This window comes from Zingiber officinale, chromosome 11B, assembly GCF_018446385.1.
Source record: "Zingiber officinale cultivar Zhangliang chromosome 11B, Zo_v1.1, whole genome shotgun sequence".
In the NCBI taxonomy this organism is placed as follows: Eukaryota; Viridiplantae; Streptophyta; class Magnoliopsida; order Zingiberales; family Zingiberaceae; genus Zingiber; species Zingiber officinale.
The window spans coordinates 77,922,689-78,066,867 of record NC_056007.1 but is presented as its reverse complement, the minus strand read 5'-3'; the positions used below and the strand labels follow the sequence as shown (position 1 = coordinate 78,066,867).

The 144,179-nt window shown below is 41.9% G+C and overlaps 4 protein-coding genes, 1 long non-coding RNA gene, 2 other non-coding genes and 2 pseudogenes across 10 annotated transcripts; 5 read left to right on the top strand and 4 right to left on the bottom strand.

Annotated features, from left to right (window-relative positions):
* Positions 1-44,625: 44,625 nt before the first annotated feature.
* On the bottom strand, positions 44,626-50,867 carry LOC122033567 (kinesin-like protein KIN-7A). 3 transcript variants are annotated; one of them, XM_042592618.1, is made up of 16 exons: positions 50,658-50,867; positions 50,402-50,571; positions 49,509-49,830; positions 49,289-49,378; positions 49,096-49,196; positions 48,883-48,996; positions 48,722-48,803; positions 48,577-48,644; positions 48,425-48,484; positions 48,225-48,349; positions 47,285-47,483; positions 47,062-47,193; positions 46,872-46,961; positions 45,817-46,776; positions 45,382-45,707; positions 44,626-45,253 (listed from the first exon to the last, which is right to left on the bottom strand). In XM_042592618.1, exons 3-16 carry the CDS (start codon positions 49,750-49,752, stop codon positions 44,926-44,928), a joined length of 2,919 nt encoding a protein of 972 aa, XP_042448552.1. In that variant the 5' UTR covers positions 49,753-49,830; positions 50,402-50,571; positions 50,658-50,867; the 3' UTR covers positions 44,626-44,925. The 3 variants fall into 3 exon arrangements, with proteins under 3 accessions (XP_042448552.1, XP_042448550.1, XP_042448551.1); XM_042592616.1 differs by lacking the exon at positions 50,402-50,571; XM_042592617.1 differs by lacking the exon at positions 50,658-50,867 and having other exon boundaries at positions 50,402-50,626.
* Positions 50,868-53,219: 2,352 nt separating this feature from the next.
* On the top strand, positions 53,220-56,323 carry LOC122033579 (LEAF RUST 10 DISEASE-RESISTANCE LOCUS RECEPTOR-LIKE PROTEIN KINASE-like 1.2). 2 transcript variants are annotated; one of them, XM_042592639.1, is made up of 5 exons: positions 53,220-53,559; positions 53,663-53,692; positions 54,352-54,600; positions 54,690-55,582; positions 56,061-56,323. In XM_042592639.1, the coding sequence occupies exons 1-5, from the start codon at positions 53,289-53,291 to the stop codon at positions 56,070-56,072; spliced, it is 1,455 nt and encodes a 484-aa protein (XP_042448573.1). In that variant the 5' UTR covers positions 53,220-53,288; the 3' UTR covers positions 56,073-56,323. The 2 variants fall into 2 exon arrangements, with proteins under 2 accessions (XP_042448573.1, XP_042448572.1); XM_042592638.1 differs by lacking the exon at positions 56,061-56,323 and having other exon boundaries at positions 54,690-55,742.
* Positions 56,324-65,962: 9,639 nt separating this feature from the next.
* On the top strand, positions 65,963-75,469 carry LOC122034068 (nicotinamide adenine dinucleotide transporter 1, chloroplastic-like). Its single transcript, XM_042593201.1, has 10 exons — positions 65,963-66,295; positions 66,388-66,483; positions 69,394-69,500; positions 71,514-71,562; positions 71,743-71,855; positions 74,006-74,051; positions 74,100-74,142; positions 74,249-74,337; positions 74,410-74,504; positions 74,794-75,469. The coding sequence occupies exons 1-10, from the start codon at positions 66,226-66,228 to the stop codon at positions 75,013-75,015; spliced, it is 930 nt and encodes a 309-aa protein (XP_042449135.1). The 5' UTR covers positions 65,963-66,225; the 3' UTR covers positions 75,016-75,469.
* A 337-nt stretch (positions 75,470-75,806) lies between these two features.
* LOC122033593 lies at positions 75,807-79,538 on the top strand. The gene is made up of 2 exons (XM_042592655.1): positions 75,807-76,031; positions 79,073-79,538. The coding sequence occupies exons 1-2, from the start codon at positions 75,864-75,866 to the stop codon at positions 79,262-79,264; spliced, it is 360 nt and encodes a 119-aa protein (XP_042448589.1). The 5' UTR covers positions 75,807-75,863; the 3' UTR covers positions 79,265-79,538.
* Positions 79,539-82,000: 2,462 nt separating this feature from the next.
* Positions 82,001-85,593, bottom strand: LOC122033590 (annotated as a pseudogene).
* Positions 85,594-92,025: 6,432 nt separating this feature from the next.
* Positions 92,026-98,585, top strand: LOC122033602. Its single transcript, XR_006126589.1, has 2 exons — positions 92,026-92,431; positions 98,378-98,585. It is a non-coding gene; the product is annotated as an uncharacterized LOC122033602 (long non-coding RNA).
* A 15,509-nt stretch (positions 98,586-114,094) lies between these two features.
* On the top strand, positions 114,095-115,311 carry LOC122034067 (annotated as a pseudogene).
* Positions 115,312-116,491: 1,180 nt separating this feature from the next.
* LOC122035454 lies at positions 116,492-116,652 on the bottom strand. Its single transcript, XR_006127019.1, has one exon. It is a non-coding gene; the product is annotated as a U1 spliceosomal RNA (small nuclear RNA).
* Positions 116,653-133,160: 16,508 nt separating this feature from the next.
* Positions 133,161-133,321, bottom strand: LOC122035457. Its single transcript, XR_006127021.1, has one exon. It is a non-coding gene; the product is annotated as a U1 spliceosomal RNA (small nuclear RNA).
* Between the last annotated feature and the right edge of the window lie 10,858 nt (positions 133,322-144,179).

The following is a 144,179-nucleotide window of genomic DNA, read 5'->3' as shown; positions in this document are numbered from 1 at the left end:
CTAATGGTCCTACTCAATACTATCAAAGTGTTATTAATATAGTAGTAGACCATCACAATACTCACCACACCTTTAAACGTAATGGTTCGTTCTTTCCATTTTCAATCGTTAGCCAATCATATAATCATGCTTGAACACATCATAGATGAGGTACACCGTCATTATATATCTGAATATAAATTAAACGAACTTCAAATTTAAAATTAATTAAATGTGATCTTTATTAATGAATGTTTGTTTACAAAGCTTAGGAGCTATAATAACTTCAACTCTTATACCATTACTGACTAGCATCACCACACGATTCCATTCCCTATCGGGTCGAAGCTTTTCACTAGAAAGGGATTGTCGAGAATCATTACCATCACGACAACTTCTTCTCGTCACCGCGATATTCATTACTAGCGCTTACTTCTATATGCGTACGGTACCTCCTTCTCCGAGGTTGTATTGTACTAGACAATAAAATAAATTGGATACTTGAGACAACCGAAATCATCTAAGTCACATTATCCGATCTGAGCAGCCGAGAAAGTTCCTGAGCCATACTTTAGGTGCCCTCACCCCTCTCCTGATACATATAGCTCGAGTTTATGATATTCTCCAAGTAAACAATAGGCCGGACCCTGTAAAGCACATATCCCTTCAACGATTGTGTAGATACTAGCTATCAAGGAAATATGATTGACCCATCTTAGGCCCATGCAAATTGCATTGTCCATATCTCTATCCAGGTCGCGATATCCCATACTCAAATCTTTAATATATGCTCGCTTACCGCACTTCTAGATAATCTCTAGCTGGGTCTATGAGTGTTACTGCTTAGATCCCGTCCAATTACCATCAAGATACGGATCTCGTGACTGTAGTGGCCTGCCCACCTGGTACCTCAAGTAAGAACCAAGCGCTTCATGTTCTTATATCTCGGAGTACATCTCGAAAATTACTTCCGTATTGTAAAGGTAGGTAGGTAATATACTAAAACGTAACGACGGAGTTGTATCTATTGTATATAATAGTCCGTTGAATAATACATCTTTCTCTTGATGATCCTTATAATGATCCCAAAGAATGTGATGATCTCCTCCCATTTGGAATGACGGACAACTGTACTGTTTAATATATACCTTACGTCATGAATACGACGAATATGACATCATTGACATAATATCATACACAAAATATCATCTCGAGTACAAGAAATACCACCACGTTTCGTGCATATCAACTACACATAGACTATCCCAGACAATCAATAAATCCAATGGACTAGTTGGATTACCATCATATTCAAACCGGAGGACTCCATGGATATGACTGCATGCACTGCACCCCCAACCATCCATAAATGGACCGATTGAGCTACTCACTAGACACTGCTCTCTTCGCTTGCCTCTATTGAATATCGCTACATTGCCATTATGGACGTTTCTTTGAGACTTCCATTATGGAAACATTTGTCCTGCCTTGACATCCATTCGCCAAAATCATATCAAATCCATGAAAGAAAAGCAAAGAATAGATGTGACTAGTTCTCAAGTTATTATAATCATTCTCCCTCTACGAGTACCCTCGGCCCCTTTAGCTGGCCTGCTTTGCACTGGCATCTCGTTTTTTCTTTTGTAGATCCACTCTCCAATACACAGCTTACATAACACCATCGGTGTGTTCTCACCGGGAACCTTAGAGTTAGCAGTGAACTCTATTCCATTCAGATCCTCGCCTCATGCGCCAATCTCAGCTAGATATCTATAAAGGTAATCAGGGTCCGTCTCCGATTGCCGGATCGAACAAGAATCTCCAAAACATGAATCTTTTGGTCGCCAACTCCCGACACGATGTGTTAGTATGGTCTGCGGGTCACCGATCGCTCTGTACTCTTGTGGTACTTACTCTTTGTATCACCGGTGGTAATCAAGTATAAGTAGACATGTCTCTAAGTTCTTCTTACATTGCTGGGATCCATTATATAGTCTTTTCTAAAATGGTGCTATGGTGCTACATGACCTTCCTGTCTTAGACTATAAATAAACCTCCTCGCTCCTCGTAGTCGCTCATATCCTCTCCATGCCGATCCAGTTGTCGAGATCGAACTCATCGTACTTATTCGGTGGTTGCAGACATGTGCGGACTACCCAACGAGAATATGTCTAGGTGGGTTTCTGTCATTTCGTATAATAATTCTATTCACGGGGTATGTAGGCGAAACGGAGAAGGCGGTTTAGAAAAGCGGTTTAGGTGCCTCAAGGCTACACTGCCGTAGAGCATTTCCAGAAGCATTAGTCCCAGTCTTCAATCTCATCATCGATCCCCATCTCCATAAGAGAGTCCTATTCTCCGTGCTCTGCTCTGCCATTCTCAGTTCTACGCTAGGGGTCCATATAATGAATAAGTAATTCCTAAACTCTCTCCATTATTATATTCCACGGTCCCATCATCTTGTCTCATACTTTACTGTCGTTTCTCCTTCACTAGCGCACTATTCTTCGAACTTATCAGCACTGGACTCATATTGCGGCGGATACAGGGTAAATGTGTCCGTATCCATCCGATTCGATAACACTAAAAAGAGACAAATATTCAATTGACCCCTCCCACCACTACCGAGGACCCGATTAACCAATCTTTGTTCACCTGGCTCCTCCCTTCCTTATGTGTTGGAGTCAAGTTGAATTTTCCAACTAATGAACTTAAGTCCTTGACTCATGCAGATGAGATAATGTTACTATACGTTACCAAGCCTTATGACAGACAAAGCCTAGCTAAAGATTCTGAGAGATTCGCATGGGTCGTTTCGATTCTCTCTTAAATAGAAGATGAGTTATAACTTTCCATGTTTTGCCTTTGTGGAAGAAATTGGATTTAATGTATGGTTGCCAACTGCCATACCCATGCCAACTAGCGCACAAGATAATCACTTATATTCTCTTTAACTACACTATATCAGTATCGAGCATATATCCAATTCATTAAACAAGCCAAAAATTAAATTCTCAAGCTGCCCAGTGCGTATCTCAAAATCAAATTTTATATTACTAAAATAAATGGCCCATCGTCAGTGCGCAACAAATTGACTGCTGCCAGCATAGTGCCCATGTCACGATCTGAGCGGTAATTGATTGGCAGTCTAGAATCTTGCCGCACTGCGGATCCCGCATGATCGGGTCATCACACAGGTGTAGGTTGAATGTATCGCTACCGCTTACATGTTTCAACAACTATACAGACAGCAATATTTTTTGGTTTCGGTTTTCGTAGGACAAATTACAACCGCACTTGGTAGATGGAGACACTCTCTGAAGCGACTTCCTCCGAAATCAAATTTAAAGACTGAAAGGTTTATTTTTAAACCTTACTGAGGCTAGCGAGCTTCCTGCTACTACTCTCCCTTGCCGGTTTAGTAAGAACCATTTTCACAAAGTGAATTTGAAATCATATTAAAGGGCATCTTAGGGTTCCCTATGAAAAACTACGAATATTCATATTATGTCGTGTTGAGCGCAAAACTTAGAGCGTTTGAGGATCTGTATCGATCTGGTGATTTCCTCCTGCTAGTTTGGATAAGTCATCTTTAGGATATGATCCGAGGAGAGTACCTCGCACGGTATGCCATCGTTATCTTTCAGCTTTTTTGAAGCCCATCCTTATTTAGAAGTTCGAGATTATTCGTTAATATCATTGTGGTATATCTTGAGGTTCTCGACGTTGAAATCTTGCGATCTTGATGTTGCAACACATCTGACATCGTAAGAAGCCTGCACGCGGCCCTCATATCTCCGCTCTCCCATCTCTTATGACATTCGAATCTCCTCGTAGTGATTCACGTGTGGAAGGTTCAAGACAATTACTTTCAGGCAGTACAACAGAGTCCTCTCCTTTCAATCTAATTCCAGAGTCTACGTTGATTGTTCATAAGTTTGATGTTAATGGGTTGAAAGTCATCCTAAGAATCACAATAACTTTTATACTTTAAATTTAGAATAATATTGATTCCTCAAACAATACTATTTTAAATTAACTTGACTCGTACCTGCGTGGTGAATATTTACGTGGGTTAGTGATATTGAAAATCTATCATTCAGTAAAAGGGTTAACTCATTATTTTATTATCTTGTCAACCTAATTTAACTACAAAAATGATGGTTGGCCAAAATATGTTGTTCGACCTCCGGGAGGATAATACTTTAGATGGCTATCTGTACACCATTACTAAGTCCATTAATAAGATTATGTTCGCCCTGGAGGGAAGATCACTCAATTAACTTCTAGTCATCCAAAATGGAGTTCTTTAGTGATCCAAAACAAGCTCATCCGCTATGGAGGAAGGCACTGAGCCAATAGCATAGCGCAGCCGTTTTCAAGATCACTTACGAACCCAATGGAGACCATGGATTTATTAAAATCCCCCTCTCCCCCTTAGTTATTTATAAATGAAATTTTAACCTGCTTTAGCTCTACTTGTAATAACATGCACATTATTACTAGATAACAACAACAATTAAAAGCATAACTTCAACGCTTTTATCTCAGTTATCTCCGTCCGTCTCCGCCGTATGGCCATCCCACGTTTCCCCGTGCCACACCACCATTAAACCGTCGTGACCACATCCAAGGTCGCATTCATGGCGCCCGGTTATTGGTTCCACGCGCAAGATTCGATCCGACATATAGAAATACATTTTCGATCCTATATTCATTCCGTAAAGGAATGTACATGTATCTAGATCAAATATATAATCCTAATAAAACTAAATACCGCTCCTGCTGTATTTTAATACAATAAATGCCCTTGACATGTCCAAGGGTCAATCACACACATAATAACTATAAGCATTAATAGTTGGATCCTGCATCCACAAAGTTAACACATCCTACTATTAACCTACCTAAATATGCATAATTAAACTAAATACCAAACGTAGCAGCAAAACCCAGCTCATACATACCCAGATTGTTCGTCACACTACCTAGGTTCCTCCGTGTAAGACAATTTGTACAAAGGTCTCAACCTTTTCGCTACTATGTGTGTCTCTTTTAAATTAAATTTCGATCCTTGCTAACTTAACGCTTTTGATCCAAAATAATCTATTGTTCTTTTAGGTTTTACTTGGATCTCCCAAACTTAACAGCCCAAAGTCTCCTTGGTTATTAATTCCGTTAACACACACTCAAATGTTCCCAAGATCAAGACAAGATTGAGGTACGTAAGGCATGACGGATTTGGAGGCAACCACCATTAAGACAAAACATTTTTAGAAGCTAATAATATTTAATTTCCTAAAATAACTTTAGGTTAACCAGAAAAGAATCAAATCACAAGGAAAAAGAGACAATACAGAAAAGAACACAACATGCATCGACAAACATATTTCAAGAATTCTAGAGCGTCTTGTATGTTTGGTATTATTTCCAGATGATGACGGAAAGAAAAATCTGCGGAGTAGTTACTTTTGCTTGTAGACAAGACATGATTTCTAACCCTGGGATTGGCTTCCACGAAGATGAGAAACCAACCTTCTTTCTCCCTCTAGCTAGGTTCTGCAAAAGAAGCTTACACGAGGAAGAAACCACCACCAACCAAGCTCCAAGAGATGCAGCTCTTCTCTCTCCCTCTTCTCTTCTCCAGTAGTAGTATCCGCACCAATATAGAGTTTGTTTCGACCACTGAGAAAAGAAGAAAGGAGGATGAGGCAATACGGAGGAGAGAGAGGAGAGAAAATAGAGATAAGGGTCTCCTGCCCCCTTCTATATTCCCTTAGGCAAATTAGGAAATAAAATTTCCTTAATTCCACATGATTAATTAGAGAAAAAAATATATATATTTCCAATCAACCTTGTGGTCGGTTCGCCACTGATCAGATTAATTAATAAATTAGAGAGGTTATCAACATTAAACTTCCCATTGTGCTTTTTCGAAAAATAATAAAATTTCTTTAAAATCTCTTCATGGTTGATAAAGGAAATTTATAATTTTAATTTCATCAACATGTGGATAATTTAAGAGAAAATAAAATATCACAATTCTATCACAAATTGTGAAAGGAGAGAGATCATCAATTCTCTTTAATCTTGAGATTATGAGAGAGATATTTTAATTTTAATTTCTCTTAATAAATTATTTTAAAAAACATAAAAAATTAAAAAAAAAATTTGGTAATTTGGTATTTACTAGGAGCACCCAATCAGCATTTGATCTTCTAATTATAGCTATTTTGCTTGCCCCCTGAGCGCCCTAGCCTAGGCTAACGTTTACCCTTGAGCATGTAGTAGTTGGCAGTGTATAACCTACCACAAATAGAGGCTACACATAGACTCTAGGACCGGGGAGTTTTTGTCCCGATAAATTAAGCATCCCGGTATTTTACACAACTTAATTTTCGATAACACATTTCATTCCACTAGAACTATTATGAAAACTACCAACATCAATCCCAAATTACATTTTTGGGCTTCTTCTTATCATGAGTATGTTAGTCTCCCTGTGATTAAGATATCGAATGTCCATTAATGTAGTTACTCATTTAATTTATATCCAAAATTCCAGTAGTACCACTCGACCTTATCGTCATGACCTGCAGGGGTTAACATGACAATCTTTATGAGCTCATCTTGGGACATTATCAACCTAGTATCTCTAGGATACAATTTCCAACACACATTATAAGTGATATCATTTCCCAACCTATCGGGTTTATATTGCTTTATCAAACTAAATCTCACCCATCGATAAATTAAAGAAATAAATATCAAAACAATACGCTGTGCTTATTTATTAAAGCCTCCATTAGGTTGCTTGGTCTTTTGCATAAAGTCGTTATAAACGAATTCTAATGGTCCTCACACTCCGAGGTACTAGTGTAATTATATAGTCAGATAAACTAATACCTAATTACCTAATTACGAACTTTTCAATGTTGTTTTTCTCTTCCATTTTATCATGACCACTGCGCAATACTCAATAGTGCCCGTCTCAGTCGCACCACCAGATACACCAGAGATATTCTTACTGACAAAATTAAATGAACTGAAATACTCTGATGGACATGTGAGACATTGAATGTGATTCTTTTATTCATAATGAATGTTTACAAAGTTTCAAAGACTTGAGCAGATTAGATACTTTGGTATACACTCGACAATCTCCCACTTATTACTTAGACATAGTTTCACTAAGCGTCAGCCATCGTTCTACCATGTCTCTATTCTTCAATGCCTTACAACGTTGGCGAAGTTTACACTACACCCTCAGAGCTCAAAGGGCCGTTACTTCGGAGCCTGTCTTACGCCTTTGACATCAAGATACTTGAGCCGAATGAGCTGTATGGCTACACACACAGATCTATCGGTACCGACTTGGGCGTCGTTCTAAGAGAAGAGAAGAGAGGAATTTCTATCGAATTAAAATTATCGTCGGCGGATAGTGGATGTGTGAAAGCGGGCAAGCGGGCATCCAATGGCAGGTTCATCATCTTTCCAAGGAAAGCCAAATGGAGAGTGCAGACTTCTGATATTAGTTCTCATCTGCCCCTTGCCTGAGTCAAAGAACGTGATTCACCGTTGGTTGTGATCTGAAAGAATCAGACGATGCTTATGGTGTATCATCAATCTCAAGAAGATCAGAAAATGTTAGTTACACTGCAGTAGACACCACCATGCCTTTTGGTGTGGAATGCTGAATGGGACTACATATCAGAGAATGATGGACAAGATCTTCCTGGTGCTCAAGTGCGGTATGGATATTCTTGTATTTACATCTCCGGCCCACATGTAATCTAATATCGTGTGTGGAAAACCTGGATTGTGAAAGGCACCTGTCTGATGGGTTGACGGGTTGAAAGTAAATCCTAAGTTCCTTTTGAGCTATGGAAGAGTTCTATCTTGTCAGGGATCAATTGAAGTAATCCGAGAAAGTCCAGTACTCTCAGGGATACTGGGACACGGACCTCAACCCGCCGGCCTTGTTGGTGTGTATGTGCCTTTGTTGTTATTATGTCCAAGAGCTACAAAGCGCCCTTGTCTCGAAAAGCAGGGGATCATGGAGGATGAGAATGGGCGGGCTTTGGGCCTTTGAAGAATTAAAAACCTATCTGGAGACACTGCCTTCCCTGTTTAAACCCGTCGCAGGGGAACCGCTCTGGATCTACCTATCATCCACCGAGTATGCGGTTGGCTCGGCATTAGTTAGGCAGAATGGTGATGAGGAGACCGGTGTATTTTTTCAATCATTTACTAAAAGGGCCGAAGTCTACTGTAAAAAATCGTTTATTTGATGTTACTTATGGTTCACGTCGACCATCATGGGCGACCCATTATCTAAATGGCGAGTTCCGAAGCCAGCGGTCACGGTCTGGCAACCTACAATGTTGTCGAGTCAAATGAAGTTATGTCGTGGCCTACCATCTAGTACTGGAAATATTGTATAACGATTTCAACCCAGCTTATTAAGGCCAGAATTATATCCTCGTAACCGGCCCTACAAGCCACAAATTTAACTCACCTCCCTAACCGAGACTGGGACGAGAGAGATTCTTATCTATCTCCTGGTAGAAGATGCTGTATCTTGCATTGGTATGGTGCCGTAAGCTACCAATGGGGCTGCACAGGCTCGCCTATAAGATATCCTGCCGAAGGGTTTCTCTCTCGATCCCAGGTCAGAGGCCAAGAGTGGAGAGTTCTAAAATAAAAAGTGAGCGCAGGATTCAAGCAAGAATTTCTTTATGGGACATTATAAGCGCTTATACGCAGTGTGTATGCAGTAGGTGATGCCGGATAGCTCACAGTCCTCGCCATGGCCATGAGCATCTTAATAGTATCTCTGAGAAACAACGAAGAATTCCCGGGCACCTATGACTTAAGCAAGCACTCCTGCCCAGGGGGCACCAGATGCTTCGTGACGGATGTCATCGCGCGTCGTCAACACGGACACCGTCTCCTCCGGAGACCAGTCGATGGTGGATAGTGGATCGCTCCAGTGAGCCGGAGTTACACGCGCATCGCGCGCTACGCACTAAGCAACGGGCGACCCAAGTGCTGTAATCGCTTCGTAGGAATGAGAATTTCTTCTACTGTCAAGGCTACTCAAGGCTGAGCCTTGAATGCACGCGCCTCAGACACTAGAAGAGTGGCCTCCGACTTCTCGATCGACGTGGATCATCCGTGCCCTCAGAACGGAGGAGGCAGAGATCACGTGAGAATTCTATACCTCAAAGCTCGGGGGTGTTATATAAGCAGCAAGTACGCCCCGATGCATCATGCGCGCAATCGATTCATATACGTCGAGTCTCCGTACACACTCTTATCGGCGAAAGACTAAAGTGATGTTGTCAGAGAACTGTGATCCTGAATTTCACGGTCTCTCCTCTTACATTCGACGGACCAGGATCAGCTGTCTGTCCTTATGGCATTGCTCTGCGCTCGGTTCAGAGGCATGCGCCTAGGCTGTCAGCACACCCATGCACTCCGCATCGCGAGCGGATCTCGCTGTAGCTCCATTCTGGATGCACTCTCTCGGAGGGGAAGACCGTGAGCTTGAGATGTCTACAGTCACTCTCTGAAGCCTGAAGGACGCTCGTATATTCCCATGAGCGGCGGTGAACCGTAGTGGCTCTGCTCCGGGGACCTCGGGGGCGCCCTTTACTGACCGCGTTGACGCGCGCCCGCCCCATTGGACCCCCATCACACGCCTCCCAAAAGCGTCCTCGACCCCATACAAAAATAAAGTGGCTAAAGCATAAAGATCTCCGACCGTATCGTTGACAATCAAAACATCAATACATCAGCACAAACGCCGACATACGGGCTGGAATATACAACCATGTTAGCTCACCACGGCTCCGAATTGAATGAAACAACCATAACCACATGCATTATACCGAGAAGTTTATATTAATTTACGTACTGCTCAAATGAAAAACGAAAGAAGGAAAAGCGGAAGAAGTCCACAAACCACCAAATAAAATGATGTAAGATCATTATCAGCCATCACGGCCTACAAACCTAAATACCAAATACCCACCACAACCCAACCATAAGATAGCCACGATACCACTACAAAATACAATGCCTAAAAATAATAAAAGAATATACAAAAGAAAACAAACATTAGGGAAAAAAAAGAAGAGAAACCTGTAGCGTGAGTTGACAGGATACTCCAAGTGACACACCAACCATCTACAAACTACCTGAAAACATAAATGTATACATACGGTGGTGAGTATAAATAGAAAAGATAGTGTATGGTCCATAAACAAACATGGGATCAAGAGTACTCTATAAGTCCTGATCAAGTAGAATATGACGATCGTAACTCAATGAACAATGAACTAAATCGACATATATGTACAGATAACCCAATATATAATGGATATATACATGGTATAACACATGGTATCGGTATATGATCCGACCAAGACCATGTCTGCCCAGCTCCTAAATTGCATGATACGCAAATCATGATGATATAGTATGCAAGATCGACGCCAATTAGACATCCCATATGCCGACACACAACAAGTGCCATACATATCGCACAAGCTACGGCTAAGCATCAATCTGCCATGCAATATACCAAATAGATGCGCGCAGTGATCAGATGCAGGATGTAGATGCATGCGGCACTGGTCACGGACCGACCTCTCCGGACACACTTCATCTGCTTCTCCTCAGTAGCCGAGAGGTTTTGTGTGCATCTGATAAACCTCTCAGCACGCGCCGCGGAGCCGAGGGGTATCGGCCCTCACACATCACATCAGCCCCCAACTCAGTCCGCACTCCACTCATCCAAGAGTGATCGTGGCCCTGCTCACACATCACAAGCCCCTAACCACGTCGCTACCAGTCACATGCAAGCCCCAAGGCGCAACATCCAGGTACACCGGCGGAACAATCACCGAGTAGGATAGTACAGTAAATAATGGCGATGGTCTCGAAGCTACCACTACTACAACTGGTCGAGGTCGGTGCAGTATGCGCTACTAACGCTACACCTCTCACTCTCCTCTCGACAAGAGTCAGAAGGTAGACAGGGTCAAGATAATGCGATGATATACATGATGAACGCTGATACTCCGCCACTGCATCACTGCCATGACGTCAAAAATAACCTTGCCACAATGAGTATAATCATATGAACCAAAATACCAAAATCACGATGTACACCACCCAAACACGTGTAAGTAACCAATCAATATATATCCTCCAAGAATAAACACAAACATCATGTGTATATACCACAATCCTATAACAACACATAACGTGTGTGTATATAATCCAAAAGTACTTAACACAACGTATCGAGTAAAATAACAACCGTGTACATATGACATTTTATTACGATGTAACTCCTAATACTCTAACACGCCAACTTACGCCCATCACCCAATCAGGATGGTAATACCAACAGCCGATAATCTACAGACAATCTACACGTGTAATCAGTGAGATATCGAGGAGGCAGTATAACGAATACATAAAATCATCAATCAATCACACAAGCAAGTAAGGATCGTGCGGAAAAACAACAACCGATCATGATATAAGATAAAGCATCCTAATTCATCCAATAATAATCATGCACTAAGTTTCAAAGAAACTATAAAGAGACTAAAGAAAAATAACGTAAATGTATTGTAATCGTATTGCGAATCCCACGTTGAGGCGGCGTCAATCAAGTCCTCAATTACAATGTATTTAGCTAATTACATGGAAAATAAATAATCCCCCACCTAATTAGAATAACTCTAATCAAACATGATTATGGATTAATTAATTCCCCCAACTAACCTTAACCATAATACAACCTAATTAGATTAGGTTATATATGATACATCTCCAAGATGGAGATATAATTTTATCCAACATCAAGCTCAACCTGTTTGCCAACAATTTAGATACAATTTTATTAGAAACATTACATAAACTAATTGGTCTAAACTCTTGCCAACACTGCGCATTGTCAACTTTAGGAATAAGCACTATTGTAGTTGCTGCCATGCCTTTCGGAAGAGAACCCCCTTGAAAAAAATTCTACAATAGCTTGGTACAGATCCTCCTTTATAAATCCAGAAAATCTATTATACAGCAAAGGATTGCTGAAACCCTAATCCACAATACAAAACTCACCTCAACAACCCCTTACCTCCTCACCTGTGACCTCCACAGCTTCAAGAATTGAAATTGGCAGTGACTGGCAATAGAGAAGGTCCACAATACATTGATCCAATGCTTCCTCTAATGTAGAACAGGAAGATCATCACCAAGAGGATCATTCAAACAAGATCTTGAAGCTGTATGTTTCGAAATGAAGCCTACCTCGATTAAACTCTTCCAGGTGGTGTCACCCGCTTCGATCCAACTGGTGGAGGGATACGGACCACTCTCTAGTAAGCAGATCAAAGAGGATGAACGAGGAGATCAACCGGCTGGGGACGACGCGAATCAGGGCCCTAGCTGTGCCCTAGAACCGGATCCCTTCGATTGCGCGCACCAAACGACCGAAGAGACGATCGCTCATAGAAGACAGCTATTGCATCTTCGGCGTCTTAATATTATTATTTTGGTTAATCAACAAATCTATATATAGATATATATTTCTAAAATGAACAGGTAGTCGAATAAACCAAACTCAAAAAAGGAACAAGACAATTCAGAAAGAATAATTTCGCTACCAAAATGGCAAGGTACTGCCTGCCCAACCGAAAAGAGAAAACAAACAAAGCCTCAGGACCAAATCAATAACGAACAAAAAATCTCTATGGAGGATCAAAGAACAGATTACGCGGATATACACTTTTCCATGAAACTACTGAAACAATTGGGAATCAGGAAAAGAACCCACAGTGCAAAGCTAAAGTCGCTCTGCCGCCTTCTAAAATGCACTTTCGCTCGGCCAATACGATGTCAAGTGGGGTCGTTCGGCCGAGTCGACCTACAACCTGTCACCCCTGACGTCCTCAGGATCCCCTTGGAACGCGTGCAAATCCCCGCCATTAAGGTTGAGCACGCGGGCTCTGCGCCGTAATGGGGCTCATTAAATGCATTCCTATGACCTGACGACACATGGCGCCGCTATCGTCATCGTAATGGCGTCGCGTCCGATGGGACCTTTGGCGGTTTAAAATGAGTGGCCAGATACGGGCCTCGGTCCTTGTGACATGCATCTGACGGTTCAAGACTATCGGGCCCAACCCTATAAAGCCTTCGCCACCCTCCTTCGCCGCACCTTTGCAGTCGTGCGCTCAGAAGCCTCCGCTCGCGCTCAGTGCACCGGCGAACTTGCTCCCTGGTATTCCGGCGACTCCTCGTCCTCTTCTTTCGACCGTCCTCTTTTCTGTAAGGATCCTTTGCATCTTTCTCCTTGGTTCTCATGTTTTCTTTGCATTCTTTGTCATGTTCTTTGCTTCTTGGTCACTATTCCGTTCATCTTCTCCATTAAGCCCCTTGCTTTTTTCTCCTGACTTCGCATTTTCCACTGCTCCGGCAATGGCTAGTTCTTCCCAACCCTCAGACCTCGCCCCCGGCCCGTGGTATACTACCATGGAGTCACGGTTCGATCAACGTGACGCGGAGGGCCTAGTGAATGCTTTTGATCTTCCCTCTGACTTCGAACTTATTCTGCCTTCGCCTTCCGCTCGGCTGCACAAACCGCCGTCCGACACTGTTTGTTTTTTCCGCAACCAGTTTATGGCCGGTCTGCGCTTTCCTCTTCATCCCTTTATCGTTGAAGTCTGTAATTTCTTCGGCATTCCGCTCGGCCAACTGGTACCAAATTCCTTTCGCCTTTTGTGTGGGGTTGTTGTGTTATTCAAAATCCATAATATTCCCCTCCGTCCGGAGGTTTTCTACTACTTCTATTACCCTAAGCAATCTGAGCTGGGCACTTATCTGTTCCAGCCTTGGATCGGCTTGGTCTTCTTCGATAATATGCCCACCTCCAACAAACACTGGAAGGAATACTTTTTCTTCCTTCGTCTTCCCGGACAGCTCCCCTTCTTGAGTAAGTTGCAGGTCGGACCACCGACCTCCCCCGAGCTGAAGAGATACAAGACTCGGCCGGACTATCTCCAAGCCGCGAATATGCTGGTCAGCCTCAAGCTCAATATCAATAAGATCCTACCAGAAGGGGTGATGTATATGTTCGGCCTGAGTCTGAGCCGAACCAAGCTTCCGAACACTTTCGGTAAGAAGTTCATCTTTGTCTGTAATTTGCGTCTAACTGATTTTCTTCTCTTTCTTTCACAGCTAACATTGTGATGGAGTCCGTCTTATTTGGCATCCTGAAGAAGAAGGCGGCAGCAATTGAGGCAGCAGCAGCCAAGGAAATGGAGCAGCTGAACATCGCTCCGGTCGGCTCTCACGAAGGTGAGAACGAAGCGGACGCTGGGGAGTCGGCCGCTCTGACCGCCCCCACGGAGGCGACGGGCGAGGCAACCACCAGCTGGGGTCCGACTGCCAGCGATTCCAAACCGGAAGATGATATCCCCCTCAACCGGAAGAGACGCAGGACGGAGGTGCCCCTGCGCTCGCCCACTTCCGCGATACAGGCATCCGAGCTGGCGGGTGTTCCTTCTCCGAGAGGGCCTCGGAGGCCTCGCCGCTCGGCCATACTTTCCGCGTCGTCTGCCCCAGCATCTGATTCTTCCGCGTCCGCTCACACGACGCTGGGCAGGCGCCGCACCATTAAGGTCACTCTGCATCTTCCTACCAAGGATTACCCGGAGTCCGACGATACGACCCGACCCACCCCTCACATGATCGCCATCCGGGCCGCCGCTTGCAGAGGTACGGGAGGATGCCCGAGCTCACGCCATAATGCACATTTACTCTACTAGCTAGCTAATAATACATGCGACATGCCACCCAGGGCGTCTTCCGCCCCACCCAAACTCGCATCGCTTCTTCCCGTTCGCACCAAGCTTCTTTTTTCGAGGGTGGGCGTGGCGGTGGTCGCCTCACGCAATCTGGAAGAAGAAGGCTGGCATCTCAAGACAGGTGCCCTCTTCCCTTCTTCTCGGGGGCCCTTACGGTCAGTTGGTCTGAAGACCAAGGAATCTAGAGAGGCAGGCAAGAGTGAGAAGAAGCGTAGTCACTGGGCCAGCGGCAGGTCAAACCTATGACCAAAGATAGAACTGCTACAAGACTGGAAGAATAACGCTATCCCCGTCCTGAAGTTAAGAATGTGGAGGCTCGTGGAACGATTGAACAGTGCGGTAAAAGAGTCGGATCGGCCCGGATGGGCCGAGGAGGTCGTCAAATTGGCTGGTGGTGGCTCTTAAGGGGTGAAGGCCTCGCGCAAGAGGTCGATGCGCGCTCATGCTGCTTAAAGAGTACTCAGGAGCGAGCGAGCTGCTATTAGGCGGTCCACATCACCCTACGACTGTTCATGGCGCGCCCCTTGCATGCCATCATCCCACTGACCGAAAGCAGCGAAGCCTAAGGTCACTTGCAGGAATCTTTTGTCATTCCCGTTCGGGAGCATGCAGCGCTTCTCACCACCATACCGAAGAGTGTTTTTGATTATCTCGAATGAAGTGTCTCTTGCGTCTTTGTATTTATGTCGTTCGGTCGACCAACTTTTGTTTTAACTGCAATTTCTGTTCTGTTAGCTTGCTTCCCTTGGTCGGCATTAAGTGTCATGTGGCCTGAGTGGGTGGTATGCCATCATGCGACTACTTGTTCTTTATCCTTGAGATTTTGGATCGCTGCTCGCCCATGTGTAGATGCAGGCCCTTAGTGTTGCTGCATGACGGTCTTCGGGTCAGGGGATTTATAGTCGTCGGTCCGACTCTAGAGTTTAACGTCGCCGGCTCCGGTCTTGACGCCGAGGTCAGAGTCGCCTATTTAACGTTTCGCTCTAAGAGTATTATGGTCACCGCTCGAACAAGTCCTTGACAGTCGTGGCAGCTCGCCGTCTTCGGCGGGGTTTTATGTGATCACCGCTTGACTACGGTCTTCCGAGCGGGTGGTCCGCGGGTCCTCGGCCGGGGGGGTTTATAATCGTCGTCAACGCTTGAGGTAACCCGCCGCTCGAGCGGTCTTAGGGGTATATAGTATTTGACCGTTTAACAACGAGTTTACGAGTGGTTATGATCTGCGCCGTGATCGCTCGCCTCGCGTGAGGTTTAGTCAGCGTCGACCTAGGTTTAACGCGCGCTCGGCGACCGGTGGCGGTGGGTGGGGTCGCGAGGTCTAGTCTTATACCGGTTTCGGCCGATGTAGGTTATTATATCATATTTATGGTTCCGGACTCAGCTCGCATGGTCTGTCGGATGGTCGGGCGGGGTATTCTATCGCATGGCGCTTTCGACCCTAGGTTTAATGTCGTAGTCACCTTGTCCCGCGGGGTCTGATTCCTCATACTTAGATATTTACTGTTCTAAAGGTCGATATATAACCCGACAGCGGTCTTGCCGTTTGGTCGGTCTTGGTCGAGGTCAGGTTGAATGATTTAACCGTCCAGCTAGCGTCCGAAGGGACGCGTCGGTCTAGGTTTAACGCTTGCCGCCGGCCTCTTCTTGAGGCGGAGGTTTAGTCGCCGTTCGAACCTAGATTCGACTCTAGAGTCGACTCTCTTGTCGCCGCTATAGACCCTAGGTTTCTCGATTTAACGAGGCACTCTATTGATGGTCTGGTATTGATGGTCCTCGAGAGGTTTAACGTTCGCCGCGCGGCGGGTAAAGTCGCCGCTGGCCGACTCTAGAGTTATGATCTCGGCCACTGACGGTGGCGAGGGTATATACGCCGTTGACTCTAGGTTTAATCGTCACTCGACCGGCGGTCTTCAGTAGGGCTGCTCGACCCCAATCGCACACCGCCCGACGGGGCCTAGAGTTTAGTGCGACCCTTTCTTCGGGGTAAATTTGGGTACGGCCCTGCGTCGGGGTCGGTTAGAGTTATAGTTGTGGTTCTCGCGTTTGACGCGGGCTCTGTCGGAGTCTTTGCAGGCAGAGGGATTTTTATAGTCGCCGTCACTCTCAGAGTTTTGTCGTCGCGCCGCCACCGGCAGACGGAGCCGGATTTATATCCGCCGCCGACGAGTCTCCGAAAGGGTACCCGCCTAGAGTCGCCGCTCGGCTTCTCGTTAGGTTATTTTTGACTTAGAGTTTAACGTCAACTCACGATCTTAGGGGTGTTTATAGTCATTGCTTTCGAGGTTTACGCCGTCCGCGCTGCCTTTGCCTTCATGGATTTTTCAGATTCGGCCCAAATGCTCATATCCTTTATCTTTTTAATTCTACTCCTGCACCAAAGGATGCTGACACGTACACATGAAGCAGTTACCTGACACTTGCTGGTGCATTTTGCCCGTGCAGAGTGAGAGGTTTTCGCTCATGGTCATTCTGCGTCCCATCCTCTCTTCGGTAGGCACAGTCTGAGAAGGCGAAGGGGCCCCACCAACTATTAGATCGCCGCTTATTGCTTCACACTACTCGTCGTCATGGAATGCCTCAGCAATTATACGGGTGTGGGAATTATATACGACATGTCGCAGTGGCTAGCACGCCATCTAGACGATTGCAATTACTTGGCTCTTCGGTCACGCTCTCCCACACCGTCTGGGACGCTTGGCGTGCGTTGCGGACCGGCCGTCGAGGTCGGGGTTCCTCTTTCCTATACATATAAATGCGTGCGGTAGTATAGCTGTTACAACGGGCTTTCCCGGCAGATCCAACATAACCCAAAGATCGACTAATTGCTACAGCATTGGACTACTCTTCTTCCTCACATGGGGTTTTCGGTTATGTTGGGGCGACCGCCTGGGAGGCTGGTTGTCCCAAACCAGCAGGTGCGCAGGGCATTCGATATTCGTTGTGGCTTGCCAGAGTAGGAGGAGTAGCCCACCGGTATGAGTGCTGTCCCGCAACAAGTCCGTCATTGGTTGACTCTCCGACTCGATGGCCATCTCACGGTTCGTCCGAACTGAGATCCTCTACCGTTTGGACAGACGAGTTGTGATCGACTGAAGTCAGAATACAATCAATGCTGGTGAGACAATCAATGTAATAGAATAGTTAGTTAGCTACAGCTCGGATAACGAAGGTGTATTGTGGGACTCACCTTCAAGGTCCGGGGCCAAAGGGCTTATCCGCCTCGGTCGCCGCTTGCTCGCCGCCTCGCCTGACTGAGCGAGCCGCAGCACATGGATCACAAGTGCCTGCTCGCATTGCGAGAGACACCTTCACCGCACCGGTTGGTCCACCGATGATGATGTTGATTTCTCCTCGGGACATGTTGCTATATTCCTTCTCCCCGGCGGATGGCTGCTCGATTGAGTTGAGTCGGTCAGCGATTGATTGCTGCTCGGATCTCTACACCACTCACGGCACGTGCTCGTGCGCCGTGTGTGATCGGGCATGGTTCTCCTATTGTGCGAGGCTGTCAGTTATGTTTGAATGTGATGAATGAACAAAACATGAAGTCCATACTTGATTTAGGCGATCGGCCGCCTCGAAATGTTGGGGTTGAGTTGGTTGGTTGTTGGCAGTGTCCTTCCTCCGTCCTCTGGGGATGGTAAGCTAACGGGTCGCGCGTACGGTTATGATGATGGATGTGCCTTCCGTCGTCCTTCCTCCGTTGATATATTCATTGGCCTGGTGCGGCAGTCAATGTCGGCGTAGTGGTCCTACTTTACGAAGCTAAAAAATCACCATCCACAGCCCTCTGTGAGCGTGTTCATCATAGTTTAGTGAAGTGGCAACCGGGGATGCACAGCCACCTTCGTTAACTCCTAATCCTTGGGAGGTGACTCCTCCTTCGAGCCTTGTTCGATAGTGAGCAGATTGCGACCGTGGGTAGCCGCACGCCGCTCACGGTCGTGAAATGATGGTGGGCCTGGAACTCTTGAAGCTCGTGATCGATCGGCTCCAGTTGGCAAGGCCGATCAAGAGGGTGAAGAGGACACATGACACTTCCACCACCATGTATATTGATGCAAAGCCATGTCAACTTAGGATGATCATCGGGTGGTGGTCGGTGGTCCCATTGTATCCCCCCCACCATCGTGCGTGTGAGTAGTGGGTCTCTGGGAGGGAATTGCCTGATCTACTCGGTGACATGTAGCTGTTAGTCTGCCTGCCTATATGTGTCAACTGGGGTGATGAAGATCCTCGGGTTGAGTTGGCTGGCGAGCGATCGACCGTACCTGGTTTGGGAATAGCCCAATGGAATGGTATCGGGGTGTGAGGCGGGCATCCACACGGTGTCACGGACCTTTAATACGGGCTCCGGAGGAGAGCTATCTCGGTCTCTTACTGGTGCGCTCGCTCGACCACCCGATGGGTTACGTTACCTGCATGTATCCGTTGCAGAGTCTTACGCCGCTGTTGTGACATTCGACTGCTCCGTCCGCGACAGGGCGCCTCTAGCGTTCTTGGAGAGAGGCGTCACCATGAGAGTTGGCGTCGCTTCTTCCATCCTCTCTAGTCGAGTTCGGGTATGTATTCTCACGACGCCACCATGTCGAAATGATCGTAAGTCTACCGACACCGAAGCGTCTCGTCGGGCGTCCGCCGCCTGCCTGCGGTGGTGATGGATCTCGGTGAGCCACCTGTGAAAAAAGAAGCAGAAGAGAAGAAGGTGCCGGGCCCGCCGGACGGAGCCAGATACCAAGGCCGGGACCTGCAGTAGCCAAAGTAAAGTGTGAAGAATCTCATACGTATATCTGGGGTTTGGGGTCCTTATAGGACCCAGGGTGTGCAGCTCTATGCGCACGCACTTCCCTATAAAATACCAAAATAGGAGAATATTAACAAGAATTTTCCGAAATTTTCATAAATTTTTGGCAAAGTTATCGTTAACGCGAGAGATAAGCGACAGTTCAAAGCTTCATTGCCTATGGGCTATTAAGCAAGGAAATGTTATTTTATATTTTCTTATCTTTTGTTTTTCTTCTTTCTTTTTCTTCCTTTCCTTCTCTTTGCGTGGAGTCTCTTCCCCAGGCCGCGCTCCTCAATCCTTTGTCCTAACTGAAAGAAAGCGCGGTTCATCTCCTCCTCTCTTCATTTTCATCAGCCTGCGACTTTTCCTTTCCAGCGCGCCGAGAACAGCCGAGCAGCAGCCTAGCATCAGCCATCTCCATGGCCTCCCACCCCTTCTTCTTCCCTTCCTCCGCAGACGAGGCAGACCGACCTTCCTTCCGCCACTCCCTCAAGCCTCGGCGTGGCGCGTTGCCACCCGCGCTTGTGGCGTTTGGCGTCTTCACCGTCTTGACAGGTGCACGTCTCTCAACCATGATCTGATCCCCCAGCTTCGAGAACCAAGCTCTCCTTAGAGCGTAAGAAAAGACGGTAGCAAGACCAGCTGCCCTTGCACCGAATTACTATCACGACACGGCAACGGCTGCCGGCCGAGCAGCTTGCCGCCTTACTTTTGACTACTTAGCGCACCGTGCTTGCGTGAGCACTAGGCTGAATGTGTTGTTGTTCATTAGATCTTGTCTGCGTAGACGCTTTGTGTTTGTGTTTCGAGAGTCATATGACACTTGGGTAGCGTGGATTCGATCTCTCTGTGTGGATCATTTAACTTCACTAGAATCCTATGTCATGGGCGGTGGAATACTGCGGGTGGTACGATAGAACCTGAAGGCTGTTGCAAAGGAAAGGCAAGGTTCTTGTTTAACATTTGTGGATTTAGGCCTTGATGTGGATAAGTTAATCGATGATCGATTGATCAATATATTTAGTTTTTCCTAATTGAATAGGGTTTGATTTATTATATGTTATAGTAACTAAATTATAACGTAAATTATACGTTGAATTAGGTTCATGAATAGTGGGTGGGTAGATTAGCGGGTGTTCATATAGATTTAATTATTTGAATTGTTGTAATATCATTTGAATTTTAGCTATGATGCGAGGCGTATCCGAGTCGGTGACCATTTTATTACGAGGCGGTACGACTTATGTCTTTGATATTAAGCATGTGTTTAATCTTTGTTGGTGTGATGTTTTCTGGTACTACATGTACATACATATGCACTGCTGCTTGTGATATTATGCGATCATCGTGTTTAGGTACCAATGATACATTATGTTCGGGACCTAGGGTTTATTTGATACCTCGCTGTACCTTCCGCCGATACGACATACATTAACTGTGGTTTTCCTTTATTATATATGGGATTTGGCGTTTATTCATGATATTGCCATATGTTTAGTGTAATCATTGCATGATTGATTATGAGGCGACAGCTGTCATCACTCACCCACCTGGGTTAGTGGTATATCGCAGTGAGGTGCTTGCTGACCTCTAACCGCGTGGTGACAGCAGTAGACTGTGATGTAGCAACTGCAGCTTTAGCTCCGCTGGGTTTAGTGCTTGACGCGGCAGCCAGAGCGATTGATTGACAGGACATTTTGACTGGCCCGCTCGATGCCCGGTAGCTGACCGTCCTTGCAATGAGATGAGGACGCATCAGAGCCTGGCCCATTTATTATTCGGGGTAGGGTGATGGGTATGTGTATGGGTATCATCCGGCGCATCATCTTTGCCATCATCAGAGGGTGGGTAGGATGTCCGGGCGCGTGCGCCTACCGCAACCGGACCTGCGGACGTCACCATTCAGTAGAGTGGTATCACCATGTGGCAAGCCATGTCATTGGCATCATGCATGTTCGTGGTTAATCGCATTTACTTGTGATGGTATACGCAACATTTGTTCGCATTTGATTGAATGCATATGGATTATATTCGGTCGGTGACGAGAGTACAGTTTCTCCTATTTAGGTTTGTTTGATTGCATTTATTTTCTCGTCGTAAGTATGCGCATCACTATGACGATTAGTGTATCATACTTGTTACTTTTGTGCATCAGTTGTACGAGTTTGAGTGTTGGACTCACCAGCTCTTGTTGTTGTTATATTTTGGGTGAGAGCAGCCGAGTCGGCTGAGCACGCCTACCGTAGTCCCCATTGCCGTAGTAGTCTAGTCCACTGACACGGTAGTTGTTTTAGTTTCTCTCTTTGACTATGTTTAGACTTGGTTTGTTTGATACTTGGATATTGTATGGATTCTTATCGTTGATGGATTTGGTATGATTTGGATATATTTTACTCCATGCCTGCCTGGACGGTAGATTGAGATTTACGAGAGTAGTTGAGTAGGGTTGTTTTAGTCATCGATTACTCTACTTACTTACTGCTCTCTTGTCAGCGCTCAACTGGTGGAGCGTTGGTGAGGCTCGGTAAATGATATTATCTCATCTGCGCATCACAGCAGATGTTTTATTTTGTATTATTATTCGATCGCACGCGTATGTTTATAGTGTAGAGTTTGGATCGATGATATCACAGTCCGAAGAGTCTTTAAATTTCTTCGGAGGATTCGAGGATTCTCGTGACATTTGTATCGTGAGCTTAAGTTTCACTGATCTTTGTTTCGTCATTTTGGATAGTTTATAGGTCACGTACCAATTGATATGGTATCGGGCGGATTTGGAGAGATACTTGTTTGATGTGTTGGATTTTGAGATTTATCGATACAATTTATTGAGGTACAAGTTGGTACACCGCTATTCGGATATCGTTAGTTGTTGTAGCCCTTCGCGAGTCAAACTCGGTAGCTAGTTTGGTCAGTGCGTTTTCCATTCGTATATGTTTCGGACTTTGTTTTCGAGATTTGGATTTCAATGCGATAGTTCATGATACGTATGGAATTCGAGATCAATTTAAGGGGGCCCTGGCCAGTGAACTGAAAGGACAAGAATAAAGAAAGTTAAGTGGTAATTATTGATACTTGTAGTAATACGTGATATAACCTTGGATATGATGAGAGATCTATACGATTAGCGCGCAGACGTGGTGCTAGGCACCACGCACCACGACCACTTGGAGAGACCTTGGACCTGGGATCTCCGGATATGCCAAGATGTCTTGCTTGATGATCGATTGGGACAGCAGCAAACTCGTACCACGGCGCTAGTGACTTCTAGGTGTACGACCTCGCTCCATAGAGTATCATTTGCCTCTTGTATTCTCAAGCGTAGTAGATTTTACCATTCTGCCTGACGAGGTACGACGGCGCAGCCACAGCACCTGCACGGTACACTCCGGCTTTGGGATACTCCGACGAAGACTGGTGTAATGTGACTGCGTGCACAGATTAACGCTCTTACTCCATGGCCGGCCAGCTAACCCCCAATGCGGCATATAGCTGCCCAAGCGATATGGTGCGCCAATATGCTGCGTACTGCGGGCACCATGCAGTGTAGCACCAGCACAAAGGGTTACGCGCTCGATTCGAATGTGACGATCGTTGACATTTCCTGTTGCACGAGCGATTCCAGGTAAGCAGCGGTCGAAAAGTCGATTTACACTCTTAGGGAAAGGCGATCCAGAGAAGTGGCCTTTGTCTGGATTGAGACCATGGGCTGGACCTTCTTACTATTTGTGCTTTCCAGTGGAGGAAAAGCTTTTCATCGCCATTACTGGGACGGCCGATTTACAGACACACGCCGACACTCGTGGCTTACCGGTTCTACAGACACTTCGATTCGGATTCGAGCCGTTTCTTTCTCTGCTTATCGTGATGGCTCGGCGAATCGTGAGAATTTCGAAATTTCGGATGTAACGAGTCCGAGAGGTGATAGTAGGTTGGTAGACGGCCGATTTTATCAAAGCTTGTTGATTATCAGGCGTTTCCGGATTCGTTCATTCGTTCGGACATTGGGGGGTTTGGACATTGCAAGTAAGATTGCGATCTTGGTACCCCTATGACGGACTTTAGGCCCATGAGCGACTGTGACGTGTAAGTGGGAGCACGGAACTTAGTCGGGTCGACCAGTGGCACAGCAAAACCAAAGTCGGTCTGGCAAGGTATAGGTATGGTCGATAGACACGGGCGATCCAGAATTCTTGTGATCCAGGGCAGTCCTTCCAGCCTAGCTCAACGCTGGCGACATTCGCTTGGAGATGTGGGTCGGAAGATCATGTCCTGCGGCACCGCGGGTTTGGACATTGCGCACGTGCATGGTGTCCAGACTCATCAAAGATATGACCAGAAGTCGAGGGCATACGTGGATCAGTGCTTCATTAGCGAGCGTGAGTGCGATGGCGCCAGAGTTTCACACGTTTATGCGGCATGATGCGGGCGGCGGAGTACCCAAAGGTTTCCGGTATTATACAGAAGTCGCATTAGACTTTATTATCAGCGATATCGAGACTCCATGATCGATGTCCACTTTGAAGCTGCGAAGGACCCTCGACGGCTTTGTCACCACGCTCTTCTATCCCTAAGACATCTGTCCATCGCGTCCTCGACTTCAAGTGCTCCTGTTGGTACACCGGCCGATAGTCTCACCCGCGTTCTCCTACCCGCTGTGCAGACGCCGCGGCCCGTAGCATGCGCGGGATTAGGATGAGTTTATATGGTATGATTTCGCCAGTGATTTATTTATGATTTCATATATTTTCAATATATTGATGAATCTTGGTTGCTAGTGACTCTTTTATATCCTGCTCTACGTCGATTGATCGTAGTTGGTATGCGCTGACCTATTGGCAGTCTCCCCTATTATTAGTCTCCCTACAAGTCTACAGGGTAAGGATTAAGCGTCACCGGGAGTGAGGAGTCGCAGCTAGACTTGGCAACATATGATACTACTGCGGGATCTTAGTAAATTGAGACTATCATTCTTGGCATATCATTCATATCATCGTTCGCATTGGGGTCATATCGTCATTGATCACGTCACAAGATGTATATTGTTGATTGCAGCAGGTGGTCACCTTTCACCCTCAGAGAGACCAACCCTCGTAGGTTCAGCATCAGAGATGGCGTCATCTCGATATTTCATTTCGGCGATCATATACCGAGTCAGGGCTACGAGCTCACGCCTGCTGGTTGGCCGAGGTATCTAGGAGACCGACCAAGGAGTTCAGTTCGGTTCTCTCAGCCTCCGGTAGTTCGCTCAGTCACGGTTGGAGTACCTGTATGTATTTCGAGTGCGCTGAGAGCTTTTGCGGAGGCAATCGGTTCGCTTAAGGCGATTCTGACCGAGGCTCCTTATCGTCGATGCACCACGAGAGGTTGAGCAGTGGGTTCAACTCCGAGGCTTTAGATAGGGGAGGTTTATTCTCAGTTTTTCTCCATGGGTTCTGGTGGTATTGTCGGGCGCACCATGAGGTTATGTATTAACTACAGAACAGTGACCGTCAGGAATAAATATCCTTTACCACGGATCGGAGAGTCGAGTGCTGACAGGCTGAGTATACAGTAGTATATTAAGATTGCGATTCGATCCGGATATCATCGGTCGGATATATTCGTACAACGTCGCTTTCTTTCCGTCACGAATATCAGTAGGTGAGTCATCCAAAATTGAGTTTGAGCATGGCTTGGCTAATGCTCCTGTGTTTATGGACTGACGCATGATTTCGAGTATCCGTATCCGGAGTACAGGACTGGCTCAAGTTATCGTTTTCATTCATGATGACATATGGGTCTACTCCGATTCATAGGACCTGATTTTATAGTCTGGAGACTCTTAGGGTGACAGACGAGAAGTTCACACGATTCCACATGGTTTCAAGAGGTATTTGAGTAATCCAGAAGATCGTGTTTGTCACCAAGGCACGGTTATGTCGGGCCAAAATGTTATTCGAGATATCCGACAAATAGATTTTTAAGGTTTGGTACACATATTATATTACCGGCAAGTTTTATCTTTGCAGTGTTAAAACCTTATTGTCGTACCGTGGAGAGGTGAAGTTATAATGGTCATGTGGTGCCGGATTTGACTAGCTGAGGGAAGAGCTGGAAGGTGTCGCTCTTTTGGTTTATCGGGGGGCCATTTGGTATGTACAGGTTTGGGCAGGGTACGTCCTCGAGAGACGGTGATCTCTGCTTCTCACCAAATCAAGGCATGAGAGAACCCGACCGTTTTATCGAAGGTTAGCGCCATCATCTTTGCTCGACGAGCTTTGCAGATCATTTATCGGTGATATACATTTGAGATTTTCACTTATCATGAGTCGAATATGTTTTCCCCGGCTTAATTCGGCATGGGATGGATGGAGTTCTCTCATGACTGACGATTGTACCATTAGCTAATTGTGTGGAACTTTCGGATCTCACTCGTCGAGGACTGCTCAGGACTCTGATCACCACCACACTGATGATCGCTGGGTTTCTCGGTTAGACCTCGAGGCGGGGACACTACATACAGGACACAGAGGGGGATTACTTGTTACCATGGTTGCTCGATCGTCGGCCCGATCCGGATCGTGGGATCAGGAGGCCCGTGATCATCATTTCGGTTCATTAGCGATCAGATCGGCGGAGTTTACTAGGGTGGTATATATCCGAGGTCGAGGTATCACTCTTCTGTCTCATCCCGGGTCTTACAAGAGCTACTCAGAGGCTCATCGCTTCCGACGAGATCGATTGATCGAGGGACCCAGTAGGGGCGCTCGAGGCGTCTTACTAGTGGAGCGCTATTGAAGAAAGACATCCTGAGTAGATGTCTTGGCTCGTTCGAAGCCCACCGGAAGAGGATTATCATGCAGATTCTATTCATTCCTCGGTGGAGGTGGGATCATTACCATGGACTTCGGTGGTAGGGTCCACGCGACACGCGATGAGTCGAATGGGTGTCGTTGATTTGGTGTCGTTGATCCATTACCAAACAGCCGGCCATCGGAGCGGACTGACTGGATCGAGTGAATTCGCCGAGATCATCCAACTATACGGTGGTCTCCAGTATTATTTTGGCATAGAGATCACGTTTCAGTCTACTCTAGTCGTAGTTACTGGTCGGGCGTACACAGCCGGCTTGATGGCCTCGATGTACGATAGCACGCGTATGTATGGCGAAAGGCGGAATATCTGACTTTAGAGGACATCTTTGAGGTGATGTGTTATGGATTCGGGAGGGAGGGAGGACCATAGGTTAGTAACAGTAGAGACAACACAACAATAGCTTGCGCTCGCTATTCGAATGGCACGTGAGGTTGAACCTTGCCTCGACCACGTCTGCAGGATGAGATTGGAAAGGGTTGTTTGGGACCTCATGAGGAGATCGGCGGATGACGTTGGTCCGTCTCAGCAGACGCATTGCTGATTTGAGAGGATGTCCGCGTTGAAAGAAGATTCTGTTGCTGACTGAGGCCTTGCCTTGACCAGTTCAGGTTCTCAGTTTCTGTTGGCGACCATGTATTGCGTTTCACCCATGAAGGGTGAAGAGCCGAGTAAGGTAAGCTCCGCGACTATCTTCGGCCTTCGAGCTAACTTGGACGGATGCTGGCTTCTCTAGCTGTCGGTGGCACGGTGGCACAGTGGGCCCACAGCAGTATTCACCACGATGTCTGATGCATGAGATCGTGCCCTACTCACCGCTAGCAACGACGCAGCCGCCAATATGCCTTCGTCGGGTTCGATAAATACTGACATTTAAACGAATTTCGGCTTTAGCCCAGCCTATACATGGGATTCTCGACCCGTTCCATTCTGGGTTAACAAGACTATCAAAGTGTGCGAGATCGACCGGCATGGAGGAGGAGGCTACTTGGGGCCCGAGGATACTCGAAGAGGCTCGATATCCCATCTTTTTACTTGAGGTGTGTGATTTAATTTACCGTTCGACATTTTTTCTATCTGATGTTAGTACTTGCTGATGGTAGGTAATGAAATTTGGGGACCAATTTTTATTTGTCAGAAATGTATACCATGGTAGATAACAAAAAAATTTTGGAATTTTGAAATTTTTCATAAATTTTTGGCTCGCGAGTGCGACAGCAGGTTAACGAAAAGGATAAAAGCGGGAGGGCAGGCATCATATGCACACCTATTTAAGCAAGAAATGTTATTTATATTTTTCTTATCTTTTGTTTTCTTTTTCTTATTTCTTCCTTGTTTTGTCCCGTGTAGCTTCTAACGCCGCCTATGAATCACTGGCCCTAACTGATGGTTTCATCTCCTCCTTTCTACTTCTCCCTTCTTTCTTGCTCACTAAGCCTCTCTCTTTCCTTCTCCAGGCTCCGGACCGAGTGTTTCCTCCTTCGCCGCCTATTTCCCTTCCCTCCTCTGTTGGGCTGCAGAGACGTCCTTCCGCCTCTACGCGGCTAGCTGCTTGCATCATCTCTCGGTGTAGTCACAACAGTCGTGACTTTGTGCACCTCAGGACGCTCAGTTCTCTAACGCTCCTCTGATAAGTGCCACCGCTACGAGCACTAAATTTTCAACAACCTTAGCCTCGGCAGTACCAGATAGGGCTCATGCCGCCGTTCGTAGAAACATAGTTCCGCGATCATTGTGTCGAAACCTCGCCATACCGCCGCCGTTAGGCCCTTGATGAGTAGCCGTAATTAGCGAGTGAGCACTAGTGGTGTGTTGTTGTTCATGGTACATCCTAACGAAGTTTGTTGTTGAGTCATGGTAGAGACACTTAGGGGGCGGGATTCGATCTCAGATCATTTTAGAATCACCGGTTTGTGGAATACTGGTAGCAGTTAGTGGAGCGACTACAAGCGAGCCTATGATGAAAAGGTAAGGTTCTTGTTTAACGTTTGTGGATTTAGGCCTTGATGTGGATAAGTTAATCGATGATCAATTAAGGTTGATCAATAATTAGGGTTTTTCCTAATTGAATGAGGAGTTTGATTTAGTTATATGATATATGTTAGTAACTAAATTATACGTGTTGAATTAGGTAGATTGATGTTTATGATTTAGGGTTTTGCCCTAAATAGTTTTAAAGATTTTATTTAGCAATTCATTTGAATTTAGCTAAATAAAGTGTATATATTGATATCACAGGACTTTGACGCGAGACGAGTATCTCGGAAATGTGGACCATTTTATCGATGTATGACTCTCTTGATACCAGAAATTAAAAATGTGTTAATAGTACGTTTTATCCATTTATTTTACAAGTTAACTACTGTGTCACTGTACCCTTTATTATTATTTATCGATCTCGACCTTTACGACGATCATACATGTACATGTTTAAGGTGACCCAACCATGACGATGACATACATTATGTTTAGGACCTAGGGTTTGTTTACCATACATCAGTGTGTACCTTCCATCCGATAGCACATTGACTTGTGGTTTACTTTATATATATGATCTGTGCTTGTATACTATTCATGATATCGTGTCGTGTGTGTTTATTTAGTCGTCAAATAAATCGTCGTTCTTTGCATGATTGGCGTAGCCTATTCGATGAGGCACTCCGATACGGCCGATCATGATTACTTTATTCTCCCACACTCCACCATCGTGGGTTAGTGTCGACAGTGTATTCTTGCGCTTCACTTTGTTGGCCGCGCTGGCCTGCTTGTCTGGTCCAGTGGCGAGGGATACGGCTCGTTGTGTGCTGCTCCTTTGGTTTGAGTGTAGCGTGGACGAGTGGCCGCTGACTGACTGCCGGTTGCTCTGGTGGTGATGACCGCTTGTAGTCCGTGATGGCGGTGATCCTCCGTCCTTGAGCAGAGCTTCGTACGCATCTCATTTATTATAGGGTGGTAGTGCTCCGGGCCGCAACGGCAGCTAATCCATCGGGTGGGTAGTGATGTCACACTTCAGTCACGTCAGACCTTGTCACACGCTGCGGATCGTCATTGTGTGTATGGTTCAAGGTGCCATCATGGGACCATGTCATTGCGTATGTATGATGCAAATTTATGGTTGTTTCATGTTGTCGTATTTTATTTGACAGATGATGCATGGCACCTTGGGACATTCACTGGTTAGGTGTGTACAAGAGTGTTTATTCTTTGAGGGAAGGGTATTTATGTATGCATGATTACCTTCTCAATTATATTACAGTTAAATACGATATCGCTACTTCTTGTTGTTTGTTATTATTTTCAGTGTTCAGAGTTGAAATGTTGCAGGACTACGGTGCATGCGTGGTTTACCGGGTTTTGTTAGGATATCGTGAGATTCTTATCGTTGTTTGAATGGATTTGGATTTTGGTTATAGTATGTGTTTGATGGACTGATGGATTTTGGCCATGCATGGAGACGTGGAGGTTGACAGTTTGTAGGAGTTAGTGTTATTTTTCGCAGTAGTGATGCTTTTCTATTTGTTCGTAAAAATTACGTTTACCACAGATCGCCAGATGATATATGCGGATTGTTTGTTATTATTATTCGGTAGGAAGGATGATTGTGAAAGAAGTTTGGTAAGTGTCGGCGTACGACGGTACATGAGTCACGATTTCTCGTTGGCACATGTAATACATCAGTATGAGTAAGGTCAAAAGCACATATTGACATTCCCGAATCCGTCCAATATCCCTCTCGAGCATACCGTGATAGCCGCGATCGTCATCGATCTACCGTTGATCATATCACGCGCAGCACCAGCAGCATTGTCTTTAGATGTCCTTCCTGCGCCAAGTCAGGTTGTCCTCTTGTCAGTCCAGTTCGCTTCGATCGTCTTCTGAGTTCCGAGCCCTAACTAGGCGGAAAGATCCTCGGTCCTATGCTCGAATGATCACCTCGATTGTTGATCTGATCTAGGGCGCTGTCAGCTATAGGCGTGGCGTCGTCTATAAGCTACTGGCGGGCTGTCCCGTGGCAGTTGAGGGTTGTCTCTGTCTCACCTCTGGGGGAGGGACGAGGCTCCGATGATATCTCGCCAAGATGTAAGTCCGCCCAACCGTGCGTCCCGTCCTTACATGTCACCTACGTGTAATGGTCCGGCTAATCAAGAAAAAGGTCCATGCCCATGTGCGGTGATCACAAGTATGATTCGACTTTTATAATGTATATAAGAGTTTAAGAAGGGTCTTGTGAGGTCTATGGGCCATACGTAACATGGTCGAAGACCATGGACGAACGAAACCTCGCTCAGAAGCTCAGCGGGCCAGGAGGTTCCGCCTTTTGCAAAAAGATGTTCACGAACAGGTTGCCTTGGTATTATCTTGTCTTGTCTCCAAACACTAAAATCCGTATCCTACCACCGCCTCAACCTCGTTAAAGGCGTCTATGGTTTCCCCCCTTAGTGTGGTAATATCAGGAGACTTTTTCTTGCCGGCAAAGATTCTTGTAGGCGGAACTACTGTGAAGTGATTACAAAGTGGGTTTCGCCTGCCTGTACAAGTTTTTGTGGAGAAGATTCAATTTTTATGGCGAGTGTTGGTGAGGATAACGGGAGGGTGATAGCCATTCGGTGCAGGGTGCACGAGGCGCCCAGGAGTCTAGTTTCGGACGAAGAAATCGGACTGTGGCAGATGTGGCATAAGATAGTCAGTGTCCGAGTGTATAAAGTATGGTATGCTCAAGGTGATTGGGAGGAGCGAGCTACAAAGTCGATTCTTTGGAGGACGATTGGTAGACGGACTGATACGCACACGAGAAAGCTCACTCTCATACACAGTCATGGCGGTGGCGGTTGATCACACCATACCCGGGAGATCGGGGTGCCTTCAACTAGAAGAGTTCTGTATGATGAAGAGAACGCTGAGCGACGGTTAACAGATTTGGACCTCATCACATAATCCCGTGAACAAGCAACAACTCGACTATTTGCATATCGACAAAGGATGCGACAAAATTATGACAAAAGGGTGGTCCCTCGTTTCTTTGGGGAGGGAGATCTGGTTTGGAAGCAAGTGAAGCCCGTGGGAGATGTGACTAAACTAGCACCCCAGTGGGATGGACCCTACACGGTTGTTAAAAAATTAACATCAGACGCATACTATTAATTACCTTCGATCTTACTGCATTTAAACACTTTTCTGGCTAGCCGGATATGGTTCCTATAAGGACAAGATCGAGGAGTAGGGCAGGTCGGGAATGTCTTAATTAATAATTAATAGGTAAAATTGGGTGCTCGGTCAGGGGTGTTACATATCTCTTGTCAAACCCATTTTGGACTCAAACACAGAAAGCAAGAAGTAAGAACATTAATTAGGAAGTAGTTCGGTTTATACAGTATACAAATACAAATTACTTAAAGGCAGAAAAGACTTCGTCGGGTATTTCATCCAAAATACGACGATGATCTAAGAAGTCTTCAGGGGGAGCAGACCTAAAGTATCCTTGTTCATATAGTTGCCACAAAGCGATCTCCTACTTGCATGCCGAATTCTGGAGAGTGAAGATAGGCTTCCTGACTCAGCCTGCAGCGCTCATCTTCCCCTGCTCGGTATACCTCCAGAGCTGAAGTGACGCCACTAAGACCAGAGCGAGCCTGAGATAGCTCGGCTGTTAGAGCAGTTATTTCGGCAGCCTGGGATTCCATTGCTTTGATCTGTTCTTGAAGGAGGGCTTCCTTGGCAGCTAGCTCCTGGGTCAGCTGATTAACTTGCTGTTTGTGGACACCCTCAGCCCGGCTTTTTTCATCACGGAGGGTTTGGAGCTCCTGGTCGACAGTCCACAAAGCTTGACAATGCTGAGCGTTAGCCCTCTTTAGGGCTGCTATCTCGGCCCTTTGAGCACGGCCGGCCGTTGCAGGATCGTTCAATTGCAGCTCTAGCTCAGCTACCATGTCGGATAATACCTTATTGCGGTGATAGTTAAGGTGGAGCGTCTGATTTATCACCAGCGACTCTGCGTGGGCCTGAGTTAAGAGTATCAGAGTTAGACTAAATCCGGAAGAAATAAGTTAAAAAAGGGTCACATGAAGGAGTAGTGCTCACTTGAGTATATAGCTCGGAAAACCTATCAATCCTATTCGGAACGGATAGATTTTCCATCAGCTGAAAGCTTTGCTCCCAGCAAGTGGCCATTTCACCTCTGAAAGTAAGGCGGCTGGTAAGAGCATCCCTTTGCCGCCTCAGCTCCGACTCCGAAGGCTTGGTGGAGTAGTATCGGCGGTAAGAGAGTCCTGGGGCCGGAGGGGGCGGCAGCAGGTTGAGAGGTCCCAGGATGTGATTCATCCAGAGGCGTAGTAACCGAAGGACCTGCCGTGTTGCCCGACATTTGGGAAGTAGTATGGACATGTTCAGAGGAAGGGGCAACTGGCTCCTGCGTACCGGTGGCAGGAGGATCCGTAATGATTGGGGAACTTGAGGTCGGCGCGAGAGGAATAGTAGAGCGAGAGACTGGATCGACAGATGAGCTACCAGCACCTCCTGCCCCCAGGTCTGGGGTTGGTTGCGTACGCCTCCTGCGGAATATCAAAGGTTGATCGTCTGAGTCAGAGTCTCCGGGGGGTAACCGGGATCGACGAGTTGAGGAAGGGGTAGCACGGGAGGGACCAACAGAACGTGCCTGCCGAGCTGCCCTTGAAACCACTCAGAAAGTGGGGCTAGCAGAGGGAATGTCGTCCCACCCTGAAGGAGGACGGGTGGTCGGGCGGACAACAGGATGAGGAGCCGATCAAGGAAGGGATGTGGGAGCAGTTCCCAGCCTAGCGGGGGCAGCATGGGGAAGCAGTCTCCTGTCCAAGATCATCCTACTCCTGCGCATTATCTCTTGCTCGCTCAGAGGTAGAGGCTGAACTTTGGATGCGTGGAGCAAGGTGTTAACTGTAATAAGAGGTCAGAATTACAAGTCTCACACCAATTGACTGAAACAGTTTGTGGGCGAACAAAACTTACACAGAGAATGGGGCAGCTTCGTAGCAGAGATATGGCTCAGTCGGAAAAAAGCCAGCAAATCCTCGGATAGCAGCCTCGTCAAGTCTAGTCGCCAGCCCCTCAGCTTAGCCAAAGAGTCCATAAACAGAGGGTCGGTGCTGAAGTCCCCTACATAAGGCACTGCCTGGAGAATGCGCTGCCAACTGGTAGGCCATCCTACCACGGAAGGAAGTTGGAGGAAGAAGTACTTGTCTTTCCAGGAGGGATCAGAAGAAGGGATTGGACAAAAGAAGGTGGTTCTGGTATGGGCTTGGAAACGAAACAAGCCCTCACTATGTTGGCGAGGGGCGAAGTAGTAGTGAAACAAGCTGGCGGACCAGGGAATCTCGCAGACTTCGCACAGAATCACAAAGCCGCACAGAATCTTTATCGAGTTAGGGGTCAGCTGGCCTAATGAAATTCGAAAGTAGCGGCTTATATCAAAAAATAAAGGATGGATGGGGAGGTGAATCCCCGCCACGAACTGCTCCTTATAAAAGGTTACATAGCCTGTCGGAGGGGCAGAAGCTTTATGCAAGGTCGTAGGGATAATGATATAATAATCCCGGGAGATTTCATAGTTAAAGCGCAGATCGTCCAGATCCAAGCCAGCGAAAGTCGAGACTCCAGGGGGGTAAATGATATCGGGGAAGGCCATGGGAAAAGCCTAGGTGGAAGCCAGGAACAAGAGAAAGGCACGGAGAGCAGAGAGTACCGAGGAGCGAGGAAGCAGCGGGAGCAGAGAGCGATGCTAGAGGAAGTGTGAGGAAAAAAATTCTCTGGAAAGGTAGCGGTGACCTATTTATAGCCGCTATCCATGAGAGCAAAAGGGTCAAACTGCCATCCAACGGCTCGCAGTAAAGGCGATATAGAATAGCGAAGTAAGAGAGGTCGTCTGATCTTCACGGGAAACCAGGATACTATGGACCATCCAAGGTGGGAAGGTCATCATGCGCCTCGGGAAAGAACATTATGGCATTGGAAAATGGGAGGTCCAGTTCACCTAGGGAATGATCTCGTAAAGAGATTAATCTAACGGGGAAGTCAGTTTCGTTAAGGAATAAATCCAGATCCGGAAATAGCCCAAGCGCAAAAAATAGAATGCAGGGGCCTCAGTCGGAAAGTTATCAAGCTCAAAACAAAGCCCAGATCAGGGAAATTGGGGGCCGGAAAATTAAAAGAATCTAAGTCGGGAAGACCAGACCGGGAAGTAGACAAACCTCAAGTTAGAAAATGAACATTCATCAGATCGAGAAATAGAACAGTTTAAAATACACGTGCCGCCCGTCATTAGTTATTATAATAATGCGACTAAACCATCAGGTAGGAGAAGGCAGAGCAAGGAAGCCGTTAAGTCCCCGCCAAGGGGGTGGTGAGATTAGAAATTGTTGTCTAAGGTGAGGTGCTGGCAAGAACCTCATCCGGTACAGTGCGAGAGTGCTGATCCGAAGATAGTTTTGAAGTTTTGAGTAGGTCACCAACGATGAACGTAACGAATTCATTCGAACTCGGGAACAAGGAGACTTAAGGGAGACAGGCAAGACCTCGCGCGACGAGAAGAGCAGCCTCTGAAGCTAGAGACTTTTCTTGATTTCTCGATTGGGTCGGAAGAAGCGAGATGCTTGAAGGCGGGCTATAGGCTAGCTTTTCTCTAAGCCTGGCTGGGAAGCCTATGGAGGATGCATTGGGTGGCAGGTCCATCCTTTGGGCCTACCCTTGGCGGCCGTATTTTGTAGGTCGTGTTGAAGGAAATCGGTGTAGAGTGACCTGGAGGGTCTCTGAAGAGAGTAGAAGAAGCTTAACCTAACGAGTCTCTTTCCTGTTACCGTCGACGGATATACAATGAATTCGGTCGAATCGTGCTGGTTTGCTGTATCTGGCTTTTGATCTTGTTCTCTTTCAAGGTGACTCTGCAGCGGCCAGAGGAACACAGACCCTGCGGCGAAGACGGACATGTACTGACAGGTGATATCGGTAAATCAGCGTATATCGGTCATGGAGGAGTAACCCCACCCACAGGGCGGGCTGAGCCCAGTGACTCCACACGGGTTCGCCAGTTACGACCACGATAAACGACATTTGTTGCGTCGTATTGACAAAGGGGCAGAGGCTCGAGCGGTCGGTCAGGTGAAAGCCTAGTATGTCGGGAAGTGTATCGGTGTTATGTGTTAGAACCAGTCTCCTGGATATGATCGTATGATCGGCGGAAGGGTAGCCAGTCGATGGAACTCGGTGCTCGAATGCGTGGGCCATAGCTGGGCCGTGTGCGGATGAATGCTGGAAGTGGATCAGTTGTCGATCTCCCACGATCTCTGGATCTCTAAGGCCCGAAGAAGTATAGAAGGAATCTGAGACTGCGGGGTGACCACAGTGTCCAGCGAAGAGATTGATGATGAGCGGAGATCCAGATAGATTCCTCCGGGAGATGATAGAACTCGTTTTTCAGGGCCACGACCTATTCCGCTAACACATGCAGGGCGGCGAGACTTTTGAAATAACTTGTTGGACTCCGGTATTGAAACTTGGTAAGTAGCGACTTGGTTCGGTGAGGTAAGTTAGGCTGTAGTGTGCTTTGCGCGTTGCCGCTTGGCGGAAGGCTTGCCAGGCCGGATCCAGCTTGGGAGCTTCTTCTTGTGCCCTGTGGTCTGGCTACGACGTGGGATGAGGACCCATTGCAAAGCGGGGTGGCGGAGTTCCTCGCCTAGATCTGGGACCTCGCTACCTCCCACCTCTGAAGTAGCGAGAAGATGTCACTCAAGTGGGAATTACCTCCCACCTCCTACCTTCGCTTCGCGACCGATAGATAGCTCTGCCAGGGAGCCGAACAGACCGCACGCAAGGCTACTAAGTGAGTATAAAAAGCTAGTGAAGACTACGAGAAAAGTCCACCAAAGGCCATGTTGCGCGTCGGCGGGTATGACATGTCAAAAAGGTCATAGACTCTACGACAGACAGTACACGACGTTGGTCGAAGCTACGGATTGTTCACAGGCAGGCAGGAACGAGAAATGGAGTAGCCGAGTCCCACCGTCGAGGCGGATAAAGAAAATCTGGATTTCCAACCTTTGGGGGACACATCATCAGGAGAACTTTCCCACCTTGAGTTGCCTATAAACCGCCTAGCGGCGGAGTCTTAAGTGAATAAAATGATGAAAAGTTCTAAGTCGGAGAAATTATACCTCTACGGGATCATGACCATACCACGTGAACGGGATGACGGATGATCGACGAGGGAGGATGTGAACCTTATGGGACAACTCGCACGGGATGTGGAAAGCACTCAGGCGGGGAAAATAGGATGAAGGAAAATAGGAAAGCAAGGGCCCAAAAAGTTGGTCCATCAAGAAGGTCACAAAGCCACTGGGGGAAGGGGAAGGGGTTTATTTGAAAGGCCTTAATACATAATCGATACTCAATAGGGAGACGCAGTTCAATTTGCGTAACTGTTTGCCGAGATAACCGGTCGCTATTATGCGGATATGCTTTGCTTGTACAATCGTAGCGCCAAATTACCTACTATAACCTTAGAGGGGAAACATTGGAAAAAGGTAGAAGAAGAAGATGAGAAGGCGTAAAGAGGAGAATCAAGTAGTGAGAGAATGTAAGCGGGGCAGCGCGGGAAGATGAGATGATTCATGGAATGTGGACCCTTTGGGCTTATAAAGAGAAACCCCTCGGAAACATCGAAGTAGAAAGAGGCATAACTGGGAAAAATGTCACTTTATGGTTGAACATGGTATTGTTTTAGGACATATAGTCTCTAGGAAAGGCATTAAAAAGGTCTTAATGATGGATGTGGACAAGAAAATCATGAAAGGATTTTTATGACTTTCGGTAGCTTCACAAGTGAGCGAAGTGTGAAGCATCAGGCAAGCGGTTATCTTGGAGAGAAGGCCGTCAAGCACACGCTCGTGATATAGATATCTACCGGGAAGAAAAAGAGGACTAGTGGACTCAAGAATTTGGTGCGCTTTAACATTAGCAAATGTCTAATTAAACTTGCTGTGGCAGTAAGTACAAGATTATCAGTGTACTTGGTGGCCGCAACACCCAAGAACAGAGCACGTAGTCCAGAATTTCAGTCAGTCTCGCCGCCATATTTTAACGGAGCATTATCAAAGAAGAATTTTCAAGTCATCAGAGGTCCTGGACGACTGCCCAGTCGGCGAGAGTTAGTTATGAAGGAGCATGCTCCGCATGACGCTACGCAAAATGCAATCCTCTCTGGGAGACTGCACTCAGCTATCTGCCCAAGTTATGAATGTCCTGTCACTCTCTCGGTAATGGCCTTTCCTAATATGGTCCATGTTCTAATTTGGTATATGTATCCCAATCGTGTCATCTATGCAGGCAAGCAACGGTCTATATGTAAGTGTACACTCCATTCTTGGCAAGAAGAAAGGCATGGAAAGTAAGTTATCTTTTATAAGGTATCTTTTATGGCATATTTCCTTGAGGTAGATGTTTATGGAGTGATACTATAAGAAGGAAAGAAATTTAGACCTCCAGACCCACAACCTGGAGGGCAGATAGAGGCAGATAAGAGCAAGAGGACATGGGGCTACACCATGAACAGAATCCAAGAAACATGTTTTATTTCATTAACAAGGTGAATATTTTTTTAGGGGTTTACATTGCTACCAGATCCAGCGGCTTGATCTTTCTTGGACAGCTGAGTCTGAGCTCTAGTTAGATCTTCCTTAATAAGATCGATGGTGCGCTTCAGTTGACCGATAGTCTCATCTTTTATCCGACCTTCCTCTTTTAGGAGAGTCATCTCATCCTCGTGTTTCATCTTTAGGTAAATAATATAATGAACTCTGGGAGTTGGATTGAAGCTTGAGCTTGCCGCGCCACATGAGTGTTAAAGGTCTGAAGTAGTTGAGTTAAGGGAAACTTGAGGAAAGAAATGGTCTCTTTCCCTTACTAATGGGGCATCTGGAAACGAAGACACCGGAACGGACAAGATCGACGGATTCCATAGTCACGTCGAGGTTTTAAGGTCCTGTGCAGAAGGGGTAAAGAAGAACAAGAGAAAGGAAGAAGAAGTACAAGACATGGTACATGTCATGTCCCTTTTAGAGAGAAGGTGGAGGGATTGGAACATGGAATGCACGCGAGGGGACTAAAAGGTCACAAGATAGATGGAGAGTCAAGAGAGGTCGTAAAGACATTTATAAATCCATTCTATCTTTTTAATGGGTGATAAAATGTGGATATTGGGAAGGAAGGTCGTCGATAGTAGCGGATGTATGCCAAGCTGCTCCAGCTGGACCAGCATCAGTCCGTACCGAGACAGCACATCGGACTGAACTCGAGGGAGGAGACTTGATACGGCACTGGTGATGAGAGATGTGGTCAAGTCAAGACCACAGAGTTAGGAGTCAAGCCTCGAGGGTTAGGTCGCTTCACGCCTCGAGGCTCGAGTCGGGAGGCCTAGGGTCGTGTACGTAGTAACGTGATCACGAGTCAGAAGGTTAACAGTTCGCAAGCGGTCATGGATGAGTGTTAGCGAGTTAGCGGTCAAGTCTGTGTGCAGAGAGGTCGAGAGACACGGAGCATTTACTCACGGGGTTTGGGGCGGGTTGTTGCCCGCTGCATTAAGACGGCTTAGCTCGCATGTTGAGCACTTGGGGGTCACGGCAACACTCCAATCCGCTGGTCCTTGCACCACCCATGTGGCTCCTTGGGCTATCGTCCATGCCCACCTGATGGCAGACCACCTCGCCCCGTGTGACCTGTAGTCCGGCCGGCTCTCTACTTAGTGGTACTTTGGCCTTCGTTGGTTTTGGCTGGAAGGATGTTCAGAGGCCTGGGAGTCCCGTTAAATCTTATGAAATCGAAATCTGCCAGTCTGAAATTGATTTATGATTATTTTGAGTTCGATACCAATGTATCAGGATGACCGGTAGCTCATTTTGTTCGATTTTCTTTTATAATTTGATTTCTCGATGTGACTTTCGAGTTGTGGGAATTTCCAAGCTATAGGAGGTACGTTTGTATACGGTTATCATACATCGTTATTAGAACTTGGCTAGTTGATTATACCATGTGTACATGTTTAGTTGCTTATACCATATATGACATGTTGGGTCAGCCATTGCTTAGGTCCGTCAAATCTTAGTAGAGATCATGGACTACAGTTTTATGAGATTTTCCCTATCATGCCACTAGTATTACTAGTTGGGTAGTGGATAGTAAATAATCTAGTTGGATTATGTAGCTGGAGCTATGACTTTATATTATACTTTTGCACTCTACTTGGTTCCAACAGTTTGCTTATTGTCCTTTCAAGATATTATGTTGTCTCTAAGTAGAATGCAATTCTCGATGAGGACTTTCTATATGTAGAGAGCATACTCATATCTATATTTTGTATACAACATAATTTATAGATGTTCATGCTCACATTATATGAGTGCTGAATAACCTATCCTAGAACATTCTTAAGGTGTAGAATCCTCAAGGCTGGTTCTCAGTTATGATACAAGTCTTATGGATACAAACTGAAGTTAAGGATGATACTGATATTTTCTTTGGATGAATGAGTTCAATGCAAATGACTTAGAAGTATAAAAAAAAAAATCATGGAATTTGTGGTATAAAGGATGGTAAGAAAGCCTAACTATTTTTTTAAAATGCATTCTGCTTAAAATTTCCCTAAGTTATAAAAGAATCTCCTCGTGCCCTAACTCCCCACGCGGACAACCCCTTTCCCCGAGCCATCCCGCGACGCCGCCACTGCCGCACCTCCCTCTCCTCCACCAAGGGTCGGCGGCTCCATCCTTCACTGTCGTCGGACGTCCGACCCTCTCTTCCCCCTCTCCATCTTCTTCTACCTTCATCCAAATCGAGTTGGACACCCAGCTTCTCCTCACGGGCAGAAGGGCAGAGAGCATCTCCGGCCAGTACCGCTGTCGCTGCTGGAGGGAGCACTTCTGACCACCTTCATCCGCTGGCCTCTCCTCACGGCAGCACTAGAGACGCCGCACCACCGCCGGTCGTGACGAGCCCTAGCCATCGGCCTCTCTTCCTCACGCGAGCACCACAACTGACGGTCCTCTTCCCTCCGAGCCGTGCCCTAACCGATCCGGTAAGTAGATTCTTCTAGTAGGTACGAATGAGTGTTTTGTTGGTATGATCGTGAGATGAATCGGAGGTTATACTCGTTAGGGCATCGAGGTTATGTTTTCTATCTTGTTCCTCTCATTCCTGCTGCGAATTTGGGTCTTCTCAAGCTAGTTGTGATATAGTGGACAGATTTTTGGTGTAGGGTACTGGATTTGGTTTCATGTTCTCGTGTTGAGATGAATTGCAATTCTATGACATGTTTTGATGGTGTGTTTAGCTGTGGTGTTCTTGTTTTGTGGTAGTTATGGTTTTGGTCAGGTTTGGGGAAAGGGTTGTGAGTCGATCTTGATGTGGTTTTTATTTGGCAAGTCAACTTTGGATTTCTGGACAGATTTGTATATTCTGAATCAACCTCAATATTGTTTTGGTTTCGACAGATAACCTTGGATTCTGGATAGATTTGGAAGATTGTGAGATGATTTCGATATTGGTTTTATTTTGGCATGCTAGTCTTAGATTCCTGGATGGATTTGGGTGAATCGAGGTTCATAGTTGGATTAGGATTTTTTTTCCCTAATTAGGTTTGTTTGGGTTTAGCTAGTTGTTGTTTATGAAATTAGCTAAATTATATATCACGTGATTTGTTCCGGGGATGCAGCCAAGCGCCAGCGCCAAAGGCCATAGCGGTTTAGAAGTGGAATAAGCAGTAAAGGCGGGTATCTGTGGTTCTCTAGTTTTGAACTTTCGCATGAGCTATGTTTGGATAAGAGTTTACCTTGACTCCACTCTTTTATTTTCTTAGCTTGATACTTCCACCGTTTCTACCCCACCAAACTTTTGTTCTGCTAGCATACTACTCGTGTTTGTACTTGATGTGCTTAATTACGTAAGCCATTGTTTTGTTTGTACCGTCCGTGTTACTACTTCTACTGTAGTAGTGAGTATACTCTATATTGACTCGATACCTTTCAGCCGTGTCATACCTCCGTGTGCAAGTGACTAACCATGCAGCCGCCGCATGGTCGCGGTCACCGCATCCATCCACGTATACCAGTGGGTGATGCGGATCACGGTGTCGGTGGTTCGAGTGTGCTTCATGCTTGGCGGGTTTCAGTACTCGTCAGCCACCGTTTGTAGCAGGCTCCCCGTGCCATCCTAGGTCCAATACAGGGAGTGGCCTAGTACTTGTGGTTGTCACGAAGAGACACCATGGTCTGAGTAGTGGTGCAAGAGGTGGAGGTGTGAAGAAGATTGGTGATTACCTGTTAATTATGATCTTTGCCGTGTTTACTGTTTACTACTACTGTCTCTTACTGTACTTTTACACATGCTTATTTGTATATCTTTACGCATCATTGCCGTTATTGCGCGTTCTGTTGAGATATACAGGTGGGTGGGTTGTTTAGACTTTGGTTTATTTATTGAAAATGTTTATATACCTGCCTCTATGGCCTCAGGTTAGTGATGAGTGGATCTCTAGTGACCCATCGATGATTAGTACTTGATTACTCGCTAGCTAGTCTAGGATATGATTTAGATGGTAGGCGAGCATATCTCTATAATTTTATTTTGTGAGACATAGTAATACTTGTGGATTCTTCTCTGTTTACATGTTATTTTCATACACCTATCTTCCTATACCCTAAGGTTGAGTTCCACCACCACCACCCACACAAATGGTTTTCCTTTGCCGTTGTAGCGAGTGTAGATGAATCATGGATGCCTACCCCATCTCCCACCACACCCTAAAACCGCCATTCGAACAATCCGACCTTACATCTTATTTTGGCCGGAGAAATAATCGATGTGGTGGTCCAATTCTCTTCGACATGTTAGTATAGTCGAATGTCCGTGTCGCGCAGGTATGGTGTGTGTGTACACGTATATGGTCGTATCACCTAGCTTGCGGTTACTGTACGGTGGGGAAGTGGGTAGAAGGATATTTACAGTTGGTTATCAGCTGCGTGGTCCAACCGGTAAATTGATCACCGTAGTTGGTTGTGGTGTATATTTTGTTGAGATGTATGGTAACTTAAACATGCGGAAGTAGAATCAGATCACTTGAATTCTGCACTCCTCGGTGCGACGTATGCAGCTATGAGTAAGTAAGACCAGTTTGTCAATTGCGAGTTAGGGAGAGTGCTTCCCATTGTCAGCAGACACACGACTAGCCTGGGATCGGGAGATAAACAAGAGGATTTCTAAATTTCTAGCTCGTCTGGCGGGTCCCGAGACATGCGTCTGGTAGATCGAGGATAAAAGTGAGTGTCAAGGTCTAGCTGCGGCGCATGCGCCTTGCGAAGCCGCCGAGGATAGGGATACATCGTGCAGGTTCGGATGGACCAGTCAGCCTTTACACAGTGGTGACCGTCATAAAGTGGGTTTCGATGGACTGGTGTGGATACAAGTTCGATTTCAGGCCAGCGTTATGGACCCACATCTGTAAATCAACCAGGATACAGAAGATGGCAGGATGTCTAAGAGTACAGTGCAGTTGCCAATCTGATAGAAGATGACTGAACTGTGCTTCTGCTGTTTATTTCCAACTAGCGGCCAACCAACTGTCAAGACATTAGCGAATGTGCAGGCGGTCTAGATCACGTACAAAGGATGCGCACCATGGACACGGTATCACAAGACATATACGTCAAGTAGTCGAAGGACTTTGTGTCGAGATTCGAGCCTAGCCTCGCGGCCAGCGTCTGACCAGACCTAGCTATTGTGCATCGGATTCTGCGAGGATACAGTGGACACTCCTGCAAGACGGCAACGTCCAAGCGGTAACTGGTCGACAGACTGATCAGTCGAAGTGGACCCTGGCTGCATCGGGAAGCAGTTTTTCGACGATGGACAGATCGGGATCACAGTACAGGATTTTTAGACGGATTTTAGCGCAGCCAGAGCAAGTCGATTTTGCGATAGAGGTCCGACCTGATAGATTAGAGTGGCGTCCCGTGTGGGATGGACATGCTGATGCATGGAATTTGGGTTCGAGTCGAACGGCCGCCGCGACGGCCGTGCGGATAGTGGCAACATACTGTAGCGGGATGCAGCACACCAAGGCACCAGGCGCGGATGCACGTAGAGAGAGTTCAACTTTGCAGTGATGCAGTACACAAGGGCCTCAATCTTGGAAATAAGATGTGCTGGACGGCGCTGTTGTCGTCCGATCGGTCGGAACGCGGGCCGAGTACATGGGATCAGGAGGTGATAGTTGCGCAAGGCGAGAATTTCTCACATCGCACATGAGCTTATTGTCAAACCGCATACAGGTCGGCCTAGATCGAATGTGATGCGGTGTAGTGAGGTACCGGTCCAGATGGACATGGAGCCTAGCCTTTAGGGACATGACAAAGGTCCCAGGTCTTGGAAAGCCCCGACATCGATCAGAATTTAGGGATGCGCTATGATTCGTTTTTTAGTTCCCTTCTGTTGTTACGCGGTAAAGCTACTTTAGGTTTACTTTTTACTTTGACATTCTATCGACTCGATTTAAAAGAAAAGTACCTTGGCCCCGCCACCGACTCGGCGACCGAGGACTTATTCCCAGAGGCTGTCCTCAAAGTCATGCGCAGGTCGGTGCCATGTCCAGGTCGCGCATCGCGCAGCAAGTGGATCCTGGACGGGGTGCGTAGGGGCCAGTGAAGATAGCCGCACGTCAGCCTTACGCCGCCTCCGCCAAGAGATAACATCGAGGCTAGCCTGCCGATAAACTTACTAACAAACTAATAATTAAGAATCCATATCAATTCCTTTTTTAATGATTAATTTAATTTTACAAATTTCTTCATTAGCAACTTAATGTAGATTTTTCTCTCTAAACCCTAAAAAATCTCAATGTAGATTTTGGCACAGTACCACTATGTCATTAACTTATAAAGGATTAGATAAATTTATATAAGATAGTTTTGATATTATTTTATGAGAGATATAAAATACACGTAAATTATGTTAGTTTTATTAATTAACTTTTTAGTGGAAAAAGGCGCACGTGTATTGGTATTTTGCCCAAACAAACAAAATAACAAAAGAAGGAATAATCAGCACTAATCTACAGCAGGCTAACACGTATGAAATAAGCAGAAAGAATCAACGTACATTTTTAATGTTTCTCCGCGAGAAAAAATGCTCATTAACTGCACCATTTATACAGAGCAACTGCATTCTAATTATCTTCGAATACAATTGATTTCCTATATTTTTGGAAACGACTTCGCCTCCGTTTTGCCCCCAGCATGTCCTCTTTGTTAGTTGAGAGCCTGAGACCATCCCAGCTAACTCACTTCTACCTCTATCACAGCATTAGGATGACCTCATGGAGTATGACATTCCCTGAGAGGCTCCAAATCATAGCCTTAGAAAGTTTGATATAGGCTGCCAACCAAGAAGCAATGGTTTTTTGCAAGAAGGCAGTGCAAAATTGAGTTCAAACATCTCCTTGGTCACGTTTCCTCCCTCACAGAAACCTACCAGGCGAGCCACTATATCAGCACTTGCTTCAATGTGGGCTGTATCGTTTGGGTCTGTCCACAGCTTGTTGACCAGCTGAAGCTTTCTTTGCTTCCCTTCGAGGGGCACTTGCCACTGGATGTACAATCGCTGTCGTTCGTCCTCGGTCAATCTTGATTGCATCCTCTTAGCCAGGAACTCCCTTTCATGTCTCAAGGCTTTAATACTGCTAACGACAAAACAAGAAGTTGAAAATCAGGCTAAAATGAAGCATAACAAAAAAATCATTGTTAGCATGAAAATTTATTTATTTATTTCAAAAAATGTGTAGCATAATGATGAAAATTTTCAGACCTTGAGGAGAGAGTAATTGTCGAATCATCCCCCAATTGAGCAGGACTCGCATTACCGATTTCAGAAAAGTGCTGTTGCAGCCATGTCAATCTTCTAACTTCTACTTCAATGTATATCTGATCAGCAGGGGCACCTCTGAATAGCAAATAAAATTGGGTGCGGTGTATTATTGATACATGGCAAATGTCCCATAAATTAATGATCTGATGCATTTGTTCCTCGAATCTGAGATTCCATGCATCGGGGGATTTATCTAGTTCTGACATATTATCATCACCCTCTGCTGCATCATGTCCTGCAGACTCGTTTGTCTCTAGTTCCAACACCTGGGGCCATTGAGGTCAAGCGAGTAGTTAAGAAATACTCTTTATAAAAGGTAAATCCGCTATCTTACAGAAAGCATTAAACATTGAGATAAGGAGTTAGTTTTCATACCTGGCAAACCAACAGCTGTTTTTGATACTGAAGCTTAGCCACTCGTTCTTTTAGTTCTGTGACATATGCTCTTATGCTCCTCACATTTTCTTCTGCAGCATTCTGAAACATTTGTTGCATCTTTTTCATGTTTACAGAACTGGAACGATGATAGCGCGGTGTGCCATCCCTTGATGAGATATCTCCACCATCTTCGCTCTTAGATGGAGTAGCTTTCTCTGAACCCAATATGTTCTCGTGGGATTCAGTATCAGTTTCTGGGACCCTGTTCTCCACCTCAGATTCCAACACCTGCCGGGAGGCTGACAAAGGCGAGCATGGGGCTCTTATAAGATGAGGTCGGTTAGCATTACTACTCATGGTCAAAGGAAGCATCTTCTTCTTCTTGATTTGGGACTTTGAAGATTTTGGAGTCGCTTCATTAGAATGATTGTTGCCAGGAAGAGACATGACTAGCTTGTCTAAAGACTTCTGGACACTTTCCAACTTCTCCTCAAGACTGGCAATAGAACTTCCCTGTGTATGGAGTCTTGTAATTTCTTCTTTCAGGTTTGCTCCCGAACTCTGGTTGGCATCCATGCTGCAGGTGCCAACCTCTGTACTAGGGGATTTGAAGGTACGCATTTCTCGAATTTCTACTTGAAGTTTGGCAATAGTTTCTGCAGCATCTTGGTTACCTAGTCTATGACAAGCCACCTCTTTCTGCAAAACCTCTAGAGCTCTATTAGCCTCCTCTCCAAGCTGCTCTTGTAATTGTTCAAGTTTTCGAATTTCATGCACAAGCATGGATGGAATAGTTGAAGATTGCCTCATCGGGTTTCTTGTCCGTTCTGCCTTTTTGTGACTCTTGTCATTTCCATTTGGTGACAAGCCGGAAAAGGTAAGAGATTTTACCACTCGACAAGGGGATGAATCAAATGGATTCAAACCTTGAGGCAGAGAATCAAATGGATTCAGTCCCTGAGGTAAAAATACCATATATATAAATCCATGGATTAGGATTGCAACAGATACAACAGCAAACGCTTATCAGAATTAGGAATTCTTAGCATTACCTGACAATTACCCATTTTAGAACGTAATTGATCTAATTGGGATCGGGTAAGGTCCCTATCTCTTTTCAGAGTTTCCATCTCCATTTCCATCTGATTATGAAGATAAATTCACTTACTATTCTGTTTTCATAATAATAATATGCAGTACGTACAGCAAAGATGAAATGAGATTTTGTTGAAGTATAATTACCTGCTTAATTTTCAACTCTTTCTCCATTAGAAGAGCTTCAAAGCTTGCAGAAGCTTCTGGCGTGCGCAATTCTGCTTCAAGTCTCGCTACTTCCTTCTGCAGCTGTTTAACCAACTGTTTTTCGGAAACAACCTGATTGAACAAAAGAATCACAACAATTAGAAGGAAAAGTGTGTTTGCTCAAACCACTGCTAAACAAGCATCCAAGTGATAGCCTTCGTACCACATTCACTCGTGCCGTGTTCATTACTTCCTTAGCACAAGTTGCAAAAAACAATGTATTTCGAGATTGTTCTACATGACCTAGTGCTGGACTCATAGTGCAAATTATTGCAGTCCTTGCATTCCCTCCTAGAGAGCTCTGCAATATACGTGTCAGCTTTGAATTTCGATATGGAATATGAACACCTTGTTTCCCTTGACTGCACCAGAAAAAAAAATATATAAAGATTTACATCAAATCCCCAATCCTTTCTGTTCAACTTTCAAATCTGACATTGATTTACTAGACCATTATCGAGACAAAACTTGAAGTAAAAAAGTATTAAAAATCAGAAATGGAGAGCCATATCAAAAATAAGATTTCTGCTGATGTTCATGTGATTGTCAATGAGCAATACTTTCAGTTCACGTGAAGAGTTTTAATTGTGAGGGTTACCTAGAGTTTATCCTCAATTATGAATTGGGGAATGATGGAGTTGAATTTCAGTGGAGTGATGTCTTCAGTTAAGTATCAGTTTACAACTAAAGGATATCAGTCACAGAGAATTGGTTTTCTGCTATACTTTGCATTTATATGAGCTAGCAAATGCCATTTTTCCTCTTGTATAGAAGCAACTTGCCTATTTCCAATTCCCTAACCACATACATATCATACAGCAATTTGCCAAGTAAGCAGTACATATTTTTTGGAACTATTCAGTTACAGAAAAATGAGTGATTAACACAAAGTTATGCATGCGTCTTTCTCTTCTTTACTATTTTACTCTTTGCAATTTTAACAACATAAAAGTTCACACCACAAGTTGGCATTTTCTCGGGAAAAGATGGACGAAAAGTTTTTTGGTGCACGATGGATGAAAAGTTTTTTGGTGCACATATTAATGCTTTAGGAATTAACTGAGATGCTAGCAAACTTAGACTAGAAAATGAGGAAACATGACCTCAAGGTTCTGATTACTGTCGTAAGATTCAACAAGCTGCGATTTATATGACACCCTTCCTTGAGTCTAGACCCACTTGCATGGGTTTGTCCAGCCCTCTCACTTCCTGCAAGGTCCACAAAGTTCTGCAGGGGAAAATACTGAGCTCTAAATATTTCAAGAACACGGACAGCCATCAAAGGAAGGCAAAAATAATTTACCAGGTTCGCAACAAACGACTTAACACAGTCTGAATTCTCACGCATAACACTTTCCACTGTCTGCGGAATAAAAAGTGCATCAACTTGTACTTTTAATATATCTAAATTCTTGACCAACATAAAAACCAGGTAAAAAAATGTGATAGACTTACCAGCCTTATTATTTGGTGTGATCTGGAACTGTTATCATTCAAGGCTGTTTCACCAACTTGCCTTTGTGCTGTAAGCATTAGAATTTTAGATCAGTGTAGTCAGCACAAGTTGCCAGAAAAGAGTAGGAAAAGAAATGCAATCAACCTTCACATATTTCAATTAGATGTCTCAAATGCTGACTATCTTTTACTGTTTCTTCCTCCAACTTATCAACAATTGTCCCTCTCTGTGCACATAGTGATATTTGGTTAATTTCATATGAAAATGACAAAAATTCCAATTAGATAAAAGAAACAGTCAAGTACCTCAGGATCATCTAGCAAGCGAAGGGGGCCAGAATCTGGCTTAAGTAGATCCCTCACTATCTCATTATATATCTCCATAGCTGAAATTTTGACAGTAAAGTCCCTCTCTGGAGTCTAAATCTCATTAAGACAATAAAAACATACGAGTTTAAAATGGAAACATGTTCTCACAAAACAGAGTTAGATTAATTGCATAGAATTCAAGATCGTTACATCAAGTATGTGCTTATAAATATCATTTACAGCTTTTTCAGCTATCCCTCTCATGGTATATGTTTTTCCACTGCTAGTCTGCCCATAAGCAAAGATTGTAGCTGCAGACAAAATGGTAGAATCATCAGAAGAAAATTTAATAGGTTCTACATACTATTGTATCAGTTAAGAAAGAGAGTCTCATAATCAATACCATTAATTCCGGTTAGTGCTGACAATGCAACATCCTTAGCTCCTTCTTCATAGACTCTCTCAGTTAAACAGGTTGGTCCAAATACCCTGTCTGACATAATCAGCCAATGATGTGAGTATTTTCATATTGCAAATAACAGTTGCAGATAGATATCCACTATGCAATTTAAGTAATTGGAGCTAGAATTATTTGATAAAATAGTGTCTGTGTCTGTGTGTACCAAAGGTATATGAAGTTGGTAAATTGGAGCGATCCTGAGCTGCCATCTTGAACACAATTTTATTGTCATCAACACATTCCCATGCTTCTTGGTCTTTAAGAGATAGCTCCTTTTTACTCAGTGGCCTAACACGCACGGTGACAAAAATTTTCTCCTCTTTTACTTTAGAACCTCCAGGGGTACAGATTGGCATCCTTTCAATCTTTGAGGCTGGTGTACTAGGCATCCGAGCTGATGTCATCATTGTGAATTATCAGTTGGGATGTTGCAAATGTTTGTCGTTTTGGAAGATAGAGCGCAACCCTCTCCTGAAGCTTTGAGCCTAACCAGATATATTTCAGGATTACGATGTAGTAACTGGCTAGCTCTTATTCGACAATCCAATAGACGTGCAGAGTAATCAGCCGATACAGATAATAAGACAACCAAACTCTATCATCAAACTATTACTAAACAATATCAAAGAGTTAAAACTCTTAGAGAGGCGTGATGTTTCATTATTCACTTCTATTTCAGATCGACATAACAAGTTTAATTAAGTGATCAAATAACCAGCTCCGAAAAAAACAGAGAAAGAATTCACATACTTTAATCCCCACTCAGATCTTATGATGGAGCCTGTTTTATGCATTCTAGCGTGGATAGATCTGGATATAAACATTCGTCCTAACATTAGGCTTTCTTTCTTAGTTAAGTGAACAAGATGACAAATCAGCTAAACATTACGAGAAGATAACAGAGAAAAAGAAACCGACAAAACAAAGGGAGAATCTAAAATAATCATGAATCGGAACTTCACCCAGCAGGCCAGCACTCATCGATCAGCCGATCCAAGCACGATCCGCAACAGCAACGACAACCATAAATAAGGAAGAACAACGGGGGAACTGTACCAAATATTCGATGCCGCCGCACCGATCGAACCCGCGGCTAGTGCACAGCGAAATCGCCGAGGCTAATAGCAGAGGCTAGAGAAAGGAAACACTACTCGCTTTGGCAAAAGACCTCGCAGTTCAGTAATGTGCCAGAACCTAAGATCGTTTCAGCAAATGCAAGGACAGATCTGCCATCCTCCCCCACTCGCAAATCAACAGATCAATTCCTCGCCCGAGGGCAACAATACATCACATAAAGGAGAGGGAAATGCACCTTGGTATGCTTCCGTTCACCTCGTTCGCCGCTTCACCGGATCGAGCAGAAACCGAAGCCACAGGGTATCGAGCGACGATGATGAGAAGAGAATGCGAGGACTCGTCAGTCGGGGGTTTTTGTCCGTAAGCCGATCGTCGAATAATAGAGAGGAGAGAAAGAGAGAGAGAAGGCCGTTTGAAATGGGGGCAGGACAACGGCTAGTTCCGTGATCAAGTGCGCGTCGACCGACGAGGCAAAGCTAAACCGTCGCCACCGAGTTAGAATTATAAGCCCTATGGAATCTTCTGCTTCCCCGGTTATTTTTATTCATTGTCAATTTCATTATTGGGAACAAAATTTACAAGTACAGAATATATTATGAAAATGATTTAAAAAGTGAAAAGGAATTCTATTTTTTGAATATTCACTTTCTAAAAATCACAATACTTCAAATTAATAAAATTGATTTAAGAAGTTTAGGTGTAAATGATAATTATAACTCGGTGTTAATGGGCCGAGACGGGTCCAGTAGTTGGACTGCAACCGGCTTAGGAATTTCAGTGGCTCTGTAAAACAAAAGTCCCTTGACCCTATGTTTAGACGGGGAGAAAAAAGGTGGGGAAAAGAGGAGAAAGGAGGAAAAATAAAATATTTATATTTTTTTGGAAGGGAGGAAAGGTTAAATATATAAAATTATAAAATTAATTTTACTTTCAAGAATCATGTATATCTTGTATATATTTATTGATTAAGATTTATTAGTTCAATTAATTATAACTCATCTGTTAAAGTGAATGGATATAGTGAATGGAACCGTGAGTATTTGGAGCCGTTGGAATGTCATTGAGCACTGTAATCCAGGGGGCACAAGATGACAGTTTTCATCAGGCAAGTTTGTTCTGCTGCTAAGATATTCTCCTCCAAAACAGGCTAATATTCTACAGCGAACAAGGTACGGGTTTTGATAGCAACGTAGATCCTCCAGCTTGTTAGAAGAGCTCAAGGTAAAATGATAAAGATATGGGAGCTGGTATTTTCTGGTTAGGAAATGGAAAATTTTCTCGAGTCGTAACAAGATTTTGAACACATTTGAGAGAGACAGTTCCTGTGTGTTTTTAGATTTCGTGTTTAAGGAATAGGATGCCGGGTCTGCAGGGGAGATGGATGAGTGAGAAAAAAACTGCTCGCTCAAAGAATTCGGCTGCGGTTCAACGAGTACGGTGGCAGGCGGCGTTGTCTGACCGAATTAATTAGAACCTTAATCGGTGTGACAAACAGATAAGAACAGAGGAGTTGACCTTCCATTGCATGGGCTTGAAAATATTGGGAAGGGGCTACGAAGGACAATCGACTACTAATCAAATAGTAGGAAGAATCTACTGGAGCAAGATATGTAGGATTTTGTTGACAATTTCTTTGACTTTGGACAGACACAGTTAAGGGGACTTGCAAATTAATTCACTCATTTTGATTTTAAAAAAAAATACAAATTGCTGGCTTGCTCATCAATGGAAATTTATATCATTCAAAGTTCAAAGTAGTCGTTCGACCAAAAAAAAATCTAAATTAGTCTCTCAAATAATTTGTCAGAGATGAATATGGGCCATGTTAGGCTCAGAGATTGGGTTAAACTCACACTCAACTGTATATGGTCTATCAAAAAATCCATACCATACATTAAAGAAGTCCATAATTCCCATAAAAAAACAAAAATCCTCAGTCACCGGACAACATGCAGCACGTTCAAACCAGAAATACGTCACATCTCATCTTGTTCGTTGAATGAACTAGTTTACTCCACCACTCGTCATTCAATAATACGATTAGCTTTCGGAAGTCAACATCGCGATTACCGCAGCCTTCGATGCCATCGCTCTCATCTTCCGTCATCTGGTGCGAATTATGATCCACATGGCTAACCAAGTCAGACTTTTTAAGAGTCAAACCTACAGGTAATGGCGGCCTGCCAATTTGCATACCTGTACCACAATGGGGAAAGAATCATCCACCGGAGAGTTGAGACGTTGCAAAGAGTAAAGACTAATCTTCTTCCGCAGTTGCTATCTCTATCTTCTTGCTAGGAGAGCCAGCTCCTCGATCCGGATCCTTTCTTCAGTGGCAGGCAGAGAGCAGAGCAGAGCTCGCCCCTGCTCCGAGATTTAGGGATTGCGGTCCGCGGCGATGTGGGAACTAATCCTGGTGCGTTCTTCTTCTCCAATGTCGTCCAAAATCTTGCTGGGGCTCTTGATCCTCTTTTTGGTGGAAGAAAGATCGGCGATTGAGGCCCTTCCTCGGTACGAAGATTGCGCGCCGCGGACATGCGGGAAACACTTGGTCCAGTACCCTTTCTCCCTCACTGAGCAAAACCACTCCTTCTGCGGCCCTCCTCCCTTTGCCCTATCATGCGCCGGCTCAATCCTAACTCTTACTTTTTTTCGCTTTTCATTTAACGTCGTCAACATCTTCTACAATAACAATTCGATTCAACTTACATTTGGCGACTACGATCCCTGCATATTACTTCTCTCAGGTACCGTCTTTGATGTCTACCCTTTTTCCCTATATACCAACAAATTTCTCTACAACTGCTCGATTGAAGGAATTAATCTTCGAGACTATGAAAACCTTACTTGTTCTCGCTTTAATTCTATGGGCTTCTATGGCGGGGAGTTCATTCAAGACCACACGAACTTGCCTGATAGAAATTGTAATAATTATACTATTATGCCGGTGATGAGCTACTCTAATTTAAGTGCCAGCAGTGACTATCATCCCTTGTTACGCACCGGGTGGTTGTCGAATTGGATTGCTCCAGCTTGTGCAGCGTGCAACAATAGTGGTGGCCGATGTGGCTACGACAGTTCGATGGCAAAGTTCATTTGCATTTGCCATGATGGAATCGATACAAGCAGATGTGGTGGTAAGTATGTTCCTGTATAACTTGTATTTTGTCATAACTACGAGCAAGAACGTTCGGAACAGATTGTTCTCTAATATCGACGTGATTTGTTCTTGATGTGCAGGGAAGAATTCAAGGTGGAAATTAGCGGCAGGTAAGGAACATTCTTGCAATCACCTTGAGATGGGTTTCATAACATTTTACTTTTATACACTGATTTCTCATTCATCAATAACTTTGAGAAAAATCAGATTTAACTACCTCATGCATAAAAAAATTCAGATTAGTCAATGACTGTAGCTTCCCTAGTACTCAATACTGATCATCCATTTGTGTCATCGTTTGGCTATGCCATTGGTGTTCTATATCCTCTCCCTTTGGACATCTTAGCTTAGTTCCCTACTTTCACATTAATGACAATACCAAAACTCTATGCTAACGTTGTTCTCAGTTCCCACCAGTGCCATTTTAAAATTTTCAGTTTTATTTCAACTCGAACATTTTGGTTTCAGTTTAGTTGTGGTTTGATTTTACTTCAAATTGAAAAAGGTTATGGTTTTGGTTCAGTTTTACCAGCAAAACGAACCATGCCTCTCCATAAATGTGACCGCGAGATCTTTAGTTTATCATCTAGTTTTGGAGTTTGCTCTTTCTTCTTCCGATGATCTCCTCTCAGACTATTTTACATAAGATTTAAAATCATGACTGTGTTAGACGGTTGGATTGTCTTGCCTAATACTTGTGCAATCATCCAGCCAAATGTTATGATTGTTTTGATCTCTGCTACCACTCAATCATGAAATTCTCATACAGGTCTTGCTGGATCAGCTGGTTTCATTGCTCTAGCATGTGCTATCATCTTTCTCCTTTGCAAACTCCGAAAAAGCCAAAATAAATCTGCATCCTCCAAGTCTCTCAGTAGAAATTATTCCCTGAAGGACACATCAATGAGTGATCATTTCCAAATCCATGTCTTCTCCTTTGAGGAGCTTTTGGAAGCTACTGATTGCTTTCATCCATCGAGAGAACTTGGTGATGGAGGCTTTGGCACCGTCTATAAAGGTGCAAGGCAAAACAATATTAGTTTCCATATAAGTTGCAGCATTGATCCTGCTTGAACATATTCAGTCAATCTTCTTTCTGCTATTTAGGTGAACTCCGAGATGGTCGAACAGTTGCAATCAAGCGCCTATATGGGAAAAACTACAAGAGGGTCGAGGTCTTCATGAATGAGGTGAAGATTCTTTCCCATCTTCGTCATCAAAATCTAGTCAGCCTATATGGCTGCACTTCACAACACAGTCATGAGCTCCTCCTTGTCTATGAATTTATACCAAATGGTACCCTTGCTGATCATCTCCATGGGAGCCGCGCTACTGAAAGGATCCTCACATGGTCTATGCGTCTCAACATAGCCATTGAGATAGCTGATGCTCTTGCATACTTACATGCAGTTCCAATCATGCATCGCGATGTCAAAACTACAAACATTCTACTAGACTGCAGTTTTCATGTCAAAGTTGCAGATTTCGGGCTTTCTCGCCTCTTTCCAACTGATGCTACACATGTATCTACTGCTCCACAAGGCACACCGGGGTATGTGGACCCAGAGTACCATCGATGTTTCCAACTCACTGATAAGAGTGATGTCTACAGCTTTGGGGTGGTGCTTGTTGAGCTTATATCCTCCAAGCCAGCCATTGATATTGAAAGGGAAAGGAGTGAGATTAATTTAGCTAACATGGCGATCACCAAGATTCAGAACCATGAAATGGTTAAATTGGTTGATCCTGAGCTTTGGTACCAATCTGATGAGTTAACAAGGAGGATGATCACCATGGTTGCAGAACTGGCATTCAAGTGTTTGCAACCTGCTGGGGACATGAGGCCAACCTTTAAGGAGGTTCTTCAGGTGCTAAAAGCGATCAAGAGTGCGACGAGCAAGTCAGAAAAGAAAGACATGGATGCTGTTGTGACTCAAGATGATGCTTGTTTAGTACCGAACATTGAGGTGTGCTCGCCTGATACTGTTGCTGGCAAGTGGGTGAGTCAAGATACAACACCTAACAATAGCATGTAAAACAAGCTTTAACAGAGATGCATCATATGAAAGTATCATCAGGTTAATTGAAGAAATGTATATATATCTGTATGATGTGGATCTAATTTATACTTTATGCACATATCAGATAAAGTCTTTTTCATTGCTCCAAATTGAAGCAACTTCAGTCCATTGAATGAATAAAAATGTTTGCAAATGATAGCTAATCTTTTCCTTTCCTTTTCCAAAAAAGAGGGAGTGTAGATGGATCAAATTTGTTGAATACATTGAAATGCATCAGTTATCCTTGGATCCATGGTTGTAAATGACAATAGTTTTTGTGAACTTATATAATATGCTGGTAGAAACGAAGAGCATAATGTTCAAGGTGGCAGAGTAAGACCCTTTTTCTGAGACTTTGAACATTAGACATAAATCCTAGTTTGAATTCAAAGTTTGAAAACTCTTCCTTGTCTTGCAGTTGATGGATTAATGGAGGTGGCAGATGTTCTCAATGTTCAGACGTTTCTTCATGAGGTATGTCAATGTTTTACTCAGCCAGAAGTTCTAGAAGGAAGGTGGAGTTCAAAGTAATAAAAATATATTGCAGGACTCTTCCACCCCTTAACAAAATGTGTTATTTGGGATCCAAAGACCAAATAATAATAATAATAAATCCGAATGCTCTTGTGCTTTAAGGTCCATGTTAGTAGTCAGAGAGAGAAAAAAACAAATGAAGTTTTTTCTGAAACTTGGACGCTAGAATCTTCAATTTTCTGCATTCCCAGCTCACAATTCAATGGTCTAATTAAAATGGTACCAGTTGTCCCATACATTTGATCGTAGTGCCTCGTTGGATGCTAGATCTTTTTATGTAACGGATTGTTATTCTAGGGCAAAATGTTTTTCGTGATTTATTTGTCTGTATCTAACCTAGGGGACGATGATATTGAACCGTTTGGGATGAGTGCTATCATATTTTGCTCTAGTAGTGATAAAATACTTGTGGAACAATTAAAATGATCAAAATTTAATCTAGACGAATATTTTAAAGGTAGTGTGCATAGCGTTTCAAATTTATCGAGTAGACAAATCAAAGGAGTGTTGGATATATGTGAATGGAAAAGAGGTAGAGATGAAAGATGAATGAGACTTTAGTTCCATATTGAGAGTTTCAAGGTATATTGGTTGGTTTATATTGATTCACAACTATTCATGTTATGAATAAATACATGAGGAGATGCTCTCTTTCACGTGTGGACGCATGCAAATCTAAGGCTTCGATTGCATTAAACCAAGTTGATTCATGTGCATGATTTGTTAGACGGGTTTGCCCGGGCAGACTTGACGGGGAAATCCCCAACCCAACTCAACTAATAAAATAAAGAGGTACAGAAAGTTACTTGGTTAAAGGCGGAGAAGCCTCTTACAGTCGTTGAACACTCAGAAAGTTACGAGGAAATGAATACTTGAGGTGTTGACTATTTGCTAGGTCCAGGGGTATTTTTATAGCCCCTGAAAAATCTTATCCGAGGCTGGAAGATGCCTCCAACAAGGTGGAAGGCGCCTCTAGCGAGGCAAGCGAATATAAGGTTTATCTTCGCTAACGATTAATTTTTCCCAGTCTAAGGCGCCTTCAAAGGGTTGAACGCGCCTTCCATGGGTAGTTGAAGGCGTCTTCCAACATAAAGGCACGAAGGTGCCTATAACCAAATTGAGGGCACCTCCAGCCGCTCCGTAGATCCCCATTGGCTCTTCTGTTGCTTCGATCGCCTTGGTGATTTCGTTCATCCGAAATTGGACTCATCCGGATCCATCTTCTAGTCTTCTCCTCAAGCAGGCTTCCTCCCCGGCTTCTCGTCTCTCAAACGTCGTACACGTCCTTCTCGTCCACCAGTGTACTCTTCTGCAGCACCTCGTCCCTCGGATGCACCGAGCCCGCCGACTCTCTCCCGTGTCGTCCTTCTCGCTAGCTACGTCTTCCGCTCAACTTCTTATGTTCATAAGTTCCTGCACACTTAGACACAAGGATCAAACACAGCAGGATCTAACTGAACTTGGTTGACCATATCAAAACTACCTCGAGTTCTAACAATCTCCCCTTTTTTGATGTGCATCAATTCAAGTTCAACTTTAGAGTTAAAAGTGTAATAAAATAGTAAAGCAATGAATTTAAACAAGTTAAATGTAAAAAAAATAAATACAAAGATAAAAATCCTAAGTCCCCCTTATTCTCCTTAACTTTACTTATTTCTCCCTCATTGATCACATCAAAAGAAAATTGAGAAAAAAATTTGAAAACATAAAGTAAACTATTAGAAAAGTTTGAAAAACTTTTCTAGAGGTAAGGAAACATAATTAATAATTACATTTGCAAAAAGATGAGTTTAAGTTTTGAAAATTTTCCTTAAGGTTCAACAGAAAATTTTTACGAAAATTTTTTTTTAGCGCATACAAATCATTTTGATACAAAAATAGGTTTTGCAAGTTAAAAAATAAATCCTCAAATATTTTGCAAGTAATAATAAAAGAATGTACGGTTAAAGAAAAATTAAAATTAAAAAAAAATAAAGTTTCAAGAATTTTTAGATTTAAAAATGAAGTTTTCGACAAATAATCCATAAAAATATCATTATTTATCAAAAATTTATAAAAAAATATATTTTCGAACAAAAATTCAATAATTCATTAGTAGAAGAAATTTGGATAAGAATTTCTAACAATATAAAAATATTTTGACTAGTTATGATTCTTTTCAAAAATAAATATTTTAAAAATAATTTTAATAGTCTAAAAATCAAGAATTTCAAAATACTTATCAGAAGAATTATGATTTAACAAAAATCAGAAAAATTTAATACTGAGAGATTTTCTATTCTAGTAAAAGAAAATTTCAGAAATAATAGTAAGCATACCAACTTGATTTTGCAAATATTTCTAAACATGCATAATCATTTATTTATTTTAAAAAGATTTTGGGCCCAAAATAAATTTTTACCTACAGAGTTAATAAGAAATTTTTTTGGAACATATTTTTATTATATTTTTCTAATTTATCCTTTATAGTATTTAAGATACCAATTTAGACTTCTATAATTTTTCTTAACATTTTGATTAAGACATGTAGAATTTCTAAATTTTTCAATTTGGTTCTTCAATTCTTTATTTTCTTCCTTTAATTTATCATACATTTCTAAAGAAAAGGTAATTTTTTGCTTAAGATTATTTTTAATTTAAGAACTTCTTTTTTTTAAGTTATTATTTTTTGATTTTAGCTTACATAAGGATCTAGTCATAGATTTAATACTTGAGTATAACTGGTCAGGGGTATTAAACATACCTCACTTACAAGATCCGCTCTAAAGTCTGCTTCTTTTTCCTCGCTGCAGCTTTCTTCTAAGGAGCCTCCCCTTCATCTATGCTCTCCTCCTCCTGGTGACTTGCCATTAGTACAAGTCCGGTCATGCCCAGGAGTCCCTGAGAAGTCTGTCTGAAAATTTGATAACATCTCCCCGTACCTGATAGATAACTGCATTACATCACTATATACCTCACAGCGTGCATCGAATAATAACAATAATAATAATCAAACAAGCACATCATCCACGCAGTTTATATCAATTTTGACCGTACGTACAACCCGTAGTTTAGTAAACAAAAACAGAGCCAAGCAATCGAACCACACTACTCAACCCTACACACACTAAAACACATCGACGCGATAAGATCCACTTACCTTGCCGGCATTCTGTAGAGTGTGGTATACGACGAATACCCACAATCCGAAGAATACAAAGTATTCAAACATAAAGTATTCTAACGATAAAGAACACTAAGACTGGCACGGACTCGGGCGATAGGATCGTGAACGGGCCCGATACCTGCAGACGGCTGACGAAATAACGGAGGTGGTCCAACATAGGCGAATGATGCCGATGTATAGAACATATAATGACTTAGACTATACGTCTTTAGGTCAAATCTAGAATGCGACAGAAAGCTTTAGAAAGATAAATAAAGTCCAAGGTTATATCAATCAAGTGGTGGGTACGAAGCGGGTGATCCAGGGTCATCGAGTTGGTGTGTATGCTGCGATCCGCCCGATGCGAATCAAATAAATGTCGATGATAACGTGAGTACCTGCCGGAAACGATCCAATACATGCACATCATCTGCATGGTGAATGGTCACTTAATCCACACACTTGAGTCCACACTGATGAGTCCGGGTATGGATGTACACTCCTACTCGCTTGCTTGCGGGTGACCAGCCAGGATGCCTGGGATCAACACATCTACTCCTCCTATATCCTACCCCAAATCATAAATGGGGACACACAAATGCTAAGACTCTCCTGACGTGGGACGAAAAATCACCCATTTATACATACCCGGCCCATCAAAATGAGTCAGTCCAGCCACCGGACTACCACCCACGGTAGACCATGTCCATAGACGCTGCCGGCCGGCCTTGACCACGAGGAATCCATGCCAGTAAACTAATGGGCACTATGAGCCAAACGATAGCGGCCTAAAGGTCGAATGTACCAACCTACTGCGGCCATACATCAACGGGTGGTGTGTGTATCTAATCTGTATGAGTGGTCTAATCTCATGAGTACATAATGGTGCGAGCTGTGGCAAGCGACTGCGTGCGATCATACGACATCATAGTCAGAGTAGACATCAATCGCATGCATGCAATCATGCATGATCATGCAAAATGATGCATGACACTAAACATAGCAATATCATGAAAATATTAAAATACAAGACAATGTATCAAATGAAAGGTACACGGATAGAGTATCAAATAAACCCTAGGTCCTGAACATAATGTATAATATGGTTGTGTCACTACCTCTAAGCGGTAAAATACTAACATGCGATGCATAATAAGTAAACAAGCAATCATGAATCAGATCATGTAGTGACCAATCGAAACAAATGGAAAATACAATCATTTATGTTAAACACATTATTATATAAGGCATAAGTCAATACTCGAAAAAGAGGGATCCAAATCTGTCCAATGCGACGTCGAGATGCAAAACCACCAAAACCCCGCGAATATATATACATTTTATTTAGCTACACTCCTATAAATAGATAAATAAAACTTATAACACAATTAGGGCAAACCCTAAACCCTAAACCTCAACCTACCTTAATTAAATCTAGGTTAGTTACCTAATCCCTAATCAACCCATTAGATTAATAATTCAAACCTAAATCAATTATACTCACAACAATGCATTTACCTTAATCCAAACTCACCCAATTCGTATTGATCAATAGATTTGTCGATGGAGCACTGCTGACAAGCGTGCTGAGTGAGCCAACGACCTACACATCAAATACCCAAAATTTGTAGTCAATAGATCCACTTGAATTAAACCCTAACATTACCTCCAGTTTTAAAACCAAACCCTAAACCCAAGGCTCGGTAGAACTCGGAGAGCACCTCACACAAGTGTGAGCTGCCTCACTAGCGGAAAAAGGTCGGTTCGGCCTTTGGGCGGTGTAGCGGCAGTGAAGTGTGGCTCGGCTCGCTGGGCACAACCACAGAGGAGGGCCATGATCGAGGAGAGGAATCGGGAGGCGTGGGCCAGGCTGAGGCTGCGGGGTCAAGAATCGGCGTGGTCTCGGGCTCAGATCAGTGGCAGCGTCGGGTGGCCGGGCGTCGGAGGCGAATGGAGGGAGGCAGAGGCGACTCCAAGTGCATGGCTCAAGAAGATGGAAGGAGAAGGGGGTGAAGAGGATTTCATGAAAGATAATCCATGTAATCGGCAGTAAGCGCAATGTAGTAGGGCTAAGAAGTGCGGTGTCGAGGCGGGCTGGGAGGAGGAGGCACGGGGAAGAAGCACAGGCGAGAGGAAATAAATAAGAAAAGAAAATAAAAATAAAACTTTTCCTCATTAAGTAGCCTAAAGAGCTTTTCGGAGCTTTTATCCCATTAACTCGTCGAAATTTAACTTTGAAAAATTCCAAAAATTTCCAAAATTTCATAAATTTTTATTAATATTCGCCTATTTTCGGTATTATCCTCTCAGATTATAGATCACGAGATTATGTCCTAAGTTTCAAGGTTTTGTGCTTTGTTGTACTTGGTCCCTTCTTGTTGTTTTTCTTCTTCATCTTTGGATAATCCTCCTTGATGTGTCCCTCTTTATTACAGTTACAGTATCTTATCTTCCTTATTTTTCTTTTCTTTGCCTGCACTTGATTAAATTTATTAGTTCTAAAAACTTTCTTAATTTTTTTTTTTTACCATATACGTTGTTTCAACAACGTCCAGGGAAGTGTTGGTGCCTAATTTGTCATTCTTGACTTTTAGAGCAATGTTAGATTTTTCAAATTCTTGATTATCTACATAATGATATTCATGAAGTTCAAAAGTTGAAAATAGATTTTCAAGAGTGCATACCTCTAGGTTTTTAGAGATGTAGTAAACATCTACTAAGGCTGACCACTTTTGAGTTCTTGGAAAAGCATTAAGTGCATACCTTAAGGAATCACGGTTTGTCACCTTTTCTCTGAGGTTGTTGAGCTGGGTGATCAAGTCTTTAATCCTTGCATGGAGTTGGGCTACCTTTTCTCCCTTGTTCATCCGGAGGTTCGTTAGTTGGCTTCGAAGGATGTCCCGCTTTGTTAGTTTGGCTTCTAAAGTACTTTCGTGAAGCTCTAGGAATTTCTCCTATAGATCTTTGGAGGAGTCATAGCTTCCCATCCGACTGACCTCCTGGGGCGGCTTGCTCCTTATTCGTTCATGCGTACTCTTCTTTCTTGGCTCTGTGCTGATCCGTAGGTGATCTAAAATCGTATTTTATAATTAATAAAATTTCGAAGTCGGTTTTGAAGAATACCTCCATACATTTTTTCCATGTTACGAAGTCTCTCACAAATTTCGACGGGAAAATGTTGGATCCGGTCATTTCTTTTGCTTTGAATAGTGGTTAGTCCTTCTGAAGCGAACTTGACTCTGATATCACTTGTTAGGACTCATGCGACCTACAAGATGGGAGTGGTGAATTGCTTGTAAATTACAAATGGACTTTTCTCGATCTTTCAAACAAGATTATTAGCACAATTAACTTAAAACAATTTAACAACTAATAAAATAAAGAGCCACAGAAAGTTACTTAATTACAACCTAGGTGGTTATTAATCCAAGGTAAAAGAAAGCACTAAAAGATTTCCTTTGGTGAAGGTGGAGAAGCCTCTTACAATCGTTGAACACTCAGAAAGTTACTAGGAAATGAATACTTAAGTTGTTGACTATTTCCTAGGTTAAGGGGTCCCTAGAAAATCTTATCTGAGGCTGAAAGGCGCCTCCAACAAGGTGGAAGGCGCCTCTAGCGAGGCAAATGAAGATAAGGTTTTATTTTCGCTAACGATTAATTTTGCCCAATCTAAGGCGCTTTCAAAGGGTTGAATGCGCCTTCCATGGGTGGTTGAAGGCGCCTTCCCACAGAAAGGCGCGGAGGCACCTCCAACCAGATTCAGGGAGCTTCCAGTAACTCCACAACTCTCCATTGGCTCTTTTGCTGCTTCGATCGCCTTGGTGATTTCGTCCATCCAGAATTGGGCTCACTCGGATCCATCTTTCGGCCTTCTCCTCGAGCAGGTTTCATCCTCGGCTTCTCGTCCCTTGAATGTCGCGCACGTTCTTCTCGTCCATTGGAGTACTCTTCCGCAGCATCTCGTCCCTCTGACGTACCGAGCCCGTCAGCTCTCTTCCGTACCGTCCTTCTCACTAGTTACGTCTTCCGCTTGACTTCTTATGCTCCTAAGCTCCTACATACTTAGACACAAGGATCAAACACAACAGGATCTAATTTAATTTGGTTGACTACATCAAGACTATCCTGAAGTTCTAACACAGATCTCCTGGTCCACAAAAAAGTAGACTAGGGAATGGACCACTCCCAATTGCAGCCGGATCCTGGTCCACTTTTTTGTGGACCAGGAGATTTGCTCGCAGTTACGATCCGACCACAATTAGTTGCAATCCTTCCCTGGGTTTACTGTCCCCACTAGGTTATAGTTTGGGTCAGAGCGGACGACCGGAGGCTGCCCCTTGCTCAACACCTGACAATCTAGATACTTTCCCACTTCCGGCAGCCTCTGGCTGTCCGCTCCGACCCAAACTGTAATCTGGTGGGGATGGTGAACCCAGGAAGGGATCGCAACCAAGTACGACCAGATCGTGGCCACGATCCAGCCGTAATTAGAAGTGGATCATCCCCTGATCCACTTTTTTGTGGACCAGGAGATCTAGTCTCGGTTAGGCAGGACAACTCGTGAGCCCATAAAAAAATATAGAAAAGATTAAAAATTCTCCTAAAAAAATCAAAGAGATGAATGAGAACCAATTTTATCACCGGTGTAAAATATTTTTATTTTTGAGTTATAGAAACTCACACCAATTCTTGAATTTTGAATGGATCAAATGGTGGTTGATCTATTAGTTTTTATCTTAAAAAATAATCTCTCCTCCAATTTGTAATGGACCCATGCATCTCTTTGCGAAATCAACCTTAGCATAGTTAAGACTTGCAAAAAGTTCACTATCCGTCAAAGGTTAGGGTTTGAATGAAGTTGAGTTGTGTGAGAAAAGAGGGTTGGGCCGCCACTAGTCAATAAAAGGAGGGGCAATGACATATAGACAACTTCGGTGTGCTAAGAATTTGTGATGATCATACAACAAAACATAGGCAAGAATTGGTGGTGGCCACACAATAAAACCCCAAACCCCTAAACCCCAACAAAGAGAATATAATACAATAAAATAGGGTGATAATGTAGGTACAAGAGTTAAAACCTAGTGACTACTCCAGTATGTCAAAAAAACATTCAATTTTAGTTTTAAGTTTAGGAGAATTTTTTTTTCTCAACTCGCGAGTCAACCCAAGCCCGCTGTAGGCTGACCCGTGGGAGTTGTAAGCCCAGGCAGGTCGGTCCACTTGGATCCATCTTTAATGCTCTATTTACTCTAAAGCGCGAATGAGGAAGAGAAAGGAATCTATAGTAGAAAATTATTCTCGAAAGAAGAGAAGAGAAAGGGTGAAGAAATCTCTTTCTTTGCATGTTTGTTTATCTTGATAGAGGAATGTGGATACATATATGTAATTTTGTAAATAAAAAAGGGCACATGTGTCATTTTTTTAGGTACATAGTGTAATTTTATGAGTTAAAAAGGGTACATGTGTTATTTTTTTAAGTATATAGTGTAATTTTGTGAATGAAAGGGGGTATATGCGTTATTTTTCTTTCCATTCACTGCTTTCTGTCCGATTTCGAGATGATCTATTTTCGCTCTAAAACCATCCATTGATTTGATTGTGTTTCTCTTCCATTTGAAAATTTTAATGAAGTAAACGACGGAAATTTTTCCACTACAGAAATTTTTTCGTTTTGGTTTCCGCATAAACTGACCATAAATAAATTGATAAAATTTCAATCCAATCTGCTTAAATTCTTTGACAAGGCGGACTAACTCGATGAACCCAACTCCAATTGTCGGCTTATATTGTTGTGCACCCATTTGACAGTTGGAGCTCCTATATAAGAAGACCCTCTATAATTTTGAGAAAGAAAAAGATTAGTACATACAAAGAAACTCCTTCACTTTCGTTCCTCATTCTTTCTCCATACACCCGTTTGACGGTGGAAGCTCCTATATAAGGAGGTCCTTCATAACCTTTAAAAAAAGACGTAGAAGCAAAGAAACTTGTCTATCTTCGTTCCCTCATTCTTTCTCTTTGCCGTGCACCCATTTGACATCTCTATCCGTAATAGTATTTAGGTACTCACTCAGTTGGTCATGAACAATCAGTATTTGATTGTCGATGTGGTCTTCCCATTGACACTCGAGTGACTCGAACTCGGTCATACAAAATAGTTCAATAAGTTATCTAAATACTTTATCTATCTCTACTTAGCAATTTGAGATTATTTAAGTAGGTCACTGATAAAGTACAATTGGATGTCGATTTCAATTTATCAAATTTTCCTTTATCTTCTGTAACAAAATTGTCCAAGGACGTCATCTACCTTAATGGCACCAATTTAACCAAAACAAACGAATATAATCACTTTATGTCAAACTACTGTCAAGACAAGAAATAATACCTTATTAAATCTCGTTTTTTTTTTTTTATTTTTGAATGGGGACAATAGATCCAGTATATTTGTTAAAAGTCTTACAGATTGGTTTTGTTCATGAGGTTTAGTTTTATTTTTGATTCATTGCTGTAAAACACTAAATGGCATTTTTAAAAGTGAGCTAAACTTTTAAGAGCTTTTTGAAATTCTTTTTTAGTAAACTAAAAGAATACGAAGGCTCAAAGAGAGGAGCCGGCTCAATTAACGAATCACGAAGCAATTAGCCTTTGAATACCCAGAAAATTAGACAGCGTATCTCGCCGCTCTCCTATTTGTCTGTTTGCTGGCTTCCTCCGCTCTTTTCAGGAGTTAGATTTCCTCCTCCTCCTCGTCATCGGCGAAGTGTAGTATAGAGAAAAGGTTTGATCTATAGGGTTAGCACATGCCCAGTGCCAGTGGATCCTCTCTCTCCTACTCGCTCCCTCTCGCTTCCGCGTCGCATGTAGTCAACGATCAGTTCATTTTGATTCGGATCTAGGGATGGGCGGGGGGTCCGACGGCAAGAACGGCCGAGAAATCCTCTGCGACGCCCTCGCCGGAGCATCCGCAGGTGAGTCCGTCCTATTTGTGACCGTGACGCGATCAGTCTATTGGTGGTGTCCTTTTCCTGTTTGATTGGTGTTTGTCTGGATGGTGATGCAGGGGCCGTAGCTGCGACCTTCGTCTGCCCGCTGGACGTGATCAAGACGCGGCTTCAGGTCCATGGTCCGCCGGAGGTGTGCCCCTCCTCTTCCCACCGTACGCTCCTGCTCTGCTCTTTGATACTAGGCTGGCTTTTGTAGTTATCACTCTTTGTCGAGAATTGCCATTTTCGTTTTTAGTTGTATGTTTTTGGTACATTAGGGATACATTGGAGTTTGAAGGGTGCACAGATTCTTAGAACTCAGTGTGTGTTGCAAGCAATACATTGTGTTCATTTGGTACATTAGAACGCTAATAGATACTGTGTACTGAAAATTGTTGAAAGTTGAACTCAAAATGCTTCTAATTGTTAAGAGATCAAGAACTGACTAGGAGCTTAGTTTTTTTTCTCTTTGCTAAGTTGCTATTGATGTGGTTATTGAGTTGTGCATGCACTTATTATTTTATACAATGAGTTGAGTACGGGTTGCAAAAAAGTTCAGGGAAATAAGCAGTTGACTAGTAGTTGTGGTCTTTGTTATTCTGCCCCTTTATCTTTAATAAGTTGCTACCAATAATAGCTTTTATTTACTAATATTAGGAATGATCTGTAACTGGACTTACTGTTTTATGCTGTTAAATTGAGTGCAGTTTGCAAACAATATATGGAGTACATTGAAGCGAAAAGTTCACATGAGGAGGATGAAAAGAAAGATACCATCCTCCTCTTGTAATTGGCGTTAAGCTTGAGGTTAAACATGAATTGATTTTTTTGTTATAAAAAAACTACTATTAAATGGGCCGGACTTGATTTAATTCAAGTGAGCATGCCTTGGATGCATGTTGACTGAATAAAGATAGGGCTTGGCCCTGTAGCATGTGAGATAGGGGAGAGGAGTAATGTGGATTGTAGATTTATTGCACTCACAATTAAGAGCGTTAGCCAGAGGTGGCCTTGATCAGGTGATTGACCAATAATGATTCTCTCTAGAGGTTCCAAACATGCAGAAATCAATGATGGTGGGAGATCATGATTCTGTGAGATGGGTGATTTAGATCACGATCACTCAATTGCTTGCCTTTCTCCATGCTCCCTGTCAATATCAATAGGTAGAAACCTAAACATAGTCATGTGTCACTTGATATAGATGTTACAACATTGTTCTCTAGATCATAGGCGAGACACTTATATTGGTCATGCTGACTTTTTGGTTTTGCAGTCGAAAAGATCAGCTTTGGCTGTGCTGAAAAGAACAAAGCAACATTTTGATCTATGCCAGGTGTCAAATGCTTGCAACATTATAAGGCTCATTACTGAAGTTTTTAGAGTTGGCTGATATTCTGCTCTGAATTAGATAGCCAACTATATATCAGTTATGAGAGATTTTGCTCTGAGCTATAAAGCAAAGACATGGTCTCTACATTTTCATGTTTCTAAGATTACAATATAGTTTGGATCCCAAGAGACATTTCCTTGTCTGTTAGTGTATTTTGCAACAGTAGCTATCATATTGTTTAAGGTTTTTTTTTTTTTTTTTATAATCTTTCCCCTTAAAATTACATATGTAACCGTCATATCTCATTTGTGTTTTGTAACTTGAAATGGGCATTTCAATTGATTTGCAATTCCATTTACCACAACTAAAATGAATTTAATTGAATCAAGTAGCTACTCTATTAATTGCTTATGATTAAGTTAGTACATGCATAATAAATGCAGAATCACATGTATCCACATCACATGGAAGGTAAATGGGTTTGATTAAAACATGATTTGGTGGTAAAAGTTTTAAGCTTTGTCAATTAATACTGATTCTTTTTAACTTTCCAGTCATTTGTTTGTTGCATTTCTAAGTTCTAACTTTTCTTTGAATTTATGAAAATTGATAGTCATATAAACACGGTGAATATTTGGCCTATCTTTTGAATTTATACTCATCTGCCCTGTCCAATTTGATGAAGAAAACTTGGAAATAAAGTATCTTCTTGATGTATTTTCTGTATTAACTTGATTCCCCTAATTCTCTACCTCATTATCTTGATATTATTTATCCCTATGTTTTAATGTTGATCGCCTATTGACTACCATAAGCCTATATATTCTTTTCTTTGAATTCAGCTATATAGCTCTAGGTTATCAGTGAAATCCTTTTTTCATTTCATCTCTAGATTTGTACATCCTATTGCAGTATAGTCTTCTCCTTTCTCAATTTACACGACCACTTAGGGCATTATTGCACCATGGTCTTCAAATTTGGGAGGTAGCAGTATAGCTGAGATGAATGTTGTCTCCTCTCTCTCTGACAGTAGCTCCAAATTTTACTCTAATTAACTAAATCTTTATCTATGTCTTGCCTCATTTACAGTTAAGTTCAAGATATGGTAACTGCTACCATCAACCACTTGGTAATCAATATAGTCATCCTCATCCAATCTGTCTCCATTGCATGGACCTGTGTTCGATATGTATCAAAGATTATTGAGATAAGACTATTATTAATATTAGATACCCTCCATCAAATATCATTAAGGAAAAATTGTTATTGGCAATTATTTTTCTTAAAAGTATACAGGAAGGAAAATGGATGTCCTGCACCCTTTCTCCTATAGGCAGAGAAGGTTTTATTCTGCATCATCATCAATCTGGCTGTCCAAACTCATCTTCCATGGCATTTCCAATTTGAAGGAGAACAACAGGAGATAAACTTTTTGCTTAAATTCTTTTTGTAATATTCCCAATTCGCACTAATTGTACTTATTACCTTGAATTGTGGTCGAGGTATAATATTGCTGTCCTTGGTTTACCCAAGTTAATAGGTAGTTGGATATTCAATGCAAGATAATTAAATTAAAAACTAGCTCCATCTTTAATTGGCTTTAAGAAGTATTTATACAGCTTTTTTTAATGTTTTAAATCATTTAAACATTCTATTTCTGAATTGGTTTATTCAGTGGTTCATTGGGAGCCCATGCTTTGCTTTTGTCATAATTCAGAATACTGATATTTATTTATTTTTAATTTAATAGGCAATATCATTATTTCAAGCCTAAAACAAATCATAAAAAAAGAAGGTGTGAGTGGCTTATATCGTGGTCTTACTCCAACAGTCACTGCACTACTTCCAAACTGGGCTGTAAGAATAATTTTGTTTTCTATTTACGTTCACTCATATTACTTCACCTCTTTTAGTTTGTTTGACTGCAAGTAGTATTATTTGAAATTCCGGATGTCTTAACCTTTTGAACTTTTGAAGATCATATTAACTAAGTTCCACATGGAAGTTACACACAAATCTGCTTATTGTGAGCTTGGTGTTTTTTTCCTCGAGATCCATAAGCATATATTTGTTAAGCTGATGAGGGACACTACATTTTCATGATGAATCATGTACAATTCACGATTTCACATAATGGATGTTCAGTTTGTTTCGATTTGAAAATGAATTCGACATTGTTGGGGTCTTCAAGCTCATTGTTACTCAATAAAGACATGCAAGCTCATTTGAAGTTTGTTATCTTCAAATTGCTGTCCAGATCTATGCTGAATTATATTATTAAACTGCAGGAATCATGTAGTTATAGACATCAAAAGGTTTCATATTCCTCAGATAACACACACACACAGATTTACACTCTGTGGATGAATGGTCACCTGAAGCTCCATTCGACTCTGGTTTATTCTTTATCCATAACAGTAATTCAAACTACAAAAACTAATGTAAACAGTAAAGTTTTCTGTATAATTTGCTGGATTAAAATTGATATTGATGAGAGGATCATATCAGTTGGGTTGCATTGAATCTGAATCAGTCGCACAAGATGTAAATCGACAAAGAATGTTAACACCATTAAAAACAGTAACTGAGACAAAGACAACCCACAGCGTTAATTACTTTTGTTTAAGTATAGGCATTGTATGATAGAGAACAAGGTTGGCGAGAGTTTTTAGAATTTATGTTACTCAGACTGAAATTCCAATATCTGACACAATTATTTTTTAAAAAACTTCAACAGAGATATCGAGTATATTTAGGAGTTTTGGTGTCTCAATATCAATTTTTGACACAGATATAAAGGGTTTAGATGAATACTCCAAGTATTAGAGCTTAAAACAAATTACCATGAGTCAATGACCTCTCTTATTACTAAAAGTCAGGAATAAAAAAGTTATTGGTTGAAAAGATCATGTATAAGACCTCTAGTAGTTGGCATCTCATATCTTCTCGTTATTCATTAATCTTAAGCCTATCTCTCAATTGTACTTTCTATGTCTAATATGGTGTAGATTATCAAGCGCAGAATTTTATTTTCCTTGTGTTTATGACATTTCAAAATTCAAAGAAAGGAAATTGTAATTTTGAGGTAATAAAAAATGTATATAATGAAATTTTATAATAGATTTGATATAATGTAATATAATAAACAAGAATTCCACGACAAAGTGATGATATGTAATGATTATTTATCACTAGCATTAGGAAAGATTAAAGACTAAAAGGTTTCTAGTCTTCAGAGCCTGCATGGTTATTGTGTACATGCTTTGAATGTGTATGAACATACAAGAGCGCAAACCTTGCCTTGATAAACAGTTGCTCCATTGCAATTTATAAAACTATGGTGTGAATCAGGGGAAGAACCCCTCTAATTGTAAATTTATAGTTAAGGCTACTTATGCTTGACCTGCACCATAAAATTCACTTGTGGAAAAAAGACATCAGAAAATATTGAAGTTGTAAATACCTACATCTAGGACGGTCATGTAATCTTATCTTCAAAAAAGAGATATGGGGAATCATCTAAGTTTGATATGTTCAAAAGCTCCGTAAGAGTCTCTGACTAAAAACTTGAATAATCAATAGCAAACATTCTTGGTCTTACTGCTGCTTTTATAGTCATGGTTGGAAGAGATCCACACCATCAATGCCCAAAAGTAGTGATTTTATATTGTACTTAATGGCAAGACCTGATTTCTCTTCATTGAACCGCCAACCAGGACTGGTTCAATTTGCATGCCTATATATTTCCCTCATGACAATTTAATCTTAAAATGACACCCTTATACTCTACGGATTCATGTCTGATGCTATAGTTACTTGAATATCCTACTTCAAATACCTATTTGGTTAATAAAAAATAACACTGTGCAGGTGTATTTCCCTGTTTATAATCAGCTGAAAAGCCTACTTCATTCACATGGTTGGTCTTCCTTTTTCCCTGAATTTCTTTTTGAACTTTTCTTTATTTTTCATCATAATGTGTGATGAAGAATATATGCTGCTTCATTCAATGTAAAGTTTATGAGTTACAAAAACATGTTTATTAAGTAATTTGGCAAGTTTCTGAACTAAATTTTCTCATCTACATGTGCATAAGCAGTGGATGAAAATAATGAGCTTTCGGTTGGTGCAAATATACTTGCTGCTGCAGGTGCAGGAGCTGCAACAGCTATTACCACCAATCCATTATGGGTTGTTAAAACTAGACTTCAAGTATGTAGTTTTTGCCTATCTGTCATCCTTGTTATTTGATATATTTTTAAAGATGGTCGATTAATAAGAAACTTCTAATATTTATTTTGCGTCTTGAACTCAAGTTATCACTATGTGGTGACAGTTTATATAGCCCTTACTAGTTACCAGTGACAAGTGTCAGGCAGGCCTCAATTAATTGAACTGCTTTTGGCCCAGAGAAACTTTGAATATCTTGGACGTTCGTGAAGAAACTTAGTATGCAGTTCAATTTGATATCCAGCTCCGATTCTACAGATCCTGCTCCAATTCCACCGATCCTTCCTGGATCGTTTGGGTACTTCCAGATCGTAGGATCGTGTGGTCCTATGATCCGGATCGCGATTTTGCAAACTATGGACACTAGTGAGCTCGGTTTGTTAATGTTCATAACAATTCATAAGATGAAAATTTCAATTATAAATTTATTTCTTAAGTTTTTATTCAAATGTATAAAAATATAGTAATTTATGAAATTTTATACTTGTAAATTATTCATAATATGTTAAAAATTAGGAAATAATGTAAGTTCCATATAATAGAGTGGCCTCTAACTTAAATAATAATGAGGACAATGTTTTTAGTTGAGCTTGATAACATTTTTAATAAACAAAATTGAACAAACTTGATAAAAAATAAACAAGCTTAACACAATTAAAGTTGGCTCGGCTCAGCTCGTTTAGACCGCTACTTGATGGGGCTTTTATTCGAGCGAAAGGTGCTTAAATGATGAAGGAATAATTGAAATTGACATGTATATCTGTGGATGTTACGGGGACTTCTACCATCTTTTGTGAAAAATTTTGCGTATGTCGATCAATTTCTATTCAGAAAATTTCAATAGCCACAAACTTGGTAGGTTGTTATAGCATCATGTGATAATCGTAAACAAATTTATCTCAGTCGGTGATGTCTGGAGCTCAACCAGTCTTGAGCAATTTTCTTTATGTTTAGACTATTATCAACAGCATGGTTGACACTGTTGACTGTTGTCTATGCCACAGTTTGATTTTTGAACTCCGTCATACTGGTACACACAGTATGGTTACTAATCAAGATCTTCATACATGCTAAGGATGCATTTTCATTTTTTTCAAACAGTATAAACCATTTGTGCTCATAGATGCTGAACCTAAAAATGTAGAGAAGGTGTTGGTTTCTCTTTCCATTGGTAATATTTTTATCTTGGTTTTCAATAGGGCAGCTCATTTACCAAAGTTCCCTCTGTAGTACTCAAAATATTGTAAGAAAATATCTGTCCTGTGATACCAGGTCCTTGAATCTGTAGTTTGGCAGTGTGGAGTTGCCTATCTTTGCATACAACTATGTCAGACCAACTGTGTTTGTGTTTTGCATTTACTTTCCTGTTCCTTCCATTTTACTTGAGTTAAGCTTCTGTTCCTTTGGATCTACTATAGACTTGGATTTCTCTTGCAACAAATCTTAGTAAATGCTTCACAGAATCAACATAGAATTCAGGGAAGAAATTTTATAGCTTGAAATCCTATTGAAATGAAAATGATGAAGTATGTCTTTACAATAAGGTTATAATTTGGAATGTTCTGATCCTGTGTCATTAATTTCTTTTTCATTAATTTTAAAAAGTTATTACAGGGCAAAAATGATTGGTGTGAAATTGTGTAAAGTTGAATTGAGTGATTTTAACGAATTGATATCATAATGATTACAAGTGTCATATCAGATATATTTTTCTGATGCATCTTTGAGTTATTAGGGTTGTGTAACTTTGAAAACAAACAATTTCTAATTCTGTTAATAGAATGAACAAACGTGTTTTCTTATGCTTTCTTTGGCTAAATTAGGAGAATGGCATGAAAGCACTGTGCTCATTCAAACAAGAGGATTTAATTGGGTTAAACTTTACAAAGTTTCTGTCATTTCTTTGTAGCATTCAGTGGAAATAATATATTGGTGGAATAGATCACTTGCTGCTCGTTGTGAATCCTTTTGTTCTTTCTTAAATGCCACTTATTACACATTAAGTTGAAACCGATACCAACAGGATAGAATAGATAATGGATGCTTGTTGACAGCCTTCTCTTTTCCCTCTTGTTTCCATTGTACTTTGCTCAAGATATTTGTCCCTTTATTTGTTCAATTCATTTCTATAGTTGCAATGCACTGCTAACCTCAGCGGTGACACCTCTGCCATGTTTCAATTTTATCTAGAATGAGGAGATGATGTAGTGCCATATAAACATGAAGAAGAATCTGCTATGCTTGAAGAGGGAAGGAGAGGTCTATACAGGTTAGAACTATTGTTTTTGATAATAGAAGATTTAAATTTCATTTTCTGCTTCTGTTCGAGCTTGTAGTAATAGTATCTTTTCTTCTTGTGTTCGTTTGGGATCTAGCGGCCTTCTTCCTTCTTTAGTGGGGGTTAGCCACGTTGCTATTCAGTTTCCGTCATATGAAAAGATCAAGTCTTACTTGGCACGAAAAGGTACAATAGCTCCATAGTGCTACAGCTCAATAAATTTTCTCCACATATAGCTGATTATTAACTGCAATGCAGAAAACACTTCAGTGGATAGGCTTAGTCCTAAAGATGTAGCTATTTCTTCTTCCTTATCTAAAATAATTGCATCGACTTTGACATACCCACATGAGGTATGCTGCCATCTACCTTGAATGTTTATTGTCTTCAATCTTACTCTAATTCATGGGTTATTGCTGGTACATATGTTATCGTACTTGTCTGTGGTTACCAACTTGACTGGTAAGTTCTAGTCTGAACTTCAAATCTATAACCGGACATCATTTTGGTGGAGTTCATTAGATTATCTGAGAGTAAGATCAGAAAACTAATTATTATTATTATTATTATTATTATTATTATTAAAAAACAAAATTCTTTATCTATCTTGTGCTGCAAAATTCAGTTTTGTGATTCTATCAGGTCATACGAGCCAGACTACAAGAACAAGGCCATGCCCGCAACAATAGCAACAAATATGCAGGCGTGACTGACTGCATTAGGAAGGTATTCCATCAAGATGGCATCCCTGGTTTTTACCGCGGCTATGCCACAAACTTGCTGAGAACTACTCCTAGTGCTGTTATTACATTCACAAGTTACGAGATGATTCATCGGTTTTTCCTCCAAGCAATCCTTTCCTGAGCAGAAGCATATAGAAAGCCGGAATACCATCCATTTGACAGATTGGTTGATGGTTGAATAAGGTAACAAGAAGCACCCGGCGAAGACACTGCAACCATCAATTCCAAGTTTTGAACAAATACCTAACACTGCAGACAGGACCGCGCCTTCAAGAATGACACGACAAAAATCTTTAAAATATCTGATTCTCTAGTGAACAAAATAATTCGAGGTGTGCAACAGCTTGTCCCTGAAACAAATGAATTTTGTCTTGATTTTTTTCATGGAGCAGAGGCATGCGTAGCTTGGAAAACAGCCTCTCTTATTTATTACTGGAGCAATTTGTATATCATTCGTATCTTTGCACTGTTGCAAAGAATGTTTAGGGTTAGTTCATGTCTTTAAAGTTTAAACAAAAGAATGTTTCTTGTTATCATTAGTCTTCAATCAAACTATTAAGTATTCACAGATGGAATTGCGAAGTTTATTTGTGTCATTTCTTTGTTATCAAATTAAGAAAATGTGCCCTGATATTTCAAGCATCTGTTAAAACTGATTATTATAAAGAAATTTACTTTAAAAATTCAAACATAATTTGAAAAAAAAAAAAGAAGCTCAAAATAAGGTATTTTCTTTCCTGAATCTTTTCCGGAAAACACGTTCACTAAAACATAGTCTATTGAGTGTTATTCTGCCCCGAATCTTAAAGCTCCATGATTTGTCAGGAGTTCGACACGCGTCTCCGCGCTCTGATGCTTCGACGCTCCTCGAATCGTTTGTTATATCCTCCAATCAGCCGCCTCCCTCCTCTGCTTCGACTCTTCGTCTCCGGTAGGGTTGCTGACGTAGAGGCCGAGTGGCGCAGAGACATGTTTGCGACGGCGGTTCGATGGATGGCCAAGAAGCCAAAGCCGAAGATGAAGGCCATCGATCCTCCGACGCCGCCGGAGCTGACGCAGACCATCACTCGCACCATCTTCGACGTCGTCAAGGAGCACGGCCCCCTCACCATCGCTGACACTTGGGATCACATCAAGGTACTATTTTCTGGTTCACTTGATAGAAAGAGTATCTCTTTCACTCGCTTGATGAGGGAGAGGGAAGTAAATTATACGATACATTGAGGGAAATTGGAAGCGTGAAGGTTTCTTTAGTTCTGTCCAACTGTAGGAGTAAATTTTACTGGAATGTGGCATATCCAGTTTATCTTTAATCTAATCAATGTAACGATTTTACAAGATTAAAGGCATGATATCCTTTGATAAATGCAACATATGTAAAGAACTGACCTGGATGGTTTGGTAGAGAAAGAGAGAGAGAGAGAGAGAGAGAGAGAGAAAATATGGTCACATTAAATTTTGTTTAGTGCTAATGAGCTATACCAATCAGGAAGCTCTAACAAAGGTAGGAAGGAAGAGAAATAAAATTATCATGTTCTCTTATTTACTTGGCACTAAACATGAAAATTAAATTTACTTCCGTCAAGTTCTTTCATTTTAAGTTACTTGGAAGGAAATAGAGAAGAAGAAATTTTATTCTATTCATTTGCTCTAGTTTATTTCTGCCCAAATCAAATGGAAATGGAATTTACAAATCTCATAAACAAGGTTGTCAAAGTAAGGTTGCATCGTCAATCATTTTGGTGAAAATTTCAAATCATGATTTGTAAGTTAAAGATAAAATCAAAAATTTTATTAAAAGATAATTTTAAGTATAATTGGACTGGTATCGATATCCTATAATACATAGAATAATGTAATATGATATTTTATTGGATAAAATAAGTTGATGTAGATTCATAACAAAAATATATAGGCTTATATCTTATCTTGATATGACAATGTACAAAGTATTGCTATTTCATTGCATTAGAATTGAAATGAACTAAGCCAATATGAAAATTTGTTCTGAAATACTTTTGTCATAGAAAAATCATCGTTGCCTCCAGGTCTATATTCTTGACTTTAAGTATTAATAATATGATTACAGTTGGCAAGAAAAAAGACTAGTGATAACCATGATACATGAAGAGAGGAATGAACATGACTTTGACATGAGATAATGTGCAATTCACCATTGATTTTGCATGTATTGTTTGCTTACCGATGTGATAAAACTTGTTTTTCTCATTTGTGTCTTTGCCCCCTTGGCTATCTTAGACTGTCTCCCTTCACATGCCCAAATTTCTTCTTGTATTTCATTGTTAATTTTGAGATTCTGTACTCTTCAGCTTTTAATTTCTAATATATTGACTTTAGTCTTGATTAACTTTTGATTGATTGGGTTTGATTCATTTCTACTTTTAGAATTGTATTTTAATGTTGCATTGCATCAAATTGTTGCTTTCAAGTTTTGATTTGTATGTAAGAAGCATGTAAATATAACCTATCGTATGAATGGAATTGTGAATTATATGACTTGGACAACTATGGTCATAAATACAAATTCATAGGTGAGAGTTTTATTCCTTAAAACAGGTTTCATTTCCCTTCTATTCTCCCCTTCAAGGAACATGTGGTTCACATCTTTTTGGTATATAAGCTAATGGATCAAAATTGATTAATATGAAGAAAGTGAGAGATATTATGATTAAGTGGAATTAAAAATGATTATGCTTTCCAAAAATGATTATCTTGGAGGTATATGCTTAATTGTTTGAATATCACTGCATTTTGGATTATCATTGGCAAAAATTTCAGTGATATGCCTATCACTGCATTGGAGGTTTTGCGTATCACTGCATTTAATTTTTTGCACACTAAGTGTTAGCAACTTATTCGCAATTTGTAGCTTAAAACATTTTCTTTAGAGTTTTATTCTGAGGTTCTCAAATTTTAAAGAATAATTTTACCCATGCAATTAATGTGAACTAATCCCTTAGGAGTGCTTGCATATGCACCTATATATTGCATGTTCTCCATCGGTAGACATGCTTACATGGTGTCTATATACTTAGTAAATTCTAAGTTCCTACAAATTAAATAGGAACACCCTCTCCCATCTTGCCAATTGCATTGGCCATTCAGCTTATTGTCCACAGGCCAGGACAATTGTCTTTTTGTTCTCTTTTATTTTTAAAGATGCATTGTCTATTTTATATTTCTATGTTTTCATGGGTATCCGGACGAGATTGTTGACCTAAATCCTTTTCTAGGAAGGCAAGTTGTGGTGGTGTGATGACAGCTCTCTCTTTTTTTTATCATTGTTAATGATATGATCATGCCCTAATTGTTACATTTTTGTTAGTAGTACATATTATATTTAATCTTTTTTTTTTTTTTGTGAATTTGGCAAATTTCCATCATCTTATTGTTTCTATGGGTGTGTCTCCTACTTTCTTGTAACTGTTGAGGACAGTAATTGAGACTGCAAGAGTACTGCATTACCGCCTTTTTCTCCTTTTGCAAATTTGATTATAGTGGACTAGCATGTCTCTGTTTGGTATCCAGTGTCATCTGTTTTATTTCATCTCATTTGGAAGATCAAAGATCTATTCTTGATCTAAGTCATGACATATTGACATGTGAAGAACACACGTATACTTTCATATCATTGAGAAACTCTCTCTAATAAATCATGAATAGTTTCATTCGCCAACTTGTAAGGCCAGAGAAAGAAAATGAATAATATTTAATCTGTGGTCGTTGTTTGTGTTCGGTAGACAACTAAACATTAACTAAAATTGCATGTTTTACACAAAAGTAGACCAACACAAACTAGATATCATTTAAATTAGCCAAACATGTATTGCATGAAGCTTACGAACGAAATACAACCACTGGTAAGTAAACTCGCAACTGTCCTTGGAATGAGCACCAATGCTTATGCTGTCCTTTGTACCTCAGTGGTTTCTTACATGTAGTTTCATTTGCTGCTAGACAAGGTAGCATGTGAGACACTCTTTAACATATGTTACTTGCATTGTTGCCCAATTGGTTGGCCCTGAAGCTCTTACTATGTGAAAATAACTAGAATAGAATGGTTTCAGAGTTCTTCCTATCATCTAATAGCAAACAAAATGCTTAAATGTATATTCAGTTATTTTCTGTCTGGCTAGTAACATGTATATACTTTTCAGGGAGTGGGTTTGCAAGGTTTATCCAGTAAAGGACAAATGAAGATCCTATTGAGGTGGATGCGCGAGAGGCAAAAACTGCGGCTAATCTGTAATCACGATGGGCCTCATAAGCAATTCCTCTACACTACATGGTTCACCAACCCTAAAGTCATGCCGCCAAGGCCGAAAAAAGGATCCTCGAAGCTACCCTAGTTTGGTTATGGAATCCTCATCTTTGATCATCACCAGTAGAACCAAGACAATTTGGATGTCTAATCATCCTTAATGGCTGTCAACTAGCAAAAGGCATTTTCTATGGTGTCTCTTTTTTACTGAATTCTCAAGTTTCTCAATAACAATCCATGTTGGGTTGGCTTTGTAACTTGAACATCCATTTCAACTCATTGTTATTTTTCTCCTTGTCTGAATATTCATATGATGTCTCTAATATTAGAAAACATATAAATTAAGCCTTTCTGTTTTGAAACCATGAGTTATTCTCCCCATTTTTTATTATAATATTTTGCACAGATTCACCAAATAACTCGATTGGTGAAACAATTTGTTCAGTGTTTTTTTTTTTACTTATAGGTAAATATTTTTAATTCAAAAACAAAGTTGATCAATGTCATTCTATTAGGTGAAATAATTTGCAATACCGAACATACAAAAACTAAAAATAATTTATAAAAAAATATGCATTTAAATTTAATAAAATATTTTCTTTTGTAAAAAATAAATTATTCACTTAAACTATTTGACAAATTGAATAGCTTGATAAAAAAATCTTTGAAAATAAAAAAAAGTTATCATAAAATTAAATTGACATTTACCTTTTTTTTTAAAAAAACAAAATAAAATCTTCATTCTGTTTTTTTTTTTAATTCAAACAGTTTCACAAAACAGCTTGATTCAAAGCTGGTTTTACAGTGAAGAATATTTCGATTCAGGAAAAAAAACGAAGAGAGAAACTTGATCAACAGAGGAATCGGATTTAATTATTTTCCAATGTTAGTGCCAATTTAGATCTTTGATCTTCATTTTAGGGTATATATTGCCAATAAATCTAGATTGTATATGGTGTGTATCCCCAAAAAAGCTCAAACTTCTCCAAATTACATACCAAATCATGGTTTAAAATTTCGACCCGTGTCGAGGTTTCGGTCTCAGGCCGGAACGATACGGTTTCGGTCTCGTATCGTGCCGTGCCGATATACACTACAACAAAAACTGCAAACGACAACGGATATTATCCGTTGTCGTAGGGTCAAAAAACCGTTGTAACTGAGGGTGTTGTAGAAAGTAGTGCCCTACGACAACGGTTTTAAAGGATACGACAACGTTTTAAAACCGTTGTGGAAGATAATTTCGACAACAGATATAAACCGTTGTGGTAGATTCTTTTTACAACAGATATAAACCGTTGTGGTAGACTCTTTTTACAACAGATATGAATGGTGTGGTATATAATTTTAATATGTTTTACAACGGATAAAACCGTTGTCTTTTATCATTTTTTACAAAAAAAAATCCGTTGTGGTTACGCACTTTTTACAACAGTTTTAATCATTGTCTTTAATGTTCATGATGTAATATGATAATACCAAACAACCAATCTTTATTTAATATAAGTAAACCACCAATACAAAACTAAATCCAAAATATGACAGCTAAAATATAAAAAATGAGTTGTACTCATCAAACTTAGTAGTATTAAACCATAAATCACATGCTTTCCATTACTGTTTTTCATATGACTTTTACACATTAGCAAGGCAAGATGGAACCTAACAAAGCTCACTCCTTGCATCAAAGAAAAATATAAAATATAAGAAAAAAGATAATTGTAGTAAGTACTGCATGAACTGTAAACAGAGAATAAATATTTCACATAGCTCTAATATCTGGACATGAGAGAAGAATTTCCAAAATTCCAGGACAACACTCAATGTCTGTAAAACGGAAGAGAAAAAACTTATTCAATACAAAGTTATGCAATACAAACTTATAATCTCTAGGAAATAAAACTTATGCAATAGAAACTTATGCAATACAAGCAATTTAACCAACTTAGAGTTGTCTTGGTAACTTCCATGTGCACCATATCAATCACTTTTAAACCTTTTATAGAAAGTGACATAAGAAACTACCATGTGCACCTGCATTTATACTTCAATAGTGAGGGAGTTAGGCTTAATGGTCTAAAAATAGGAACTAATGTAATAAAAACCAACAAGAGATACAAGAACTAAAGAAAAGCGAATTCAGAACTGATTTTAAAATGAGAGGGATAAAATGAAAGATATTTTCAAGTGACTAATGCATATCATCCAGTTCAGAGTTCTGGTATGACTTGAAATTACAATGATCTAAAAACAATTTATCTAAGAAAAGTGTAAAACTAACAAATGACTGGTGATTTCAGGATTTAGTAGTTGTATGATCTGTCAAAAGATTTCTTTCAAGTTCTTGTTTTATGTTACCTTTATGACAAGGTTATCCAGCAGTTTGTGGATGAACATAAGATCCACTCTTTGCATATTACATTCTTTGGCTAAAACAGAAAGTAGTTGCCAAGCTACCTCAGAGGTAATAAGTTCTCTCACAAATATGAACCATTAAAATCTGACAAAATTGCATTAAACATCATGCAAAGGATATCATACAACTTGAATGACTTTAAGTTTTTTTCACTTTTAGAATATTTAAATTTTAGATAAACTCTTCACTTTGAAAATGAGTTAGATGCAAAGAAAGTACCATAATTACTTTGGATATCCAAGTTTAGTACCTCTTATTTAGCACAACTTGATGCTATTATTACTTCACCATGTAAATATCTGCCGGATGTAAATTCATACTACTTACCGAAGTATCCTAAACTTTGATTGGTCATCTACATCCTCCGTATACCAATGATTTTACTCGACTCGAAATCATCAAGAAACTAAGTGTTTGAAAAAGGACAATAAGCTGAGCCACTTACAGTCAAAGTATCTGGATGTCGAACTACCGTCGCCTTAATTTCTTTCAATAAAGCATCACTGAAGAGTTTCACAAGATAACATTTCGGTAAGGAAACTAGAGAAATAATGATATAAAAAATTTAAGATAACTCTTATAACTGGAAACATGAATAGCACAACATTCATCAAAATTATCGATTGTCCAAAGAAGAACATGCCTCCACGCGTCAAAATAGAGCAATCACAAGATGACAATTTTCAAACCCTTAAAAAAAACTTATTCAATACAAACTTATAGTCTGTAAGAAATAAAATTTATGCAATACAAGCAATTTAACCAACCATATCAATCACCTTTAAACCTTTTATAGAAAGTGACATAAGAAACTACCATGTGCACCTGTATTTATACTTCAATAGTGAGGGAGTTAGACTTAATGGTCTAAAAATAGGAACTAATATGTCAAATATTACCATTGAGCTAAGTGAATCCTTCTCGCTGGTAGCATTTCCTTCAATAATTTCTCTCATAAATTTCATCACATAAAACTCACATTGTTTCGCATTAGGTTGTCGAGGACCCTATGTTAACAAAAAATTGTCAATGAATAATGCATATTTAAATATTTTTTTAATTAATCACAAGTAGACATATGTGTGTATATAATATACAAACCTTTACAACTTTCCACGTAGGCTTCTTTTTTCCTTTCCTTTCCTTGTTCGAATTGAACAATTTCAAGCTCCTTCGTACAACAAGAATTGCTTGTGCAACTCCCTGTGCAGTTTCTGCAATTAAGAAATCATAACTCTTGTTAGATAGAAAATGTATATGAAGAAATACAAAAAGTATATTAATTAATAGACAATAAGTAACTTATTAGCAAAAAGTGATAAAACTAATAAATAATATATTTATTCATGGAAAGCTTACAGTAGACAATAAGTAACTTATTTGCAAAAAGTGGTAGAACAAATAATGAAGCGTGCAAAATGGATTTATTGATAGAAAGCTTACCAGCCCAAAATAGGGGAACTCCACACAGTAAGATATAGAGTATAACTCCAGCACTTGATATATCAATTTCTGGTCCATAATTCCATTTAAAAACTTATGGAGCCATGTAATAAGGGCTTCCAACTATCTCAGAAAATCTTTCACCTAGAATTGTGGTAAAAAGAGAAAAATAAATAAATAGAGCACGTTCTTATTTATTGAATGGAAGTGATCATTAATGAGGCTCAACAAGAATGAAGATCATTAGTATGCATTCATATGGTAACTAATCATTATGCTATGGAGAAATTTTTTCAAAAAGATCAATAATCAATAATAACTAGGAAGATTTTTTTTTCTTTGAGATCTTCAATTGACAAACTATGGGCTTTATCTAATGGCATCCCAAGGTGCGCAGCCACAAACTCTCTCTTTGGAAAAGCTATACAAACACTCATTTCATGCTCCCGGTCTAACGAACGACCTTGATCTACATCTTAGTGTATCCTTGAGCCATTTTTTGACACAAACACATCAAAAATGGGAAACCACATAAAACATAAAATAGCATAGAGATAAATAAAGTATAAATAAACATGAAAATTGCAAATTAACCATCATGAAAATATGCACTGAATTGAATAGTCATGGAACTATGTATTTTATTTGGACAATCTCTTTGGTATATTCCAGACAAATATCCACCGCTATAGCATTTGAAAAACTACAATAAAGTAAGCAATTTTAATGTGGATCAAGAAATGCTCTCACCAGGCTGGAAGAATATTGACAACCCAAAGTCAATTGCCTTCAAGGGCGAGTTCTCCTTCTTGTTTGCAAACAAGAAATTCTCTGGCTCGAGGTCTCGATGGATCACCCCATGGCAATGGCAGAGCTGCACGACCTCAACAATGGTCTTCATGACCACAGCTGCCGCGCGCTCTGACTAGTGGCCCCTCGCCACAATGCGGTCAAAGAGCTCCCCGCCCTCACACAGCTCCATGACCAAATGCACAACTCCGTCGTCCTCGCACGCCTCCCGTAGGCTCACGATGCTGGAGCTCCTCGGCAGGTGCCGCGTTATCAGCTACAGAGAGTAGTCCCCATCACAAAAATATGCACTGAATTGAATAGTCATGGAACTATGTATTTTATTTGGACAATCTCTTTGGTATATTCCAGACAAATATCCACCGCTATAGCATTTGAAAAACTACAATAAAGTAAGCAATTTTAATGTGGATCAAGAAATGCTCTCACCAGGCTGGAAGAATATTGACAACCCAAAGTCAATTGCCTTCAAGGGTGAGTTCTCCTTCTTGTTTGAAAACAAGAAATTCTCTGGCTCGAGGTCTCGATGGATCACCCCATGGCAATGGCAGAGCTGCACGACCTCAACAATGGTCTTCATGACCACAGCTGCCGCGCGCTCTGACTAGTGGCCCCTCGCCACAATGCGGTCAAAGAGCTCCCCGCCCTCACACAGCTCCATGACCAAATGCATAACTCCGTCATCCTCGCACGCCTCCCGTAGGCTCACGATGCTGGAGCTCCTCGGCAGGTGCCGCGTTATCAGCTACAGAGAGTAGTCCCCATAAGGGTTACAAGGCAGTGCACTTAAGATACTCAACCCAAAGCTAAAATATCACCAGTAAATTTTACTCTGATCCACGAATATGGCAAAAGAAAGATGAAATCAGTAGTTCTTTTATGTTCTTTTGTGTAGGCAAGTCAAAAGTTGGATGTGGAACAGATGGATCAATTTTTTATTATTTTCTTTACCAAATAATGAGGAAAGACGGATATCTGAAGACATGAATATGAGCATTCGCCTTCAAAACTCAAATCATTCTCTCTAAAAAAATAATTAAATGATTTCCTTCTAATCTATCCCTTTTCTTTTTAATTTATCGTGGCCGAAAAATCAAACTAATAAACAACAGAAACGGGTCAAAGTACACAATTTTCCACAAACCAGAGCACAAAGTCAGTTTCACTACACATGCATGAGAAAAACAAGCTACAGCATTAAAATCCATACCAAAAAATGTCTATGCGTGTGGAACAACATCAACACCATAAACGAAATAAATCCGTTCTAATCGAAGAGGAGGAGAGGGATTAGGAACGTACCAGAAAGCGGTATAGCTGTAGAACTTGACGCCGACGGACATGAGGAGTAGGGCGGCGGAGGAGAAGATCGCCTGCCCCAACCTGAGGGACAAGCTGGTTGTGGTTCCGACGGAACCCTACGTCTCATCCATCGCACGGCGAGGAGCGGCTCAAGGGCATGAGATCCTCGACGGGAGGAGCGATCGCGGCGGCGCTCATCTTACTCCCGCCCCGCCTTCTCCCCTTCCTCCATTCAATCTCATGCCCTTCCCCTTCTTTGACCTAACAGCACGGAAGTGACTAGGGTTTCACATCAAATCAACCTCTCGCAACCACAACAAAAAAGAACCATTTTTTCCCATTTGATTGGGGAAAAAGAGACGGAAGCAACTGAGAAAGCGTCCGATTGGGACAAGGTAAAACTTTTATCTCCGACTGGGCCACAAAAAAAAAGAAACGAGAGGAGAGTGCACCGTCGTAGAGGAAGATCCAGCGGAGGCGGAGGCGGAGGCGGAGGCGGAGGCGGAGGCGGACAGTCGGTCGACAGGATAGCGTGAAGAGATTGTATGAGGATTGGGAAAGAAAAATGGCTAGGGGTCGGGAATGCAAAGGGGAAAACATGGCGCCGAAAAGAGAGAGGGAAAGCAAAACTGCGCGCGAGGGAAAAAAAAAAGACCAAATTTAATTACAACGGTTTTATCAAAACTGTTATCGTAGCCGCTAAAAACGCGGATAAAGACAACGGTTCATAAAACTGTTGTAAAAAGTGTTGTCGTTTTAAAAAAATATTGCTCAATGACAACAGTTTTGTCAAAATCGTTGTCTTTTATATTTAATGGGGAGTTCAAAGACAACGGTTTTGGCAAAAATCGTTGTCTTTGAGTAAATACGCATCTTAGGCCGGAACGATACGGTTTCGGTATTGTATCGTGTCGTGCTGATACAATTTCGGTAATTTTTATTTATCTATAATAATGATAAGATAAATATGTTTATTGTGTATATAAAAATAAGTTATATTGATTTATTATAAGTTCTCAATTATTGAATAATTTAATATTGTTAGAAAAAATAATTAAAAATAATTTTATTTAAATAGAATTGATATATCAATAATTCAAATTAAAATGGAAGTATCTATTATAATAATAATAATAATAATAATACTAATAATACAAGATATTATTTTATATTAATAATAATTATATAAATTAACTATTTATTTATTTATTAATTAAATAATATATATTTTAAATAGTAAAAAATATCAAGTAAAAAATAAAAAAAAAATCAGAATATAAATATAATTTATTAGAATTTTTAATTTTTTTTAGAATTTTTTTATATTTTTTAAAAAATTTAAATGAAATTTAAAATAATAAAAATATATTAGAATATAAATAAGAATTATTATATATTTTTTAAAAATTTTAAATGAAATTTAAAATATTATTTTTTCAGTATATTAATTAATAAAATTTATTTAATTTACTTTAATTTTAAATATATTTTTTATATATTTTATTAGGATAATTTAACTAGATTTATAAAAGCCTCTTCGAAATATCACACATCCTCTACACATCCTCCTTAGGAATTGTTTAAATTAATAAAATAAAATAAATAATTATTAAAAACAGAAAAAAAAAAAAAAACGCGTACACGATATCGCGCCCGCCCGCGATCGATCATCGCGATCTCGCGGGAGGCGTCCGGCGACGCTTCCGATTTTGGCATCGCAGAAGGCGTCGCACTCGACGCCTTCACTGTCGAATGTGCCCGGGACGTCGCCGGAGGCGTCCCGCGTCTCCTCCAGCGCCGAAGGAGGCGTCCCGCGTCTCCTCCGGCGCCGCCGAGACGGAGACGCCTCCCGTGCCGATTTCGGCTGTCCGGCGGAACGGTAAAAATCGTCCATGCCGGACGGCACGGAACGACACTTCAAACCTTGTACCAAACAGTATGAAACTATGCCAAAAAATGAAAACAGAAACTAACATTATATTCGTGCATCAAAGTAGCTCCAAATCTTAAACAGACCGTCTCAAAGTGCTAATAGCAATTTCAGCAATGAAGTAAGCTTCAGATACATATGAATTCAGCCCCCAATTCAAGTTCTAAATCAGTAGCAGGTCATACTGTTTCAGAAAAAAACTTCAGAACCCGCATTTTCAAGTACCCGTCGTATATCTTAGCAGCTCCTGCAGGATTTCACCAGTTCGGCAGCACAGAAAGCTCCATTTGTTTTAGGAAGAAACAAAAACTCGTATATTTTGAACACGAATACATACTTTAAACACTAGATCTGAATGCTAACACTCGTACTCTAAACACTAGATCTGAATGCTAACACTCGTACTCTCTCTGATCACTGTCAGCGAGGCCTCGGGATTGGCGAAACGGGCGTCGCTGTTGCGTTGCATGCATGGGAAAGCCGAAAGCATCGAGGGAGAAAGAAGGGCACAGAGATGACGGAGATTTAGCAGCATTTCGAATAGACCGTGTAGCACTCGTTGCCTCTTTTGTTCGGGCCTTGGCCCTCGGGGCGGGACAAGGCAATGCCTCGAGGCAATGCATGCAGGAAAAGGTTCCTAGAGGCAGATTAATTTACTGCACATTTATTGCACACCGGCTGTGTGAATTAATACGATGGTGGAGTTGTAGTGGTTTCTGAATTGGCCCAGCACAGTCGGTAGGGACCGAGCTACCTTTGCCTTGATGATGGACCAATTACGAACCCCATCGAATTTAAACTATTGGAAATTCTGTGACAGACAGACATACAAACAAAAAAATAAAAATTAAAATTAAAATTAAACGAGAGGTTTTTAAATTTGATGTCCTTGGAAACTACATATAACCTGCGGCCTGCTTCGTCGCCATGTTATCACGTGCTAGCTCTTGCTATTGTCACTCGCTAGTGATTAACAAAAATATATAAATCACTCTGTAGCTTCCGTTCAATAATTATTCCCGTTCCCAATCCTCTTCTTCTTCTTCTTCTGCATCTTCGATGCGGCCGACGAAAGCGGCTCTCTGCCTGGTGCTCCTGCTGCTCTGCTTCACTTGGCTCTACTGCTCCCACAGAAGCGAGGCGACCGTCGACGCGTCTGCGGCTCGGGCGAGCGGCCTCTGGAGGAAGAGAAGTCCCGAAAATCCCTTCATCGGCAGGAGGCCCGCCCCCCACGGCGCCGCCTCCGCCGCCGGCTTGGCTGACGACAAGCGGCGCATCCCGAGCTGCCCCGATCCGCTCCACAACAGGCGATAATGATAAAGCAAATTAAGCAGTAATAATAGTAATTAGATTGTGTATAGTTGCAAGGATATATACAATGTGTAGTCGTATTAATGATATCGTTCCAATAATTAACTGTCTCGCGCTGAATTATATTGGGGAGTGAAAAGGCAACTGGCTTAATTTTGTTGCTGTTGTCCAATAATTGTTTTCTCTCTTGTCTTTGGCTAGCTATTTTTGTTGTGTTCTGATCTGTAAGGGCGGAACCATGTCTCATAATGTTATCCGGGCTTTAGAATTTGCAGCCGGAGAAAGGAAAAATGTGAGAGTAAGAGGAAGACAGCCGGGGTGACGGTGTCGCGCCGGTGCCCTAAGTACCTCCTTTATGTGTTAGTTATTATTTCAAAGATTAGTAACCGTTCGTAGAGACGGATCCAGCGAGAGGAGGAGGGAGGAGGCGACATTGACAATCGCACCTCCTTGTCGATGATGGAACCCCTAATATTATGAAATTTCACCGGTGAAGATAGAGAATATCATCTCTTGTTCCACGTAAAAATTGTTTCTGTTTAAGTTGTTGGTCATCCGTAATTTACTTCCTCCGTATTAATCTTAAAATGGATTGACAAGATGATGAAAATGAACATATTCACCTTTTGCACCATGTTCTTCAATCATGATTTCGGTTAATTAGGAATCAAGTGGTCTTGATTCTCTTAGTGTTTCTTGTAAGATTCTTTAGAAAGAGCACAAAAGACCAAATCCTCTTTTTTCACGAAAGATCCGGTCAAACAGTCAACGCGGTGGAAGAGACAAGCCCGTAAATTTCGACTAGAATTGGGACCGTTTTGGCGCCGTGTTTACTTAAATGTCGAACCGCCACATTTATGGAAAGAGGTTCAACACAGATGTTGAGTAAACACGGCGAATATTTTTAATTAAAATCAAAGCAAATTTAGTGAAACCGAACTAACTAAATTTTGTAATGCGATCAATCAGATTCTTACAATTAAAACTAAAGAAATTAAACTAATAAAAAAATGGATTAATTCTCAATTTAGTCCCTCATTATTTGACGCGGTGCTAATTTCATCCCTAATTTTTCAATTGATCAAATTTAGTCCTCCAATTTTTGAACTTTTCCCAAATTGATCCTTCCGTCCAAATTCCCGTTAAAATAGACGGGAAGACTTGTTTAACCGGTGGAAGTGACCTATGTCTTGCTTTTATTGTTGCGTTATTTCCCCATTCTGAAGATGACCTAGAAGGAGATACTAACGCCTTGTTCAGTGATAACCTTGTTCAACAATTTCGGGAGAGGTAGTATATTCTTACTGCTATTGCCATTCTTTCTCCTCTTTGATTCCATTTCACCCTTCAACAGATCTCCCCTCTCCTTTCACCATTTTTTCTTTATTATTTTAGTTTTAGCTTATCATTCATTTGTCACCGAGTTTCGTCAAGCTTATCATTCATCTGTGAGGAGGCCTTTGGAAATATCTTGATCAATGGCTAGAAATAGAATCTTGCCTTTGGAACGTCGACTTATGTGAACCAAGACGACATGCTGATGACGACGTTGACGGTGAGGGAGGTCGTTTGCTACTTGGCGCAGCTTTAACTGCCGGACTCCATGTCGACGCCTGCGAAGCAGGTGAGGGCGGAGGCGACGATGAGGGAGATGAGATTGGCGGTCGCTATGGACACTAGAATCGCAGGGTGGCACGTCAAAGGCATCAGCGGCGGTCAGCGGTGGCGTGTCAGAATCTGCGTCGAGCTCCTCACCCGGCTGCTGCTCCTCTTCCTCGACGAGCCCACCAGCGGCCTCAACAGCGCCGCCGCCTATCACATCGTCCACCGGATCGCGCTCCTCGCCCGCCGCGAGAGGATGACGATTGTCGCCACCGTCCACCAGCCCGACAGCGAGGTGTTCGACCTCTTCGATCGCCTCTGCCTCCTCGCCTATGGTAGCACCGTCTTCTTTGGCCCTGCTCCGGCGACTGCCGAGGTACCAACTCGATCTCAAAGCTCAATTAAGACTTGAATTCTCTCTTTCAACCTATGGAAATTCAGCCTTGCTCAAAATTTTCTCCAGTTCTTTGCTTCCAACGGTTTCGCCTGCCCTTCTCTGCGCAATCCTTCTGATCATTATCTCAGAACAATCAACAAAGACTTCGATATGGTCAGTGCTTCTTCTTCGCAACTTATAAACCAACAAAGGAAACAAGTTTCTAAATCTCGAACTCAATCAATGTCAGGATTAGGGAAATAGCGCAAGAATAAAAGCAACGGGTCACTTCCACCAGTTAAATAAGTCTTTCCGTCTATTTTAACAGGGATTTGGACGGAAGGATTGATTTGGAAAAACATTCGAAAATTGAAGCACTAAATTTGATCAATTGAAAAATTAGGAACGAAATCGGGACGACGTCAAATAATGAGGGACTAAATTAGGAATTATCCTAATAAAAAATATTAATTAGTTTAATAAAAATAAAAAAAATCTCAATGTTTTTATGTTTATTATTTAATAAAAAAAATCAGTTTAATCGTTTAATAAATTTTCAAAATTAAAATCGAAACCAAATTGATTTAATCAAATAATCTACATTTTAAAATAGACTTTCGAATAAATGACATGACACTGAATTTCTAAATTAGTTTAGTTGGTTATCTATGTTTAGGGTTGTAAATAAATCAAATGTTCATGAATAATTTGGTATTCGACTTGATAAAAGTTATTTATGTTCATTCAATATATACAAGATCAATTAATAAACAAACTTGAAATACTCGTTAAACTAAACAAACAAACTTGAACACATATTTGTTCAACTCGTTAATATTCGTAAACAATGTTTGTGAATAATGTTCGTGAACAATGTTCACGAATCATGTTTATTAATAAAACTCATATTCATATGCTAAATAAATAAAATAAAATAAATAAATAAGTTTGAATTATCAAGTTCAATAACTAATCAAATAAGTAAAAGTTTTAAACAATCAAACAATCTTACATTAAGAGCTCGATGACATCTTAACGAACTAAGCTTAAACCAAACTCAAGCCAAGCTTGAATTGAGAGTTCGATAACATTTAATGAAATAAACTCTAAGTCAAGTTTCAAACAAGCTCAAACTCATAAAAAATAAACCAAGCCAAGCCTGAATAATCATTTCAAAGGCTTTATTCATTTTAAACTCGTCTCGATTTGGCTCGACTATCTTATCAAATAAACTTGAACATCTCAAAAATTACTACAAGAGATTTGGAATTCAACAACATTCAATAGACAACGAGTTTTTAAAAAGCCGTTGTCTTTTTTTTTTTCCATTTAACAATGGTTTTAATAAAAACCGTTGTTGTTGGTCATTTTTTGAAAAAAAAAGATAACAGTTTTTAAAAAACCTGTCTTATATATGTCAAAGATAATAATTTTTTAAAATCCTTGTCTATGAGCTTACTTTTTAAGCCTACGATAATGATTTTAATCAACCATTGTTTATTAATATTATTTACATGATAATAGACAATAATTTTGTTAAATTGTTATCTATGTGCATGTTTTAAGATCTAAAACCATTCTCCGTGAAAAACTTACATCTAAAAATCATCTCCCCCAAAACTCAAGGATTGGATCCTCTGATCTCCTTATCCTGGTCCGCTCCGGGACTGGGATAAGGGGATTGGTGGGAGGCAATGACCCCCACCTATTAACAGGTGAGGGCCATTGCCCCCTACCAATACAAAGGTTGGATCATGAATTGGTCGGACTAGAGGATCCACCCCCAAAACTCATATACACTAACCTCCAACACTCCACGAGAAACCCATCTCCCCCAAAACCCCCCATCTCACCCAATCGCCACTCCAAGCTTCGGCTCGACGAGGGAGAGAGCACCTCGAATCCTCGATCGAAACCACTCACCTTCTCTGCCTCCCAGCACACCGCCGCCACCGAGCTCGCTGTCTCCCAGCACACGAATCAGAGCCCTACTGCAGGAAAGCTTGTCGGAGAGAAACTTGGAGGGACCCCGTTGTGTCTCGCCGATCTTGTTTGAGTGAATGAGGTATTGTCGGTCCAATTGTGCTATTTTGTTACCCTTCATTTTCTTTTTCTTATGTTTTTTGTTGAATCGGGTCTTCTTTTTGGATCTATTTCAATATTGAAACTAGATTGTGCACTTCGATTCCTAGTAATCCTCGCTGAATGGTTCATCCTTTGTGTTTCTTCCTTTGCTTAGAAGAACGTAATCATGGATTTAAGAGAGCGTAAGGTTTCAGAAAGTAAAGATATTGGTATAGGAAAGGGCACTACATATGTAGCATATTTTGATTGAATCCCGTGGGCCATTTGAAACTATTTGTTTCTTGTATCTTTCTCCTGGTCCTGCATAACAAAAATGGTTGAAATGTTCTTTGTGGTGAGTGTGAACTGAAAAGATAGTATAATGGAATAATCTTTTTTTTCAAACATATGATGATGATGTTAGAGCTTCATATGTTCTTCTGTTTGATTTCTATCTTTTGTGAGAGCAAACTATGCCCTTGTGCTACTATTTTTATGTTTATTTCGTCAATGATGATAGATTTATTATGAATGTGATGTTTGCACAAGCTGGAGCCTAGTAGTTAATTAGTAACTTTTTAGTGTAGTGACAATGACTTATAATTTAAAACATTGACTGAATCTATGTTCACATTCATCGTAGTAGGTAGATCTTTGCTCTGTTACCTTAACTTTTCAAGAATGAGGTACTTATAGTCCTTAAGGATACATTTACCTAGAAGGATGACTAAGCTTATACCTCTTAAAGGTTGCAATTTCTTGGATGGGTTGGAGATTCATGTCGCATTTGGTACTATTTGAAAATAGTCTTCATCAAAATATAGTGGAAGACAACATGCTCTTCTTGCACTTTCTCTGATTTTGTCATTGCTTCTTTTCGAACCTACACCTAGGGATGATAATGGGTCGGGTTTAAACCTGGCCCCGTATTAAACCCGTCCTGTTCGGATCGGGTTTAAAACCGGTCAAATAGGTTACAGGGCGGGCCGTTGACCAAGTTTAGAAGCGGGCTCAGAACGAGTTATGAGTTTCAATGAACCCACCCCGAACCCGCCCCATATAATAATATGAATAAATAATAATAATAATAATAATATTATTATTATTATTATTTATATATATATATATATATATATATATATATATATCAAAGTTGTCAAAGCGCTAGGCGAGGCCAAGGCGACAAGTCGGTGCCTAGCGCCTGAACGCCTAGGCGACAAAAAGCGATCGCCTGGCCACAAGGTGATAATGCATAGAAAATATATTATATATTTATATTCTTCTAAAAATCAACTATTAACAATAATAAACTATATAAACATCTAAAACAATAAAGTTTCAAGCAAAAATAAAAATAAAAATAACTCAATATTGTCAATAAAAAAACCCATCTAAATCTTATGCTAGACAATTTTATTTTTCCAAAAAAAACTAGACTTAGATCAATCATTTTCCAATTCAATCATTTCATCCCCATCACCATCCTCCACGTTTTCATCCATGTCCGAATAATAATCTTTTAACACGTCGTCATTAAACTCTCCCTGGTCAGTAGATTCTTCATCCGCTAGTGATTGTAGAGTATGAGTAGTTTGGCTTGTTGCCCTGCCTCTTCGTCCTCCCCTACCTCTGCCTCTAGAAGTTGAAGTTGAAGCTCCCCCTATAAATAGGGTTTGAGGTATGTTGTTGCCTAGTATGTCTTGTCAGTTCTTCTACTCCAGTAGCCTCTGCTACAACGTTCCATATTAAAGTATCATCATCGTCATCAAAAATAGGTTCCTCACCAGCTTCCATCATTCTAGTCAACCACTCATTATTGCAATCATTAATATTCCTCAAAACTATAGGATCTCCTTTATCCTTCTTAACCGCACGAGCCTTGAGTGTTTGATTGCACTTCATGTACACCAAATCTTGTAGTTTCTTGTGATCGAGTCTATTCCTTTTCTTTGAATGTATCTGTGCCACATATGATGGAACCATTATACTTTTAGAGTGAGTAAGCAAACTATAAATTGAAAAGAAAAGTGAAAGAAGTCATGTACTGGCATTTACTCACATGCTCAAATATGCTCCAATTCCTTTCACAACCTGAAGCACTACATGTGAGGCTAAGAACTTTGATAGCAAATTCTTTCAAATTCGGAGTACCATTGCCAAACATTTTCCACCAGTTCGCTGAAAAAACAATGTATTTCACTATTTTCATTTGATACTTAAGTTTAACTATTTAACTTTTTGGAAACAAAATACATACAAGGTGTCATTGGTTGGTCTTTATTATTCCTTGCTCTAATGGCAAATTCATTGCCGAACAATGACTCTGAGTTCTTATATACCGGCAACTCCTCCATAATAATCTTATCCCTCAGTTCAGGGCTTGGAATCAATCTTTGTATGCATGCAAACAATCCATTTGTTACTTCTGTATCCGTCTCAACTTTCGGATTGTGATAGTAAAAATACGGGTTTAAGTAATATCCCGCTGCATGCAAAGGATGATGAAGCTGACGATCCCATCTACTATCAATAATGTCCAACACATTTTTACATTTCTCTCTATTGTTATCAAAGGACTTCAGAATTGTTTCTTTTGCTCTATCTATAGCTTCATAAATATAACCCATCGCTGGCCTTGTTTCATTGTCAGCAATGCGAAGAACCATCACTAGAGGGCACATCACTTTAAGTGTGTATGTCACATTATTCCAAAAAGAAGGCATGAAAACAGTATCATTTGCCCTCTTACCCTTAGCATCCTTAGCCCACTTACTCTCTATCCACTGTGTAGATAAGAACATTCTCTTCAAAGCCTTTTGTCGTTTGTGGAGGCTTTGCAAAATGAGAAATATAGTAGCAAAGCGGGTGACTCCATGTCTTGCCAGCTCCTTATTTTCAGTACATTTTCTCATCATGTGCAAAACACTTTCATGATTGTAAATGAAGCCAACAAGAGCAATTTCTCTAGAAATAGTCTTTCGAACCACCTCAATTTTGCCAATATCCTCTAGCATCAAATCAATGCAATGAGCAGCACATGGAGTCCAAAACAAATTCGGTCTTTTTGCCTGTAAAAGCTTGCCTACAAAAAAATAAAAAGTAAAAGAAGGTCGACATAAACATATTCATTTATCAGTGAGGAAAAAATGAATGAACATTCACCAATCAAATAAATATTAAATAGTAGAGTTCGTTAACTTTACATACCAGCTAAAACATAATTGCTGCCATATCTGAAATCACTTGCACAACATTTTTCTCCCCCACACGTTCTACAAATCTATCAAGCAACTCATATAGTAGGGTTCCAGTCTTGACATGGGCAGATGTATCCACAGATTCCAAGAACATTGTTCCTTTGGGTGAATTAACCAAAAAGTTGATCAATGTCCTCTGTTTCCTATCAGTCCATCCATCAGACATAATTGAGCAACCATATTTCTCACATTCATCTCTGTTTTCTTTCAACAACTCATTTGTGTAGACAATTTCCTTCTGTAAAAGGGGTACCCTCAATTCATGATAACTTGGTGGTTTCAAATTCGGCCCATACTGACCTATGTCTTCAATCATTTCCTTGAAGCTATCTAAATGGGCAGCATTGAAAGAAATCGCAGCTTGATACATGAAACGGGCTATCTTTTGAACTGTTCGATCTCTAAGCTCTTTGTCACATGCATCATTTATGCTTGTTTGCCTCAATTCCCCCCGTTGGTTTTCTTCTTCGTAATAAAGAGGTCCATTGGCCCTTTAACACTACCACTCCCAATCTCCTCTGTCGAAGTCAAACTTCGCTTTTTGCTTTCTTTAGAACTTGGTTGTACTGCCTGTGCATCTTCTTCATCTTCATCGACATAAAGAAAGCAAAAATCTTGCTTCATTCCGCCACAAGCTCGCAACGTTTGTTTCTTCTTTTCATTCATATAGTTCAACAGTTCATCACGGACACTTTGTGGGCATTCTTTGCATTTTCTAACATTTTTTGAATTTCCAGCAATATGTTGTTTGGCTCGAAAAATTCCTCCATTGGAAGTGAACCCACAAAACCTACATGTCACACTATTAGAATCTTTCGAGTTTTTCAAATAACAATGCTTCCAACCAGGGTCTCTCTTATTATCATCGTCTGATTGTGTGTTTTGATTTTCTGATTGCTGTTGAGAAGCCATACCTAATTGACAAGAACAACTTAACAAGGGGACCGATTAGTATTGACAAGAACAAAACTTAACAAGGGAGTCGATTGGTAATATACTAATAATATATGATAGTAAATAAGTATTGGACAATTTGGACAGGATCAAAGGAACTTACGTCTTGCAGGCAGCCTGCACGAAACTTCAGAGTATGAGGAAAAGGTCCACGGGCAGAGGAGAAACTATGGAAAAATGTCGCTGAAGCAGTGAAGCTTCGAATCAATTTCAAAGGAAATAGGGAAGACGAGACGTACCGTCGTGCATGTAGAGAATTTGTATCGTCTCTTGCCCATAGAGAAGTGGAAATTAATCATGGGCTGGACTTCTATGGGCTTTGGGTGATTAGGTCATTAAAAAAAAAAATCCTCGTACCCTAGTGGAAAGGCGATGCCTTTCCACCGCTTTGCGCCTCGAGCAAAGGGAGACAAAAGCGCAGCAGGAGCTCGCCTGGCCATCCTCGACGCCCGATGGTTCCCTGAGGCGATGCAACCTCGCCCAACGCCTGAGGCGCGCCTCATGCTCGCCTTTGACAACTTTGATATATATATATATATATATATAAACTTAGCGGGTTGGCAGGTCCAACCCTCTCGAACTCACCGGGTTTTGAGCGGATTCGGGGCGGGGCGGGTCCAAGTTCAGGTTCATTTTTTCTGACAAAGCGAGTTTTGGGATTAGCCAAATCCGACCTGAACCCGCCCCGTTGCCATCCTTACATGCACCTATCTATATACTTGATGAGGTATTAATAATTTGTTTCAGTTATTATATCCATGAACTTGTTTTATATATAGAGTATTTCTCACGTGTGGTTTTTCTATTTGTTGATAAAATCTAGTTTAAATGTTTTAATTAATCTCAGTTATTATATCCACAAATTTAATTACTTTCTACTTGATATATGATTCATTTGGTTTATAATTTAAAACATTGATTTCAAAGATAAACAAATGAGCAGGTGAATTACCTTTTTACTTAAATAGTTGTTCCTGTGTTGTGTATCACTTCATTTCTTCTAAGTGTAGGGCATTAATGATGTGACATTATGCTTAAAACCATAATGACTCATTTAATTTATTTCTTTCTAACTAATGCTCATGTATGCAGATTATTCTGATTCTCATCACGACGAATTTTTCTTATTGTTAATTTTTTGGTTAAGAGAAAGGGATATTCATACACGTAATTATTCTGATTCCAAATTTAATCGAGTATGACTAATAAACCTAATAACAGAAAAAACAACAAATAAAACCAGTCTGTAGCTGTGTCATGTGATTTATACTTGGCTAAGCAAAGTTATTTTCAAATACGTGTAAGTGTTTTTATTTTACGTTTTATGGCATTTGGTGCACCTTGTATGTTAGTCCCACAGTAGTGGCTTGTTATAATAGTCATTTAACTTGCTCCAAGGGTTTTTTCGCAACCCATAGTAGTGGCTTGCACGGACAAAATGGTCTAACTCATATCTCCTCGAACGTTCTTATTAATTATTTGCTCATTCAATTTTCTTTTTTAGAAAAGAAAAAATTTGACAGGCTTGGCTTCTTATTTGCTGCTTTGATTTAACTAATACTTACTTTTTCTTGCCACATGAATCCAATTGGCAGCATTCACATTAAAGCATATTTTTTTTACCTTCTGCTTAGAGCACTTCTTGTTTACATTTGAACTGCGCTTGTTTATTCCCATTTTTTATGCTATCGTTGTTATTGAATTTTATTAAAATCATGTGATTTTTGTTTTCACAGGTAGAAAATGATATCTTAGAAGATACACATGAGTGGAAATTTGATCCAATAATACAAGATATTTTAGAATTCGTATACGCGATTCTCTATCTTTTGTCGTACTGTATAATTTTGTAAACTTGACTTAGAAATTTGTGGAATATGACTACATACTTTTTGGTTTAATTATTGGTAGATTATGAGTCTATTGATGACAAGTTCATTGTAATTCATGCATGTAAGTTCTTGATCAATGATGCTTTGATGATGTTTCGATTGATTTTATATAAGGTTTGATTGATATATAGTTCTAAGAGTGTTAGTCCAATATTTTTAATTATTTAAATAATTTATATTTTAAATATAAAACAACAGTTTTATAAATGTATTATTTAAATAAGATAATAGTTTTAAAATGATGCAAAATACAACCAAAGATAATGGATTTAAACTACTATCAAACGACTGTCTATTGGAAATGTGAATGGAATCAATAAATGGAGACGAAGAGATTTTATTGTGTATGGGTTTAGTCCCACATTAGAAGTCTATTGATTTTATTATTGGTTTAAATTATGACACATGCATTGATGTTGCATGGAGAGAGACTCTCACGTGTGAGTGCACAGGGGTGGGTGTAAATTTAGGGTCCGGATTGTATTGAATCAAGGTTAACTCTTGTGCGAGCACGACCTGCGTATGTCGAATGGTAGATCGGTCGAGGTAAAATTTGTCCAAAAGAATAAACTAACATATTGTCACTTGAATATCTTTTTGCTACATGCTCAAGAGTATAACGGAAACATTAATGTGAAATTAATGGTGAATTTGTAACGTCTTGACATTAATGGCAGCATTAAACTCATTAATGGTGATTTCGTAACATCTCAGTATTAATAGTGACATTAAACTCATTTGATCCGGAGGTAAATTAGGGCATGAGAAGTAAATAGAGAGGGGGTCAGGGGCATTTTCGGGATGGAGGATTGCTAGGGTTGAGGGGTTTTTTTGGGAAGCGACGTTCACAGCAGAGAGAAGGAGGCTTGCTCGCGTTGGGGGATTCTCAGCATGGCGGAAGAACCTCTCCTCTCTCTCGGCTGGAAGGAGCCTCCCGATGGCTCTCTTTTCCTTCGCCGGGAAGCCATCATCGGCTATCATCTGATCGTCGCCATGGAGAGACCGCCGTCGCCGATCCACGCCGCCGACGACATGGTCGAGTCACCATCGTCCACGCCTCACGCTGGCAATCGACTCACGCCAGGCCTCACTGCGTCGCCACCTCCCCCACCGTCGTGCCGCTCCGTCGGCTGCCGTCGGCGGGCAGCACTTCCAGTCGGTGGCCGATAACTGCTGGCATAATACCGAATACATCCACGCGCTTTCACTCGGCCGCTGCAACCAGCTGCCTTTCCGGCTGCGAATTACTGGCGCTTTGGCGCTTGCTGCCATCCGGCAATTTTTTGCCTACCAGCGTCAGCCACGGCTGATTCTGCCTTTCAGCTGACTCGCCCGATAGTCATGAATAATCTCACTCTCACTACTGCTTTTAGTAGATACCGTCACCTTCCGGTGCCGGGGTTCTATTATTTGGGTAATTCTGCCATCGAGGTATTTTACCTTTGCATCGCTATCATCATGGTGGGTTATTGGTTTATCCTCGCGTGCCGTGTTCCGCTGCGAGCCATTGTCGTATTTCGCGAGCCAAGGTGGTAGTCGGACAAGGCATCATCCTACGGATCCATATCGCGTCCGACTCCCGGAGCTACTCACCGAGCGGACATTTATCTACTATTCAGAGCCGCGACGACTCGATCGATATCCCGACCAACCCATTCATCCATCCGAGGGCGCCCCCCGGGCCAGGGTACGTTCTCGTACTCGGTGTCTGTTCATTTTATTGCTATACTATTATGCGGATACTCATATATCTGTGGGATTCGCCTCGAGCACCGAGTACGGTAGGGGCGACGTCCGGCCGGATCTGCAATCGATTAATGGGAGGATTTTGACGATCTGATGTGTGACTAGGTCGTGGGGATGCGTCAGCCTTCGAGACCGTCCTGCCGTGATTGCGTCTTCTCAGCTTCCGACGGATCAAAATGGCGTAAATGCGTGGGAATCGCGATGCGGGCGTAGCAGATGGGCGGCCTTGGGAAGTCTATCACCTGTGACCTGAGTCAGTCTTTTCCGTTATTTGTTCTCGATTGGTTATGGTCTATAGTAGTTCTTGAGCCAAGGCCCCAGGAGCCGCTGACCGCCGACCGGACGTGCCGAGGTTTATATCCCAAAGGCTCAAGGCGAGAGTTGGCTTACCACCGTAGGTTTATATCAGCATGTGCTCACCCTCGTCGTGGTCTGCCGAGTGGTTTTATATCTGATAGTCCTCTGTGTCATGAAGGAGTAAAGTTTTCGTAGAGTATATCGAGTCAGGCTCGGCGAGGCAAGGCAGGAAGACAAGTCTGTAGACGGGGAGGATTATATCTCCGCTCGCCGACTCGTCGCGAGTGAACGAACCCAAGCCGATCGACGCCAGTCGACGGGATTATATACTGAGCGCGCTGCCACCGGTTCCATGGTGAACCCGGAGCCGGCCGGGCGCCGAGTATTATATCGGCGAGGGGTGGGCTCGATGGTGAACCCGGTGACCCGCCGGTTGCGGTAGGGCACGGTTACGTACGATTATCTGTCAGGCAGCGAGCCTTCTGGGGCTCGATGTAAGGCGAGCCCTGGCGGTAGGCAGTAGTACCGGGAGGATTATATCGAGCCCGCCCATGGGCGCTGCACCAGTGATGGCAGCAGAGGATTATACAGCCGCCAGCTCGATGAGACAGACGTGTGGGCGTTCGCTAGGAGGATTATACGCCGGGGCCCCAGACTGCAAGTGAGATGCTTCGCCCGAGGGCTCCGATGGACGGTTCTGAGCGACGCCCGAGCCGATGCATGCGGCACGATTTCCGTGAGTCGATCAGGAGATTATATGAGCAGAATCATCACACTCGCCCGCCGACTGCAGACGGACCAAGGGACCATCTATATCTATATCCCGTTCGTCGACCGGTCAGGTGGTCTTTGATTCGAGACACGGATATCGCAGACCATCATGATCTCCTCCTGTCGACGTCGGAGCATATCTATTCTTCCGGTGTCTGGCGATGCCGTCAGGTCATCACACCGTTATCCACCGTCGCCGTCGCAGTGACGCCCAGCATCATATCCGACCGATCGACATCATCCCGGTCCGCCCGACATTTATTCGACCGATCGACTCATTGGTCGTCCGGTCCGGCCAGATGACTTGACTTTATCAAATAGATCCCGTGCCATCGGACATGTCAGTTCGCGCACAGACCGTAGTTTTATCTGTCGCAGCGCAGATCATTGCCGAGATTTATCCGACCGATCGACATCATTCCGGTCATACGTATCGTCCGCCCGGCATTTATTCGACCGATCGACATCATTCCGGTCGCTCGATCAACATCATTCCGGTCGCACGCGCAGCATCGCCCGCCCCGCATCTATCCATCCGATCGCCATCATTTCGATCGCTCGCAACCTTTCCTTGCCGATCGATCGATCGATCTAGCGCCGCCGAGGTAATGTACAAGTGTGCCATGCTGAGAGGTATCAGTCAGACACTGATGTTTGCTTGCAATGTCTGATGGTGGTGCCTCATTCATTCTATGAGTCGGCATTGGACCGATTACAGACTTGGTCCGCTCTGTATCGTTACCATCTCCTACGACACCATTATTATAGCGACCGCTCGAGCTACATTATATTATTGGTTTAGCGATTTGGCTTTGACATCGAGAGTGGTTCAACTCTTTGCGATAGACTTGTCTAGTCAGTCGGACTTGCACCTCCTTCGACTAGACTCGAGGGGGAGGCTTGTGATCCGGAGGTAAATTAGGGCATGAGAAGTAAATAGAGAAGTGGTCAGGGGCATTTTCGGGATTGAGGATTGCTAGGGCTGAGGGGTATTTTTGGGAAGCGCCGTTCACAGCAGCAGAAAAAAGGAGGCTTGCTCGCGCTTTTGGGATTCCTCCAAGCCATGCCTGGGAAGAACTCCTTCTCCTCTCCCTCTCGTGGGAGCAGGAGCATCGGTGGCTCTCTTTCTCCTCGGGGTCACCTAGATCGTGCGCGATCGCTTCATCAGCCGCGGCGCGCGTCCCCGGTTACGATCGGCGTGCCGACGGCTCTCGACATTGTATTCGTACGCAGCGCCACAAGGACGTCACTCGCTCGGTTTCAATGATTGTCTGGGCGACCAGGGTCAAGCCGCAATCCGTGCGCTGCGCCCCAAGGCCGTCGTAGCGCCATTGACCCGTAGCCGCTCGCAACGGCACGGTTACCAAGACTGTCTCTCTCACCATCGTCAGCTCCTTCCATCAGCTACTACCGACGAGACTTTTTCCTGGCGCAGCACACGTACTACGACGCTTTTACATACTTACATGTGCTAACCGCGGCTATATTGTCATGGCTGGAGGCCGGCATTCTTGATGCTGCCAGTGATAATCAGACTCTTGCATGATGTTTTTACTACCCTTCACCGTCACCCCTAGGTCACCTCCTTGCATTGTTGCACTATAGAATTTCCGTCGACTCATCATCAAGATTGTAGAGGTATATGGTGTCCTTATCCGTTGTTCTGGGTGTTATTGGGTTTGCTCACGACGAGCAGCCATTGTCGACGGAAACCCCGGCTGCCCGTATTTGCCTGCGATGCTCTCGTAGTGTCTCTGAGAAGCATCATCCCTACGGATTTCCATATCGTCAGCGAGACGACAGAAGCCCGACTACCTACAGCCGCGGACATTTATCTATTGTTGAGCGGCATTCGATCGATATCGACCAACCCATTTCATCCGTAGAGCCCCACAGGCGAGTGCGTTCGTGCTGATTATACATTCATTTTATTACTATACTATTATGCGGATACTCATATGTTTGTAGAGTTCGCCGCAAAGGCACCAGTACCGGGCGGAAGCGACGTCCTTCGGATCTGATCTGATTGGCCAGGAGGATTTCGGCAATCGGTCGGCCGGCGGACAACTCATCAGCGGGTCGTCGAATGCGATTAACCTTCCGAACGGCAGGTTCATCTTCTCAGCTTCCCGACAGGATCATCATTAATAATGATTTCATAACGTCTCGACATTAATGAAGACATTAAATTCATTAATGACAACATTAAACCCAACATTAAATGATCATAATTTGATCATTTATTGCAGGCAAGGTGAGAACTCCTATATAAGGAGGCTGGATCTTGAACAAAGAGTAGAGCGGAAGATAAGCGAAAGAGAAAGCGAGACGAAGAGCAAGGAGCGAACCTCTGTCTACTCGTGTTCTCTCAAAAAACTCTCTCAGTCGTGCATTCGCTTGGCTGAACTACTCGTGATAGCACTCAGGTGCATTCTCAGTTCGCCACGAACAACTAGTGCTTGGTTGTGTTCATGGTTTTGCCGTTGTATCCTGGGAATCATACGACCTGAGAGAACCTTGAAGTACAGCCGGAGGTGGGGGGTGAATCAGTTTCAAGGAAACTGCGTTAAGCGCAGGACTCGACATCTTACTCGATGAATTCTCTTTCCGACTCGACGATCGACTCCCGATATTACTACGCACTGCATCGACTCCGTGACACGGATCATTGGAAGCTTGGCAGAACCAACCCCAATGACAGCTTGAGATTATTAGCTCAGGTCATCTCGACAGATAAGTTAGAATTGATTTTGTGTAATTTCAATTCAGTTAATTCCCTAATATCTCCGACAACAGATTGTCCAATAATCTTGAAACATAGTCGATGCTATTGAGATAGCCACAGAACAGAATGTTGAGATGCAACAGATTCAACACATGTAGGCCCCCTCTGCCCCGATTGGAACTGTGTCAATCAGTCATGAGAAAAAACTAGAGAAGTTCAGTGGATTGAACTTCAAGAGGTGACAACAGAAGATGCTCTTCTACCCGACCACACTCAATCTGGCTCGGTTCTTGACTGATGACCCTCCCAAGCGCGCTGAGGATGCCGATGTGCAAACCATCAGTGCAGTGGAGGTATGAACTCATTCTGAGTTCCTTTGTCGAAACTACATCCTCAACTGCCTTGTCGACTCGCTGTACGTTGTGTATAGCATGAAGAGAACGACTAAGGAGCTGTGGGAGTCACTGGACAAGAAGAAGCCTCCTCCGGTACGGAAGGATTTTAAGAACTACCAAGCAAGGAGATGAATGTGGAGGAACTCATTGTTAGACTTTTCGAAGAAGACAACAAAAGTTCGAGAGGAAATTGTTCTCTCATGCTACGTGAAAGCTAACGGTCACAAGCAAATACTCTCGAAATAGAAGAACCCCAAGTCTTCCAAGATGTGACCAGGAGGCATCAACAAGAAGAAGTTCTCTCGAGAAGTGCTTCTGTGACAAAGTATGTCACAAATCTTGAGTCGCGGTCACGAAGAAGAAGCAGAGGCCAACTTGAAGGAGAGACCAGAAATGACCGCGTGAGCGTGCCCAGACACGGTGTTCAAACCTACTGTATGGTGGATCGTACCGAGCCACTAGACATGTGTCTGCAATAGATGCTCCACGATTGAAGAAGTGAGAACTCAGCAACCTCAGACATCATAGGCCAATGAAAGGTGGTGCTAAAGATAACCTCGGGTAAGGACTTTACTTTGAACAATGTGCTGTATGTTCCAGAGATTCGGAAGAATCTAGAATCCGGATCACTGTTAAGCAATCATGGTTTTCCATTGTCTTTGAGTCGAATAGAGTTATATTGTCCAAGAATGGAATGTTTGTAGGAAAAGACTATGTATATGATGGGTTATTCAAGCTCAATGTAATGGTCATTAGGCCCAAGATAAATAAAAATGAAAGCTCTTCCACTTATATGCTTAAGTTTTCGTGTCTGTGGCATGGTAGACTAGGACATGTTAAATACGATGTATTACGTAGATTAATAAATATGTAAAGCATACCTACATTCCACCTTGACTCAAAACATAAGTGTGAGATTTGTATTGAAGCAAAAATGACAAGGTCATCCTTTCAACATATTGAAAGAAGTAACGAACCACTCGGGCTAATCCACACAGACGTGTGCGACCTCAAAAGTACACCAACACATTGTGAGAATAAGTACTTTATCACTTTTGTAGATGATAATAGAAAATACTATTATGTGTATCTTCTCAAAAATAAGGATGAAACTATAGAGAAATTTGCTCTCTATAAAAATGAAGTTGAAAACCAGCTTAATAAAAAGATTAAGGTGGTTTAAAGTAACCGAGGAGATGAATATGTATCACCGTTTACTAAGTTGTGTGTTGAACATGGGATCAGACATGAAACAACAGCTCCTTATACTCCTCAGCAAAATGAAGTTGCTAAGCGGAAAAATCGAACTCTAAAGGAGATGATGAATGCTTTTCTATTGAGCTCTGGATTGCAAGAGTTCATGCGGGGGAAAGCTGTGTTAACAACTAATTACCTTTTAAATAAGGTGCCCCGGAAGAAAATATATAAGACCCTTACGAGTTGTGGAATAGAAGACAACCATCCTACAAATAATTACGAATGTGGGGGTGTCTTGCCAAAGTTTTTGTGCATGATCCGAAAAGGATTAAGATAGGACCAAAGACTTTTGATTGTGTATTTATTAGATATGCACATAACAACAGTGTTTATCGATTTGTTGTGTATGAATCACAAATACCGGAGATATACAAGATCTCGATAATAGAATCAAGAAATGCCTCGTTCTTCGAGCATGTATTTCCGTATAAGACCTGAGAGGATGCTAGCTCCTCAAAGAGGGTATATGAAACATAAGGTGAAGATGATGATAATGAACTAGTGGAGGTTGAGCTTAGACGGAGCAAAAGAGCTCGGGTAGAAAAATCTTATGGATCGGATTTTATTACTTTCATGTTGGAAAGTGAGCTCCGAAGTTACTCAGAAGCTGTAAGCTCTTCTGATGGACCTCACTGTGAGAGACAATTATATTTGAGATAGACTCTATCTTGCAAAGTCACACTTGGAAACTTGTGGATCATTCTCCGGGAAGTAAACCACTAGGTTTCAAGTGGTTTTCAAGAAGAAAATGAAATCAGATGGCACAAGTAATAAGTATTAGACTAGATTGGTAATCAAAGGATATCGACAACAAGAAGGCCTTGATTACTTTGATACGTATTTTTCGGTATCGAGAATAACTTACATTAGAGTATTATTGGCTATTGCCACTCTATGGAATCTTGAAATACATCAGATGGATGTAATGATTGACTTTCTAAACGGGGATTTAGAAGAGGAAATCTACATAGAGAACCTTGAGAGATTTTTTGTGCTAGGATAGAAAAATAAGGTATGTAGATTGGTGAAGTCATTATATGACTTAAAACAAGCATCAAAGCAGTGACATGAAAAATTTGATAATGTCATGAAGGAATGTGGATTCAAAATTAATGAATATGATAAATGTGTTTACATGAAATCCATATAGAGTGACTATGTCATCTTATGCCTATATGTAGATGACATACTTATCTTTGATAGTAATGATAAGATAATCAAATCCACTAAAGATATATTGAACTCAAGATTTACCATGAAAGACATGAGCCTAGCTGATGTGATTCTAGGAATCAAAATTCTTAGAACAACAGAAGGAGTTGTTCTTAGTCAGTCCCATTACGTGGATAAAATTTTTGAGAAATTCACCAAGGGTGATACTGCGTTGACACCAACGTCGATAGATACGAGTCAACATCTATCAAAAAATCAAGGTGAAAGTATCTCTCAGCTAGAGTACTCTCGAGTGATTGAAAGTCTGATATACCTGATGAGTTGTACACGATCAGACTTGACATACGCAGTAGTAAACTGAGTAGATACACGAGTAATCCCAGTGTTGAGCATTGGAAAGGGATAACAAGAGTACTGAGGTACTTAAGGTATACTCATGAATATGGTCTGCACTATATGAGATATCCTGCTGTGATTGAAGGATACAACGATGCAAGTTGGATATCTGACATAAAAGACTCTAAGTCTATGAGTGAATATGTATTCACTCTAGGATATGCAGTCATTTTCTGGAAATCTTCTAAGAAAACCATAATAATCAGATCCACGATGGAATCTGAGTTTGTAGCTCTTGACAAATGTGGTGAAGAGACTGAATGACTATAGCAATTCTTAGAAGATATTCCACGATGGCCGAAACCTGTGCCGACAATTTGCATACATTACGACAGTCAATCAACAATTGGTCGTCCACAGAGCTATTGTATAATGGTAAGTCTAGACATATACATCGTAAACATAATACCATTAGACAACTACTCTCAACGGGAGTTATCACTATTAACTATGTGAGGTCAAAGGATAACCTAGCGGATTCGCTAACCAAAGGGTTAAATCGAGAGTTAGTTGCAAGCTCATCACAAGGAATGAGTTTGATGTCATTGTTAGCGATCAGTGCAGAGGACACCCAACCTATGCTGACTGGAGATCTCAAGAACTAGGTTCAAAGGGACAACTAATTTGCACTGACTAGACACACTATGGGAGATAACCCAATGAATCAGTGAAGGATGGAGGTTAACCACACGACTTTTAATAATCCAAGAAGAGTAATGTGGAATACTCTTGAGAGATCACCTATATGAAGAAGAAGTGGGGCCGCTTCAAAGACTTAGAACTTCTCACAGAACCAGACATGTTCATGGCCAAGAACGAACACACTCATGAGAACTGAGTTGTATCAGGGAGAGTCTTGGGGTGAGATATGTCAATACTTACACAGACGACAGAACAGTTTAAGGACATCACGTCTACTGTCAGCCAATAAGCAAACAAATCTTTACAAAGGAAAGTTCAAAGGGTAAAACTTACCTATCATATATTTGACTCAACTGTTGAATGCTATCATATACTCTGTTTTTCATTCATGTGGAGGATTGTTGGAAATGTGAATGGAATAAATAGGTGGAGACGAAGAGACTCTATTGTGCATGAGTTTAGTCCCACATTAAAAGTCTCTTGGTTTTATTGTTGATTTAAATTATGACACATGTATTGTTGTTGTAAACATATGCATGAGGAGAGATTCTCTCACGCATGAGTGCGCAGGGGTGGGTGCAAATCTAGGGGCCGGATTGTATTGAACCAAGGTTAACTCGTGTACGAGCACGACCTGCGCATGTCGAATGTCAGACCGGTTGAGGCAAAATTTTCCCAAAAGAATAAGAGGCATTGATCCAAACACAAGAGGTGTTGCCTCTTTGCTTATCGCCGTCGCATGCCGATGAGCAGCACCTGCTGCTGTTCCAGGGGCTTTCGTCGCCGTTGGTAAGAAGATCTGACCGACAGACGTCCAACTTCCGTCGGTCAGACACCGTCCAGTGTGAACAGTAGCAAACTTCTACTGTTCGTGTGCGCTACCACCATTGTGTCACCGGTCAACATCGACGTCGGCCATATGTTTTCTCCCGATGGTCACCTGTTGACCCCGGACACTCTTGCCGTCGACTACATCCACCAGCCGCGACTTTGTCGCCACCGGACAGTAACTTTGTGATAGTTGCTTGCCAGTTAATTTGTATTGTCGGGTTGCTTCGGTTCCGAATACAAATCAGACCGTGATCTCTCTCTCGGATCAGACCATCTCCCACCTTTGGCTAGTACCAAAGCGAAGACACGACTTGGACTTATTGAAGTCGTCTCGAAGATAGCTCGGCGTGGATACAAGTAGAGGTGAGACTTCTGAGTGTCACTTGGTTTATCTCCTTCCCACCCCGGATCATCCAATGGAATCTTCTATGCATAATTCGACAGGTATACCTAGCGTATGATGTGTGTGATGTAATATTTAGGAATTATTTTTATTTTTATTTTCCGTTGCGCATGTTTACGAAATGTATTTTAGTACACACCCACACCGATTTACCCAACACCCGAGTGCTATCACGAGTAGTTCAGTTGAGAGGATACACAACTAAGAGAAAAGAATCGGGAATGAAGTTGAAGGAATTCTTTTGTTATTAATTTCGCTTTTTTTCTTTTCTCAAGATCTAGCCGCCTTATATAGTAGTGCTCACCCCTAGCTGCAATGAATGATCGAGTCATGGTCATTCAATGTTGGGTTTAATGTTGATCATTATTGTCGAGATATTATGGAATCACCATTAACAGATTTAATGTTAGTCATTATTGCCGAGACATTATGGAATCATCATTAATGTATTTAATGTCAGTTATTATTGTCAATACGTTACAGAATCATCATTACTGTATTTAATGTCATCTATTATTGAAACATTATAGAATCATCATTAATGGATTTAATATAAGATATTATTGTCAAGACGTTACAGAATCGCTATTGATGAGTTTAATGTTTCTGTTATACTCTTGAGCAAGTAGCAAAAAAGAGATTCAGGTGGTAAAGCATTGATTCATTCACTTAGGCAAATTTTTTCTTGACTTGTCCGACATTCGACATACATAGGTCGTACTCATACACGAGTCTACTTAGTTCAGTGCAAATTCAGACCTTCGATTTGCACCCCTTGCGCATCCACGTGTGAGAGAGAGTCTCTCCCCATATAAATGTTCACAACATTAATACACGTGTCATAACCTAAATCAACAATAAAGCCAAGAGACTCTTAATGTGAGACTAAAAACTCATACACAATAGAGTATTTTCTTCTGCACTTCTTTATTTCATTCACATTTCCAATAATAATCTAGTGACCATTTCCCACCCGCCACAAAAGACTTTTTTGAATGAGATCACAACTCCATAGTATTGATCTCCAAATGTACGATAGTTTAGACTCAGAGTCGTTTCCATGATATCAATATGTTTGAAATAATATGCTTTAAGAATTTGAGACATAAAAGAGGAAGGATCTTGAATTATCTGCCAAATTTGTTTTGCAAGTAGAGTTCGGTTAAATTCGCATAGGCTTTGAAATCCCAGCTCCCCTGATTGTTTCGGTTTACACAACTTCCATCAAGACTAATGCATTCCTTTGAAATTATGGTTCGAACTCTACCAAAAGTTTACACAAATATGTTCCAGCTCATGACACAATGTACTCGACAGCTTGAAACAAGACATAGCGTAGTTTGGAATAGCTTGTAACATCGATTTTATGAGAGTTTCTTTGCCTCCCATTGAGAAAAAAATGGGAGACCCATTGAATCCGCTCTCTCGAGGCAGAGAATTGAATGTGCTTGCTCAAGAGTGAAAAAGTAGGAAGCCCCAAATAGAGATCATGCCCTTTTACCACTTCAATTCAAAAGCTGCACTTCCAATATGGTCTGTTTTTTATAGCCACGAATGAAGAAATATTGATTATCCATCAAAGTCATTGGGTTCAAATAAATTAAAGATATTAATTAATCCATCCATTAATGGCTGTGATTTAATTTTCCACTAATCATAATTAGGGATGGCAATTCTACCCGAACCCGATGGAGGATCCGACATCTGACCCGAATGGAGGAGGGTATGGAGGGACTATCAATACCCGATACCCGACCCGAATACCCGATTAAATAATATATATACATATATTAAAGAAAATTTTCTTTTTCTAAAATCAACTTACTATTTTTTGTTGATATTAGTAGGCCTATATAGATGTTTAATCTATTTTTTTAATTATATATATATTTTTTAATAGGATGTTAATTTTAATATGTTTTTGTTGAATGATAATAGCTCGATAGAAAGAAGAAAAATTACACGTATAGAATATATCCGGTCCTTTAATGGGTATGGGTATACCCATTGGATATCCTATACCCGATGGATATGGGTACGGAGGATATAGAATCCGACTCGAACCCAACCCATTGCCATCCCTAATCATAATACTGCAATTCAAGATCTTTAGAACTGATATAAGAATATTAAACAATTTTTATTACGTGCAATAATACGCAGAGGGAAAAAATCTCAGAGAAAAGTTCAGGATAGACACATAAATTGATGATTCATCATTTTCATTTTTTAGGTCAAATGATGTATCTATTCTTAAGATTTTTCCTAAGATTTTTTTCTCTATATATCATTTTTCTTTTATTATTTACTATTTCAATGACTTTCTGTAATTTGTTAAGATACAATATTTAATTTTCGATATTATATATTAAATTTCTAATCATCTAATTAATCAGAACCAAGTATGTTAGATGCCTATTTATTTTTATTCATGGAGTCAGTTTAAAAATATAGATGAGCTGAAATCTTACAATAATTTTATATCAAAATTATAATATATATATTTTTAATTCGTTGGATCAATATCAAATATGTGAAAAGAATATATTCATATTTAAAATTTAATAAAAATAATCATATAATTAAATAGAACAATATGAAACACTCCCGGGACATAAAACAGCCACTGACTTGTAGTAATGCAGCTTGAACGACCCAATTAACTTAATTATCAATAAACACTACAAATCGCTTGATTTTATAATTTAATTTATGAATATAACGATTAGTATTATTCTAAAGCTATGGTACAACTAACAACTAACATGAGACCTATAAGCTGCAAACTGACATAAGAATATTAAACATAATTGATCAAAGGTGATAGTTCTCACTTGGGCTCCAATAGACCGGTTTATTAGATAAGAAAGGAAGTAAATCATACCATGATTCAGGCTCTAAATTGAATTCAGGCATCTAGAACCACAGTGGTGCAAGCATTTGGATTTAATCTAGATACCTGCACTCAATTTTTTTTTTTTTAAATCAACATCTCTTCAAATAACACTATACCCCTTGAGTATTTAAAATTTTAATCTTGAACACTATAACCCAAGAGAGAAAATTGAACCCTAGAGGAAAAATCTTATTAGCTTAAATCTATTATAACCTAAGTCTTAAATTCTAAAATCTATAAACCTAAATACATATAATATACAGTATGAATATCTAAACTTTTTAGTTTTGAATACTATAACCTAAGAGGGAAGTTTGAATCCTAGAAGAAAAATCTGATTAACTCAAACTCATTATAACTCAACTCCTAAATTTTAAAATCTTGAACCTTAAATATACATCATATATCCAAACAAAAAACAAAAAAAATTAATAAATCCACGTGTCTGGACCACTCGCAAGGGGCACGTGACAAATGGTATGTAGTAGAGCAATGACGTGTGTGTATATATATATGAGACTTTAGTTCTACAATGAGAATTTAAAGATATATTAGTTAATTTATATTAGTTTACATGTATATATGACATGAATAAATACATAGAGATACTCTTTTTTACGTATGGATGTGCAAGAGTACAATTATGATATGCATGAGCCATACAAAATAACTGAATCATTCCAAATAACACCCTAGTTGGATTCAGCTAATTACTCAAATATCTCTGATATATATTTGACAGTATTATAGTAATGAGAGAGATGAAGGATATTGATATGTTTTTTCATTTATTATTCTTAGTCATTTATGGTGTCTCAATTATTTTTCATTTTTTTAAATATGATAAAAGGTAGATGTCTCAATTATTTTTTTAAGATCTAGACAAAAATAAATATTTGAGACCTTAATATATATATATATATATTAAATATTAGTTTTTAAAAATAAATTTTATATAAATTTTATTTTTTATCTTTTTAAAATGTAAAATTATTAATTAAATTATTACATTAAAATTTATAATAAATATTTTCAATTCATAATATTATTAAATTATTTAATTTTTTAGATGTTAATTTCAATTTCGGAAAACATTTTTTTACTACTGAAGCTATATTAAAAAAATATTGTGAGTAGTATTTTATAAACTATTCAGGTATTATAAAAAGAATTTATTTTTTTAATAAAATTTAATATCTAAAATATTATTTTTAATTTTTAATTTATTATTCAGAAAACGGTTATTTTGAAAATAAATCTAAATTATCAACATCATCATTAAATAATTTTAATTTTTTCTTGTAAAGTGAAGACTCAATTTCCTTAGAAAATCTGTACCAAATTTGAATCTTATTAAAGTTCATCTGATTGAACTGGGTAGATTGAGTTAATACTTTCAGAAAACATGGCTGTGTCTTGCCGGAAACACTATAAAACAATTTTAATTTTTTTTACATCATATAAAAACTTAGAATTAACTTCATATATTTTAAACTTTTAAACCGTTCAATTTAAAGATCTAGAAATATTTTTTTTGTAAAAAAACCAACAATCTAATTAGATCTCTTTCCTAACAAATTAATATCAATTTAGAGTTTGAAAACTGACAAACACGTGATTGAGACATTTGTCACATTTTAAAGTTCACTTGATTGAACTGGATAGATTGGCTAATTCCAAATTTGTTGGAGAAAATTGTTAACTTTCTGAAATTACAAGCGCCTGTGTCGCCCTAACTTCTTCGCCTCCTGAGTCGAGCAATTGCTCGATATCTGCACTTGTTTTGTGGGATTCTCCAGAAGCTTCCTGCTATCGCTCGGCACCCAGTAAGTCTTACTACTCATCTTCTTGCCTTGAGATTTGATTTGTGATTGATGTGTGCAATATGGTTCCTGAATAAAATCAACATAAACCTTGTAGTTAGATATCGATCGGCCAATATATCTTTCATGAATTAATATCCTTAAATAGCAAAGCAATATATCTTAATGTTTGCTGCTTTCGTTGGATCGATTTACAGGACATGGCTATGGTATCGGTAGCGCATCCTCCACTAGGTTTTGAGAATAAAGGAAAGAGCTATTACACTATCGGGCGAACTGTACTATTTGAGATCGATTCTAAATATATACCTATCGAGTCCATCGGGAGAGGCACTTATGGCATCGTATGTTCGTCGATCGACCGTGAAACAAAGAGAAAGTTGCTATCAAGAAGATAATGAACACCTTTGAAAATCCCATCCGTTCATTGAGGATTCTGAGGGAGGTCAAGCTTTTGAGATAGTTAAAACATGATAATATCATCGCATTGAAGGATGTCATGGTACCTCCCAACAGGAGATCATTCAGAGATGTTTACCTTGTCTTTGAACTTATGGATACGGATTTGTGCGAGATCATCCAATCATCTAGGCCACTTCCCGATTACCAATGTCGATACTTCTTCTTTCAGATATGCATTCGCTATGAAAATATTAATTGGAAAAAAATATATAGAGAGAGAGAGACAATTTATTACTAACAATATAATCAATAACAATGAATTAATTTTCTTAATGCAGTTGCTTCGAGGACTGAAGTATTTTCACTCGGTCATTGTAATTCACATGGACTTGAAGCCAGAGAACCTTTTTGTCAATGACGTCGATTGCAAGCTTAAGATCGATGATTTCGGACTGGCTCGTTCGATGACTCGGAGTGGCCGAGGAATGAGTTCATATATTGTTACTCAATGGCATCGAGCACCAGAGTTGCTCGTTTGCTCAGATAGATACGATACTTCCATTGATATGTGGCCTGCCGGATGCATTCTAACTGAGCTACTTCGGCGCAGACCTTTCTTTCCCGGCAACAACGATATCAATCAGCTTGAGCGCATTGTCAATGTTCTTGGCGTTAAGGGCAATGCTGATTTCAACTACGTTGGCAATGAACATGCTTGCAAGTACATCAAGTCACTGCCACAGAGTCTAGGCGTTCCTTTCGCTAGCATATACCCCAATGCCAATCCCTTGGCCATCGACTTGCTAAAGATGTTAATTTTTGATCCATCAAAGAGAATGTCACTGAGGCACTGTAGCATCCTTATATGGCTTCATTTTACAACCCCTTGTTTGATCCTGTTGCCGATGGCCCAGTCGATCTTGGCTTTGATGATGATGTCGAGGAAGACACGATCAGAGAGATGATGTGGGAGGAGATGCTTTTCTATCACCAAGAAGGAGAAGTTACTTCCAGAGGTTAAAGATTCCAAGCAAGTCTTCATACAAAACATCAGACTGCGTTATGAGTATTTAGCAGACCTTGCTGCTTTGTTTCCTTGCTGTGACATAACCTTGAAAATAGTCGTGATTTCTTCTTCTTTTTTTTTTTATGTTAATTTGTTGAACATGTAAAGGTTTGATGCTGAATTAGTAATTGATAAACTGTTGTCTTTTGCGTAAATGACAAATCTTAATTATGCTTCATAATATGTGAAACATTATCAGTTAAATGATAAATAAATCTTAATTTCTCCATCTTTTTCCTCAAAGGTTCATTTTAATGGTTGTATACTCTCTTATGTTAGAGCTATGGCTTTAAATTGTGTTTAGTAAAGTAAATTCAGCTTAGCGCATAAAATCGCATATGAAGAGCAGCAGTGAATGATAACATACGAACAGTACAATAAACAATAAATGTAGGACTGAAAATGCCAAATTAGATAGATTATTTGTCTTAGTTTACCATTGATGTTAAAGGAGTTTTTTTTTAAAGTTCTCTGACAATTACATCAATGTGACAAGCAAATAGATTAAGCATAAAAATATGAATAAAAATAACAAATGCTTCATCTTAAAAGAATAAAATAAAATAAAATTTCGGCAATGAACCAATTTATTTCACCTGGCCCATTAATTTTTGAAAGGTATACGTCCTATTTACACCAATTGAGTTCATCTCCCTCATCAACCGGCTTGCACACTGTTAAGTAGCACATCGATGAACAAACTTCAAGCCAGTTGATTCATTTACAACCTTACATATACAAAAACCATATCCAATACCTCATGATAGCACTGCTATCATTTTATTTTAATAATGGCTGATTTAGCATGATATCAACGATCCGGAAATCATGAGGCAGCGCATGAAAAACGTTCAGTATACTCAAATGAACAGATATTTTTTAGTTAAACGGACAAAGAACTTATGATAATGTTACGTACTGGCTTTCTTTAAATTCTTCATTGTCCCTAGGGCGGAGCACGGGGCGTATGATTTCGTAACCAAAAATCCAACGTCCCAACTAGTGAAACCCTCGTAGCCAGTTCCACATTTTTTTTTCTTTAAATTCTTCATTGAACCAGAAGTGCCCCTAAGTGGTAAAAATATAACATATTAATTATAAAAAGGGTTGAATTAAACTAAATTTCTTTTAATTGGCAGGGACCGCGCACGCGCGTATCCCCTCTGTCACAAATTATGACGTCCACTCTCCCACTTGGGAAGATGGTAAACCAACGCCCCACCTAGGTGCAATGGAGGCCGTTGATTTAGGCCACGAGCCTTCTTGATCGCCCGTCGACCCCGTCCAGGTAAGTATGATCCACCGTCGCACACAGCTCGTATCTTATACCGGTATTTCTGCTCTCTCTCTATTCCACTCCGAGATGTGGGACTAAAACCCATGTATGTGACTAATCCCTCCCTTCCCCTTTGAAGCGGACAACAGAACTCCCTCCAGGTCGGTTGCGAACCATAGCAGAATCGAGCTTCGACTTTCAACTCTGCCTTCCTTCTCTCGATTTTGATCATCATCGCGGTTGTTCAATAGCTGTTCGAATTCAGCAATGTGTTCACTTCACTAGCCTACATGTATTCCCTCTTCTTTTGAGAACCATTGCAGATTTGAGGTTGACTTTGCTCCTCTGGGTCAATTGCGAACCAAAGCATCATGGAGTTCCCATCGACAACCCTGCGTTTCTTTTTGGTTGTATTGATCATCATTGTCACTGCTGTTTCACGGTGGTTCAGCCGCAGCAATGCTCACTCCAAGAACCAGCAAATTCCACCTTTCGTGCACACTTCACGAACCAGGGTGTTCCACCTTTGGTTGCTGAGTTCATATAGAGAGGGATCAATGGTTGCCTTGCATGTGTGATTCATTTAAGGCCTATTACTCTCATGTTGATGATGTGGTTTCCTTGTGGAGATTCGCCTTCTGGCTAAGCTTTGTCACATTGAGGCCATTAAATAGATTGCGCAAATGACTTACTCGAGGATATGTTGCAGAGACGCTCTGTTTCTGAATAACAAATTAATTAGCCTCAAATAATTTACGGAATAATCATGAGCACAGAGTGCAACATGTTGTGTATTCTACTTTCTAGGTCTTGTTGCATTGATTTATACTTGATATAACAGAAGTTACTTCCAGATATGCATGGTGCGTAGTGATTTCTTAATCGAACTTAGTATATTTGTGTGCCTTAGTTGACCATTGATGTTAAAGGAGTCTTTTTTTTTAGGGTTACAATTCCATCTCCATGCATGACAAGCAAATAACCAAGTATAAATTAAAAATATGAATAAAAAATCAGAAAAATACCTTTAACTCTCCTCTATTTTTTATCAAATAGCATTTTACCCTCTGTATTTAATTGAAATTACTTAATACTTTAAGGGTTATACAATTTATTTTAGAAAATTCTCAAAAATATTTATGTTTATAAAAACTTAGAATTTTTTTTCTCGTTTAGAAATTTTCATAATAAGAAATTTTTTTCTGCCTGAAAATTTTCTAACTTAAATTTTTTTTAACACAATTTTTTTTAACTTAGAAAATTAAATTGTTCTTACTTAGAAATTTTCTTAATTAAAATTTTTTTTGCAAATTTTTTTTAAATGTTAAAGTAAACCTTAGACGTGTTAAGACCCCATATTTTTATATAATCAAAGGGGGAGAAGCATGTTAAGTCTAGAGGGAGGTATTAATTGAAAAATCTTATTTGCACTTATTTGCAAAATTATTTGTCTTTACATTATGTTTGTTTTACTCTATGGTATTCTTGATCTCATCAAACGAGATTTTGATGATATGTCTGCTTTAACCCTCAGATTTTGCTACACTTATGACAGTGTGAGCGTGGCTGGAGCGAGAAGGGGCGACATGGGGAAGACCAGCGAGTCGCGTTCGAGGGTGCCTGCAAGAGTACTAAGCACGAGAAGAGCGTCTGGCGCGAGGGGAGACGGGAAGGGAAGGAGACTTGAACTGGTGAGCCCTTTGGATGGCGAATCCACCCAAGCAAGCGGAGTGAGAAGGCCAAGGCGGTAAACCGGAACAGGTCCCCGAAAAGTCAATTATGTTGACTTTCTGTTACAGGCGCTCAAAACCCTTCGATCCTCGTGGTGCCGATGATCGACATCGCGGTCGCACGAGAGAAGATAAATTATCCTCTCTGGAACGGAACCTTCGGCCCACAAATGTTATAAATATAGCCTTGGTCCAAAACTTTGTCAATTCCTTATAATCCATTTCTCTACTGTTATATTCTTGTCTTATTTGCTGTAAGAGGCTACTCCACCCGAAGGAGATCTTAAGATAGTGCGCTACTTTTTCTTTGAATTAGCAATCTTCTGATTGCAAACTAAGTAACTTCTTTGTGTATGCTTTCTTTTAATTAGTCTCTATCTTTTTAATTACAAGTATTCTTTATTTAGTTGATAGTCCGAGAAAGGGTAGATTTATTTTTTTCAAGGCAATTCACCCCTCCCCTCTCGTCGTCCTCCAAAGGGACCAACAAAGTGGACCTCTATAGTCGACTTGTTTTATATACCCAAAGACCTCGAAGTTAGTTCTTTAGAAAATCTTTTTTCCACCTTTGAACTTCATGAATCTAGATGTGCAGAGATGAAAAGAGAACCTAGTCAGAACATTGTCCTGAAGGTACAAACGGACGATCCAAACTATGAAGTATCAATTGATGAAGACGAAGTGGCTCTAATAGTAAGAAAATTTAGTAAATTCATTAAATCTAATAAATTTAATAAGTCTCAGGTAAAGAAGCACCTTTGGAGCAAAAGAAAGGTTCGATGCTACAACTGCCAAGGAGAAGAGCACATTAAAGACAACTGTCCAGAACTAAAGAAAAAGGAGAAGGACAAGGACAAAAGACCAACAAAATCGAAGCTCAAAACCCTGAAGGCAACGTGGGGCAAAACATCGTCATCAGAATCCGAGATTGTAGCTTACGCCGAACTAGCCCCAATGGCAGACCATCAAAAGGAAGATGAAAGCAACTAGAGATGAGCATTGATGAAGGGGGAGGATTATCAGAGGGAAGCTACGATGAAGGGGGGCATCAAAACATAAGGTAAGTGAAGTACGTGCACTATCTCCCAAGCAATCTTTTGAATTTATCAAAATGCTTTCTAAAAATATGTGCAAATTAGAAAAAGAAAATTTTGATTTGAAAAGACAATTAGTCTATGCATGTCCACTAGAATTGTTTGATAATTTAAAATTAAAAAATTAAAAATTAAAAACATAAATAGAGAGATTGAAAGATAACCATGCATGTTCTAATTACTATCTAAAACCAAGATCTAGACATAATGGTTAAATCAACTGTTCATTAGAAATCACCACAACCAAATTAGAAAAATATCACAGAAATATATCCTTAAGAAACTTTTAATTAACCAGTAGGTAGAAATTTATATTGGGTTCCAAAAATATGCTTAGATTAAATTGTTATATTTGAAAGATAGACTTAGAATGTTCAGGGAAAAAATTGAATATTTAATTTTTTAAAAGGTTTTGTCTAGAAGTAGTTCTTGTTCTAATATCCAAGAATGTCTAGTGTCTCGCCACAGTCTAGAAGTCAATTATTGAAATAAATGTTTAATTAACTCACCGAAATAGAAGTTTTTTTTCAGTTTTATTTTTCACTTAAAATAATTTCAATATTATTTTTTTTTTTATGACCATTCAATTGGTATAAAAAATTTTAGAATTTTTTTTCAAAAATTCTAAAAATTTCTTGATTTTTTTCTATCCCTTAGACTTCTGCTAAAAATTCTTTCTAGTTATTTGCATAGGCTACCTCTAGAAAATTATTTCAAAGTTTTCTAAAAGTTTATTTTATTTTTTTGTATTTCTTTTGATGTGATCAAAGGGGAAGAAATAGGTACAAGTTTAGGGGAGGTAGGATTTAGAATTTTTTATTATTTTACAAGCATTTTTTTTTTTACTTATTTTACAAACAATTTGTTATCTACTTTTATGTTATTGCATTTTTAACCCTAACTTAAACTTGGGTTTATGCACATCAAAAAATGGGAGATTGTAAGTACCTCTGATAGTTTTGATGTAGTCAACCAAATTCAGTTAGGTCTTGTTATATTTAATTCTTATGTCTAATTGTGCAGGAGCTTAGAACATAAGAAGTCGAGCAGAAGATACATCTAATGAGAAGGATGACATGGGAAAGGAGCAAATGGGCTTAGTGCATCCGAGGGACGAGGTGCTGCAGAAGAGTACACCGGTGGACAAGAAGAATGTGCGTGACGTTCGAGGGACGAGAAGTCGAGGAGGAAGTCTGCTCGAGCAGAAGATCGGAAAATGAGTTCGAGTGAGCGTTGGAAGATAAACTTTATCTTCGCACGGATAGGATTTGCCACACTGGAGGCGCCTTCCAACCTCAAATTAGTTTTTCCAGGAACTATAAAAAGATCCTTGGACCTAGTAAAAATACAACAACTTCTGTATTAATTTCCTAGTAATTTTTTGAGCTTTTCAAAGAGTGTAAGAGATTTCTCCGCCTTCATCAAAGGAGATATTTTTAGTAGAGCTTTACAACTATCTTGGATTAACAACCACTTATGTTGTAATCAAGTAAAAATCATAGTCTTTTACTTATTTTCCTTTGAAGTTGTTATTTCATCTATTGTTTTTTACTTAATTAGAATTGTGTTACTAATACAAGTCAAAAGCACGGGAAGGAGTTTTGTTTTCTTCCCAAGCCTGATGATTCCTTCTTGAGCACGAATTGGACTAGACGTGCTCCCAGAAGAACCTATTTGTTTAATGGATCAATTTATTGATATTTATTGTTTTAATGCTAAATGACAGCGGTAAGAATTGCAGAAGAATGGGGATCCACGAAGAGTCGGCGAGGGAATTGACTAAGACAGCTTTACTGAGTGAGTCCGAGTAAGTGACAAGATATAACCAGTGGGCAGGTAAGGCACGGCCCAAGCGGCCCGTGGTGAGGACGACGAGCCGGGTGGGTCGAGTGAGATAAGAGGCACAGAGCTCCTGTTTGCGGGAGACTGGACAACACTCCGCCATATGAGTGTGATGGAGGATCCGTCCACATCATGGAAGAGGGTTAGAGGCAGTATGTGGCTCTCTCTGCACTGGATCATATATACCCTTCCGGCATAGACACTCGACACGACAACAAAAGTGACATCAAAAGTGCGCTTGTTACGCCAGTCGATGGGCAGCTGTGTTTCTTGAGAGAGGTCTATAAGGTCTCATTTCTTCACGGAGAGGCACAGTCTTCGTCTTGAGCCTTTTTTGTTATTCTGTTATTCTGCCTTGGCCTGCCGCACCCACGAGCACCTCCGGACCCTCCCGTCCTCGACCGGATCACCGAGCACTCGTTCGAGGAGCGCCAGGATCGAGACACACGGTCCGCCCAAATTCGCGCCGTGCCCGCGGATCTCTCTGCCAGGCGGTCGGGCAACAACCTGCAGTGACACACCGGACGAACCACGAACTCGCTTACAGGTTAACAAAAGGATCGAATGACTCGCCGGCCTTGAACTTGGAATGAGAATGAGCGCCGTTGAAACTCGGACTGCAAGAGCACAAAACATTAGGTCGGTAAGCGTGGGCGAAAGCGGAACCCGTGAGGGGCCGCGCAAATCGCGTTCCCTTACAGCTTACTTCCCAGAAGGCACCTTTTATTTCGAAGACTAGAAAGATCTTTTGAGAGAAATTTTTCGTGACATTTAGCGATGAGAGATACGGATGGAAAGGAAGAAAGAAAGCGACATCATCTCCCGGGATCAATCGCCACCTGTCGGAGGTATTCTATTCGACGACCTCTTCACCCAGCACTCGTGCTCGATCCGTCGGCCGAAAGCGTAGAACAGCGGGATCATCACGGTAAGTTTGATGTACTACCCCACTATCTGGGATGGGCGCGTCGTCTACTTCCAACTCTCTAAGGATCGCAGGCAACAACTAATTTGAGAGTCACGATCCATCACTAGGTATCGGACTAACTCATCACTAACCGCGGCCTTCCTCCACCACGGCCCTCCTCCCGCTATGATTCCACCACTTCGCCATCTTGACATCCCTGTTTGTTTGCAAGGGCTTCAAGCCGTCACTGTCCGTGAACCGAGCTCGATGATGAATGCCTTCAGAGCGAGGACTGATTGCCTTTACTTCGAGTGGAAGAAGCACTCAAGCATAAAACTGATCACATGATGCACCGTCCGCCGGAGCAAGCAGGCAAACTAAACGCGGAAAAAGTCTAAAAGCGAATCGCCAGAGGCCCAAGCGCCGAAGGCGACCAAGGGCTCCCAAGGCTAACCATATGGGTTACTCAGATCTTACCAAGTCACCTGAATCTACCTTCTTTCAGCGAAGACGCACAACACGAATCCCATAGTTCGCCTAACCCTGTACGAGTGAGTCCTCTATCGGATCAGTGTGGCTAGCCCCGGACCCTGTCAGATGGTGGAATGCTCGTTCCGAGGACGATAGTGAGACGATACACAGCGTCCGTCTCTCAGCAGAATCCACAGGAGCGTAGCGAGCTCTCATCACGATCTGGGGCAAGTCGAAAAGCCACCGGCCGTCGCGGATGAGACAAATCCTGGTCGTCCGCGGAGGAAAATCAATTGACGTTTGGCCGAGCGTCAAGCAAACCGTCCGGCCGTCGGCACGCCGGTGCGGCGAACTCCAAGGTCAGGGGGAGACACCTTGTATCCAAGTCCGCCAAGAAGCGCCACCGTGGCGGAGGGCCGTCCGGGCCGGACTTCTGCCCGGGAGGCCCGGCCCGGGAGTTACGAGTTGCTACTCCGATCTGCTCATTCGACTCATAGCCGGTTTTAATGTTCTTGAAATCCCCGGCATTAAAGTAATGCGCGATGAACTGTGGGAGCACTGCCAACAGCCTATTCATCAACATCATTATTGCCGGAGTCCGACGGATGTCGAAATATTCGGTATATCGCACGACCGCGGTTCAGGCAGCACGCGGATCGTCGGGGCTCGCGCAAGAGGCAGGAGAGGGACGAGAACAATAATGGTCGCTCCTCTCCTCTGGCTCATTGGCACGCTTCGGCGAGACCATAATCCGATGGTTGGCTCAACAACCTTCTCTGAAGGATGAGTTCGTCCCGAGACAAAGTGCTCTGCGAAATTTGATGATGTATATCGAGATGGTCCGTAGAGGCTTAAGCACCTTCATAAAGAGGTAAATGCCATCACCAGTCCTCTTTAATTTATGAAAGAGACAGATTCATTCGGCGTCGAGGAGGCAACTACAACTATATCGCCGATCTGTGAGAGGAGAGCGAAGATAACTCGCCTCCAATGCCTCCAAATCATGATGTGTGGTGGTGGACTGGTGATAGCGCACTCGCGAGTTAAGTTACGCGCCGGAGGGCGAGGCCTTGACGCGTCCGGACCCGAACGACGCCACTTTCGGCTGGGCGGAAGACGCCGCCGGCGTAGAGCGGAAGTTTTCTATAATCCCGGCCCAAGTGTGAAAGTAGGCGAGGCGAAGGGCCGGTCTACATAGTGGTGCCCGGCTATTAGCCTCAGCTCCAGGCGGGCCAGTAGTCTGGTCTCAGTTGATGATCTTGGCGACTGATTCGGGATCGACGGACTTAGAAGTGCCCCAGGACTTCTATTCTGGAGATACCGCCCGTGTCCAGAGATCGCCCCGATAGCCTAGATGGTCATGGTGAATGCAGATCATGGGCCCATCGAGATATCATCATGTGGCACCGAGATCAAGAAGTAAAGCTACGTTTTACAAGCTGCTATTAATAATGTGATCGCCCGGAAGGAAGAATGTCGAGGCACCTATCGCATGTTCAAGCTGGCGTCGGGATCAGGATCAGTCTGAATCTGATTACTTATTCTATCAAAATCTTTCAGGACAAAGAAACGATTCGAACTAACCCGAAGTATGTGCTGTTAGCTGGGGATGCCGGGTGCTGTTGGTAAGGCGCGGGCTCTGGAGTGACGGCTGGTATCAGCCACCCTGTGAAGACCAGAGAGAAGAAGTGGTTGAGGGAGGTTGAGCCGTGACAATGGGATCGGCCCTGAGATCATTCATCCCAACGGGGCCGCGGGCCTTCCACATTCTTCAGATCTGCCAGATACTACTAAGTTCGAAAGATGGATGAAGAATGTGACGATGCGTCGGATCATGCTCCGGACGGAAGGACAGATATATTACAGACTCTATTTACAGCCTAATACCGTAAGCCGTGAGTCACTTTATATTGTGTTTGCGAGAGTATCCAACGCACAAGACTGTTGGTGGCACTTGTGTGAACGAAGGCAGTGGCCGGTCTGCCACATTTTAAGATCTGAACTGCCATACCGCTCGGAAGTTGAAGTTCCTTTCTAGTGGCGCCTGACGGCCGATATCATGAGTCGCTCATTGTCAGCACAAGGCGGTCACTCAAATCTTGTTGAATCGAGTAACGCATTGCATTGGAAAGGAGCGTCATGTGTATGACTCACTGAGCCAAATCACATTATATCAACCGGCCACTCACGTGCGGCGAGCACCTTGTGGCCTTGGCTGGGTGTCGTAAAGGATGGAGAATATGTGGATGTGATGGGTCCTCCTGCACCTAGTGTGGGATCGGAATATTCTGCCACCAAGAAGGTGCACCATCCATTTGATGGACACAAAGCAAACAAAAAGGTACGAGCCCTCATCACATGGCGTCTTTGTGGCGACTTGCATGTGAGGTATCACATTGCCACGTGGCGGTTGGCGCCACGCAATTCACCTGCACCTGACCTTTGCTTAAACAACTCGGTATGAGAGCCTTTAAAACTCAAGCTACTAGAGAGTTCTTATACGAGAGCGGAGATCCGTGCAAAGCAGCATTTAGGAGCGGCCAAGGCCACTCACGAGTTCAGCCGCGATTCATTCACCAATCCAATCGTGCGCCGTGGCGATCGACGTCGACACGCCTCAGCCTCAAGCCTTTCACGCGTTTCACCGTTTCCACGCGGACACATTATTAGAGAATTTCTACTGCATCCACTCTCTCGATCCGACAGTCTGGCCGGCCTGGCGTCAAGGAGAAATAGTGGTTTCCACACACTCGATCACAGTCACTTCCCTGACTGAATATAGCGGAGGACTTTCCTCTCCGTGAAGGACATCAAGGATGTGTAGCGTATCATGCCAAGAAGAAGATCCAAGGAAGCCAAGAAGATCCTCTCCACAAAATGAGATTTTGGCCTCTCTATATTCACAACTTTATGCGAGAAGAAACTCTTCTTCTTCGAGCACGAAGGAAAAAGGCGTCATGTTCAATTTCGAGAGAAATAGAATGAAATGATCTCTGTACTCCATGTGCCGGTGAAGTGGTGGTACGGAAAGTGCCGATCAGCAACAAATGGTGAACAAATCTCCAAGTGGGTGGAGCGTGGTGGTATACTACTATGGTGAACAAGCAAAGATACATAGCACCAACAAATGTGGTTAAAAATTCTAGTGGGTGGAGGCCCAAATGAGGTATAAAAATCCTGATTCTATCTGGTAAAAATTCAGCATGGATTCATCCCCTGCTGCCGACTGGATAAGCGGCACGATGATTTACGCCCGTGCGCCTCGATCTACGCACGCGCTACCGTGGCCATGGTAGCAAGGCCAAATTCTCCGTGCTCGGCCGTTCGCTCGACGCCTCGACGTTTCAGGTTACGGAGGTTGGCGGATGAAGGTGCTGCGGAGAGCATAGAGCATGGGGCCTATCAGGCAGCGCCAAAGGGCATGGAGTTCGTTCCACTTTGCTATATGGTGGCAGTGTTGACGTGACGGGACGTCGTCGATATGGGATACGGAACGAGCTGGAGCAACGGCGACAACGCCGAACGTGCTGGATGAGCCGAGAAGTAAGGGGCGAAAGCAGATGGATGATCGTGCCACGGAAATAAGTAAAACTCTAAACCGTGTAGGTGTCCATTCAGTCATTCCATTCCGCCGATTACTCAAGCCGGTATGCCGGGTTCGTCAAGTCCGGACCGCCGCGTTTAGCAGCGTTGCCTGCGGGTGTCCTTCAATCATCATTCCGTCGTGAGGTAAAATTCGGAGTCCTTCAGGCCTCACCTGGAGGATGAGTAAGCTCATAGATAGAACGAGCCTTGCTCGGGCCACACATACAAGGCCAGGCAAGCTGGTGGCAGCAGCGCCATGGAAATCATGTGTACTACTACTTTTCGAATCACTTGAAATGCAAGAAGAAAAAAAAGAACAAATACACATACAGACCATACCCAGGAGGCAAGGCGTAGAGAGCGAGTATCAGCCACGCCAAGACGCTTGGGCGCGAGCGTATTAGGAGGTCTAGCAAAATCAAACGGCCAAGGCACTTAAGCTGAGCATCTTAAGTCGTTTATCGGTGGGTGAGGGTGACAAAGTGATAAAGGAAAGGAGAGCTTGCCACGAGCGTCAGTCACAATCGTAGCTTGTATTACGACACGGGCTGGACGAAAGCATAATATCATGGCCGCGAGTGCTGGCCATCGCTACCGCAGACGGCGCCGATCCGTTAAATGGGCCGTCGATCGGCGCTTGATAAGAGTAATATCGCGCCGGCATTTAGAGCCGCGTCGTTAAAATATCCGGCCCGCCGTAAATATCCGGTCGGCTCGTTCGAAGAATCGAGCCGTAGGCTGGCCCGCAGCCTTCGATTACTATACACCGCGCCGAAACCGGGCTACAGGCCGGCCAATTCTTGGGCCATTCGACTGGCAGCACCGTATACCGACGAACAACAGCCCGCAGCGCCGGACGGGTACATCCGCCAGTTGCACGGAGAGCGATAAAGATATAAAGAAGTTATCGTCTTATCTGTCTGTGCGCCGTGATGTTAAACCGACATCGCACGCCGCGAGCACCGTTAGCGCTAGCCGGTTAGCTCGAAGCACGCGTGGCAGCCACACGTGGAATGGTTAAGTTAAGATGGTGCACACAGCGCGCCGGTCACCGCCGAGCCATTGCGAAGATCGGAGACATTTAAAGATAGCCGTGAGTATCCGCATGCCGGCTAACCGCTACACGGCAAAGAAGATCCCGGAGAGAGCATGATACTAAACAACCGGCCATCCGCCTCTGGGCCAGTCCCGAAGATCAGTGCCGGACTCGGCCGTCCGCATCGCCATAAGAGATAAACCGAGAAGGATCCGACCCGACAAACGCCGTAAGTCACCGAGCAAGATCAAACCGAGATCCCAGATCCGGGCAGAGCCGCGCATCGCCGGCCGCAGCCCGAGCATCCGTCATATACGCAAAAGTGGCGCGGCGATATCCGGTGTGATATAATATCTCCGTGCAGCACCGCGATGATCTACCACGAAGTCCGGGAGACGTATACCGCCGCATCGCAACACCGTTAATACAGGCCGCAAAATAGATTATTAAATCGAATCGAAGCCCCGCATCTGCTGTCCCGTCTATTACTCCGCCGACATTATTACACATCCGATGGTTTAGAATATCCGGCGGGCGCCCGACCGGCGTACTTGGCATCAATTATCCACCCACAGCACCGCCGCATACTAACACGTCGCTTATCATCAGAGCATAAACATCAGAATCATATGCAAACAGAGCGCCGATCCAACCCGCGACGCCAATAGCCACGAGCGAACACACCGCTAGAGGGGCAGGTTAAACATATCAGCAGCCGGCGAGCAAAAGATCCGAGAGCGCGGCTGCAGCACGGCTACATCAATCGGCTATATCAACCGCGGACGAACTACGCCGGTCGTTAAAGGTCGCATCCGTCTTCATCGTCGGTTAGAAACACTACTAGCACCGGGTATGACCGAAAAGATATCTCGTCAGCGCGCTGAGCTATCACCGCTGGGTAAGTCCGAGCCTAAGCAGAGCAGTATTAATCATCATAAATATCCGGCGCGACGCACCAGTTATCGTTATAGATATCAGCCGTGGCCGTGGCGGACCAACCGGCCGAGCTACGTAATTAACGAAGCACGACAGCAGCAGATCGTTAAAGATCGTATCGGCAGGAGATAGATCATAATCGCAGTACCGGGCCGATCGACGCGCCGATCATCGTTAGCGGAGCGCGCATCACCGATCTATATATCGGCGTGCTGAACAAAAGATCGAGGCGGGCGTAAATACGGCAAGGCTAGGAGGCGAGGCGGTCGATTGCTCGCTACTAACGCTAGCTTATCTAGGATCGGCAGTTGTGGAATGAAAGCGTAATGGCAGTGAGTACTGACTAAATTAGATGAAATCCGATCGATCCCGGCTAAATATTGAGCAATACCGTGAATGGCATGGTCCGAGTCACCACCCAATTAAAGAACAAGCGATTGAGAGAAGGCAATTGATTAAACCTATGCGTTTAGCCTAGTGAGAAATGGACCTAATTGATCTAACGAGCATCGAAATAAAAGAGGACATAAAAAGGCAGAAGGGCAATGACCAGACAAACCAATAATAAAGAGAGCATGCGAATGTGCAAAAAATTTACATACATGAGACACAGAGAAAGTACATACATGATGAAGGCTCGCTCCACCCCGTGGTCCTCGTATAAAAAACGCGTCCGCCCGGATATCATCTATCATGCAGGTCAGAGTGTCCCGGCGGGAGATGCAGCCATGAAGGTTGCCACCCTTCTTCAGGTGCACCCTTGAGGATGTCGCATACTCCGGTTGGGAAGAGTTGAAAAGCGTTGTAGCCGGAACTCCGGGCCAGTACGAAGGCGACTGACGACCTTCCTCACTATATCTCCGTCCGAGAGGAGGCGCTCCGATGGAACTTCGAATCTTGAAGAACTTGCGTCATCCCCCTGGCGCCCATTGACGTATGAGGAGCAGTTCGATCCTCAGATCATAGATTGGATTTTTAGAATCGATCGGAACAGGACTTTCACGCCGCTTTCGTTCACCAATCCAGCTTCGCTCTTCACGTGTCTGCCACGCTAAGGCGTTTGGCACCGTTCCGGCCCGCAGCTGTAAGCCCTACAGGCTGTGCTTGATGACGACTATACGGTACCGGTGGCCGTTGACGCAGCTGGTACCGCGCGCCCGCAGAGGTTTTCGAGATCTCCACTCCTTTCGGCGTGGCTAGTGGCGATCATCTAGAAAATAATAAATAGCGGCAGAAGCGGTAACATGGCAGGGAGAAAAATGATGTGCGACAGAGTCCCGTCCGATCAGCCACGCGGTTGGGCGTCATATCGACCGTCGCCAAGTGGGACCTCTGGCGGACCCGTCGCAGCGGACCCGGTGAATATTATCCGTGGTTACTAGCGCCTGAACATGGCCGCGGTCGTGGAAATAGATATTCCTCCGATGGGATCTGGTGGGTGAGGGTGGTGTGGGCTTCGGTTGTTGATGCCATGATGCGGCCCTACGATCTATGCGCGAGCGACGAACGTCGTGGCCAATGGCGCCAGCCGCGAGTGGAGAGGAGAGCGGAGCTGAGGTGTCCCGACCCGATCGCGACGTGCGGCGCAGATTCAAATGGGGCCACTTCCGTCGCCTGCAGGGCCTCTCGTGGAGCCGTGGGAAGCAAGAGAGTTGAGGTCGCCGCACGCTACCGAACTTCCTGCGGTGGATCCCAGCTGAACCACACGGCGGGGCGAGGCGCCGATGCGAAATGGATCCGCCCAACCTCGTGGCGGACGCGCGTAACCCGTCATTCGGCGTGCCTGTTCCACGCATTTTCGGAGCTGTAGGCGGCATGCAGAGTAGAGTGGCAAGTCAATTGGTGGCCTCGCTCACCTAATTCCGACCTTCCCCTATGATGGTGGCAGGTACTGGAAGTATGTATAGAAGAAGAAATCACCTGAATTATAGTTAATTGAAAAAAAAAAAGGTCCCCCACGCAGGAGGTTGGCCATTCACGTGAGCGCGGAGATAATCCAAATATAACACTCCTTGAGAAGCACTCCCTTGAGAAACAGTTTAACTGAGCAACCGACAAACCGACCAGCATAGGCTTCTACGAGTGTCATGAGAGCTTCAGTCCGGCGTTTGCTGATCTTTAAATGGTTCTAAGTACGGTAAAAGTCGTGTATAGAAGAACTCCTTCAGGTGTGTTTGTTAGGTCATATTATTATCAAAAAATTCAGTACCTCTGAAAATAAAAAGTGTCCAGCTCGGTTGTTTGGATATAGAAATAGGAATATCTTGGGGCCAGTCCAGAAACTACAGACGGCGCGACCCCCTAAAGAACTAGGGATTGGTAGGCCGAGTTGGCCGATGCATTACAAACCCCTCAAAATAAAGGGATGGGTAGGAAATCTAAGGCCGCTGAATTGGTCTAGAAAAAAACAAATGGTGTCGATCGTTTGAAGGGCGGTCGAGGCTCATGCGGGTCCGCTATTACTAACTATTTCATGGTGGATCCATGCGCCGGAAGCTCCTCATGACTCCAGTAGTGCGCCAGAAAAGTGAAACGGTAGTTGAAAGGAGTGCCACATCTCCAAGAAGCAAGATAGCAAGAAATCGAAGGAATGGGAACAAAAACACTTCGAAGACTTATAAACGAACTCCACCGACTCTTTGACTGACTCACTCTTTGAGACAAGATCAGTGAGATGGTAAGGAGATCGCGGATCCGCGGGGACGGCGAAGGCACAAAAGCATGGATAACAGCATGAGGAAGGGCGAGGCGGAGGAGGCTTTATCGGGTGAGGTAGGCTCCTCCGAGGCCTCATACCGCTGTTGCAGTGTGCGCGGGAGAACAAGGTCATCATCTAACCGTCAATCCGCCCATCCATTTCAGCCAATCCCCATGACGGACGGATCGTATCGCACAAGAGCAAGAGCACCGTCACGTGTCAATTATCACTCGCTACCGCGCGTTGCCTGAATGGAAGAGTGATTTATGAGAAGATTTTCAGAACATCCACGACAACAGCACAGCAGCAGCAAAATGAAAATGGTGCCTGTGCAAGCCGTGAATTTAGGACTGCCGGCCGAGCCCGAGGATATATGTTACTGCCACCGTGGAGACGAGTCGGCTCGCGATTCCTAGGACGATCTGACGCCGTCGCCGACCAGATAGGGAAGGGGAAGGTATCCGCGGTAAGGATAAGCTAGCGAATGTGAAATAGGATCGAAAGACGGATTGTATGATCGAGGGAGCGCGCTGGAAGTAGGAGATGGGTAAGGTCCGGCGGAGGAACGGAACCAAGATAACCGCCAGTTTCCAGTTCCAAGCGAGTACAAGCCATCAGCTGTGCGGGTCCTCTGCTGTCAAGTGGTGTCAACCGATTAGGCTAAGCTCTGGAAGATTGAAGCCGGTTAGGTCGTCGTGTGGGATGGGATGTGATACAATAACGGTGAATGTGGCATCGTCGATGATTCGCCATACACAAGGTGCGATGGAGGATCATAGATCGCGGGAGGTTGAAGTGAGATATGGGCGCTCATGGGCGTCTCAGCAGCGGAGATATCGTCGGCATGGTCGCCAGCGACGGATACCATACGGCCCGGCAAAAGCCAAAAGTGCAAAAGTGGTGGTTGATCCGTGGACTTCTGAGAGTCTATATATCTCTCCTCCGGACAGGTATCACAAGCCACAGTTCCTCTTTCCCAGACGGGAGGCCGACCCACCCCTCCGTCTTCTGGCTGTTGGCCGACACTCGGATCCGGGAAGTCCCAGGGTTCAAAGGACCGACCAGGACAACCTAATATAATCCTCTTCCTTTATCCAGTCTTGGAACCCATCATAATTTGGTTCATCACAAGTGGAGTTTTTCACCCTAAAAGAAAAAAAAAAATTAAAATTTAGACAATGAACCAGTTTATTTCACTTGACCAATTAATTTTTGAAAGGTTTTATGGTATTTGCATTAATAGAGTTTATTTCCCTGATCAACCAACCGTAAACGGTTAAGTAACACATAACAAACTCCAAGCTTGTTGATTTATTTACAACCTTACATATACAAACTGGTTTGTTACCCTTATATACAAACTGGTTTGTTACCCTTACATATATAAAACTGGGATATATATTTCTGGATGATTCTCATAGGTCCAAATGCTCAGAGTCACACCTGAATGCCCCGATTCATTTTTGGGGGCTCGGACATCCGAGAATGACTCGGGACACCTAGACCTATAAAGATCGTCCAAGAATATGTATCGAACGGATATATAAATTATTTATACAAAACCATATCCTAATACCTCATGATAGCATTTATTTAATCAATTTATTTTAACCATGACTGATTTAGCAGGATACAAACGATCCTAAAGTCATGGAGCAGCGCATGAAAATTGTTCAATTTAGTAATATAAGCATATAGTTTTTAATTAGATGGGAAAAAAAAGAGATAATTGTATTTATTGGCTTCTTTAAATTCTCCATTCAATCAATGAACAGTTCGCCATGCCCTAGTGGCAAAAAAATCCATTAATTAAAAAAAATAATTAAACTAATTTTTTTTTTATTGGCGGGGGCCACGCACGCGCGTACCCCCATGAAAATCGCTCAATATAGTAATATTAGCATATAGTTGTTAGTTAAGTGGGGAAAAAAAACGAGATAATTGTATTTATTGGCTTCTTTGAATTCTCCATTCAATCAACGAGCACTTCGCCATGCCCTATTAGCAAAATAATCCATTAATTAAAAATAATAATTAAACTAAAATTTTATTTTTATTGGCAGGGTGTCAGCGGCCGCGCAAACGCGTAGGCATCTGGGAACAAAAACAAGATAAATATATTTGACTTTTTTGAATTTTCCATTAAATCAATGAGCATGTCGCCATGCCCTAGTGCCAAATTAGTTCATTAATTAAGGAAATAAATAAACTAAAATTTTATTTTTATTGGCAGGGGCCGCGCACGCGCGTACCCCCTCTGCCACAAATTATAACGTCCACTCTCCCTCTTGGGGAGATGGTAAACCAACGCCCCTCCAACGTGCAATGGAGATCGTTGATTTAGGCCACGAGCCTTTTTGATCGCCCGTCAACCCCGTCCAGGTAAGTATGATTCAATGTCGCACACAGCTCCAATCTTATACCGGTTTGTCTGCTCTCTCTCTATTCTACTCCGAGATGTGGGACTAAAACTCGTTAACGTGATTAATTCCTCCCTTCTACTTTGAAGCATAATCAACAACAGAACTCCCTCTAGGTCGGTTACGAACCATAATAAAATCGAGCTTCGACTTTCAAGTCTGCCTTCCTTCTCGCTATTTTGATCATCATCGCGGTTGTTTCATGGCTGTTCCAATGCAGCATTGTGCTCACTTCACTAGCCTACATGTCTCCCCCCTGCCCTTCTTTTATCTCCATGATTTTGAGAAGGATGCCTTTGCTTACTTCAAACGGACAAACAGAGCTCCTTCTGGGTCAATTGCGAACCCAAGCATCATGGAGTTCCCATCGACAACCCTGCGTTTCTTTTTGGTTGTATTGATCATCATTGTCACTGCTGTATGACGGTGGTTCAGCCGCAGCAATGCTCACTTCACGAATTAGCAAATTCCACCTTTCGTGCACACTTCATGAACCAGGATGTTCCACCTTTCGTTGCTGAGTTCATATGGAGAGGGATCAATGGTTGCCTTGCAAGTGTGTGATTCATTTAAGGCCTATTACTTTCTTGTTGATCTGGTTTCCGAGTGGAGATTCGGATGGCCTTCTGTCTAAGCTTTGTCACGTTGAGGCCATTAATTACATTGCGCAAATGACTTACTCGACGATATGTTGCAGAGACGCTCTGTTTCTTAATAACAAATGAATTAGTTTCAAATAATTTACGGAGTAAACATGAGCACTGAGTGCAACATGTGGCGTATTATATTTTCTAGGTCTTGTTGCATTGATTTATACTTGATATAACAGAAGTTGTTTCCAGATATGCATGGTGAATAGCCATCTTCTTAACCGAACTTAGTCTATTTGTGTACCTTAGTTCACCATTGATGTTAAAGAAGCCTTTTTTGGCACAAGTTCTATGACAATTTTATATGTGCATGACATGCAAATAGACTAAGTATACATAAACACTAAAAATATGAATAAAAATAATAAGTGATTCATCTTAAATGAAATTAAAATTTAGACCATGAACATGTTTTTTCACTTGGCCAATTAATTTTTTGAAAGTTTCATGTCCTATTTGCATCAATAGAATTTATCACTCATCAATCGGCTGCAAACAGCCAAGTAACACATCTTTATATTAATGAACAAACTTCTACAACCAATTAATCCTCTAGATACCTATGGCTGATTCATTATTAACCCTCATAATAAAAAATGAAATTTAAAAGTACTCCATTTTGAAAATTATAAATCATAGATTTGATTGTGTGTAAATACTGAATAGAAATAAAAGGTTATAGCGATAGATGATTCATTATTAACCCTCATAATAAAAAATGAAATTTAAAAGTACTCCATTTTGAAAATTATAAATCATAGATTTGATTGTGTGTAAATACTGAATAGAAATAAAAGGTTATAGCGATAGAGTTAATTGTTTTTCTTAACCCATAATTTCTAAGAAAAAATAAAGAAATCCAAAAAGATAAATAATAAACTTAATTGAGATCTAGTTATGTCGTAAACATGGCAACACATAAGAAAACATAATAGACAAGGAACCTGATTAAGAGTTATGTCCTTATCTTTAATGTTGTTGGCTTAATCCCTATGGAAGAAGATGCAGTGGAAAGGAAAGACTTCTAAGGAGCTTAGGGAATGACAGCATCAAAAAACCCTAAGTCAATAGGGAACCAAAAGTTCTGTTAAGATTACCCTAAAGCCTTAGCGACCTCCCCTTTATATAAGAATCCAGTCCGTTATCAACCCATAAATAATAACGGATTGGGCTAAAGAATTCTATACATTTAACCCACATTCAATAACTCGAAACTCAATAACCTTAAGTTAGATCAATTAACGGGGTTCGCATCACAAGTCTCTTAAATCACATATGAGTCCACTTTAATGGAAATTAAATTCAGTAATCTCCCACTTGGGATATATGTAATTATAGACAACACGCGAATGTAACTTTAGTTGATATCATACTTTATGGATATCATAACTACATTAGGTAGGACTAAAGAAATCATAACTACTATATATGCTCATAAAAAGCTCCAACAGTAATCATAATATCAATATCATTAATCCATAGGTCAAGATGTGGATGTATAGAATAGAAATTACATAAAATATTATCAATACATATCAATGTACAATTGGTACTAAGTGACCCAAAAGGGTTTGATCATATTTGCAAATACTGTATGCTAAACTGCAATAGAAAATAATGATCTAAATCTTATAATTTCTAAATGGAATATATATTATATCTACAAACATCAAATGCTAAATAGCAGCAATAAATCATGATATTATATTTCAAAGTATCCAACAAATAAATAAAATCTCATGAATGTTTTGAACTTTAAATACATATAATGATCAAAATAAAATATTTATCTTTATTATTAAATATAAAGTAATAAAATAAATATAGACTTTCACTAGATGAATTCTTCTTTAAAAAGAAGGACTCATATTTCCACAGTATATGTAAAATACCGAATAAAATAATAATTAAATAATAAGGTTATTTGACAAATAATCTTATTGGATTTTTTAGGAATTTTTAGAAATTTTTCTGGAATTAATCGGAGCTTGTGCGACGTATTTTGAGGGGATGCATTCATAGATTCGAGGAAAGCCTGTTTGGAATACCCAAGGATAGGAGTTGATTGAAGAATAAACTTAGGTCTTGATTTATCGAAACCTAAGTTCTAAATATGGGGCCTCCCCTAAGCTCAAATAAACCCTGCCTGCCATGCCTCGCCTTCGCGCCGCAGCCTCTCCTCACGCCCGACGCCGCCTCCCTCCTCCTCTATTTGTTCTCTCCCACCATCGCTGCTCTTCTTCGCCGAGCCACACCAGCTCTCCTTCTATCCTCTCAAGTACCTTGACAAAATGAAACACACCTTCCTCGCACGAAAAGTAAAGTACGTAGTTCGCAGCCTTTATTATTACGTATTCTCAAAAAGAATCTGTCAATACCATCAATAATCCGCAATATTGTGATGAACTCCACAGCCAAATCCCATCGGTATTTAATACGCTACCACTACGCCTCCATAGCAGTAGTGACTAATATCCGTTGGATACAACTCGACTCCAGATTAAATAGGGTGATCCTTGTTTTCATGTAAAATGTAGTCAGTTAGGTTTTATAGTGGTTCTATATACTAAGTTGTAGCAGACTTGATTTTACAAGCTCGGAAAGCTTCATTGTCAGTTTCGTCAGAAGGATGGTGCATCCGATACGTTTTACGTTAAGCAAACGGAGTAGGAAGTGAACCTCAGCAGCAATGTGAATGATGGCATCAAGAATAGCTGCGCTTATGCATCCGAGGGACAAAGGTCGAGGAGGAAGACTCTTCAAGAGCAACTCCTATTAATTATTAGTCAATGCAACACCGACAGCTGCCGATCGAGCGAATAACGTCTGTCGCTCACCCACATCGATGAATATGCAGCGATCAGTATGTTTCGCCAGTCGACCCGGTATAATATCATGGGATGATGACGCATGATCTCCTGCTGCATTTCGCACAAAATAATAGTTGAGCGATACCGCCGATCGTATCGCTTCATCACCGATCGATATCGGGAATTCCAGTGATACTGTGTATGTGTTGAAAGCTTGAAAGAACAATCTAATCGATCTAAATTACCAAGCTTAAACTTTCCAAGTGATCTTCAAGTCTTACTACTCTAATTCTCTCCTCCCTAAGCTCATCAAAAACTTGTAAAAGGAGGAGATCATCTTGTAAAGGTTTCTGCACCATCATTCTTGGATTGAAAAGGAGAAGATCTTAGTGGAGCTTGATTGAGTGTGTGTATGCCTTGGATTAGTCACCTCAAGGAGGTGGAGACCAAGTAAATCGTGGAGTTAGCCTTATTCTCTTATTGTCTTTCAATTTTATTTCTTTTCGTGCTTCAAATAACAAATTGTAGAGAAAAATGAAGCTATTCACCCCCAGCCAGCCATACCAAGGTTCCATCAATTGAGCAGTCGAGGCGGCTCGCTGAGCTCAGATATCGAGCATCATTTAAAATGAATTCATGAATCGAACATGTATTCATAGAACTTTTTGAGCGAGAACTCCGAGGCCCAGGCCCATAATATTATACGGGCAGGCTCTCACACAGCCACATGCCTTAATATTTAATATATTATAAGTTAAATATATATTAAATAAATAAATTTAGCCTTCACATATTTTGAGAAGACATTATGAGCGAGTTCACAATTCCTAACTCGAACTAGCCTAATTGACGACGACTCGAATCAAACATTTTAGTATTTTTTGAGCTTCTAATCAACTCGATTTCGATCTATTTTGTTTAATTCGAATTTAAGGCCGAATTGAGCCTTAAATTTCGCCGGCCTCTCGAATCTTGCGTATGCTTGCACACCTTCGACAGCGAAAGTTAGCAAGCGAGGTCAACCGAAGCATCAAAATGACATTTCAAGAGGGATATAGCACCGCAAGGCTACCCTTCTTTGATGGCAACGACTTTGCATATTGGAAAGGTACAATTGAGGTATCATCTAAAATTACCATTCATAAAGTCCTATTGATTAAAAGTATGGGGTTTAATTTACTTAGTGTTAGCCAATTGTGTGATGTCGGATATAATGTAGAGTTTCATCCCGATAAATGTTTAGCTAAGCACAAAAATCTTGAGAATGTTGTGTTAAAAGGATTTAGAAAAGCAAATCTTTATTATATTGATCTTTCATATGCTTCTAATCCTCCTATTAAGTGTTTGATATCAAAAAAAGACGAAGGATGGTTATGGCATAGAAGACTTGGACATATTAACATGAGAAACATAGCCAAGGTAGCCAAGATGGATCTAGTAAAGGGACTACCAAAGATCAAGTACATCAAGGACAAATTGTGCGATGCATGCCAAGAGGGTAAGCAATCAAGGTCATCACACAAAGGTAAAACCTTAACTAGCACTTCATTACCGTTAGAATTATTGTATTTAGATCTTTTTGATTGTCATAGAACACCTTCTTTGGTAGGTAACAAATATTGTTTGGTGATAGTAGATGATTACTCTAGATATTCTTGGGTTTATTTCTTGAAACATAAGGGAGAAAATTTTAGAAACAATTATAGGGTTTACCAAGAGGGTAGAAAACGAAAAGAACCTCAAAATTGATAGAATTAGGAGTGATCATAGTGGAGAGTTTGAGAATTTGAACTTTTCTAAGTTTTGTCTAGAAAATGGCTACAAGCATGAATTCTCTTGTCCAAGAACACCTCAACAAAATGGTGTAGTGGAGAGGAAAAATAGGGCCTTACAAGAGGCGGCTAGGACCTCCAAAATCGTGTCTTGATTCATAATTTTTTAGGAAAAACACCCTTTGAATTATGAAATGGAACAATTCCTACAATTCACTATTTTAAAGTCTTTGGTTGTAAGGTTTATATGCTTAACACCAAAGATGACTTAGGAAAATTTGAGGTCAAGTCCAATGAGGGAATTCTAGTTGGATACTCATCTACTAGTAGAGGATATAGAGTATACAACAAAAGAACTCAAACCGTTGAGGAATCATCAAATATTAAGTTTGATGAATCCACTAAAACTTATCCTAGGAAGTTCTCTATTGACAAGGATATAATTGAACATAACCAAACCATTACTCAAGAAATGCAAAATCTACAATTAGGGGTATTGATCAAGGGGGAGGAAGAGATGGTTTGGATGATGAAAGAAACAATGTAAACAATGATCCTTCCGCAGGAAGAGTTGACCCTTCCAAAGATGATGATTCGGTTACCTCAAGGACCTTAAGGCACCATCAAGATCATCCTATTAATCAAGTAGTTGGAGATGTGGCACAAGGGGTAAGGACTAGATCATACTTTAGGGATCATACTAGTCAAATTACTCTAATATCACAACTTGAACCAAAAACAATTGATGATGCTTTGCTTGATACGGATTGGATTTTAGCAATGCAAGAAGAGTTGAACCAATTTGAAAGGAGTGATGTGTGGGAGTTGGTTCCAAGACCTAATGATAGTACAATCGTCACAACAAAATGGGTTTTTAGAAACAAGTTGGATGATCAAGGAGAAATAATTAAAACAAAGCTAGATTGGTCGCTAAGGGTTTCAATCAAGTAGAAGGACTTGATTATGATAAAAACATGCTACGGCAAGGCAGATTAGAGTCCATCAATTATTATTAGGATATCAACTCTGCATGGGTTTAAACTTCATCAAATGGATGTAAAATCGACTTTCTTAAATGGGTTCATTAAGGAAGAAGTTTTGATACCACCGATTTGTTGATTTGAAAATATGGATGCCCAACCATATTATAAGAGAGAAAAGCATTATATGGTTAAAACAAGCACCGGGGCAGGCTTGGTATACGAAGAAGAACTTTCATCTTTTTAATTTCTAAAGGGCTTTAGGGAGGAACAATCGATCCAACATTGTCCAACATTGTAAAATCTAAATGATCCCGAAAGGCCTTTTCTTTACAAAGGAGTGGAAGGCCGGCATAAAGAATGCCATGGACCTGAAGGTAGAGAACCCAGTCCCCGTCGATGTCACGATTGCGCCGATAGATCATGCGTACCGGAAAGGTACGGCAGACAGACTCTTCAGCTTACTCATAGTTAGTAGGCACCATCAGGCCTCTGAGGCGGCAAAAAGTCCTTAGCGATTAAAGGTCATGTGACGACCTTTTTGACCGAAATGACACTGCCCAGCCATCACACTTTTTGTTAGTCTCTTACAAACAAAAACTGCTGGATGTCGGGTCGGGCTTGACAAGTTTAGGTATCTTTCTTTCGACTACAAGATCAGCAAAATGGCCAGAGAGCCTCCAGCACACATGATGAGAGTTTCATGTTATGCTCAAATCTTTACTTGTTGGATTACTTAGTCCCATCAAGAGGTTTGCTTGCCCCATCGCTGAGTCAGTAAACTAAACTCAGCATAGAAAGAAAGGAACAGGAAAGCTCGAAAAGGCATCGTGAATGACTCGATGGATAGATACGGAAGACAGAGACTTACTATGCACCTGTGCAGCACGTGTTCGAGGAACACTTTCCGTGTCTCTACCTTTCAAAGAACCTCGGGTTTTCGATGGAGGATGTGCATGACCGTACTCGAACCACCTTGTTCATCCGTGGATTTACGTTGATCAGGCAACAAACTGTCAGCATTGGAACCCGTTGGAGACTCAGGGCTAAACTACAGCTCATAGGCACGCGTCGACACTAGAGTCACGTGTGCGCTACCCGGTTGAGCTGACTGACTCCGCAGCGAGATAGCTCCGCCCAATTAGGTGCGAAATTGATCGGGACCGAGCCTTCCCGCGAACTCGGCCTCGAGCGCAGTGGCTTTCAGCTGATACAGGACTTCCCTGTTTCGCCCCGTGAAGCGGGCGACGGCATCTGGAGCTAAAGACGCCCAAACTCGGAGAGGCAAAGCAAAGGGCGGCCGAGCACACGGAAGCAACAGCCAAGGCGGCACCCGTCTGGCCCACAGGCCACCTTGCGCAAGGCCAAGAAGAGATGGGATCTTCCTCATGAAATGCCTATGGCGATGACGAAGAGGAAAGTTCTCCGACCGGACTCATCTCGGCGCGCCGTCAATTCCAATGCGATCTGAGATCTTCTAAGCTTAGCTTCATTGGCCTTACACGGAAGCATGTATAATGGAACAACTAGGATGATTCATGTAAGTTTGATAATACATACGATAATACCGTCTTGGAGGAAGGAGTCGACAAGTCTTCCTTACCACGCTCTGGATCGGCCACGTCCCAATGGTTGTGGTAAGTCAGTGGCCGCGACTGATCCATCACTTCAAGCCGAACTTACGCGCAGCCCACGCTTGGCTACGGTGTAAAAGTAAGACTAGTGTAAGTAGCCATTGCATATCACAGAGAAAATATAGAGACTACTTACTTATCTTCGTGAGCTGATTCCCGTATGGATGACATCCCAAATGATGACGAAGGCCTTGCGTTGATGGGGACTTCTCAGTCCATCGGCAGGCGCGCCCAGACTATGATCGGAGACCGACAATACACGTGGTCGGAAGAAGGATGCAGCCCCGGAGCTCCGATAAAGCTCCGGAGGCTCCAGGCGTGAAGGCGCAGATGATGCATCGGGCAGCGGGCCTCCATGGCCCAGACCACGAATTGAGGCGGATTGATCTTTGATCATTGGGCTGTTGGTGACGAGCACACGGGACCAAGCGCCAAAGGGTGGTTGGACGATGTTGCGCACCAAATGTTCCAATTCACAGCCAAACGCGGACACGACGACACACAGGGGACAGTTGTCAAGCGGCCGTGGTCAAGTTCTCTTCCGTTCAAAGCCGAGGCTGTTCGCTCCTCACTGGGCAGGCACCGAGACAAAGGGAAGAGCCCGCCGGAAGTGGCCGCCCATAAGGCGGCACATCACCATCCGTCGGTCCGGATAGCGACGTCGCGAAGGCGGGGCGTTCAGGGCAGAGTCGGCACACCATCCCTGGGAAAGCAAACTATTCGAGGCGAATCGAGCTTCGGGTCGAAATTCTTGAGGTCTCGGGAAAAGTGCAAGGGCGTTGGACCGTTATGCAGGCTAATGATTCTGCTAATGTGGGGCGGAAAGGCAAGCAAGTGGACGAAATCACTTGGCGGGCGAGACTTGGAAGGTAAAGAAGTACCCCGGCCTAGCCTATTAGCAGCTGCTCATCGAATGCAATGTCACATTCACATATTTGCCATATATTTGGTGTAGCTGACATTGGAGCTCCTACAACATGCACTATTCAAAGGCGTTCGATCAATGCAGAATTGATCAATGCTGCACGAGCTTCAGATATGTGTTGGTCAGGTGGTAGGGAATGAAGTTCATCGGTCGGGAGACACTGAAGATGTCCCAAACTTAATCGTCGGTAGACTGACTCCCTCATCCTAGCCACGCCTCATGTTCAAGGCGTGGTCCAAGTGGTGTCTCTGGAAGATATATTCCGTGGAGGACAAAGTTGAGAAGTGCAACTACTAACGCCCAAGATAGAGATCAGCGCGGCTTCTTAGCCAAGGTCCCAAAAATTACACGCCATGAGCAGAACTCTCGCGATTTATGATGAAAGGAAGAGTTGATCCATGGACCGATGAGAGGCCACCCTTCGCCTCGGCATCTGAGAGAGCGAAGAGTAATGCCTCAAGTAATGCCCACGATCACGTGTCATTTGTGTTTGGTCGACACGGACCAGCCAGGGACTGGTGAGGTAGGTTGCATGTCAGACCGCGGCTGACCCAAAGGCTAGGAAGATTTTGAAGGTCCGTATACGGTATGCCAGAAACTTACCGGACCGGGTGCCACATTCTTAGCGCGTCCCGTAGCAGTCTGTCATGGATTGAGGCCTATTGACGGGACTTTCGTCATCTTTATCCTGACTTGCAGATCAACGATTGAGAAATCTGGTAAGGTGACGCCTTATGCACGAGTTAATTGCCGACATACCGCTACTGTTACTCACGCCGCCAACGGTTGGCGTGGCCCGACGCAAATATTGTTATTACATAATGATGGGGTGGTGGCGTCGCTATCTATCGGTCTGATCGCCGACAAAGAGGCAGATCAAGCGTGACGGGCGATCTGGAAGTTTACGTGGCGATCACATACATTTTATCAAATCGAGCGGCAAGGCAAGCCGGAGCCGAGCGGCCGATCTTTTCAAGGATACGGAAAAAACCCAGAACACTTCCCTTTGCCACCATCAAGATGTATGGTGATGCCATGGAGTACGGAGACTGTGTAAGCTCGCTAGGCGACCGGAGAGCAGCAGGGAGGAGGGTAGTGGGGTAGTGTTGACCGGCTGCGCGAGATGGGATCAAGAAGCAACCCAAGGTGGCTCGCAGACATACCTGTAAACACAAAAACGCTTACAACGTGACTACCGACTTGCCCGTTGATGTGTGGCCAAGAAACCGACCAAGCCCTGGAGACACCATTCTCCATTCTTCAGATTCCCACCTACGTGGCAGCTACTAAGTTCGGAACGAGAGTGAATGACGCATTCAAGAGTTGAAAATATAAGACAGACCGTGAAGCTTATGCGGTGAGATCCTTGTCATATGTATTTGCAGTGTGGGCTCTTTAGAGGCCCGAGATAAAGCTAAGTGGGTGTATATCGGCTCGAGCATATTTTGAAAGATCTGAATCTCGCCAAGCCACTCCCAAGAAGTCCCCAGGGTTAGCAGGCAGGTGTATATTTGGCCCGAATCATACACTCCTAAGGGACGAGCAGAGTCCGTTGCTGAATCGAGCGCCCCGGAGTAAGCTCGAGGCGAATCAGAAGCAGATCGAGTGTGGGCATCAGGCAGTCGCCACTCACTCCCCCGTGACCCGCTCGGCGACGAAAGCCCAATCCTGGCCGTGCGAAGAGATGCTCCAGAAGCTACATATATATCTTCCACCCCCCCTAAGCCGAGGAGCGATTATTTACCGCCGAAGATGCAATGCTCAAAATTTGACTGACAAGCGCTGATGCATATGCCCTAGTACAGAGGCGCCGCTTGCACGGACCGAAGACACGACATGAGGGTAACTGTCATTCCGTACCGTCGGCCACCAAGTTCGGTTGGTAGTCTTTTCAGCACCTCCTTTGCCTCAAGTTCAGTGTACGCCAGACCTACTGGCAAACGAGGCCTCAAGGGTGCTTATGTAGAAGATTCCCGGAACCAAAGCAAGCACGACGGAGAGCCAGACTGTGGTAATACGCGTCGCCATTCGCCCGAATTGTGATGAATTACGGTGGT

Coding starts and splice junctions, on each gene's coding strand:
- LOC122033593 (XM_042592655.1), top strand. CDS start 75,864: ATGTTTGCGACGGCGGTTCGATGGATGGCCAAGAAGCCAAAGCCGAAG. Junction 76,032..79,072: donor ACACTTGGGATCACATCAAG/GTACTATTTTCT, acceptor TATACTTTTCAG/GGAGTGGGTTTGCAAGGTTT.
- LOC122033579 (XM_042592638.1), top strand. CDS start 53,289: ATGGGCTTCTATGGCGGGGAGTTCATTCAAGACCACACGAACTTGCCT. Junction 53,693..54,351: donor AAGGTGGAAATTAGCGGCAG/GTAAGGAACATT, acceptor ATTCTCATACAG/GTCTTGCTGGATCAGCTGGT. Junction 54,601..54,689: donor CTTTGGCACCGTCTATAAAG/GTGCAAGGCAAA, acceptor TCTGCTATTTAG/GTGAACTCCGAGATGGTCGA.
- LOC122034068 (XM_042593201.1), top strand. CDS start 66,226: ATGGGCGGGGGGTCCGACGGCAAGAACGGCCGAGAAATCCTCTGCGAC. Junction 66,484..69,393: donor GTGCCCCTCCTCTTCCCACC/GTACGCTCCTGC, acceptor TTAATTTAATAG/GCAATATCATTATTTCAAGC. Junction 74,143..74,248: donor GGAAGGAGAGGTCTATACAG/GTTAGAACTATT, acceptor TTTGGGATCTAG/CGGCCTTCTTCCTTCTTTAG.
- LOC122033567 (XM_042592618.1), bottom strand. CDS start 49,752: ATGATGACATCAGCTCGGATGCCTAGTACACCAGCCTCAAAGATTGAA. Junction 47,484..48,224: donor ACAGTAATCAGAACCTTGAG/GTCATGTTTCCT, acceptor TTTCTGGTGCAG/TCAAGGGAAACAAGGTGTTC. Junction 45,254..45,381: donor ACAATTACTCTCTCCTCAAG/GTCTGAAAATTT, acceptor TGTCGTTAGCAG/TATTAAAGCCTTGAGACATG.